This window comes from Natator depressus, chromosome 8, assembly GCF_965152275.1.
Source record: "Natator depressus isolate rNatDep1 chromosome 8, rNatDep2.hap1, whole genome shotgun sequence".
NCBI lineage: Eukaryota > Metazoa > Chordata > Testudines > Cheloniidae > Natator > Natator depressus.
This window is the reverse complement of record NC_134241.1, coordinates 44,091,369-44,233,805: the sequence shown is the minus strand read 5'-3', so window position 1 is coordinate 44,233,805 and position 142,437 is coordinate 44,091,369. Positions and strand designations below refer to the sequence as shown.

General features: G+C 49.7%; 3 protein-coding genes across 4 annotated transcripts; all 3 read left to right on the top strand.

Moving 5' to 3' along the window:
- The first annotated feature begins 57,316 nt into the window (after window positions 1-57,316).
- On the top strand, window positions 57,317-61,793 carry PLPP6 (phospholipid phosphatase 6). Its single transcript, XM_074962161.1, has 2 exons — window positions 57,317-57,626; window positions 60,875-61,793. The coding sequence occupies exons 1-2, from the start codon at window positions 57,317-57,319 to the stop codon at window positions 61,243-61,245; spliced, it is 681 nt and encodes a 226-aa protein (XP_074818262.1). The 3' UTR covers window positions 61,246-61,793.
- Window positions 61,794-79,082: 17,289 nt separating this feature from the next.
- LOC141992157 (flavin-containing monooxygenase 5-like) lies at window positions 79,083-96,914 on the top strand. Of its 2 annotated transcripts, none has more exons than XM_074960885.1 (9): window positions 79,083-79,206; window positions 82,437-82,615; window positions 84,048-84,236; window positions 84,660-84,822; window positions 89,912-90,054; window positions 91,782-91,942; window positions 92,500-92,852; window positions 93,833-93,905; window positions 94,720-96,914. In XM_074960885.1, exons 2-9 carry the CDS (start codon window positions 82,475-82,477, stop codon window positions 95,063-95,065), a joined length of 1,569 nt encoding a protein of 522 aa, XP_074816986.1. In that variant the 5' UTR covers window positions 79,083-79,206; window positions 82,437-82,474; the 3' UTR covers window positions 95,066-96,914. The 2 variants fall into 2 exon arrangements, with proteins under 2 accessions (XP_074816986.1, XP_074816985.1); XM_074960884.1 differs by having other exon boundaries at window positions 91,782-91,981; window positions 94,720-96,913.
- Window positions 96,915-111,674: 14,760 nt separating this feature from the next.
- LOC141992821 (flavin-containing monooxygenase 5-like) lies at window positions 111,675-142,026 on the top strand. Its single transcript, XM_074962160.1, has 5 exons — window positions 111,675-111,816; window positions 113,501-113,689; window positions 114,133-114,295; window positions 115,383-115,525; window positions 141,823-142,026. The coding sequence occupies exons 1-5, from the start codon at window positions 111,682-111,684 to the stop codon at window positions 142,024-142,026; spliced, it is 834 nt and encodes a 277-aa protein (XP_074818261.1). The 5' UTR covers window positions 111,675-111,681.
- The last annotated feature ends 411 nt before the right edge of the window (window positions 142,027-142,437 follow it).

Below are 142,437 nucleotides of genomic sequence, written 5' to 3'. Positions count from 1 at the left end.
AGGCCTTAGGCTTTAGGCCTTACAATATGGCTGCAGACAAAGGCCTTATCCTTATACTTCATAGTGATCTATCTGGTCAATATGTAGCCTATCCACACTTGAAATATTCTGCTGTAAATAAGTAGCTTATCTACACTTGAAATATTCTACTGTAGATATGTACACAAATACTGAATGGTACACACATGCTGAAAAGACTTAAAACGAAGAAATACTAATTAAGAACACAAAATGAAACAGTCAGACAGGTTATTATCTTTATCACTGAATCAAAACTCAAGCATGCAAGGTATAATAGAACAGGCTGAGCTGAAGACAAAGGGATGTCATAGATACAGACAGAGGGATGATGTCCAAAAATTTCAAACGTGTGTCCTCACAAAACTCACTGTAAAGATTGTCTTCACAAATTTTCACCTTGAATCTGGGCCTGTAGACTACAAAAGCCTATGATAATGGCCAAGCTACGTCTCAACCAACCAGTCACCTCTTTTATCTACCATATGAAGATAATAATGAGGAATTCTCACGCAGAAATAATTCCTTAGTCAACTAGAGGTAAAACTGTAAAGACACTAAAATGTAACAATTCTCTACCTTTCAACACGCACTTGATCAAGCATCAGCCACTAGTGGTGGTTTGTTTATATAATCAGCTGAGCTGAGAGGACACATTCATCATGGTCTAATCTTGTGCCATCAGAACCAATATATTTTTATTAATATTTATGAACATTTTAACTCTTTAATATGACCATCTAGATCAGTTAACAAAAAAATTGTCTTTTACCAAATCACATCTCTTATTTGCTTAAATTTACAGCTCTAAGCTGAGAGAGTGTCACATTTTGGTCCAATAGGGATGCGCATTAAAACAAGTTGTGAAACTTATCAAATGCCAAAAAATTAACAAGTGTCTAAATTCGAGGCCCCCTTTGAGCTTGAGGCCCTGGCCAAATGGTCATCCTACCCCCCACCCCAATTGGCCCTGACGAACACTTATTTGCTAGGAACTGGAGTGAGACTAGCATATGGCCAAAGAATCAGGTGACCACTCGAGGGGTTCAACAGCACAAAGAACATCAGGGTGTTGCCGGCACCTAGTGCCGAGAGGCAAAACAACAGCAGGGGGTTCGCTACCCGGTATGCTTCACCCAATAATCACAACGGGGTGGAGAAGCAGAAAAGTTTATTTGAAGTTTCAAAAAGGTACAGGGAGAATAGAATCTCAAATCCTGCACACAGAGCAGGAAGTTACACAGGCTTTTATACATCCTTTCTTCAGCATACTTATCCAATAGCAAGCTGCCCTAAGTATCCATATAGCCAGCCAATCCAGTTACCAGCTAGTTCCCTAGTTTTTTGTATCATTTGTTAAACTATACATAAAGCTGCTTTATTCAGCATTTTTCTTCCATATCTGCCCTGTTTGGCCTTGTTTAGTTTCAGGCAGTCTGACTCTGCAACATATTGTTGCAGATCCTCAGCATAACTGCTGTGAGTTTCTCCATGCCGGGGGGGCCAAGGACACTTGGGCCTAGTACGCAGAGCTGCTGCGAGTGCCTCCAGGCGGGAGGGGGGGCGGGCAAGGACACTTGGGCCTAGTGCGAGGGGGCTTCATCGACACTCATGGTCTTCCATCCCCTCGAGTTACCTAGTGGCCATGCCCCAGTGTCCCCAACAAGGGTGTCTGCACCACATGCAATGCAGTAGGGATTCTTGGAAACAGCGCCGGTAAAGTTGCTTCCTCCTTGGCAGTGGGATTGCTGGGAGGAAACCCAGTGTATGAAATGCCACAAGGGTAATTTAACAAACCCTATAGGTATCCTCTACTTCCACACCTAGAGCAATCAGCAGCTGCAGGGCTGCGCTACTGCATCCCCAAGGAGGGAGGCAGGGAGCAGCCCATCTGCTCTGCAAGGCACAGGAGCTTCCATTTTAATCCTGAGGCAACTGAAGCTAATCCTGGCAATTCCTCTGTCTCCCCCACATCCCACCGTGCCCCCCCTTCCCACCCCCTGGCTGGGAGCACTGCAGCACTGACTGAAACATACACACGCTCCGGAATGACTGCAATGGGACTGCACATGGCAGGGACAGGACTGAGAGCCGGCAGCTCAGAAGTAGATATTTAATGCTCCGCAGTGCGAGGATGCACAGAGAATATTCAGTGCAGTTAATGCTGGGGAGAGACCAAAGCCCCATCACGGTGTGACCATGGTAATCACAGTGCTCAGACCTACCAGCTTGTGCTTAGTTCATCCACTCTTTGGGACAGGGAGAGCGTGCGTGCGTGCGTCACAGAAAGGCCCTGACCCCAGATTGGGGCCTCCCAGTTCTATTGTCAAAAGACCTGTCCACTACTAGTAAACAGTTATTTATGTGACTAGCAGAGATGAGACACTCTAATTGTTTACCTCAATATAACTAGGTGAGGTCAGCCCCAGATGGGTGGGTGTAGGATTGATCTCCACAAGCTACATCAAGGTAAAAGCTACCTGTGCCTCATCTCATCTCCACAGTGAGAGGGCTAACCCATGTTATTGCTTGTGCTGTAAAAATGCACTTATTTAGGCAGTGAAGACATAGCCAGAGTGGAAAGAGGGAATCTGAAATCTTGCTGATAGCAACCTGACTACTGAACTTTGCACAATCTGTAAACTGGGGTGGATCTGGCACTGGTCTTGTGTGGTTGTTTCCTGACCATTAACCAGCTGGCTATTCTGAAAGGCAGGAAGAAGAGAAAAATCTCTCCCATCAGTCCCCAAGCTTCCTCTCTTCCCCTGCATGAATAGGAGGGGGAGAGCAAACACACACAAATACCAGCCTGGTGTGGCCATGCCATGGAAGAAGAGTGGAGCCGATGTGTCCTCACTCTCCCAAGCTGGAAGAAGTCCCCCTAAAGGACCAGTGCACAGCTGAGGCTGCAGGGCAGTGCATGCAACCAGAAAGGGGCAAAGCCAGGGGCCAGCAGCTCTAGACAGCAGCTTTCCCTGGAAGTTTGTATACAACAAAACCCCATGAGGAGATCTTCCAGCATTAAATCATGATCCAGAGTTTTTATTACAGTTAGAGGGAGGGGTATAGATGTGGAACAGGATGTCAGCAACAGCATAACACAGCCACCAGGGCAGGGACTGCTGAGACATCATGTGGAAGAGTTGCTTCTCCACGTGGATGAACTGGGATCTGCAGGGAGGGGCTGAGATTCCTCCTAGGATTCCAAAACCCTGAATTTTTGGGACAATAGAATCTTTGTCTCATTGGTCCATAGCACCCAGAGCCACTAATCTCTCCCCACGAGGGGAGAAAGTTTGGGGAACTCAGCATTGCAGTGATGGGGCACTCTCTCACAGTAACTGTTCCCTTAGAATGGGCTGCTTCTCAGCTGGGAGATGAAGAGGAGAAAGGGGGAACATTAGCCAACTCAACTGGGCAAGTCAGAGCAGTCAGCTGGCCTTTATTTGTGTCATGGGATCACTTGGTCCTCAGGTTCAACTCAGTTCCTATTGTCACTGATACCATTTAATGATTAAACCCTGATAATATGCACCCTTTATCAACACAAGAACCATATGGTTAGATAGAGCGCAGCTGTTTTTATTTCTTCACCTGTACTAGTCGTGGGCTTAGTGCAGAATGCCACCAGCCTCAGCAAAAGGCTGAGGTACCTTAATTGCACATTTGATATGGACAAATAAGGGTGATGTTATCTGAGAAGCGGGCCGGAGCATCATCAAAAGCCTTCTCTTTGAAATGCTGATGTTTAGATTGGCACCAAAAAAAAAAAAGTATTCATTGATTGCATAGCAAATCTGCCCTGCGGGTAGCTGGCTATTTGTGGGTACCTCTGGCTGTTTGTTCAAGAGACGCAGATCTAAAAATTCATGTGAACAAGAGAGTGGGAAGTTCAGGCAGGTGGACGGAAAAGGGTTGGCAGCAAGCACACTGCGTGAAACTTTGTTATGGGTCATGTTAAAATCTCGTTCCGACTGATGCGTGAACATACCTTTCCTTTGAGGTAGTTGTAAGAGTCAATTAAGGGGCCACACCTAAAACAAGGCCTAATAGAATCTGCCCAGAAACTAGCACCATGTGGGCGAGGAGGTTCCGCAGAGTGTTGTGACCAGGTGTGTGAGAACACATGGAAACGAAGAACTGCCAAGAACAGAGAAGCAGAGGCAAAACAGCCAGAAAGCCAAGCAGGAGCCGGGGAGCACAGCGTGACCCTGGGGAAAGCTAGGCAGTTTCTTTTGAGTCTGTTGGCTGATGAGGCTTGGGGCTGCAAGCTAAGAAACTGCTCCTTTTGTTGTTCCTCCTGTGTTCAGAGAAGCAGGACATCGTCCATTCCTGGTAGATAAAGGAGATTGCATCAAAGAAAATGCCAAACTCCATCAATTTCTACTTTTAACCAGAATATCCCCAGCACCCCAAAGCTGGACTAGCTGCTCAGGTCGAAAAGGGACAACAATACAATAAGGAGGGGTTTCTCTGAGCCATCCCTTTTCATGCTGTTGGGAGCTGCAGTGCTAAAGCCGTAGGTGGAGACATCTCCAGAAAGGGCTCATCAACATTTCAGTGACAACCAGGATTTGGAAACCAACGAAGGGAATGGGCCCTGTAACTAGTTACATGGAACATGGTTTGCTTTCATGGAACATGGACATTCCACTGCTCTCTCTTCAGCTGCTAGAGGAGACCTTGATCTGGTAGAGATTTTTCTTGGTCTGTAAATATGATTTGGTTCGGGTTCTTTTGCATCTTAGGTGAGTAACAATTTAAACATTTGCATTTGGCAGAATTGACTCAATACAGTTCTGTCATCAACTAAATTTAAACTCTGTCTGTGGGTTAGCTGTGTTCATTGGCCGAGTGAAGCAAGGCACTTCTCTCAGCTTCATGTGTCACAGACAGACAGAGAAATAACGTTGGAACATTGCATCTAATTGTGAAACTTTGGGGGTCACCCGAAGTGTCTTTTTTGCAGGTTTCCTTTGTGGACAAGTATTGACATCCAATACAGAGTGATTTTTCAATACTGAAAAAAATAACCCACTGACTGCATACCCCTTCTTGTTCCCGACCACTCCACACTGGTACCAACCCTACACTGGCAAGGCAAGGGTTAAACTGCTTTGGGCCCAAAAACTCACCCTTGTTGGGCAGCTCCCAGTGGAGGGAGCATTCAAAAGGGAGCAGCTCAGCTCAGTCGGGGCTGACGAAGGAGAACAGTCCTGTGCTGCCGGCAGGACTCCAAGCTGTCTGGGCTGAGCCTTCTAGCTGCACCATGGGAAGCCAGCTGCCAGGCACGGGAACAGAAGAGGATGACAGCGGAAGAGCGGCCGGAGATGGAGAAAGGCTAGGAAGCGACACAGGAGATGTGTTTGGGGATATGGAGACTTGAACCCTGGATGAGGGTATCTAGTTTTGAAGGGCCCTGGGTCAGAACCAAGTGGAGTAGGGTGGGCCTGGGTTTCCCTACCCTCTGTGTTCTCACTGCTGGGCAATACTGCCGCTGAGTGCAGCGGCCCCTTGGACCCTCATCACCCCCTTGACAAACCCATATGCATTATCATCAAACAGTTACAATCCATGTTCAATAGGCCCACATCCTGAAAAAAATCTTTCCCCAAACCCCTCTTCCGGCCTTTAAACAACCTCTCAACCTTGCCAAGCTGATCATCAGAAGCAAGTGTCCCACAGACCAGGACCCACCAACTCAAAGCAGCACCAGACCCTGCCAGAACAACAGATGCAAAACACTGCAGACATAGCTCCACTGCTATGATAATCAATACCTCCCACAATACACCTTTCAAGATTCATGGGTTCCACACATGCCTATCACAACATGTGGTGTAACTCATCCAGTGCACTAAATGGATGTGGGTGAAACCAGACAATCACTACGCTCTCAAAGGAACTTGCACAGAAAAATGATAAAAGACAAAAACGCCCTATCACTTGTGGGTGAGCACTTTTCACAAAGTGATCACTCCATATCAGATCTTTCAATACTTATCCTCACAGGAAACCTGCATGACACCTTCAAACGGTGAGCTTTGGAAGTGAAATTAATAACTCTCCTAGACACCAGAAACCATGGCTTAATAGGGACACTGGTTTTATGACTCATTACAACAATTTGTAACACACCACACAGCCTGTTACCCTTAATTACGCACTTCAAACTCTTTATGCATAGCAATCTAACCCCCAATTGCCCACTTCATTTCAAGCAACCTCCTCCAACATGCCTTATTGCTTCTGTTTAACAATCTGTCCCAATTTGTAGTTAGTTCAGACATTCTGCTTCCTCCCCCAGACCTGAGGAAGAGCTCTGTGTAGCTTGAAAGCTTGTTTCTCTCACCACGAGAAGTTTGTCCAATAAAAGGTACTACCTCCCCCACCTTGGGACCAACACAGCTATAATGACATTGCAAAATGCACGAGGTTAGGCAGCCCAAAAATAATTGATGTACTTTAGCCACTAGAGGTTGCTAAACACCATGGAAGTCTAACCAGCTGTAGCTGACATTTGTGTTAAAAAATCATAAGAGATCCCATTTTCCTGCCTATGCAAATCCCCCTGTGCACACATGCTTTGGGGCTGCAGAGGGAGCTAGGCACACAAAGTTTCTTGGGGAACATATGGCCACGTGCAGAGCCTATGTGTGAGTTGTGGGCCTGGCCTGAGGGGTAGGCATGCATCGCATATTTTCAGAATAGCCTGCGGGCAGGTAGGGTGACATGAGCCTGGCAGGGGCTAAGCCAAGCGAAGTAGGCCAAGAGGTCTCCATTCAGGCTTCCACTGGTTGCTGGACCATCTGCTACAGGTCACAAGAGGCAGCATTTGTGGTGTCCTCTCTCTCAACTGAATGAACTATGCAGTGATAACAGGAGTGAGGTGGAGCAGACTCTTACTTCAGTAGCTATAATTAAACAGATGAGACTTGGGATCCGAATGCTGAGAAGACTCATGAAGTATTTGTACATATCTTAGGGCTTGTCTTCCTTACCGTACTAAATCAGCACTGCTGCAATCGATGCAGTGGTGTTGATTTAACGGGTCTGGTGAATATGAACTACGTTAACTGAGCATTAACTGAAAGTATGACTGAAATGTGTTTACCAGACAAGTCTGGGGGTAAGGGCTTAGACCCGTTTCTCAAAGACAAAGGACTCGCTGACACCTCTAGCCAGGTGTCATCAAAGCTGATTGGCCATCACTGCTCACATGGCCATTCTTTGGCAATGAAGGGGGGCAGGAACGGATCAATCTGCATTTTAGCAAGCAACAACATGGAACCTCTTTCACTATGAGACCCAATGTCTCTGTCCTCACATCAGGAAGAAACTTTATCTAGTCCAGGGGTCTCCAACCTTTTTAAGCACAAGATCACTTTTATAATTTAAGTGCAACCCAGGATCTAACACCCCTTCCCTGAGGCCCTGCCCTACTCACTCCATCCCCGCTCCCTCCATCGCTTGCTCTCCACCACCCTCACTCACTTTCATTGGGCTGGGGCAGAGGGATGGAGTGCGGGTTCTGGGCTGGGGCTGTGGGGTTCAGGCTACATGAGTGGGTATGGGGAGCTGGCTTTGGGAGGGGGCTCAGGGCTGGGTCAGGGGGTTGGGGTGCAGGATGGGATGAGAGGTGCAAGTGCAGGGAGAGAGTTGGGGTGCAGGAGGAGGCTCTGAGCTGGGGTAGGAGGTTGGGGTGCAGGAGGGGATGTGGGCTCTCGGAGAGAGTTTGGGTGCAGGAGGGGGATGGGCAGGGCATTCAGGGTGCAGGAGGGGGTTTGGGGTGCTGGCTTCGGGAGCGGGCTCATGGCTGGGGGGGGCTGCGAGCTTACCTCAAGCAGCTCCTGATCATTGGTGCAGTGGGGCTAAGGCAGGCTCCCTGCCTGCCCCAGCCCCGCACCACTCCCGGAAGCGGCCAGCACATCCCTGCAGCTCTTGGAGGAGGGGCGGGGGGCACGTGGCTCCGCATGCTGCCCCTCCTTGCCAATACCACCCTGGCAGTTCCCATTGGTCACAGGTCCCCTCAACACCAGCTCCGCAGCCCCATTTAGCTGGGAACGGGGAACTGCAGCCAATGGGAGCTGCCAGGGTCACGTCTGCAAGGAGGGGCAGCACATGGAGCCATGTCCCCGCCTCCAGGGGCCACAGGGATATGCCAGCTACTTCCGGGAGTGGCGCATGGCCAGGGCAGGCAGGGAGCCTGCCTTAGCCCTGCTGCACCACCCTACTTTTAGCGGCCGGAGATCACGATCGACTGTCAGAAGCTCCCCGATCGACCAGTTGATCGCGATCTACCGGTTGGTGACCACTGGTTTAGAATAGGTAGCAGCCTTGCATGGCTATTTTATATACTACTGCTATATAACCTGCTGCCCCACTAACCAGCTCAGCTGTGAAAAAAAAAATGACTTAAGTGTTTTTAAAAATATTGTGACAAATAGATGGGGAAACTGAGGCACAGAGAAGTGAAGTGATTTGCCCACGGTCACCTAAGAATCCAGTGTCAAAGCCAGGAATAGAACCGAGGCCCGAGTCCCAGTCCAGTGCTTCCCATCATAAATCAATGAATTTAGTATTCAGAGCCATATTGCAGTTATATAGAATGAGAGGTTTTTTAAACTCAATGTTACTTTATGTTATATCTAGAAATACATTTCCATTTAAATAGAGGAAAGAAATTCCACTTTTCCAGCACAGGGATTTATGTGCATATCTTTGTTTTTCTTATTTTCCTTTGCTCCCTAACGAAAGACCTCATGGAGACTGAAGAAAGTCAGTGACGGACATTTGATTTCTCCAGCTCATCACATATTTATATAACCAAAGTGAAATCTGTCTTCTGTTAGAAGAGAGTGGAGGGTAGAGTAAGGATTTTTTGTGTATGTTGTTAGATCCAAATGTTGTGTGGAAGCTGTGTTGAAACAATAGCATAAAAAGAATGCAGCTGGAAGTCATTAAAGAAACTTACAGTGGACAATGCTTAAAGCAGGATAGAATTTCTGCTTTATTTCTTTTACAATATCTAAGTCAATCAAATGCTGCTTTTCTAAACTGGAGCTGGTCTAAACTGGAATTTCTGCTTTATTTCTTTTACAATATCTAAGTCAATCAAATGCTGCTTTTCTAAACTGGAGCTGGTCTAAACTGGAGCTGGTCTAAACTTTCTAAACTGGAAGAAAATAATTCCACCCCTTTACCTCCCAAAGGCAATTCCAACTCTCTTCTGAAATATCCCCCCACCCCACCCCCGGCATGTCAAAAGAAACCCCAGCTCTCCTGCCCCCATATCTGTGAGTTCACATTTATTTTATTTTGCTTTGTTATTTTTCCACAGTAACAGCTGGAAAATTCTAGCTTCTCTCTTACCTCAAAGAGCAACAGCTAGAACATTTGCTAGTGGTTAGATTGGTACAGTCAGATACAGTGCTATAATTTAGCATTAAAAAGAGACTAACTACAAGACTTGGGTTACAAATGAATGCTAATCTTTTGGATCCTATTCAATCTTCAAATATGTTTCCCTGTGGATACACTGCTTTCCCACTGCAGCCAACAGTAGAAGGGTAGAGTGCTGCAGTGTCCTTCCAATAGCACTTGCCAATTTATGCCTTGAATGCAGTGGTAATAGCCAGCTAAATGATACGGCAGTACCACCACCTTCTTCTGTTTTTCTGACTACCTCCAACCCTCTCCTACGTCCTCCTTCTGCATAGCATGTCTGATGATGCCGAGACCTGGAAACTTGATCCTTTATTACTCTGCTGAGGCCCAAACTGATTCAAATTCTTTTCAAAATGTCTATAAAGGAAAATCTACTCTACCACACAGTCAAAATCAGGTGTTGTCCAGAATACAATTACAAGTCTTCCAAACTGAAATTGTTAATAAATGACATATGTAGTTGTGATGAGTTGGATCACAGAAACGCCCTGGGGCTGCCAACGGACGTGCCAAGACTACTTTTGCCCCTACCTTCCCTGCCAGTTTGGTACTCCAGAACCCCGCCTGGTTGTGCCAGACACACTTGCTGGCTACAAAAACACAGACCCAGGTCTGGACCACATCCCACAAACTGCAGGCTTAACTGAAAGCAGCTTAAGAAGCGTTCTTGTCTCTAATACTCAGATACTCAACTCCCAATGGGGTCTAAACCCCAAATAAATCCGTTTTACCCCTGTATAAAGCTTATACAGGATAAACTCAAATTGTTCGCCCTCTATAACACCGATAGAGAGATATGCATAGCTGTTCCCCCCCGCCCCCTGATATTAATACATACTCTGGGTTAATTAATAAGTAAAAAGTGATTTTATTAAATACAAAAAGTAGGATTTAAGTAATTCCAAGTGATAACAGACAGAACAAAGTAAACACACAAGTCTATGCCTAATACAGTAAGAAAGTGATTAGAGATGAAACCTCACCCTCAGAGATGTTCCAGTAAGCTTCTTTTACAGACTAGCCTCCTTCTAGTCTGCGTCCAGCAATCACTCACACCCCTGTGGTTACTGTCCTTTGTTCCAGTTTCTTTCAGGTATCCTTTGGGGGTGGAGAGGCTCTCTCTTGAGCCAGCTGAAGACAAAATGGAGGGGTCTCCCAGGGGCTTAAATAGACTCTCTCTTGTGGGTGGAGACCCCTTCCTTTCTCCTATGCAAAGTCCAGCTCCAAGATAGAGTTTTGGAGTCACATGCGCAAGTCACATGTCCATACATGACTCCGTTTTTACAGGCAGCAGCCATTGCCCGCATACTATCTTGAATGTCTCTAGGAAGACTTCTTATGTGGATTGGAGTCTTCCAAGATCCATTGTTCGTTAAGTGTTTCTTGACTGGCTACTTAATTTGCACATTCCTTTCTCAAGAAGCTGACCAAATGGTTTACTAAGGCTACTTAAAATCAAGCAAGCACATAGCCAATATTCATAACTTCAAGTACAATAATGACACATGCATACAAGTAGGATGAATATATTCAGTAGATCATAACCTTTACAGAGATATGTTACATGGCATATGTAGCATAAAACATATTCCAGTTATGTCATATATACATTCATAAGAATATTTCCATAAAGCTTTATGGGGTGCATTGTCACACCCTCTTCCTGAACTTACTGCTTGGACATTGTCCATGGCAGAGGCAGTACATGTAAAATCCCTGTTTGTTTTGGTCCCACTCCCTTTTAGTACCTTTAAACCATATGATCTCATTCATAAAATATCCCCCTCCCTCTCTTTCCCCCACAGAATGTTTCAATTTTTCATCAAAAAACCAAGAACCTGATAAACATTTTGTTTAAAAACTGAAATGTCTTTTGCTGAAAAGGGAATATTTCCTAGTGTGGGGTTGTTCATTTTTCTTGCAAAATTAATTTTTTGGACGGTTTTTGTAAAAATTTTCTTTGAATAGAAATGCCAATTCTCTGCCAAGAAAATGTTTTGATAGAAGATGTTTTACTTGGGGAGTGAGGATCCTGGTGCACGGGAAGAGAAACCATTCCAGGTGTCAAAAGCAGTGAGGGGAAAGGGCACAAGAACAGGAGGAGCTACAGGAAGTGACAAAGTGCGGGGGGGAGCATGAGGTAAAGTGAGGACTAACAGGTGAGGAGTGATGAGATAGAGGCAGAAGCTAGGCTGTGCAGGCGATTAAAAATTAGGGTGAAGAACTTCAACTTTATGCAAAAAGACAGATTTAGTGAAGAAGTGTGGGTGGGGTGAATAATATGGCCACAGCAGTTGGAGAAGCTGGCTAATTTAGCTTCAGGGTATTCGATATTGGATAAATTGAAGAAGGGAGATGCAGAGATGGTTTCAAAGAACATAATCTGGAAGCTAGAGGAATTGAACAAAGAACTTCAAGAGAGTGGCCTGGAGAAAGAACCACTTAGAAGAGCCAATCTAAGCCTTACGGAGAGCTGTGAGGGCAGAAGACTGGGAGAGATCTGGAAGCAGGACGAAGCTGCTATGACTCTAGAGACAGGAGAGATTGTGGCCACAATATAGTCAAAGAACTGCAGCAGGAGGACCTAGAGGTCCCAGTGCTTTCAAAGGAAAACCACCAGCAAGTGCTGCTGTACTCTATGAACAGCCAGGGCAGACAGCCTGCATTTTGAACCCCATAGCAGGGCAAGGGAGAAGGGACGGCCTCCTCTCATAAAGGAGCAGGAACTAGACATGACCAGAAAGTCCCTGGGTTGGGTTTGGTGCAGCTAGGAAATCTCTGTGTCTGCAGGAGGGAGTGCAATGAACAAGTGAGCAACAGCCCTATGAGCTGGGCCACTAGAACAGAGGATGGGCACGATGGGCGTTGCATACTCAAATTGAAGGTTGGGAAGGGGGTCACCTGACTATTGTCCTTAGGGAAGGCCTTCCAGCCAAGGGGAAACTGATTTAGTCGAATTGCTCTCACACAGAAATTTTGTGGAAGGGTCCCAGAAAGGCTACCTGCAATGTTGCTCAGTCCAGACACCTAAGATGATGCTGAACTCTGAAATGAGCATAACCCAGTTTTCAGTAAGCAGAAAATTTCAGTAATCAGTTTGATAAAAAAATATAAATAGAAAATGTCACAAAAATTGGCAAAAAAGAAAAAAAAAATTGTTTTTCCATGAAAAGAATGATTTTCCAGAAAAGGCTATTTATTGTCAGACTGTTCATTCCAAAAATGTTGACTAGCACTCTTTAGGACAGAGTTCTTAGTTTTTAGGAAGGCAAACAATACCTCTGAGAGAAACTTGCTGGTGCCTAACTTAACATTTCTGGCCTATGTCCTAGAATAAGTGTTGGTGGCATAGCCACAGGAACACCCAGACAAAAATGGACATGTCAGATAAAAGCTCGTTGGGATTCAGGCAAGAACATAGTTCTGAGCCTTCCCTTATCATGAAATAGCTATTTAGCACAATGGATAAAGGATGGCGCAGTTACCATTCAGCTACCTGGGAGCCACCAAGCAGAATTTTGAGTGGCTCACCCAAAAGTCCTCCTTTGGACTCCAGCTGCAACACAGCCCTCTGGACCACCTTCAGAATGCCTTTGCTTGTAAAAGAAAAGCCAGATTCAAGCTTTAAATGGGGACATCAAAACCTACCCCATGATTGTTGTTGATGAGCTGCTGCAGGAGGCGGTCTTTTTCTCTTTGGTAATACGGTTTTCCCCATGGCAATGCATATTTGTTTCTAGCATTGACTCTTGAACTTTAAAAAAATCAATTATTTGTTTAGTTTTAAGCAGCCTTCCTCTTCTGCCAATAAGTGCCCTCTGCTCTTCTCGGCCAGGACCTGCTGTCACTTTCATTGATCTCTCTCTCCATGTATTTAAAAGATCCCATGGAAGTATGTCCAGTCCTGATGGCTAAAACAGAAAGGTGTCTTCCTCAGACCATTCAAAGTGTACACCACAGCCTGCTGATTTCAGCTCTTTGGGTTCCTATTCCTCCCTAATATTTGTAAATTAAACTTCCATTTTCACATTTCCAAATACTGTTCCAAGGTTTATGCGATTCCTTTAATTATGGCATGAAGTATAGCCACAGGCATGCCAAGAAACCAACAGTTACCTGGAACGTGTTATTAGGAAGAGAATTACAGAGGCCTGCTGCATCATTTGAGAAACATCATGAAAAGTAACTGAAGTAGGGAGTGCTGAAGATAGATCTGGCTAGTTTGCAGTAATTAAGTTTGAAACATTTTTGGGGGTGTCAAATTGCAATGCAACAGTGACGTGATAGACTTAAGACTGAGATGCTCATCGGGTCACCTTTGAGTTACCTGAAAGTGCATAAAAAAGCATTTTTTCCATCAGTTAAGTAAATACTGTACTTGAATAATCAGATGTGGCTTATTTTAAGATAACATAATTGGCATATATTTTGTCCTCATTATGCACTCAAGCTTTTGCCTTGTTTTCAGATATTTGGTTTAGAAACAATGCAGTTACAGCTATTTGTAAATTAAATACAGCACAGGCTCATCAGTTTGCTTTCCTTAACTTGTGTACATATTCAGGGCCCCACAATTAAATCTCTGCACATGTAGTTTTCTGACAATGGCAGGAGAGAATAGTGTGATAGAGATGGATTAAACCTAGCAATGTTTTAGAACAGAAGAACTTTCTTATTATCATAAAGAGAAAATATATATCAAAATCTCCAGTATTCAGCAACAAAATGGCAAAATGGCCCTAAATTCTGCAGCAAGGTCTATCCAGTGACAACTGAACTTAGATTCTATAATGCTCTGCTTAAATTTTAATTGGGCTTACCGACCACAGGGTATTTTTCAGAGCCCTAAGTGTATGGCTTGTGGCAAATTGCCAGTATGATTATGATAGGTCCTGCACTTCCTCTTCTTGGGGGGTTCAGGCCACAGTTTCCTGCCCCTGAACTAGGGTATCTACTGTCCCACTAGTAACCCAGAGAAGGGTAGTGGAGAGAGAAGGACCTGGGCCCACCCTCTACTCCTGGTCCCAGCCCAGGGGCCCTAGGGATAGTGGTAAACCACTTGAACAAGTGCTTCCTTCCCCTGGGTTACTTCCCTCTCCTGTTCTTCAGCTTGGGGGGCTTCCTGCCCTCTCTCTCTGCACAAGCCAGGTGTCTCTTTACCTAGGGTCTTGATCTTCTAGCCAGCCATGGCACTTCTCCAAACTCTCCTCTATTTCAACTCCTCCAAACTGCTCTTCTGCTCCAACTCCAAATCACTCTGCTCCAACTCCTTTCCCTGGCTGATTGAAGCAGGTGGTTTTTAAAAGGTGACTAGCTTCAGGTGCTTTTAATTAATCTATAGAAACCTTTCTTCCCTCTACAGGGAACAAGGCTTCTCCTCATCCTGGGACTTACATATCTCTCCTAGATCACTCTGCTGCTGCCTTCTGGCCATGCTGTATCACAGGCTATAACTCTTAGAATCAGGTTTGGAACTGTGAATTTACTTTGGACTGTGAGTTCACAAATGTGGCTACTCTTTCCAGGAACTTTCCTCAATAATTCATTGAAAACATACCCACCACCAAAGCTCGTTCACTCGACTGTTTCCTAAAAGTGAGTAGGAAAAGAGTGCAAATCCAGTTGAAGTACTTTTATGCAAAAGTGATAATATCTAAACCTTTTTGTAGTATTCTTCCATCTCTATTTTAGAAGACTCCAGTAGTACTATTACCAATGTAAGGCTAGATTCACGCTGGGTGAGATATCTTAGTGTAGATGAGAGTGAGTGTTAGTGGGGTAAATGTGGTATAATCTCACCTTGTGCCTCCCTGATCCTGAGGTTGACTGCAGGCTGGCCCAGTTTCTAGCATAGTTCAGAGCAATCTCAAGGCTTTGTTCAATTATGTCCTCCTTTGGGAGGAGTTCTTCAGTGCCCTGTGTCCCTAAGGTGTCATAAAGCAGCCACTCTTCCCGTGCACTTCCTGGGCATTGTGGCCGGTGAGTGTCCCCAAAAAGTGTTAGGAACATCAGCCCCCTCCCACCCCGACCACCAGCCACCCTTTGTGAACCTTTGGGTGGAAAAACTCTTCCGCCTACCACCTATAATTGGCTGCCCTCCCCAGTGATCAGGTTATGCTCTGATGTCTGTTTCTGTAAGGAAAGGACCTAGAGACCCTCTCTGGTAATGAAAAGCCAGGGTTCCAGTGCCATTAAGATTGCTGGAGCGGGCATCCTTCTCAATTAAAAACATCAATAACTTTAAAATTTGCACTGCAGTGAATGAAACCTCAGGGCTGAGCACTCGGTCTTCCCTAAAGGAGTCAACAAGAGGGCTCAGCAAACGTACACATACGTCCCTCCTGCTTTCTGCCGGATGGTTTTACTATGGAATGGCAAAACGCGATAGGATGTTTTGCCCTCTGGTGAATGCCTCTCTGTGACAGGGACCCCGCCCACTCCCACTGCATGTATGGAGCCCATCAAAGTGCTTCTTGGGGGAGGGTTACGTTCTCATGAGCCTTCGATCCATTGTGGGCTCAGCTTCACAGAGCTTGACGGGGTCCATCAAGAGAGTCAATGCAGGTTTCTAAAGTCGCCAGCTTATCTCCTTGCAAAAAGAGAACTCAGAGTGCAACCCCCTGTCAGCAGCCCCCGAACCAAACCACTAAGACCACTTTGGGCCCAGACCTGCGGTTTGGAGGCTGATGGGACTTTTTTTTGGTGTATTTTCGATGAGGGCCTTATAATGGAAACTCAGCTGTAACCTAAATGTGGACAGCTGCTGTTCCCCTCTCTCCGGAGTGACTCAGCTGAGAACAAAGGGAGGAAGGGCAGGAAGAGGCAATTACAGTGCCTGGAGCACTTTGGTATTGACTCATAGTGTTACTCATGCAGAGGCATCTGTGTCAGCATGAGGCCCTGCACAGAAAGGCTGGGAACCAGATGTGCACAGAGAGATGCTTGTCACTAATAGTGCTGTTTCCGTGAAGCGTTTTTATTTACAGTCAGCTCAGGGCACGAACTGTGTTAAAGTCATAGGAACAAGTGAAAGGAGAAGTCAGAGTCTCTGAGGCCCGAAGGGACCCCTATGATCACCTAGTCTGTCCTCCATAGAACTTCTCCAAAATAATTCCTGGAGCAGATCTGTTAGAAAAACATCCCATCTTGATTTAAAAATTGCCAGGGATGGAGAATCCCTCATGACCCTTGGGAAATTGTCCCAATGGTTAACTACTCTGTCAAAAATTTACCCCTTATTTCCAATCTAAAGTTGGCTAGCTTGATCATCTAGCCACTGGCCTGCATTCTACCTCTGTTAGCTGGATGCAGCTAACAGCTTCTGTGGACATAGTGCTGCCAGATCTGCCAGGGTGCAGTCGCTTTCAGAGGCAGCAATCTAGAGAGGCCCTCTGGTTCATCATCCACCTTGCCCAGGTACTGCAGCACAGATAGGACATTGCAGGTGGAGCGGGGGGCTAGACTGGTGCAAATTCTTGTCCCAGCTGAGCAGCATGACAGTGCACCTAGCCCTCAGGTTTCTTCCCATGCCAGCGCGGCTCCTGGGCTGCTTGGCCAGGACGCCTTGTGTTTGGCTGAGGAGAGGAGGCCAGTCCCCACAGAGTCAGGAGAAGAAGGCAGCAGAAGATGCTTTTGGAAACTGTGCTTTGCCCAACTCCTCTTCCCCCAATGCCAGGGTGTGAAAGGGGGTTGATTTAAGGCAGAGGTGGGCAAACTACGGCCCGTGGGCCACATCCGGCCTGCGGGACCCTCCTGCCTGGCCCCTGAGCCCCTGGCCCGGGAGGCTCGCCCCTGGCCCCTCCCCCGCTGTTCTCCCTCCCCTGCAGCCTCAGCTCACTGCGATGGCGTGGCGGCACGGTGGGGCAGCGAGCTCCTGGGGCAGCCCAGCTGCAGAACCCAGCCTGACCCGGTGCTCCAGGCAGCACAGTAAGGGGGCAGGAAGCAGGGCAGGTTAGAGGGCAGGGGAGTTCAGGGGGGTGGTCAGGGGGTTGGGAGGTGGATAGGGGTCGGGGTGGTCAGAGGGCGGGGAACAGGGGGGTTGAATGGGGGCAAAGGTCCCGGGGGGGCAGTCAGGAAGGAGAGGGAGGTTGTATGGGGCGGAGGGGGGCAGGCAGGTGGCAGGCAGGGGGCAGGGGTTCCGGGGGCAGTCAGGGGACAGGGAGAAGGGATGGTTGGATGGGGAATGGGTCCCGGGGGGGGCAGTAAGGAAGGAGTGGGGGGGTTGGATGGGGCGGTCAGGGGACAGGGAGAAGGGGTGGTTGGATGGGGCAGGGATCCCAGGGGGGCAGTCAGGAAGGAGGGGGGGTTGGATGGGGTGGTAAGGGGGGGCAGTCGGGGCAGGGGTTCCAGGGATGGTCAGGGGACAGAGAGAAGGGGTGGTTGGATGGGGCAGGTGTCCGGGGGGAGGGGCATCGGGGGCGAGAAGCAGGGGTGTGCAGATAGGGGGTAGGGGCCGGGTCACGCCCGCCTCCCCTAACCAGCCCTCCATACAATTTCCGAAACCCGATGCAGCCCTCAGACCAAAAAGTTTGCCTGCCTCTGATTTAAGGGGTAGCTCATGGATCATCACAGATTGTCCCCCATTGCGGGATTTCACCTGTGGCTGGAGCCAGGGCAGGAGCGGAGCAGGGCTAGGACCAAACGACGATCAGCAAGCCTGGTCAACATCGCTCCACTGACTTCAGCTGATCTGTGCTGATTTATAGCAGTGGAGGATCTAAGCCATCATGTCTGCCTATGTACACGGAGCCCGGTTTAAAAACAGCTGTGGTCTTTCCTGAAAGCCATAGCTCAGCTGCACTAGTTGTCTAGAGACTTTACAGGTAATATCTTCATCCCTGACTATGTCCCACCAAGCAGGGTGACTGGGCAAGCACTGTTAGTGCAAACACACGTGTCCACATGCAAAGACAGGCGTGTGTCTGCATATGAGGAATACCCATCAGCCCCCAGCACATAAGCAAAACCTGTTAGTGTGAACAGTGATGAACAAAGGGGAAGAAAATGCTTTGCACTGTATCACAAATCACTCTTTTCAACCATATTTCAAAATACATTTTTCCACCGCTCATTCCCCTCTTCCTAGGCCCTTGCAGGGTTTTCTAAAGAACTCCTAGATTTTGAGGAAAGGTGGGAGAGAAGGCAAGGGAATCATTAGAATCACTGGAGGTAACGGTGCTATTCACTGGACACCACAGCACTGTGGATTTAGGGAGAAGTAGCTGTGACAAAGACACAATACAGGGTAGGTTTTTTCTTCAAATGGGAATCGGGTGATGGTTTTTGGATGTTGAAGGGAATCACCAAAGACTGCAGTGGAGACATACCCAGTATCTCAGCTCAGTATTCTAATGGAAGGTGATTGACTGCAGCTCACCTGCACATACCTGAGTTAACTTTAATCTAGCTAGCTTGGACCCTGGAGCAGGGAAGCTGTGGCAGCGTGGGCTTGAGCATGGACTGGCCCCGTGAGTCACAACGTGAGGTTCCAGGTGGCCTTGTTTCACCCACCCTCAGTAAATGAGGTTTCATCACATTGTATCTCTATGGTGCCACAATCCTACCATTTTTCCAGGCCTCCCTAGAGTCTCCCAGGAAAAGCAGCCAGGGGGAGGAGCCAGGCCCGTGGCTGCAGCAACAATCACTGCTGCATTGCGACTTATCTAGGTCCAGGAGCGAAACTTTCTGCATCATCCATGTGAATGGGGGGGGATGATGGCAGGGAGAGCCGGGCTTGACAGGAGGCAGCGGGAGCAGGGGGGAGCCGGGCTAGGAACAGAGCAGGGGGTGGGATACCCTGGATAGCCAGGCTGGGACGGGGGGGAGGCGAGCTCAGGGGGGTACAGCTGGGCACAGGACTTCAGGAAGTGGTGGAGCAGAGGAACTGGGCTGGGGATGGCTGGGAGGAGCCAGGCTTGGAAAGAAAAAGAGCTGGGGCGGGGGGGCAGAGGTAGGCAGGGATGGCTGGGGGGAAAGAGTCAAACGTGGGAGAGGGGCAGAGCTGGGCTGAGGGGGGAGGATTGGAGCCTGGCTGTGGGGGCAGCAGAGGTGGGCAGGGATGGTGGGAAATTGGCAGAGGGATGGGGATTAGCGCCTGGAACACAATGTCACAATGAATTTGGCTCAGGGAGATTAAATGACTTGCCTAAGGAAACCCAATGAATCAGTGGCACAGACAAAGATAGAACCCAGTGAGCTGCTCTAACCTTTAGGCAACATGATATTAAGTGTTCCCTAAATTTAGGCATAAAGGGCCATATTTTTAAAGGAACCTCAGTTTGGCCTCCTTTTCAGATTGTTGCATATGCAAATGTGTGCAGAATTGTGTGCCACAAATGTAGACTGTACCGTTCTATACCTTGAGGGAGTGTCTTGGAACACCCATATTCCTCATTTTTATACAATCGTGATCTTACATGTTAAGCATGCCTTGTTCGGTAGCAGGGGAAAGATTATGATCTGCTGAAAGTCATTTCTCTATCCATATATGAGAATTGTGTTGTATAGTTGTCACTAAAACATGCTGTAAGTTGGGGAATCAGCCGGATATTAGCGCCCCAGAGGCAACAGCAAGGAAAGTAGCCAGCACCAGGGTGGGGTGTCAAACAAGTTAACAACCCATCAACAGCCACTGTCCAACAAAGGAGCTACATTCACTAGCAAGGCATTGTGAGAGACAGCCCTGGCTGGAGAGAGTCAGGGGGCACACCGGTCCCACAATCCCAGACTGCACCCCGGGGATCCCGTCACATAGAGCATTGGGGTTCTTTTAGGGATTGGCCTTGTTTTTGGCCTTGTTTTGAAATAGGATTAGCTTGGGTTTTTTTTGGCTTATAGTGAAAGCGAGTTGCTTTATTTACAGAATGGGCGGAACAGGTCGGCGCCCGGCCCCTGAAGCAGCCCGTCCCGCCACGCCGTGCCCGGCCCCAGCCCGTCCTGCGCTGCTGTGGCACTACGTTCCCTGCTGGCCGCCAACCTGTGGGTCTCCTGGCGGCTGGGCATGTGAGCTGGGAAGCGCTCAGCCTGGGGCACCGCCAGGCCCCTCCTGTGGCTCCTAGAGGTGCCCAGCCACAGCGTGCCCTGGCTAGTGGGCACCCTGTACTGGATAGGCCACAGTGAGAGCCCAGCAGGCTGCAAGGTGCTGCTCAACCTGCTCTTCAGTGAGGGACCGGGGGGGGCCTCTCCCCTCTCATAGCAGCTGGCTCGGGGCCCAGGCTCGGCAGAGCAGCAGGCAGGGGAGAGGCTGAGTCACACCCCCATGCCACCCTCCCTGCAGCTGAAATGAACTGCCATGCTTGCTCATTTGAAAACACTGAAGGGTCATTGGGATAGTCTGAAACTCATCAGTGCTTGTTGGAATTGGCTGCAAGCTCTTGCATTACCATATCCTCTGTAGCTCTTATTCAGAGTTCCAGAAGACAGGTCCCAAGGTCATTCTCTTGCTTTCAGGCTAGCAGGGACACGGAGGCTGAGGAACCACCCCTCCCTCTCCAGAGGGGCTCATGCTGGCTGAAGAAGCCAGCTGGTCAGGCTCTTAATAGAATAGCCCAGGTTCTCCCTCATGAAGGAATGGTATCTGTTGTGGGACTTCTGAAGGAAGGAAGGAAAAGGATCTTAGGGTGGGAGAAGAGGCATTCTCTATGTATAAACTATCATATCCTGGCAACTCCTGGCCTGCCAAAGAACATGGGGTGTCTAGGACACATTGATAATGAGCTGTTTCCTGTTGGTCTTAAATGTGCATTGTGATGTGTAAGTGTGAATCTAGAACTAGGATAGTTCTTCGAGGAAAGGAGGTGTAATAAATGAAGGGGTGTGGGGTAGCTCCCTTTTATGGACACCTAGGTATGAAAAATCATCAGTATCATACCTAGAAACTACTCATCTAAAACCCCAGATATGTAAGTAGATCAGGAAATGTCTAGGAAGACGTGATTAGGTTTATCTCTTTTTATTTCTTTATGGCTTGTGGAATCCTCTGTGCTAACCCAGGTGCTTTTTGTTTTGCTTGTAGCCTTTAAGCTGGACCTCAAGAAAGCTATTCTTGACGCTTAACCCTTGTAGTTTTTGGTTTTTTTTTAAATCAAGCAAATGCCTAAGTTCCCAGATGTATTTTCTTTCTTTTTTTTAATTAATAAAATTTACCTTTTTTAAGAACAGAATTGGATTTTTGTGTCTTAAGAGGTTTGTGCACGTGTTGTTTAATTAGCTGGTGGCAACAGCTGATTTCTTTTTTTCTTCTTCAGCTCTTCCCCAGAGAGGGGGTAAAAGCGCTTGAGGGTTCCCCACAGGAAGGAATTCCCAAATGCACCTTCCTGGGCTCTCAAAGGGGCTCTGCACTTGAGTGGTGGCAGCATTTACCAATCCAAGATCAGAGAAAAGCTGTAACCTTGGGAGTTTAATACCAGCCTGGAGTGGCCAGTATTAATTTTTAGAATCCTTGCGGGCCTCCACCTTCTGCACAAGAAGTGCCAGAGTGGGGAATCAGCCTTGACATGGTGGCAGAGCGGTGGGATCATTTTGAACCAGAGGCACAGACCTTAGGATTTTAAAAGGACACATTTTTCCTTTTGGCAGCCTGCAAAGCCAGGGAGTTTGTTTGTTTGTTCTTTTCTTTTCTTTTCTTTTCTTTTCTTTTCTTTTCTTTGCTGCCTGAGGGGGAACAGGCACGCAAAGGGTTCAGCCTTCCAAGCCAGGGAGTCCAACAAGCAGGGTTTTTTTTCTAGCTTTGTGGCAACAAAATAGCTAGGCTAGAGTAGGGCAGCCTGTGCATGAGGTTGCGGTCAGGCAATGGAACCCTAGGGCAACCAGTCTTCCCAAAGTGGCATGCCACGGAGAAGACAGACCCAGATCAAGCCCAGACATCCAGCTCCATGACAGAAATGCAAGGAGGGGTTGGGGGACCAGAGGTTTCCCTGGAGGGAAGGGTCAGCCCTCCCCAACCCAAAATCCAGGTGCCAGGATGGAGGGATGCCCTTAACCCAGGCTGAGTTCTAACTGCAGAAGACAGGAATTTCTTCCTAGAGGTGAAGTGCTTGGAGGCAGAGGAGAGGAGAGAGATGAAGCGCTTGGAGGCAGAAGCAGAGGAGAAGCGCTTGGAGGCAGAGGAGAAGAGAGAGATGAAGCGCTTGGAGGCGGAAGCAGAGGAGAGAGATGAAGCGCTTGGAGGCGGAAGCAGAGGAGAAGCGCTTGGAGGCAGAGGAGAAGAGAGAGATGAAGAGCTTGGAGGCGGAAGCAGAGGCAAAGTGCTTGGAGGTGGAAGTGGAGGCGAAGCGCTTGGAGACAGAGGAGAGGAGAGGGGCAAATCACTTGGCGGTGGAAATGGAGCTGAAGTGCTTAGAGCTGGAAAGGGCTAAGCTGGGTCAACCAGGTAGCCCTAGCAGTCCTCCTCCAGTTACCACTCCCCATTCCAAGAAATTCACCACATACAAAGTAAGTGATGATACAGAGGCCTTCTTAGAAAATTTTGAAAGGGCCTGCCTTGGGTGCAACATCCCTGCAGACCAGTATATGGTGAAGCTGAGGCCACAACTCAGTGGACCCTTAGCAGAGGTGGCAGCTGAAATGCCTAAAGAACACATGAACGAGTACAAACTTTTTAAACAAAAGGCCAGAATTAGGATGGGGCTAACACCCGAGCATGCCCGTCGGCGGTTCAGAGCCCTAAGGTGGAAACCAGACATGGCATTTTCCCGACACGCCTACCACATTGTAAAAAATTGGGGTGCCTGGATATCAGGAGCAAATGTTACATCTCTGGAAGATCTGTCTCTCCTAATGCAAATGGAGCAGTTCTTAGAGAGTGTTCCTGAGGAAATAGAAAGATACATCCTAGATGGGAAGTCCAAAACTGTAATCGAAGCAGGGGAGATCGGAGCCAAATGGGCGGAGGTGGCAGAGAAGAAGAAAGCTAGTAGTTGGTGGGGATACCAGAAGGGGCAACCCAAGATGACACCCCACCATCGGAGTCAGCCCAAGGCCCCACCTCGCAAGGAGGAGCCCTCTACACAGCCTGGGAGACCCCAGACGCCCACTCATCCCAGCACCCTTGTAACGATGCTGCCTGTGGTGGGACACTTCTGAGAGTATCAATTCAGGACAAATTGCTTAGAGCAGGGCAGTTACAGCCCAAGGCTGGGGTTTCTTCACTTCTAAGGCATACCAAACCAGCCAGACAGAGAAGACTTTGGTTTTACCCCACTGGCTAACCATAAGTCATACAAACAATTCCCTTAGACACTCCAGTTTCCCAGTATCACCACCAATGCCACTCGTTATGGGGACGAATGGTTATGAAAACCAGTACCCCAGTAAAAAAAAAAAAAAGGTTCTCCCGATCCCAAAGGACCAAGCCCCAGACCCAGGTTAATATATATGTCAGATCTTACCTACAAATCATGCTGTTGCCAATCCTTTAGAATCTAAAATCTAAAGGTTTATTCATAAAAAGAAAGAAATATAGATGAGAGTTAAAATGGGTTAAATGCAATAAATTACATACAGTAATGGCAAAGTTCTCGGATCAGGCTTGTAGCAGTGATGGAATAAACTGCAGGTTCAAATCAAGTCTCTGGAGTACATCCACAGCTGGGATGGGTCATTCAGTCCTTTGTTCAAAGCTTCAGTTTGTAGCAAAGTTCCTCCAGTGGCAAGAAGCAGGATTGAAAACAAAATGGAGGGGTTTCCAGGGTCTTTTATATTCTCTCTCTTGTGGGCCAAAACCCCTTGGTTCTCCTATGCAAAATTACAGCTTCAAGATGGAGTTAGGAGTCACATGGGCAAGTCACATGTCCATGCATGACTCAGTTCTTTACAGGCCGACGCCATTGTTTACATGTTAGTTTGAACATTCCCAGGAAAGCTCAGATGTGGATTGGAGTCTCCCAAGGTCCATTGTCAGTTAAGTGTTTCTTGACTGGGCACTTAATTTGCAAATTCCTTTCTCAAAAAGCTGACCGAATGCTTCACTGAGGGCATGGCTACACTAGAAACTTCAAAGTGCTGTCGCGGGAGTGCTCCCGCAGCAGCACGTTGAAGTGCGAGTGTGGTCGCGCACGAGCTCTGGGAGAGAGCTCTCCCAGCGCTCCTGGTAATCCACCTCCACGAGGGGATTAGCTCTGAGCGCTGGGAGTGCGGCTCCGAGCACTCAGAGCCTGTTTACACTAGTGCTTTAAAGTGCTCTGACTTACTGCGCTCAAGGGGGTGATGGTCACCCGCAGCCAAGCTAAACAGGCCTCCACACCTAACTCCATTCCTGAGCCTCCTACAAGGACCCAGTCTGTGTCCTCTGATACCACAGGCCCAGGGACCCAGCCAGAGGTAGTGGAACCAGACCCCAGAGTGTATGGCAGCAGTAGTAGATCCAGTTCCTGGAATCCATCCAGAACCAGCCCAAGGAGTGGAACTGGTGGAGCAGTCAGCACCAGAGCCTGTGCTTGCAACCCCACCAAAGTCAGGGGAGCCAGCACCAAAGGGCGCCACAGAGCCTGCACCTGCTTCAGCAGCTAAACTGGCACAAGAAGCTCAACCGGAGCCTGAAATACAACGTAATGCACCAGCAGAAGGCGGTTCACAATCGATGGAGACACCCTCATCACCTGCATCGCTTCCAGTGGGACCAAGCCCAAGTCCACAACCCAGCAAGGAACTAATGTCTCCAGCATCAAGGGAGCAGTTCCAGGCAGAGCAAAAAGCAGATGAAAGCCTCAAGGGAGCTTGGAGGGCAGCATGGAACGACCCACTGCCTCTCAGCTCTTCTAATAGGTCCAGGTTTGTTGTAGAAGGAGGACTCTTATACAAGGAAACCCTTTCTGGTGTGCACAAGGAGGACTGGCATCCTCAGAGACAGTATAGGGAACTAAGTATAGGGAAAAGCTCTTAAGCTTAGCCCACAATCACCCTAGTGGCCATGCTGGAGTGAATAGGACCAAAGACCATTTTAGAAAGTCATTCCACTGGGAGGGAATGGGCAAGGACATTTCTACCCATGTCCGGTCTTGTGAGGTGTACCAGAGGGTGGGAAAGCCCCAAGACCAGGTCAAGGCCCCTCTCCAACCACTCCCCATAATTGAGGTTTCATTTCAGCATGTAGCTGTGGATATTGTGGGTCCTTTCCCTAAGAAGACACCCAGAGGGAAGCTGTACATACTGACTGTGACGTTGCACTCCATATGTTTTATGAAAACATGCTTATGAGTGTGACTATGATGTAACTGGAATATGCTTTATGCAAAAGGTCTCTTGTAAGGTATCATTACAAAGCTTATGATCTACTGAGTGTGTTCATCCTGTTTGCTTGCATGTATTACTTCTTTGTCTGGAGTTAGGAGAATAAGATATACACTTGTATTATTGATGTAAACATATTAAATGGAAGCCATTAAGGGTGCTTCAGAATCAATGACCTGTAAATGGCTCTGTTTACTTGCAAACCTTCCTGGGTACATGTGGGCCAGCCCAGGAAGAATGGAGGCTGAGGCCTCACAGGACATGTGAACAAGTCACCTGATATTGAAATCCATCTTAAACCTGGTGCTTTTCCATTTAGAAGGAGGGGTGGGGACCCAGAGAAACAAAGGATTCCTGCCTTGTGCCAAAGCTATAAAAGGGGGTGGAGCAGGACAAGTGGGGTCCTAGTCATGAGAAAGCCCCTGCTTGTCATCTAAGATGTCTGCTAGAACTAACAAGGACTGTACCATGGGAAAGGATTGGGCCCAGACTAGAAAGGAGTCTAGTCTGTGAAAGAAGCTTATTGGAACATCTCTGGGGGTGAGATTTCATCTGTAATCAGTTTCTTAATGTATTAGGCTTAGACTTGCATGTTTTGTTTTATTTTGCTTGGTGACTTACTTGGTTCTGTCTGTTATTACTTGAAACCACTTAATCCTACTTTTTATACTTAATACAATCACTTTTGTTTATTAGTAAACCCAGAGTAAGTGATTAATACCTGGGGGAGCAAACAGCTGTGCATATCTCCCTATCAGTGTTATAGAGGGCAGACAATTTATAAGTTTACCCTGTATAAGCTTTATACAGAGTAAAACGGATTTATTTGGGGTTTGGATCCCATTGGGAACTGAGTGTCTGGGTGCTGGAGATAGGTACCTGCTGAGCTCTTTTTCAGTTAAGTCTGCAGCTTTGGGGGCATGGACCAGATCCTAGGTCTGGGTTGCAGCAGGCTAGCGTGTCTGGCTCAACAAGACAGGGTTCTGGAGTCTCAAGCTGGCAGGAAAAACAGGCTCAGAGGTAATTTCAGCACATCAGGGGACAGTCCCAAGGGGATTTCTGTGACCCAACCCATCACACTGACCTTCATGGATTTTGCCACCTAATTGCCAGAAGCAGTAGCTCTAAGCCAGGTGTTCTCAAAGCCGGTCCACCACTTGTTCAGGAAAAGCCCCTGGCGCGCCAGACTGGTTTGTTTACCTGCCGTGTCCGCAGGTTCGGCCGATCGCGGCTCCCACTGGCCGCGGTTTGCTGCTCCAGGCCAATGGGGGCTGCGGGAAGGGCGGCCAGCACGTCCCTACCCTTCTGGCTCTGTCAATCTGTTTCTTCACTTCACCAGGTGGGTATTGCAGTTTTAAAAACGCTAGATAGAGATTCTGTAGGTGTTTGTCTCTGTCTGAGGGATCGGAGCAAATGCGGTTGTATCTTAGAGCTTGGATGTAGACAATAGATCGTGTGATGTGGTCTGGATGAAAGCTGAAGCCATGTAGGTAAGTATAGTGGTCAGTAGGTTTCCGGTATAGGCTGGTGTTTATGTGACCATCGCTTATTAGCACTGTAGTGTCTAGGAAGTGGACCTCTTGTGTGGACTGGTCCAGGCTAAGGTTGATGGTTGGAAATTGTTGAAATCTTGGTGGAATTCCTCAAGAGCCTCCTTCCAATGGGTCCAGATGATGAAGTTGTCATCAATGTAGCGCAAGTAGAGTAGGGGTGTAAGGGGACGAGAGCTGAGGAAGTGTTGTTCTAATTCAGCCATAAAAATGTTGGCATACTGAGGGGCCATGAGGGGCCGTAGCAGTTCCATTGACTTGAAGGTATAAATTGTCCCCAAATCTGAAATAGTTGTGGGTGAAGACAAAGTCACAAAGTTCAGCCACCAGGTTTGCCGTGATGGTATCAGGGATGCTATTCCTGATGGCTTGTAGTCCATCTTTGTGTGGAATGTTGGTGTATAGGGCTTCTACATCCATAGTGGCCAGGATGGTGTTTTCTGGAAGATCACCAAAGGATTGTAGTTTCCTCAGGAAGTCAGTGGTGTCTCGAAGATAGCTTGGAGTGCTGGTAGTGTAGGGCCTGAGGAGAGAGTCTATATAGCCAGATAATCCTACTGTCAGGGTGCCAATGCCTGAGATGATGGGGCGTCCAGGATTCCCAGATTTATGGATTTTGGGTAGCAGGTAGAATACCCCTGGTTGGGACTCTAGGGGTGTGTCAGTGTAGATTTGTTCCTGTGCTTCTTTAGGGAGTTTCTTGAGCAGATGGCGTAGTTTCTTTTGGTAACCCTCAGTGGGGTCAGAAGGTAATGGCCTGTAGAATGTGGTGTCAGAGAGTTGTCTAACAGCCTCTTGTTCATATTCCAACCTATTCATGATGACTACAACACCTCCTTTGTCAGCCTTTTTTATTATGATGTCAGAGTTGTTTCTGAGACTGATGGTACTGTGTTCTGCACGGCTGAGGTTATGGGGCAACTGATGCTGCTTTTATTAAAGACTGTATCCTAATACAAACACATTAGGGGGCTGACTTAAGGTTGAAGGGGCAACCTGAATTCTGGCTTTTCCTAATTTCTGAGTGCTTGACTTTGCAACCTTAATGTTCTTTTAGCATAATTTGTTGAATATAATATTGTCATAAATATACACAGGGCAGCTGTACTGAATTGCCTTACCTGTAAGGTTAATCAGTTCAATTAACCTAGTTGGCACCTGACCAGAAGGACCAATGGTGACTGGTGCATGGGAAGTTTGTTCCCGCACAGTGGCGCGCAGGGCACTCTGCTGACAACCCGACTCCTGGCAGCCCCAACTCATGCGCTGTGTGGGTGAGAGAAAGGTGAGACTCTCTGGCCAGGGGAAAGCCGGGTTTCCTGCAGGAAATGGGACAAGCAAGGACTGTAACGTGGTCCCTGCTGGAGGGGGGAGAACTGGAATTTCACACACACACAAGTAATATGTGCACTGGCGCCCCTGGCAGTGAGCACCACTAGCAGATTCACAAATAATTTAAAGGGAAACTTTACACACCACAACCCATCACTGCCATACTGCCCATGGTGAACCTCATTGGTTTATATATAAGTTGCCCGCTGTTGTTCTCCTTTTCCTGACCTCTGCCTTTAGATCATGAGCTCCTCAGAGCAGGAGCTGTCCGTAAGTTCATGGAAAGCATTTAGCCCATACTAGGCACAGTATCGTTCAGTGCCTTCTATGAAGACAGAGGAAGAGGGTGCTTCCCCCTTCTCAAATAACGAGTGCTAATACTGATGTCCAGTTCCTAGGGGTGCACACTGGAGGCAATGGGTCAAAAGCAGGACTGTCTTTTTGCTCTGTGTATGTGCAGTGCCTCACGCCATGGGGTCCTGATCTGTGCCCTAGGGTCCTTCTTTAGGCTTTCCAATAATACACATCATAAGCCCCTCTGGCTTAATAAAAATCTGGTTCACCTCCCACTCCACACCCAGCCCCATCTACAGCCGAGTGCCCATCTGAGACAGTTATAAGCAAACAGGCCATAATCTGGAGGGTTTCTGTGTTTTCCATAAAACACGGTATCTCTGTTTCCTGCTCCTTCAGCTGCCTCTCCCAGCAACTGGTCAAACATGAACCTTAAAAGTGCCACTTTCTTTCAGGACATTCAAAAGAATTACTCAGGATTCACATTCCTGGCTCTAGAATTGATGGGTTGGTGGGAACCTTGATTCACAAATCATCTCAGCTGAGTGGAGAAACTCTACTTTCTGCACTCTGAATGCCTGTACTACCTACTGGGCTACATGCAAAGTGTCCATGTGCATGGCAGGTGTGAAACGGCTGTATGCCACAGACGGGTGCTTAGTGCACTCCCTGCACACACCACCACAACTGGTTTTGTGTTGGTCACCCTGTACCCATCCCCAGCGAGGTGCTTCCATTGACAGATGGACAAACAACCAGCTGGGCGCTTTTGCTTGGGCATAAAATAATGATTTTGATTTACGTAAAAAAATGAAAGGTTAATTTGAAGGGGGAAAATTGTTTTTTAAGTCACCTATGTTGGGCTAGATCCCCATCTGGTGTAAATGGGCATAGCTCCAGTGAAGTCAGTGGGGCTACACTGATTTACATCAGCTGAGAATCAGTTCCACTCTTTTCAAAAGCAATCAAGTTTTGTTTTCACATGGTAATTAATGTTTGAATGCTTTAAATACCAGCATTAGCTGGTCCTTCTAGCTCCCCAAGCCACAAGTGCTGCTGATGCCACTCCATGGCTGCTGGTGGAGGGATGTGTCTTCTAATTCAGCCCATATCCACCGTCCTTTCACTTCCTCTGCTCCTCCCTGGCCAGCTGCATCCATTGTCAAGATCCCGCACATGTAGATTTTCAGCAAGCAGCTCTATTCTCAAAGCCCTGGCTATGCCCACGGAAAGGTGACCCTCTATTCACCAGGTACAGCTAGAAACTGTACCATGCGCAAGGCTATTCAACACCAAACTATGTTTAAAATCACTGAAACATTCAACAAACTTGCAAATGCAATGATAACGACTAAATGCCCAGGCAATGGCTCAATGGCGCATGCTCTTTTAAACCCTCTGGAAGGGCTGCATCTGTCTCTTTGCCTCTTGCACACTGAATCTGCTCACTGCGGCTTTGCATATTTTGTTAATCTAAGGTTACACCACCCTGTGGTTCACTCCTCTCTCATTGGCTAAGACACACTAGGAACAGGATGGCGAAAAGGGTTTACTGCACGCAGAATAATAAATAATAATAATAATAAAAACCTTGGGAGAAAGGTCAATCAATAACTCACTTCTGATTCCACATATTCACTTGGTTGGGAGTCTGCACAGTGGTAGTATTAAGACACGGCGTGGCAGGGACCGTAGATGAAATCATTCTCATTGATTATGTTGTTATTTTTATGAAGGGCAGCTGTGTAATGCACAGAGATATAGGTCTTGGCCCAGAGAATGTGCAGTCTATGAAATGGACATGACAAAACAAGATACCTGGAGAAACCCACAGGAGCATTCGTGTTTTAGAGTGGTAGCCGTGTTAGTCTGTATCAGCAAAAACAATGAGGAGTCCTTGTGGCACTTTAGAGACTAACAAATTTATTTGGGCGTTAAGCTTTCGTGGGCTAGAACCCACTTCATCAGATGCATGGAGTGGAAAATACAGTACCAGGTATATATACATAGTACATGAAAAGATTGGAGTTGCCTTACCAAGTGGGGGGTCAGTCTAACGAGACAATTCAATTAACAGTAGAATATCAAGGGAGGAAAAGGTTTCAGAGTAACAGCCGTGTTAGTCTGTATTCACAAAAAGAAAAGGAGTACTTGTGGCACCTTAGAGACTAACCAATTTATTTGAGCATGAGCTTTCGTGAGCTACAGCATCCGATGAAGTGAGCTGTAGCTCACGAAAGCTCATGCTCAAATAAATTGGTTAGTCTCTACGGTGCCACAAGTACTCCTTTTCTTTAAGGGAGGAAAAATCACTTTTGTAGTGGTAATGAGGGTGGCCCATTTCAAACAGTTGACAAGAAGGTGTGAGTAACAGTAGGGGGAAATTAGTATGGGGAAATTAGGTTTTGTAATGACCCATCCACTCCCAGTCTTTATTCAGGCCTAATTTGATGGTGTCAAACTGTCAGAACTGGAATTAATTTGCAAACTGGACACCATCGAATTAGGCCTGAACAAACACCATTTGCCCTTCCCCCTCGGTGTGTTTGTGTGTGTAGTGGACCCTCGCTCACCCCAGGGGAGGGAGGCCACTCTGCCCGGTCCTGTTTGGCCAGAACCAGAGTCCGCAGAACAGTCTAGAGCCCGCAATAGGGCTGGGCGACACACAGTCTCTGTCAGGCATTAGCCCGATCTGGGTGACTCGAGCTGCTGGCACTTAAACCGAGTCTGTAAGTGGGCTGGGGCCTAGGCTTGAGGAGGCTCAGGCAGTCCGTAACAAAACACAGTCTCGGGGCTGGCTTTAGCCTGAGCAGGGCTCAGGCAGCCACCCAGCAAGCAGTCTATATGCAGGCTGGGGCCTGGGTTTCTGAAGGCTCAGGTGGCCAGCAACAGAGTCTTAGGGGATGGCTTCAGCCTGGGCGGGGCTCAGGCAGCCCGCAAACAACCCCATCTTAAGGGCTGGCTTCCACCCAGTCGGGGTTCAGGCAGCCGGTAACCAACAGTTTATCAAGAGGCTGGGGCCTGGGCTGCTGGAGGCTCAGGCAACCCACATCAAAGAGTCTCAAAGCAGCTGGCTTTAGCCTGGGCGGGCCTCAGGCAGCCAGCAAACAATACGGTCTCAGGTGGGTGCCTGGGGCGGGAGGCGCCTTCTCCACAGCAGGAGCTTCCCAGTACCAGGCAGGGGTGTTCCCCCTGGCATGGGGGCAGGGGGATGCGGGTCCACCCTACTCCACTGTGTCCCAGCCCAGGGTCCTAGCAGGGGCAGGATCGGCTGCCCCTGCATCAGTGGGGATCCAGCCGCAACACGCTGCCACCCCGGCTCTGCAGCCGGCTGCTCCGTGGCTGCCCCTGGGCTACTTCCTGCCTCCCCAGGGATTGGTACCCCTGGCTTCCAGGCCTCGTCTGTCTCCTCGGGGTACACAGCGGCAGGCACTCCAGGCCAGTCCTTGTCAGGATCTGGGGTGCTGCAGAACCACCAGAGCATCCTTCTCTACCACAGGTTCTGCCCTGACTAGGCTGCAGGGCCTGCCTTTTATACTTCCGTCCACACCCCGGTACTTCCAGCGAGGGGGGTGGGGCAACCTAGGCTCTGCCCTCCAAGAGGAGTGTAGTGGACCCTCACTCCCCTCCCCCACCTCGAGGAGGGAGCCAGGGGTGAAAGTAAGTCGAGTGACTTACCCGTACGCTGGGGCCAGCTCTGGCCCCCGGAAGGGGTGGGACCTGGGGCTGAGGGGGTCAGAGCCAGCCCCAGCCCACCCTGAAAGGTAAGTGGTCCCCCTCCTCCTCCTGGTAGCAGCAGCAGCCGCCTGGGGCTCCCCTGCTTCTACTGCCCTGCTCCTTTAATTAGCTGCCGGAGCCCTGGGGAAGTGGCGGGGCTCCAGCGGGTATTTAAAGGACCAGGGCGGCAGAAGCAGTTGGAGCCCTGGCCCTTTAAATAGCCCCTGGAGCCCCCACTACCCCAGGGCTCCGGGGGCTATTTAAAGGGCCTGTGGTCCCCCGCTCCTACCGCCCCGGTCCTTTAAATAGCCCTCGGAGCCCTGGAGCAGCGGCGGTGGGGCTCCAGTGGCTATTTAAAGGGCCTGGGTGGTAGAAGCAGGGGAGCTCCGGGCCCTTTAAATAGCTGCTGGAGCCCCACAGCCACTACCCCGGGCTCCAGCAGCGGGGCTCTGGAGTCAATTTAAAGGGCCTGGGGCTCCAGCCACTGCTGGGAGCCCCAGGCCCTTTAAATTGCTCCCTGGGGAAGCTGGGCTGCCCCAGTACGATGCACTGGCTCTTGCCCGTACGCTGTACCGGGGCATACCAGCTTACTTTCACCTCTGGAGGGCGCCCACTTGGCCTCACTACAGGGATTGGTCAGTCTGCTCTGGCTGGCGCTCTCCCCACCCTGGGCTGCTGCTGGTTGGAGTTCCCTCCCTGGGCTGCTGCTACTGCTGAGTGTTGGGGGGGTATTGCCGGCCTGCCCCCCCACTGCCTTCAGAGGGAGAAGCAGGGACCCCACCGCCACTTATGGGTCCCTCCTGCTTGGCTAGCTGACTGCTGCTTCTGTGTCGGAGTCACTGCTGCCGTCAGGGAGGAGAAAGAGAAGGACTCGGGCTGAGGGACATTGTGGAGGGGGTTTGCTCACAAACTGAGTGACTTTTAACATCTTTGCTCCTGGCATGGTGGCAACTTCCGTTGCTGTTGTGGGGAGCAAGGAGGAGAGGCGTGGAGCCCTATCCCTGGCCTATCTGCTCCCCCCCTGCCATCACCACACCACTTACCAACTGGACCCGCTCTTCGCCCGTCAACATGGCTGTTTGTTTCTCCTCTTTCACTACCTGGGACTGTTTGCAGCAGTGAGCAACAAGGACTGAGCTACACAGGTGCACGAGCCTCACCACCTTGGACTTACCCCCTTGAGCTGCATTTGGCTAGTGGGGACCCCCTCCCTGCTGTGCCCCCCAGCCTCCCTGCATTAGTTAGCCCCTTCTGTCCCTGCAGCCTGCCCCGCCCGCCCCTTGCTACTGCTTTGTTTCCCCCCTCCCCCCATTTTCACTTTGACCCTCTGGGAGTTTTCCTTTCTGTTCGTTTGCCTGCCCTGACTCAGCATTTGTTAATTTGCCTGCCCCGCCGCAGCCCTTTGGTGTTTACTACCTGCCCTGCCCCAAATTTTGGGTTTTGGTTTGGTTGCCTACCCAGCCCTTACACTTGCAGGTCCCTCCTGTGATTTGCCTGCCACCCCCCTTTTCCCCTACCTTCCCTTGCTCCCCCCAGTTCAGCCCCTCTTACCCGTGTGCCCATGCCCTCTCCCTAAGCACTTGTGCCCCCTTTCAGTTATCCCCCACACTGTTCACAGCCCTCCTGATGCTGTTGTAGTTCCTCCCCTTCCCAGTACAGCTGGAGAAGCCGGTATCCCTATCCCGTAACTGTGCCCCCCTTTTCGCCCCTGCGTCCCCCCACCGCTGGTGCCCTCCTCCCCTGCCTGCAGCCTAGCGGGGAGGAGTGGTTGCTTTTTCCCTTGCCCCCCCCCGTGGCCCCTGTATTCTCCCCACCCCACCCCACACACACTGGTACCCTCCTTCCCTGAATACAGCCTAGCAGGGAGGAGGGGTTAGCCCTGTTCCCTCTCCCTCATCCCCCTGCCCCTCCCGCTGGACTCTCATCCTCTGGTCCTCTGCCTGCTACCTAGCAGGAAGCAGCAGCTCCCCTCGCCCCACCCCCATATTAGTACCGCTTCCTGCTCCTTGCTATAATGGAGGAGGACCCGGCCCCTATCCCTGCCTCTGTCCCTATTCCTGCCCCTGTTGATCCGGTGGTCCCCACTTTGCCACCACCCCTGCCCACCCTTGCGGCTGACCTCTCGACTGTCACTGGTCCAGACTCCGCTGCTGCCATGGCTGCTGCCTCTTCTGCTTAGGGGGAGCCCCCCCCCCCTTCCACCGGGAAAAAGGGCCAGGGGAACAAGAAGGGCAAAGGCCCTGCCCGGAAAGCAAAACCTCCTGTGGGCGGGGCCACCCTCCCCGCCACGGCCCTGCCACCTGCCACAGCCCCTCCTTCCTCTGCCATTCCTTCCACTAGCTCTGGGCGTGCTCCATCCCAGGCCCCCAGAGCGCACGCCCAGGTGGCCACCGCCCCTCCATGCGCCACCACACCATCCGCTCCAACAGCTGCCTCCAGTACCATCTCTGGCAGCCGGGGTCCCTTCCCCTCGCTGACCAGGAGGCATGGCGTCCGCTGCCTCATGGTGCCCACCTCGCCCCACGTCAAAACTTACGTGCAGGCGTTGGCACCGGTGGTGGGGCCCATGGCCGTCGTGGCGGCCTCCAAAATGTATGGGAAGGTCATGTTCTTCCTGGCATCAGAGGCCACTGCTCAGGAGGCGGTGGAGAAGGGCCTGGCGGTGGGGGGTGTGTCGTCCCCCTAGACCCCCTGGAGGACCTGGGCGTATGGGTGGTGCTGACCTCCGTCCCACCCTTCGTCCCCAACGCTGCTCTGTTGCCTGCCCTCTCCACCCTGGGGAAGCCCATCTCGGTCATCAGCCCTCTCCCACTGTGCTGTAAGGACCCAGCCCTCAGTCACGTTCTATCCTTCCGCCGGCTGGTGCAAATCCAACTGCCGCTGGCGGCACGTGATGGGGTGGGGCTTGAGCCCTACCAGGGGGCCCACTACCGGATCCACTACACGACAGGGGAGGCCCGGTGTTTCCTCTGCTGGGCGATGGGGCACGTCCAGAGGGACTGCCCCCTGGCCCGGCATGGAGGGGTGCCCGAGACCCCCAGGAGGGGGCCGGCCCTGTCATCGCCGGCGACCTTAGTGGCCCGGCTACCAATGCTGCCCCTCCATCTGCTGCCGTTGCCCCCTCTTGGGCCGCGGGGACAGCCCCCTCACCGCACCCAGAGGAGCGGGCGGGTCTCGCTTCAGTCAGCTACAGTTCGGTGGGGCCCATGGAGGAGAGGATGGTGAGATTATTGCCGGCCAAGGGAGAGGGCCCGCCCCAGGGGGAGGTTTCCCTCCCCCCACACTGTCCCGCCCTTGCTGCCCCGAGCTCCAGAACCATCACTCTTGCCCCCTGGCCCTGCCCCTGCTGACTGGCCCTCCACCTCCACCTTGAAGGGCTCAGTGCCTGTCCAGGGGAAGTGCAGTCCTCGCAAATCACGGGCTCCATCCCTCCCCTCTGAAGAGGAGGGAGAGGAGGCCCCCCCCGAAAGATGCTGTGGGGGGCTGATGTTGCTGCACTGTCCACCGTGCCCCCGGAAGGAGCCCAGCAGGAGGCGCTGGCCATGGAAGCCAGGGCAGCAGATGGGGGTGGTAGCGCCCCCCTTGCGGAACTCCCCCCCCCCAAAGAGGCCTCTGCAGGAGTTCCCCCGGCCCCTTTGCCACCTGTGCCCCCTGCCGCTGCTGATGCTGGGGCAATTGTTTCCCAGCTTACTGGCGGGGAGGACTCTGGGGCCGCGGGCACTGATTTTACCTTTATATTTGAGGAGATTGAGGCCCTGGGTCTGACCCTGGTCACCCAGGGGGAGGACGACCCCTTACCAGCGGGCTTTGATCTGGGCGGCAGCTTAGTCCCACTGCCCCCTTCTCCTCCCTCCCCCCTACCCTAGGCTGCCACCCCTGCTCTGGTCCTCGGGGCATCCCTGGCCCTACCCGTCTACCTGGCCGCAGATGGCATCTCAACTGAGGCCGCAGAACGCCTCGGGGCGAAAGCCGATGCTGAGCGACTGGGCCCCGAGCCTGCAGGCACACCCTCCACCTCCCAGACGGAGCAGCTAGCCTCCCCTCCGGAGGGGGGGCCCATTGAAGACTCCATCATGCCTGATGCCGTGGTTGCGGGCGACGCGCTTGTCGCAACTCCCATTCCCAGCGTTGGTAAAGGCCCCCCTCCCGCCCCTGTCCCCTCGGCCCCAAACCCCGATCGAGAGGAGCTGCACCGCGGCACCTCAGCTGCTGGGAACTGAAAACCCACCTTTGTTCCCGCTCCCGCCCCATCCCAGCCTCTGATCCTGCTCCCACCCCTTCGCCTGCCCTAGTCCCTGATCCTGCTCCGGCCCCAATCCCTGCCCCGATCCCGCTCCTGGCCCCACTCCTGGCCCCAATGCATGGACCGCCCCTCTCCCCTCCACTTCCCATGCTGTTGCCCCTCCCAAGGTTGTCTCGTTTCCGCTGCCCATGGGCATCCCGCAGGGGGCAGTTTTCGTGTATCCCTTTCCTGACATTGTAGGGGCTGCACTACTCCCTACGCCACCACCTCCCATGCCAGGGATGGGGATGGGTTACGCAGTGCAGCCGCGCCAGGGCTTGGCCCCTTGTTTGCCCATCTCCACAGGCCATGAGGACCTCTCAGGGTCCCCACTGGAGGACGGTGGCGGGTTTGCTACCGCATCCCCCTCTGCTCTGAGGGATGAGCTGCACCACTTCCTAGTGGACACCCGTGGCTTATAGGGCAAAGTGCAGCTTGCTCTCCAGCACTGGAGGGACTTCCATCCTTTCCTCCGGGCCATGAAGGCCCTTTTAGGGGAAGGGAAGGGAGAGGGACCCAGAGGCAGGACATCGCGGCCTACAAGCGACCCGCACTTTTCGTGACTCCCTGCTGAGCTACGGGGTCAAAACCGGCTTGTTGCGGGGCCCACAGAGGGACGTTGACTGCCCTGCCCATGAGGATCCACCCCAGCCCTCTGTATGAAAGTAACCACCTTTGCCACCTTAAACACCCAGGGCTGTAGAGTGGGTCTCCAAAGGAGCCTGGTGCTCTCCTTCCTTCGGGAAGGTGGGTACTCTGTGATCTTCCTGCAGGAGACACACACGGCTTCAGCCGTCGAGGCTAGCTGGCGGCTGGAATGGGGGGATGGGGTTTATTTCAGCCACCTCAATGCCCATTTGGCTGGGGTGACCACCCTGTTCTCCTCCAAGCTACGGCCCAAGGTGCTGGGGGTCGCCAAGGTAGTGCCAGGCTGCCTGCTGCACGTCCAGGCCTGTGTGGAGAGGCTGGCGTAGAACTTGGTCAATGTCTAAGCCCCGAACGCGGGCCCGGAATGGGTGTGTTTCTTTCAGTAGGCGTCGGCCTTCCTTGGCACCCTGGATCCCCACAAGTGCCTGGTCCTGGGCGGGGACTTCAAGACCACCCTCGAGGACTGGGACCGCTCAGGATTCGAGAGTTCCCCGGCTGCCGCGGGTGTCCTCAGGGAGATTGTGGACCATCACTCTCTGATGGAAGTCTGGTGTGACCACCACCCAGATGACGATAGCACCTTTACCTATGTCCGGGTGGAGGACGATCGGTCGCGCCACTGCCGGTTGGACCATATTTATTTGTCACGTTTCCATCTGGCACGGGCCCATGCCTCTGGCATCCGGCCGGCCCCGTTCTTGGATCACCACTTGGTGACCGTGATGGCCTCTCTCAGCTCAGAGAGGCTGGGGCCGGCCTATTGGCATTTTAATAACAGCTTGCTGGAGGATGTGGGCTTCGTGGCGTCCTTCCGGGAGTTCTGGCTGGCCTGGTGGAGGCAGCGGCATGCCTTTCCCTCAGCAAGGCGGTGGTGGGATGTGGAGAAGGTGTGTGCACGGCTCTTCTGCCGAGACTAGTCCCAGGGCGCCAGCCAGCGGAGGGATGCATTGATAGGGCTGTTGGAGCGGGAGGTCTTAGAGCTAGAGAGGCATCTGGCCTCTGGCACCGAGGATCCACCCATCTGCGCAGCATAGTGGGAGGAGCTCCAGGCCCTGGAGGACCATCGGGCCCGGGGTGCCTTCGTTCAATCCCGCATTCACCTCCTTCAGGACAGGAGATGGATCATGGCTCCCGCTTCTTCTATGCCCTGGAGAAAAAGAGGAAAAGTGTGGAAGGGCCAGGGCCTTCTACGCCAGCCTCTTCTCCCCCGATCCGACCGACGCTGAAGCCTGCAAGGTGCTCTGGATCGAACTCCCGACGGTCAGTGCGGGCGACTGAGACAGGCTGGAGCTGCCTCTCTCTCTGGCCGAGCTCTCGGAAGCCCTCCGTCTCATGCCCACCAACAAATCCCTGGGCATGGACGGGCTGACCATGGAGTTCTACCGCGTGGTCTGGGATGTCCTTGGTGCAGACCTCATCATCATTTGGCTGAGTCCTTGAAAAGCGGGGTCCTCCCTCTATGCCGAAGAAGGGGGACTGTAGTGGGGTGGTCACCCCGCTCTAGCCCTGAAGGGGTTAAAGCAGCCCTGGAAAGGGCTGTGGCTGGGAACAGCTAGGCTGATTGGGGGAAGCAGCCACAGCTGGGGCCATGCCCCAATCAGGCCACAGCTGGCCCTTATAAGAGGGCTGAGGGCCAGCAGCTGAAGGAGTCTCACTCTAGCTTGGGAGTGGGAAGGGCTAGCTGCCTGAGAGTGAGGTACCTGAAGTGGAGCAGTGCTGGGCAAGGGCAGAGGGAGCTGGGGAGCTCCAGCCTGGTAAAACCCCAGGCTGCAGGCCTTGCTAAAGGCCTACAAAGGTACTGGGGCTGCAGAGGGGCAGCCCAGATACAGGCAAAGGCAGCAGGTCCTACCCCCTTGCCAATGATGAGTGGCTATTACACTACAGTCTGCCCCAGTGAAGGGGGCTAGCTGATGACTGGCAGTAGCCACTGAAGCAAGGTGGGTCTAGAGGGTTGGGTTCCCTGGGAGGGGAGACCCAGAGTTGGGGTCCTGCTGGGGCAGAACCCCAGGGAAAAAGGCACTGGGGTCCAGGAGGGATACGGGGCCAGTGGCAGGTGAGACACCTGCGTGCAGAGGGTGCTCCAGTGCTGGTGAAGAGCTTATTCCCTGGATGACCAGCAGGAAGTGCCGCACCAGTGAGTCTCGCCTCACTACAGGGACCTCTGCGACCTACAGAACTGGCATCCTATCTCACTCCTCAGCACGGACTACAAGGTTGTAGCGAAGGCCATATTGCTGCTGCCTGGGTCTGTGCTGGCGGACGTGGTCCGTCCCGACCAGATCTACACCATCTCGGACTTGACCATCTTTCACAATCTATACTTGGTCCAGGACCTCTTGGAGCTGGGGATGGTCTGTCGTTCACCCTCCTGTCCCTGGACCAGGAGAAGGCGTTCGACAGGATGGACCATGGGTATCTCCTGGGCACTCTAAAGGCGTTTGGCTTTGGGCCCCAGTTCGTGGGCTTTCTCCAGGTGCTGTACGCTGACGTGGAGTGTCTGGTCAGGCTCAACTGGACCCTGACCGAACCGGTCAGCTTCGGGCAGGGAGTACGGCAGGGGTGCCCCCTCTTGGGCCAGCTGTACACTCTGGCGATTGAGCCCTTCCTCTGCCAGAGGATGTTGGGGTTGCTGCTTTGGGAGTTGCAGCTGCGGCTGGTCCTGTCGGCATTGCTCCTTGTGGTCCAGGACCTGGGCGACCTGGTGCTGGTGGAGGTTTGTCAGGCCGTTTACTCGGCGGCCTCCTCCGCCCAGGTCAACTCGGTCAAGAGCTCTGGCCTGGAACAGATGGCAGGCGAGCTCCCTCCCACCCGTGCTTCAAGCCATCCAGTGGAGCAGGGGTCCACTGTTCTATCTTGGCATTTACCTTTCCGCCACACATCCTTCTCCGCCAGAGAACTGGCAGGTTTTGGAGGCCAGGATGGGTTAGCGGCTGCAGAGATGGATAGGACTGCTCCAGTGTCTCTCCCCGCAAGGGAGAGCACTGGTGCTGAACCAGCTAGTCCTGTCCATGCTCTGGCACCGGCTCAACACCCTGAGCCCGGCCCCGAGGATCCTGGCCAGGCTCCAGAGGACAGCCCTGGAGTTTTTTCTGGCCAGGACTGCACTGGGTCTCTGCAAGGGTCCTGAGTCTTCCCCTGAAGGAGGAAGGACAGGACCTGGTCTGCCTTTGAAGCCAGGTCCATGTCTTCTGCCTCCAGGCCCTGCAGAGACTCCTTTATGGCGCAGATAGTCCAGCGTGGAGCACGCTGGTGCACACCTTCCTTCGCCGCCTCCAAAGGCTCTGATATGACCAGCAGCTTTTCTTTTTTCCTCCACCTGAGGGGTCTTCTGCGAGACCTCTCAGAGCTGACAGTCTTCTACCAGGACCTCCTCCAGACCTGGAAGCTCTCTTCAACGACCAGGTCCATTGTGGCCACCGAGGGGGTGGACCTCCTCGAGGAGCCCCTGCTACACAACCCCAATCTACGTGTGCAGGTAGCAGAGTCTCCCTCGGTGCACCGGAGGTTGGCCCTGGCAGAAACCACCAGGGTTGGAGACCTCCTGGACTATGACGGGGGGGATCTGGGTGGATCCCCATGCACTCGGTTGGCGCATGGGGCTCTCCACGCTTCCGACCCCCCTGCGCATACTCCTTGTCCCCCACTTCTCTCATCTTCTTGCGGCGGGCCCTGCAAGAGGGTGATCCCTGCCCAGCCCTCAACCCAGGCCCTCCGGACCTTTTTATTGGGCCCCTGTTCTATGAGCCCCTTCCCCCCCCCCCCCCCAGGCTTTCCCGCTCCCATATTTTGAGCCGTCTGTGTGCACCCTGCAGCCGGTTCGCCTCTGAACCGCGCCCAGGGACAAACTGTACACATTTGTGCTCCACACGTTGCATTTCCTAACCCTCATGTCCCGCCCCAACACCAAATGGCGGCACTACTTACCACCTGTGGAGGGTGAGGAGCCCCTGTGGGCCAGTATCTATTCCACCCTGGTCCCATGACCCACTGGGGATATTGGTTGGTGGCTCCTTCAGTGGGGAGATTCCTGAAGGGGAGTTACATGATCACACAGATGGGCAGGGCCAATGCACTTTGCAGCAGTGGCTTGTGCAGGTGACAGGCCATGACCTTCCACAGCATGTGAAGGCTTGGTCCCATGAGCAGGTGTGGGGAGCTGCTGGAGTGGAAGTGGGGAGCAGGTCTGCAGGGGGCCCAGCATTCTGCATCGCTATGTGGGCATGGTGCATGCCACTGGCGAGGGCAGAGGTATTTTAATGTGTATCTCTTGGAGGGGCTCAGCAGCCGAGTCACCACAAAGGCACAGAAAGCATGGTGCCTCCCTCTGTGGGCTGGCATAGTCCATAAAGACTGTTCCTCAATCAATGACAGGGTTAGCATGTTGAAGGATGTGCTGGAGCACAGGGAAAATGGGCCAACTGCAATGAAACAATTGTCTGCAACAAATGATTGGAGCAGCTCTAATAGCAGCTGTGCTGACATGGGCTGCAGCCAGGGGAATGGAATGCATCATGTTTGTATCGTGAAATGTCTTGTGTGTTTTGGAAGAGCTGGGCCAAATGTGGGCCAATGTGTGTGGCCCTAGGGTAAGTAGGTAGAAGTCACCCAGTGTCCCTGTGCCCTGTTTCTGGAGTTCTTCCTTCAGTTGTGGTTCATCTGTGACCTAACCCTGCCCTGGGGGAATCACTGGGCTGTTGGCTGCCTGTAAGTGTTGCTAGGGCCCTTGTGCTGAGTGGCTCTACTGGTGTTGGATCAGGAATCGTTTTGGTCCCTGCGATGTGCACGCCCCGGTAATGCTGGCTGTACCCCCTGGGAGCAGGTGATGGGAAAGCCACATCCAAGGCAGAGGCACAGGCTACTAGATCATATTTATGCACGGCCAGGCAAGCCATTGCCCCACTATGCCCACAACCCTGTCTGCTCTTCCCCCTGGGCACGCTTACAGATGGGACCAACAGAGCCACTCTCTTGGTTAGCACACAGTGGGATGCTCCCTAGGCTGTAGAAGTGATGCACGGGGCACCCACCACACTCTTCTGGCATGTAACTACTGTGGGAAAGCTAGGTCGAAGCAGAGTGCCTTCCAGATGTTCTGGGGAAGACAGGCTTCTGGCCAGTTTGGTCCCTGTTCCAGATTCATGGACCAACTGCCATGAGAGCGCCATCTCCAACACTTTCTGGACTCACCCATGTGGGTGGCAATGGGCAGTGAAATGTAGCAGTCATGGAGACTGAGCTTGTAAGTGTAAGCAGAGTCAGGATGAGCTCTACTCTGACATCTGGTGGTGAGTCATGGTGGGTTGTGGAAAAGAACTTCAGGGGCTGATCTCATTTGCATAGGCACACCCACCCTGCCTAGATGGTCACTTTGGCTGCTGTAGGAGCCCCAGTTTCTCTGTTATTGGGGCAGGAATAAACAGTTATTATCCTGATTATGTGAATCAAGGACACAGGAACTGTACTTGGCCTTTTGTTATGATGAAGGGACTCACCATCAACTAAGCAGCACTCGCTAGGCAAGGGTCATGGGTTCCAAAAGCCAGTGAAGGGGGAGAGTTTGGGGACAGGTATTAATACCTGGTGGTATGGGCCCCCTGTTGAGGGCCTTACATGCTAATTGTACTTCCTCCTCTCTCCACTGTGGAATAGCAGAGCTAATTTTGATTCCATTAGAAGTATAGTTACAGGCTGTTGAGCTGAATTCACTTTGGGCTAAGGGTGCACCAGCACTGAGGCTCCCCTACTACAAGCTGAAATCACAAAAGAGCTAAACTTACTGAGAGCTGAAATCACTGAGTGTTGTGTAAAGTAGTGGGGGAGCCTGAAGATATATGGCGGAGCAGTTTGTGGGACGGCGAGCAGAGCAGCTGGTGGAGCGGAGCCCTATGGAGAGGTGGGGCCATCAGCTTTGGACCATGTAAGGTGCCCCCCCCCCATCTCCACCCAGGTTGGGAGGTAAAACTCTGCAGATAAACTTTTGAACTCTGGGGCTGCCCTGACCAGGGACAGAGACTTTTGGGTCGTTGGACTTCTGGAACTTTGGGTGATTTTTGGGTTGCTGGACTCAAGAACCAAAGGGAAAGGACAGGCCCCAATTTGCTTGGGGGTGGGTTTTTTGCTCATGGGTTGTGTTATGAATCCTGGTGATGGTGTTTCCCCAACATAATGCCACATTGTTTCTCTCTGTTATTAAAAGGCTTTTTGTTTCGCAAGCACATAGTCTGAGTGTGAGGGGAAGTATTGCCTCTTGGAGGCGCCCAGTGGGGGTGATATATATTTGTCCCAGGTCACTGGTGGGAGCTTGAGCCGGTTTTGCATTGTCTTATTGGAATGGAACCCCTAGATACTGAACCCGGCCCTTGTTGCTGCCAACTCTGACAGGCAGAAGGGTTACATAAGGATAAAGCTTTTTCCTGTAGCCATATTGTAAGGTGTAAGGCCTTTGTCTGCCGCCATATTAGAAAAGCGGCAGCCATTAGCCACGAAGCAGAAAGTTACATCCTGATAAGAAGGCGGTTCTGTCCTAATAGCACCCACCATGACCAGATAACAAAACAGATCTTTAGATAGTTCAATAAAACTTAGTTTGATAGCATCCTGTCTGGCAAGAAATCCCATATCAATAGTTGTGGTTGTGAAATCCTCATTTCTTTATTGTTCTGTCTTTATGGTCTCCACTTCTCTATTGTTTGTCTGTATGATCTCTGTCTGGTTCTTTAAATGTTTCTGTCAGACTGTTACATAATTAATTTTGCTTGGTGTAAATCAATTAAGGGGTATGATTGGTTAAAGAATTGTTTTACAATATGTTAGGATTGTTTAGCAATATTTTAGTAAATAATTGGTTAAGGTAAAGGACTCAAGTTTCACTATATACTGGGGTCCAAGAAGGAGACCAAAAGAAGAAGAACTCCCCTCTAAAACACAGATTAAAGCTGCTAAGAATCCTCTGCACAACTGTGACATGCAGCAACCAGAATCTAGACGAGACTGACCTTGCCTGGCCAACAGGGAAAGTCCACCTGCCTGATCAGGATTGGTGAGCATAGCATTGTATGCTTAGCATGTGTATTCTGCTTGGTAATTGTTAATAAATAGAGGATAAGGCTATTACTGTGTAAGGCTCTTTCACTGGTAAAAGGTCCTGTAAACCCACAAAGAGTACACCCTGAGCCCTAGGAATTGGGTAAGGTTGAGTGTCTAAATTAAGAGGATTACGCCTTGAGCCTTTGAAACTGGGTAAAGGTGGGTGCCCCTAGAGTGTGCAAGTAACAGAGAATTTTGTGCAGGTAACAAGCTGGGCCCTTACGCAGCTGGGGCCACTTCTATGGAGGGCGTTGAAGATCAGGGCAGCAGCCTCAAACTGGACTCAGTATTCAACCAGGACCCTGCACAGGGAATGAAGCACTGGGGTCATGCAATCTCAGCAGCCTGGGCTACTAACTCAGTGGACTGCTGCATTTGGAGCAATTTCATCCCTTGGGATGCTGCATTGCGCTAATTAAACCAGGAGCTCAAAACTCTGTAAATCCCCAGGGCCAAGTCCCAGAGGAAGAGATGATATCGCCAGGCCAGCCTTTCCCATGCTGTATTTGTCTGTGTGTCTGGCGGCAGAGTCCAGGGGGACGCAAACGTTGCAGACCAATTTGATAATCTGAAGGCAGACACCCTTCACGCAGGACATTGTCCTGGGGCCTGGAAGGTCCAGAAGATGTTCATTGTCCCCACCAACTTCACCTCCATCTTCACTGGGATTAGCTTCAACCAGCTGCTGTTCATACAGTGCTGATGCCTCCTATGCATTTGGTTGCCTGGGAGCAAGTGCCAGAGAGGTGTATACAGGAGGCACCATTTTCCAAAGTACCTAAGTGCCTTAGGAACCTACGTCTTAGTCTCAAGTGACGAGGCACATGGGACGTGCAGTGAGATTGACTTGCAGTGAGATTTGGGCCCCTAGATGACTTTTGAAAATGGGACTTGGGTGCTTGTGAAAATATTATGGAGGGGAGGCAAATCTTTAGAGGAACTTGTTATCTGAGGCAATGCAGTTGAATGGGAGAGAAATGAACCTCTATGATGAACCAAGGACTCCGTTCTGTTCACTATATGTTCCTATACCACCCTTGCCACCGTAGTGTCTGAGCACTCTCCTGGCGTGCTTTAAATGATGTGACTAACGTGGGTTTGTTCTCTCTCCCGCTGGGGGTAACTGTGCATGCAGTGGAATATTTCGGTTTGACAGGAATTTTTTCACTGTTTCCCTACTCAGGGGAGAAGGGAGGTGTTTCTTTCCAGGCCATGCCACAGGCACGAGAAGGGCAGAAATTTCCTTCATTCCGCCAGAGGAAGTGGTGATCTTGACAGCATCACTGGAGCTGGGTGGAAGCTTTATCCAAAGACCCAAAACACTTGCACACTGTGCCAGAGTAAATGATGGCCAAGAATCTCACCAGGTGGAAGCCCCTACAGCCTCCCTCTGTAATGGAAGAGGGGTACAAGAGGTTTGGGCTTTGGAACTGAGTGAACAAGGGAAGTTATCTGCAAACACCGTGGGGAATTCTGGCTCATGGTTTGATCCAAGTTTGTTGTTAATTTTTCCATGAATATTTGTGCAGCCAGGTTTGATTTTGCAGAAATGCTTGGAGAAACTTTGACTCACGTGCCAGTGCATATTGGTGCACAAGGAAACCTGTTCCTGTGAGTCAGGACAGGATCTGTTTCCCCATACAGTATATTCAGATACAAAAACTCTGCTTAGTGGATCAGTGAAGGTTAACTCACACAAAGTAATTGTGCCTCCTTAGCTCAAGTGGTTAACTACTATTCAGGCCTTTCTTTGGTCAGGGCCGGTTCTCCCCTTTTTGCCACCCCAAGCAAGTGCCAAATTGCCACCACCACAAGTGGCTCAAGATAGAAGTTGCCGCTGATTTGCCGCCACTGGCAGCCGAAGAGAGAGGCTGCCGCAGAATTGCTGCCGCAGCGGAAACACCCAAACGGCACACGGACTGCCACCCCTTGCAAATTGCCACCCCACGCACCTGCTTGGAATGCTGGTGCCTGGAGCAAGCCCTGTCTTTGGTTCAATTGTGTGTATTTACAAATAATGTCAGCAAAATCCTGTTTCCCTGGACCCAGTAGGAACAAAGAGCAGGAGGCAGTTTCCTTGCTCAGTTTCCAGGCCTGCCTATCCTGTGCCCCAAAGATCTCCCACAAAGAGCTGCATAGACAGATACTTGATTTTCTGTTACATGGCTCTGTTAACTTTCATGTGTTGCCATCTTGCACTGAAAACCATGATAACCAAACTGTGACATATTTTGCCAAGGGTAGTTCTAATAAACTGAGTGTCCGTGGGGACAGGGGGATGAAGTTTAAGTTACTTTGTTCTTAGACCTCTGTAATAGCACCTAAGGACCCCAGACACGATCAGGACACCCCCCCTGCACCCCACTGTGCTAGGTGCTGTACAAACATAAAAGAAGAGACAGTCCCTGCCAGGAACAGTTTACAACCTACCATGATCATTCCAGATCAAAGAGCCTTAGGATTGTCTGCACAGGAAAACTGACCAGAATAGCTGTCCCGGAATAACTATCCCATTATAGCTCTTCCAGGAAAACACTCTTATTCCGAGATACAATTATCCACAGAGTTACTGCAGAATAGCTATAGCCCTTTATATTCACCCCAACCTTATTCCAGAATAACTTCCCCATGGAGACAAGCGCTTACTGTGGTTTAGTATCTTTGGCTGATCCAGAGCCAAGGGGTCTGTGAGAATACAAAGAACAAAGCCATTTCTGGGAGGGATGCCTTTGCTGGACTGCTTGGCTTATGCAGAAGGTGTAGGGATTCTTCCTGAGGTAAAGCTGTAAATCATGTGAAAATAAGAGGTATGTTTTCCCTTCTCAGGATCCCTCCACAACGCTTGGTGCTACCTCCTGAGACAGATGGCCATGGCCAAGAAGAGGATTGCAGTTATCGGTGGTGGATCCAGTGGACTGTGCACCATTAAATGCTGTTTGGATGATGGGCTGGAGCCCACCTGCTTTGAGAGAAGTGAAGATATGGGGGGACTCTGGAGGTTCAAGGTAGGTTTGAGTTCATCATGAGTTTGGGTGCTTTTCTTAATTATGGCTATTTATTATTTGTATTGCACCTCTTGTGCCACGTGGTGTACAAACCCAGAACAAAAAGACAGTCCCTGCTCCAAAGAGACTGAAATTTATGTATCAAATATTATTTCGACCAGACGAAAGCCCATGCTGTCACACAGATGTGATTTGTAAAGTCCCCCTGTGTGTAAAAAAGCCAAAACTGGCTGAGAAATTTAAAAGCAGGATGGTAACAGACTGTCAGTCGCAGCGATGTCTGAACCTGATGATAGGGTGAGCAAGAAGAACTCTCAGCCATGCGTGTAGCTGTTTCCATCACTTCACACTGACACAGCAGACATTTTAGGGTTCATAGTGACTATCCTGGAATCTTATTATATAGCAGCCGTGTTAGTCTGTATTCGCAAAAAGAAAAGGAGTACTTGTGGCACCTTAGACTTATGCTCAAATAAATTGGTTAGTTTTCGTGAGCTACAGCTCACTTCATCGGATGCATTCGATGTATTTTCCATTGAATGCATCTGATGAAGTGAGCTGTAGCTCACAAAAGCTTATGCTCAAATTGGTTAGTCTCTAAGGTGCCACAAGTACTCCTTTTCTTTTTATTATATACAGAGCATCATAGGTGTGTTCAGGTATTAAAAAGGTCTCTGCCCAGAGGAGGCTGCAGGGTAACATAGTTGCTGGCGAGAGTCTTCTCCACCTATCTGGAGGATGCAGTCACCTCACCCAGAGTGCAATTGTGGCTCGGGTTTAGGGCCTGATCCAAGGCACATTGAAGTCAGCGGAAAGACTCCCATTGATTTCAGTGGGCTTTGGATCAGGCCTTTGCTTCTGACGATCGGGTTGTTAGGAGGCTGAAAAGGAAGGGTCAGCACAGAGGGGGCTTCAGCTCATAATGAATCCTTTAGATGGGAGAACAACAAACCTGACTTATCCGACAGTGGGACAATGTTCCTTTCACAGGCTTCTCCCACAGCACTAGTGCCAGAATCCACAGGCTTCCTTCAGACAGATGGCCCCATCCTGCTTCCACTGAATTCAGTGGCAAAACATTGACTACTGTCCAATGGCAAAGTGCACTTCCCCCAGCAGCAGATGGTCCTCTCCTTTTCCTTCTCAGGGTTCTAGCAGCAACCACAGCAGCAGCTACAGCAAGCAGTCTGGTGGTCCAGTCGGGCAGAAAGGACCCCTCTCAGGTGGTGGTGGTGGTGTCCACAGCAGCAACTGCTGGGGCTGTGGTCCCTCCCTTGGCCCCTCTAGGGAGTGGGCTCACAGGCCCCCCCCCCCCAAGGGGCTGTAGTTGGAGCAGTAGCAGCACCTGAGGGTGGGGGGGTCCAGCAGCTGGCCAGCAACCGGGTAACAGAGAAGGGGGGGGCAGTGTCTGGCCCAGCCAGGGGAGCAGCTGGAGCAGCAACAGCAGTAGCAGCAGCAGGGAGAGCTGGGGCCTAACAGCAGCAGTACCAACAGCAGGAGCAGCAGCCCTCTTCCTCCTACTCCCTCCAGGCCAGAGGGCTACAGGAGTGTGATCCTTTTGGGATCCGGGAAGTGAGCAGGCAAAGCCCGTCCACTGCTAAAGGATCCCCCCCCTAGCCTAAGAGGGGGATCCACAGGACCTGGACACCAAATCAATCTGGGGGACAACTAATGAAATAACAGGAACAGGAGTGTGGTCAAAGGGTCAAACAAAGGGAACCAGACGGGGACACCAAGCAGAGAACCCCGGACAGTGCCCACTCCTCAAAGGTCAAGGGAGTCGGTGGACGCCGCCCAGAGGAACTCTGCCCGGATACATGAACAGACCGAGGATCAGAAATAGGCCCCACAGCTACAGGAGTGCGATAGAAGGGAGAGATATTGGTCCCAGGTTAAGCAGGTCCCTTTTCCCTGGGTAAGATAAACAGGGTAGGTTTTTTTTTTTTTTTTTTTTTTTTTTTTTTTTGAAACAGAAAAGAAATTTATTTGTAACAGTTACAGAAATTACAAAAAGATAAAGAAAAACTTAGCAACAAAACAACGCAATCAGAAGGTATAACACAACAGCTTTCAGGAGGGAGAGGTGTTCAGGCTAGCCCAGGCCCAGAGCGGGGGGGCTTCCTCGACACTCATGGTCTTCCACCCTCCTGAGTTACCTGGTGGCCTAGAGCGGGGGGGCTTCCTCGACACTCGTGGTCTTCCACTCCCTCGAGTTACCTAGTGCCGCGCCCAGGGTCACCGACCCTCCCTCTCCTGAGAGTGCCCGACAAGATGGGCACGGCTGCGGGGTGGGTGGCTGGGAGGGAGGGGGGCACATCCATGTATTATAAGACCCCTCCTAAATAACAATAATGATGGTATTCACAGCAGCTAACGGCTGTGGCTGGCGTCTCTCGCTCTGTCCCTCAATCAGAGGGTCAGACGGAGGGAACCGGACGGGGTCACCGAGCAGAGAACCCCGGACAGCGCCCACTCCTCAAAGGTCAAGGGAGTCGGTGGACGCCGCCCAGAGGAACTCTGCCCGGATACATGAACAGACCGAGGATCAGAAATAGGCCCCACAGCTACAGGAGTGCGATAGAAGGGAGAGATATTGGTCCCAGGTTAAGCAGGTCCCTTTTCCCTGGGTAAGATAAACAGGGTAGGTTCCAGAACAATCAGGAACTTTCTGGAAACAATTAAGGCAGACAGGCTGATTAGAACACCTGCAGCCAATCAAGAAGCTGCTAGAATCAATTAAGGCAGGCTAATCAGGGCACCTGCATTTAAAAAGGAGCTCACTTCAGTTTGTGGTGCGCATGTGAGGAGCTGGGAGCAAGAGGCACTAGGAGCTGAGAGTGAGAAAGCGTACTGCTGGAGGACTGAGGAGCACAAGCATTATCAGACATCAGGAGGAAGGTCCTATGGTGAGGATAAAGAAGGTGGTGGGAGGAGGCCATGGGGAAGTAGCCCAGGGAGTTGTAGCTGTCGCACAGCTGTTCCAGGAGGCACTCTAGGCAGCTGCATTCCACAGGGCCCTGGGCTGGAACCCGGAGTAGTTCTGGGTTCCAGGCGGGTCCGGGTTCCCCCCAAACCTCCCAACGCCTGATCAGACACAGGAGGAGTTGACCTGGACTATGGGTTCATGAAAACGGCCAAACTAAGGGCTGCCATGAATCTCTGAGGTGAGCAAATCCGCCAATAAGCGCAAGACCCACCAAGGTAGAGGAGGAACTTTGTTACAATAGTCAATATTCATAACTTCAGATACAAAAATGATACTTGCATACAAATAGGATAATCACATTCAGCAAATCATAACTTTTCCAATGACACCTCACATGACTTATTTTGTATGAAATGCATAAATATGCCATTATCATATAGTAATATCACTATGAAGAATATGGGGTGCAGTGTCACAGATGTCTTACTAGATACTCTCATGAAGGTGGAACACACAGCAAGCAGTTATCATAAGAGTCAGATATTTCTCATCAGCTTTCAGCCAAGACGGAAGACATCTCCATCTACCTTTCAGTCTCCCAAGTATACATTCCACTGTCATTCTGCAACTACCAAGATGACAATCTAACAGCTCCTTTCTGTTATCCAAGTGTCCTGTAAAAGGATTCGTCAACCAGGGAAGCAGCTGGGTCTCTAAGAATGACTAGAGGAATAGCAACGCCAGCAATGTTCATAGAGATCATAGAGTTCATAATGTGTGTTCAAAGGCTAGATGATTCACAGTGAAACATTTTGATTGTGGACAGCAGATACTTTAACACAAAGCAACTCAGGTTACCAGCAAAAAAGCTGAAGTGTAGACAAGCCCTTGGTCTCTTCAGCCCAAATCCTAAAAGGAGTTTAGGTTTCTAACTTCCATTTATTTCAATGGCCATTAGGTTTCTAAATACCTTTGAGGGTCTGGGCCTTTGTACTTCAATTCTCCAACTGTATGACGGGGATAGCAGCACTGCCCTATCTCACAGATGGGCTGTAAGGATAATGATGGTGAGGTGCTCGGATAAATCCCAGAGACAGATACAGGGGCAGCTGCCATTTTGTGAGGCAGAGTGCACAGAGCCAATGCCAGGCAAGACATACTCTCTGCTCCCTCACAAGATGTTACTGTCTTGGTTTGCTGCTTTTCCTTTATTCTGACTCTGTTTAGGCATCTCCTTTTTAGGCATTCTACTGCCTTCCTGTTTGAAATGATCAGCACAGCTCCAATTTCAAATACACTGCCTCCGGTCCAAACGTTATTTCATGCAGGTCAAGGAGGATACAGTCAGTGCTTTAGGGCAGATCCTCTGCCCTGTTCTGCTCACTTTGCACTGCACCAGTGGCACAAAGGGAGCAAAAACCCACCCACAAGTCCCGTGTAGAAGCAGTGTAGCTCCCACACCTCCTTTTCTCATAATCTCTGACACAGAGGTGGTGTTGGAGGTGAAGGGGAGAGTGGCTGGGGTAGGATGTTCTACCATCCCAGCTAATAATGAGTCCTTAGGGGCACACTGCCAGATGGTTCAGTTAGCGTTGCCCTCAGACTGCTCTAATCTGAGCTGGGATCAGGGAGCCATGACTGGCTGTTGCTTCTCAGCTTCTTCTCCTTTCTCCCCCTTTCCTGAGCTGCTCTGGATAGCAGTGTACATAGGAGCTCCTCTAGAGTCAGATAGAGCCAGCCAAGCTCCCATCCTACTCTCCTTGCAGGTCCTACACCCAAGCAGGGAATGCAATGGAGAAGCCGGAGCTGCTCTCCTCTCTCCTGTGACACTGCTGGCAGACAGCAGGGGAGTTGCTTTGCAGCTGTACCAGGTAAGGCCCAGCGAACTCTCAGGGGGCTCCCATCAGAACTGCTGTACGGGAAGCCATGGGGAGGGAGACAGGGAGGCCAGGCACAGCACCAGACCTGATTCAGACACTTCACTTCCAGCATAAAGGGGCTGGCCCAGAGAGCACACTACCAATTTGTTACCAAACCTCCACTATCTTCCGAACGCTGTTGCCTTTGAAGCCCTCAGTTCAGAGACTTGAGGGTAACCAGTAGCCCCTGGGCTATGGTTGAACAACACTGCTCTGCAAAATGGTTTAAAAACATTAGACATTAGACATGTCAACATTAAAGACATTAACATCAGCTTCTTCAGCTCAAAATAAGCAAACAAGGGAAACAGATAATCCTTACTACTGTTAAGGAAAAGTTAGCATATGTAACTCCATTTTGGTTTGGAGCCCACCATTGTCTAAAAGCAAGCACATCATGCACCAGGAGGAGTGTTCCTTAGATACTGCATTCCTGTGAAAACACGCTCCCCCTTGTTTCCAGCCTGTCTCGACTCCCAGTTTCTGTTCTTTGTCTGTTCCTAACTCCCTGCCTCCTGGCCTTGACGTGAGCCTCCCATCCTGATAAGAGAGGCTACTGGTGCATTGCTTTAGGACCATGTTGTGTAGTTGAAGTAATGGTCTAGCACGGGGAATGTACCTAGCAGGGATAGGTGGTAGATAGGGGAAGGGTTTGTCTATTGGCTAATGTTTCCGATGCACGAGGGCAACATGCTTTGCTAAAAGATATATAATCTCTGTATAACTTGCATTCGGGGTCCCCTCCTGATTAGCAGGGGGGCACAACGCTCGAGCGTAATAAACTTAGTATCTTTGGGAACTCTGCAGTTGTGGACTTTGTTCGTGTGCCTCAGCCTAGACTTGAACTGTGCGTGACCTATGGGGTATAGTTCGCAGCAGTTCCTGTGCATGACCTGTCGGGTATAATTTGCAGCAGTTTTGGCGACCACGAAGGGACTCTAGGCTCGCTCCAACAAGCGAGACTACACTCCTCCTCTCGGACAGCTCCAGCTGGCACAGGGGGAGTTCACCTTTGAGAACTCTGAGGAGCGGGGGCACATTTGGTGTCCTTTTTGGTAGCCCATTATGGGTTCTGGGTAGAGTGTAAGTAAGGGGACCCCTTTGGCTGAAATTCTCGAGAACTGGGGGAATATTTCTGGTACCCATGGGTTAGGTAAAAAATAAAAAAAAAGCTGTAATCTTGCGCAAGGTTGAGTGGCCAGCACTAACAACTCAAACACCTTTCGAATGGCCACCGGATGGTTCCTTTGCTGGGGAAAAATTAACAGCGCTTAGGAAAAGGTTGGAAGACAAAGCTCCAGCCCAGATGGATTATTGGTGTAACCCTTCTGCCTGTCAGAGTTGACAGCAACAAGGGCCGGGTTCAGTATCTAGGGGTTCCATTCCAATAACACAGTGCAAAACCGGCTCGAGCCCCCACCAGTGACCTGGGACAAATATATATCACCCCCACTGGGCGCCTCCAAGAGGCAATACTTCCCCTCTCGCAAGCACATAGTCTGAGTGTAACAAAAAGCCTTTTAATAACAGAGAGAAACAATGTGGCATTATGTTGGGGAAACACCACCACCAGGATTCATAACACAACCCATGAGCAAAAAACCCACCCCAAGCAAATTGGGGCATGTCCTTTCCCTTTAGTTCTTGAGTCCAGCAACCCAAAATCACCCAAAGTCCCAAAAGTCCAATGACCCAAAAGTCTCTGTCCCTGGTCAGGGCAGCCCCAGAATCCAAAAGTTTATCTGCAGAGTTTTACTCCCCAGTCTGGGTTAAAATGTGCCTGTGGGGGAAGGGAAGAGGTAAGGGGCACCTTACGTGACCTGAAGCTGACTACCCCACAGCTCCATAGGGCTCCGCTCCGCTAGCCATCTCAGCTCCCTATGGCCCCATTCTAGGTGGGGTGGGTGTGCCTATGCAAATGAGATCAGCCCCTGAAGTTCTTTTCCACAACTTGCCACACCTCACCACCAGATGTCAGGGTGGAGCTCATCCTGACTCTGCTTACATTGGTATGTGTGGGATAACTGGGCTTATGCTTGTGCGAAAGGACGTCCTCTTTCCTCCTCCTTTTCTTATTCATCTCAGGGATCTCCAGCCCTGCTCTGTGCTATGCCTGCTTCTGCCCCTCCTCCAACTTACCCTCGGCTTTCTGACTTATGCCCGTCACCTCCTTGCTTGCCAGTTGGCCGTGCGTTCTGTCCAGGTGACAAGCCTCACGGGGGAGGACTCGGGTAGCCCTTGTGAGTAAGAATATTTAAGAGAAGAGACCTGGGGGGCTAGTTAAGAAGCCCACCCTCCTTGTTAAATTGATAGTGGGATAAAGCTGGTGCTCATGGAAGGACAGTTCAGAGAGAAAAACAGGATCAGGCCCAAGTGGGCAGGCAACAGATAGAGAGATTGGAAAACAGGAAACTTGGAGGGCATAGTGGAAAAAGAGGAGTAAATAATTACAGGAATGGGAAACGTAAATCCCGGAATAATACTTGGAATGGTAAAATCTGAGTTGATTGGGTGTCGTTTTGGGAGATAAGCAAGTGATTTAAGAAAGGAAAGTAAGAAGTTAACTCTGTAGTTGCTGGAAAGAATTAAGCAGTTAAACTTTGTGAAATTCTAGGAAAAAAAGAATTCTTGGCTTCTTTGCAGCCATTTTTGAGAAAAATGGGCCCCTTTCTAAAGGAATGCAATTACACAGTGCTACTTAATTAATATCTTATCAGGCTCCAAGGGGCTACAATAGGTGGTGTCTTCCTTTTCAGGTCGCTGTGTGTTTGACAGCAGGAGTTAAAAGTAAAAGGCAATCAAAAGTCTGGTAAAGTTTATTGTGCCCTTTTTAAAGTAAGAATCTTTAAGCTGTGGCTCTAAAAGCAAGCCGAAAAGCATTTGTTTTAATGTAAATTACCTAACTGATAAGGTAGAAGCCACTGAAACCTGGGCTGTCTATGAAACAAATACAAGAAAATATGGGTAATACCTCTGTTTTGCCTGCAATTAACAAGAGTATTTGTATAAAAAGGAGATATTTTAAGCAATAACTGACTGCCCAGAAGGGGTAGATCTATGTTCTTTTTGTCTTTGAGAAAACTGATGCCAGCTGAAAAGCAATTCAACATATCATGAATTTACTGGCACAATAGGAATTATGTTCTGTGTTTTGTGTTTGTCTTGTGGCCAGAATTGCTGTGTTTAATTTTTCATAGGACAGTTTAGTTTAAAACTAAATAGAAGGGTTAAATCAAAATGCAGTATCTAAGGAACACTCCTCCTGGTGCATGATGTGCTTGCTTTTAGACAATGGTGGGCCCAAACCAAAATGGAGTCACATATGCTAACTTTTCCTTAATACTAGGGACAATGAAATATGGGTGGGCAGTTTGCACAGTATGCAGGAGGAAGAGTAGGATGCAACACAGTCAGCCACCATCCCAACACAAATGCATGCATACATCATCAGTAAGGCTATGTTTTAGTCATGGGTATTTTTAGTAAAAGTCATGGACAGGTCATGGGCAGTAAACAAAAATTCACGACCCGTGACCTGTCCATGACTTGTATTATATACCCCTAACTAAAACTTAGTCTGGGTGCCGCGGGTGCTAGGGGAAACGGCCCAGGGGGCACTGCAAGTGCTGGGTGGGGTTGTTTCCCAGGACCCCCACTGGTGCTGGGGGGGGGGGGCAGGTGGCGCATGGCCTGGGACTCCCACTGGTGCTGGGAAGGAGGGTTGCCAGGGCAAGCATGCTTCTCCCCTGGCTCCGCACAGTTCCCCAGAAGCAGCTGGTGCATCCCTGCAGCTCCTAGGGGGAGGGAAGGCAAGGGGAGCGCCATGCGCTGCCCCCGCCATGAGTGCGGGCTCCACAGCTCTCATTGGCTGAGAACCGCAGCCTGTGGGAGCTGCAGGGGCACTGAAAGCAGGGGCAGCATGCAGAGCTCCCTGACCCCTTTGCCTAGGAACTGCAGGGACATGCTGGCAGCGTCCACGGAGCCCCCCACACCCCTTGAAGTCAGCGCCACTCCTCACCCCAACCCTGTGCCCCAGCCCTGAGTCCCCTCCCACTACTGCTGCTGCTAGGGGGAGGGGTGTGCGGTGGCCTGAGATTGCCCCAGCAGCAGCGAGTGCGGCCGGTCCAGGAGCTGCCCGAGCTGCTTGGGCAGCCCTGGAGCCAGCTGCACCAGCCGCTGCAGAAGTCATGGAAAATCACGGAATCCGTGACTTCTGTGACCTCCCTGACAAACACGCAGCCTTAATCATCAGCCACGTCTCAAAAGACACAATGTGCCACAGTCAGGCCACCACCAATGGGAGTTCAGGATGCAGAAGTGTGTTTGGAGCACTGGGCATGTGTATTACGAGGCGCGTACATTATGTTTGCTGTTGTCCTGATTTCCAGTATTGCCAACCCCAAACAGTCAAAGGTAGCAAGTCGGGCCCCACAAAATCATGAGATTGGCTTAAAATCACGAGATTACAAAATAAATTTGAGGTTCTCTTTGTTTGTCTCCTAGTTTCTGATTCTTTAGCGGGCTTGACCGTTTCAAACTTTCCTCTACAACACCCTGCCCCACCCCATGGGGTAGGACCCCCACCCACCCTGCAGCATACGAGCCCCCAGCCCCTTCCACTCCTCACCCCACCCTGCTCTGCCTCAAGTGGAAGGACGGAGCCGTCCTCCGAACCCACCCCCCGGGGAAGGACTGGACGGAGCCCACGCGGCCGGCAGGTCCGGCCCCTCCTGGTTTCCATGGTGACCGGAGCGAGGGCGCGCGGAGTCACGTGAGGCAGGCGGAAGCGGAAGCGGAAGCAGGCGGCCGGCTGGGGCCGCCGGGCGGGCGCTGAGGAGAACCGGACGGGTCCGTGCCTGGCCGCCATGCCCAGCCCCCGGAGCAGCCCGTCCCGCCGCGCCGCGCCGGTCCCCAGCCCGTCCCGCCGCGCCGCGCCGGTCCCCAGCCCGTCCTGCGCGGCCGTGGCGCTGCGCTCCCTGCTGGCCGCCGACCTGCGGGTCTCCCGGCGGCTGGGCGTGTGCGCCGGGGAGCGCTCGGCCTGGGGCAGCGCCAGGCCCCTCCTGCGGCTCCTCGAGGTGTCCGGCCACGGCGTGCCCTGGCTGGCGGGCACCCTGTATGGGCTGGGCCGCAGCGAGAGCCCGGCGGGCCGCGAGGTGCTGCTCAACCTGCTCTTCGGTGAGGGGCCGGGGGAAGGGGCGCCTCTCCCCTCTCATCCCCTGGGCTCGGGGCCCAGGCTCATCGGAGCAGCGGGCAGGGAAGAGGCTGAGTCGTCCCCCGTCTCCCGTCCCCCCCGTCACCTACCTGAGAGCTGCTTCCCGAGAGCCCAGGCTGGGGCAAGTCACCCAGCAGGGCGTATCCCAGCCAGCCCTGATCTGTGCTGGTATCCCAGCCGTGCCACTCTTCTGCCAGCTTCTCAGGGCCCTGCCTCCCTGTGCCCCAGTGCAGGGGCTGCACTCAGCAGGGCTGGGAAACCAGTGTGCCATGCAACCCCTGCCCCATGGGGATCTGCCACAGAGACCGCTTCAGCAAGCTGGCTGCCAGCTCTTCCTGCATCTACACGGTTCCCTCGTCATGGCAGTCTAGGGATTCTGACTCGTGGTCAATTCAGGCAAATGTGCCTTCAGTCATCCTAGGGACACAGCACTTTTGGGGCCATCCTGAACATGCTTGGGATGAGATGTCAGTGTTCTGAAAAGGTGGCACATGCTTTCTTCTGTTTCTATGAAACAGCTGTTCTGCCATATCTGGGCAAATTCTGATAACCTAGATTTATATGGCCATAGTGCTGTGAGCTAGGGTATACCCGAATCCTTCAGCTGGAAATCCTAACCTTCAATGCGGAGTCCAGCATGCAGGGTTTCTGGAAGTGGCTTAAGTGGATGAATTTAGTATTTATTAAAGTAATTGAGGCAGTAATAGTGCAGCTGCCTCCAGCTCAGCATGTAATCATAGTCTTGGTTGAGTCACTCAGTTGTGCCAGTGAACCTGAATCCCAGCCTTCAGCACGCCCTGGTATTACAGCTTCCAGACCCTCCCAGTTGGAGACTGCCTTTCATCCCAAACTATGTGGTGGTTTTGCAATGCATGCAAACCACTTTCATCATCACTTTATTGTCCATTTCGTTTTCAGTAGCAGCAGCACAGGAGCTGATGCCAGCTCCCTATAGCTCAGCATGTAATCACAGTTCAGGGAAGGCTACGTTTTAGTCATGGATATTTTTAGTAAAAGTAAACAAAAAAATTCACGCCCCATGACCTGTCCATGACTTGTACTGTATATCCCTAACTAAAACTTGGGCCAGGGGAGTTCTGGGAGGGCAGGCCGGGGGTGCTGCGGGTGCTGGGGCAGTAGTCTGGGACCCCCACTATTGCTGGGAGGTAGGCGGAGGCACGTGGCCTGGGACCCCCGCTGGTGGTGGAGGGTTGGCGGGGCTGTCAGGCTCCCTACCCATTCCGTGCAGCTCCCCAGAAGTGGCAGGCATGTCCCTGCAGCTCCTAGAGGGGGGCTCAGCATGCTGCTCCTGCCACCAGCACCGGCTCCGCCACTCCCATTGGCCAGGAACCTCCACCAATGGGAGCTTCAGGGACGGTGTCTGCAGGCAGGGGCAGTGCACAGAACTCCCTGGCCCCTCTGCATAGGAGCTGCAGGGAAATGCCAACTGCTTCCAGGGAGCCCTCTGAGGTAAGCGCTGCCCTGCATCCCAATCCCCGGAGCCTCTTCCCACACCCAAACTGCTGCTGCTGGCCCCAGGGCTGCCTGGGAGCTCGGGCAGCCCCAGAGCCAGCCACACTGACCGCTGCAGAAGTCATTGAGGTCATGGAAAGTCACGGAGTCCATGACTTCCATGATCTCTGTGACAGACATGCAGACTTAATCATAGTCTTGGTTGAGTCACTCAGTTGTGCCAGTGAATCTGAATCCCAGCCTTCAGCATGCCCTGGTATTACAGCTTCCAGACCCTCCCAGTTGGAGACTGCCTTTTATCCCAAACTATGTGGTGTTTTTGCAATGCATGCAAACCACTTTCATCACCAATTTCATTTTCAGTAGCAACATCCCAGGAGCTGATGCCAGCTGTGCCGTTGCCCATGGTATAAACACAATGGACTGCTATGCCTGCTCACTTGAAAAAGATTGAAGGGTCATTGGGGTAGTAGAAACTCATCAGTGCTTGTCTGAATCGGCCGCAAGCTCTTGCAGTACCATATCCTCTGTAGCTCTGATTCAGAGTTCCAGAATACAAGTCACAAGGTCATTCTCTTGCTTTCAAGCTAGCAGGGACATGGAGGCTCATGCTGGCTGAAGAAGCCAGAAGGTCAAGCTCTCCATGGAATAGCCTCCGTGTCCCTGCTAGCTTGAAAGCAAGAGAATGACCTTGTGACTTGTATTCTGGAACTCTGAATCAGAGCTACAGAGGATATGGTACTGCAAGAGCTTGCGGCCGATTCAGACAAGCACTGATGAGTTACTACTACCCCAATGACCCTTCAATCTTTTCAACTGAGCCAGACCTAGCAGTCCATTGTGTTTATAGAATGGTATCTGTTGTGGGACTTCAGAAGGAGGGAAGGAAGAGCGGGAATGAAGAGGATCTCAGGGTGGAAGAAGAGGCGTTCTCTACGTATAAACCATCCTATCCTGGCAATTCCTGGCCTGCCAAAGAATTATACTGAAAATTAGCTGTTTTCTGTTGGTCTTAAATGTGCATTCATAGAATCATAGAATATCAGGGTTGGAAGGGACCTTAGGAGGTCATCTAGTCCAACCCCCTGCTCAAAGCAGGACCAAATCCCCAACTAAATCATCCCAGCCAGGGGTTTGTCAAGCCTGACCTTAAAAACCTCTAACGAAGGTGGTTCCACCACCTCCGTAGGTAACCCATTATGATGTGTAAGTAAGAATCTAGAGCTAGGAAAAGAGGTAACAGTTTAGAACAGGAATCCTTTCATCCCTTTTGAAAAAGGGATTTGTGGGAGCCCTGAGCTGAATGGTGAGTGGAAATGTTCCACAGAGGAGAAAAGCACTGCGGCACAATGAGCCAGATCTTCAGCTGGTGTAAATTGATGACGCTCCCTTGACTTTGAAGGAGCTAGGCTGACTTACACCTGCTGACAATCTTGCCCAGTGAGTTTGGAGGCTACTTGTGGAACAGCGAAGGGCATGGTACTGCACCAAGCCCCAGGTGGCACTAGGATGGCTGTAGGTACACACGGATACACACATAGCCAGGAAACCTATGCTATATTCTGCCCACATATGTGTTTTCATCATGCAGGTGGAGTTGGTGCTCATCCTAAATATTTTGTTTGCTTATTACTTTGACTCTGGATTTCAATAGCAGCATTATTTATTCCTGAGTTATTTTTGGTTAATTTCTATGACACACAACATGGAAAATGACCCCTTTGTATTTATCTCCTAGCTTTGGTGCTGGATTTAGTCCTGGTGGCAGTGGTGAAAGGGCTCGTGAGGAGAAGACGTCCCACTCACAACAAGATGGACATGTTTGTCACTATCTCTGTGGACAAATATTCCTTCCCATCAGGCCATGCTACCAGAGCTGCCATGGTGTGCAGATTTGTCCTGCACCACCTGGTGCTTGCCATTCCTCTGCGGGTCCTGGTGGTTCTATGGGCCATCATTGTGGGCATCTCCAGAGTCATGCTGGGCAGACACAACGTGACAGACGTGGCCTTTGGCTTCATCATGGGCTACATGCAGTACAATGTGGTGAAATACTTCTGGCTGTCGCCCCTGAGTGCACCTGCTCTCTTTGCAGCGTGGAATCAGTGATGGCCATAATGAAAAGGAAGAGGCACACATTGCAGTGTCTTATGCTGCTCAGAGAGTGTGAACCGGGACTGGATGAAAGAATCATCATAAGCCTCATCTGACAAGCAAGATTGACAATATCAACAGCATCATGCTTCATTCTGCGGGATATGTGGACTCAGGTTGGGACAAAATGAGATCTGTTGGAAAGCTATTCTTGGTGCCATCTTGCTGTCAATGTGCTGCTGAGCCAAAGCATGTATCAGCCCATACGGTTGCACTGGCCATCCCAGGATACGATCGTTCCACATCTCCAGGTGCTGTAGAAGTCGGACAGAGATCTGCATACTCGCCAAGCAGCTAATTCTTATTTTCTTGGTATTTAAGAACATGCATCAGTAAGATTTGTGGTCAGTAGAAATACCGTAAATCAGCACACAGCAGAGGATGCCTGTAGTATAGCTGACTTACTATCTCATATAGCAGAGGTGGGCAAACTACGGCCCGCGGGACCGTCTTGCCCGGCCCTTGAGCTCCCGGCTGGGGAGGCTAGCTCCCGGCCCCTCCCCCGCTGTCCCCCCTACCCCCACAGCCTTGCTGCGCCACGCCGCCAGCGCTCTGAGCGGCGGGACTGGCTCTGGCCAGAAGCTCCTGCCGCTCTGAATGGCATGGTAAGGGGGCGGGGAGCAGGCGGGTTGGATAGGGACCAGGGGGCGGTTGGATGGGTCGGGAGTTCTGAGGGGGGCAGTCAGAGGGTGGGAAGTGGGAGGGGGCGGATAGGGGGCAGGGGCCAAGCTGTTTGGGGATGCACAGCCTTCCCTACCCGGCCCTCCATACAGTTTCGCAACCCCAGTGTGGCCCTTGGGCCAAAAGGTTTGCCCACCCCTGTCATATAGCATAAATAGTAGATGTGACTTCTTATAAATATTGTTAGATAGTTACTTCCTGAAAACGGTCCCTCTGTGCTGTAAATGTACTAATTGGTGCTGTTGTGGCTAATTAATAGTGGGTGTGCCCCCTAGTGGCTTTAGTACGTTATTCTGACTCGACCCATTTGTGGGGTGGGTGCACTTCCTCTGCTGCCTCTTCTATAATGTTGAGATTACCAAGGTTTTGTAAATCGATTCTTTCTCCTTCTGAAGCAGCCTGCCCCTCGCTTGCCAGCTACATTCCAGTTACAGAGCCTCACTTTGTCAAGTGGGTGGCTGGTTGGAAAGGTGAAGGCATCTGCTTTTGCATATCTTGGGAATTGGCAATTTTGGGAGTGGAAATGCACAAATAGGGTTTTAATAAAGTGTGGAATGAGTACTCTGGGGTGTCTGTACCAGCTCTCCTTTAGGCAGGGTGCAGTTTGTCACTGCAAACAGGAAAAGGCTGTCCTAGCAGTTGGGTAAGCAGAGCTCCCTTTCATGTATTCTTCTGTCATCAGAGCAGGGCATTCGAGCACAGTTACTCCCTCTTACACCTCAGTTGAAAGGCAGACAACATGCAAACAGTTAATGCCACATGAGGATATGTGGTGTAGACTGCTTAGGTCTTTAAAAATAAATAAGCTCCATTGAGATCCTGATTTCAGGTATGTAGGCCCCAATTCAGCAAGAGGCTTCAACATGTTAACCGGTGACTATTCCCATTGATTTCCATGGGATTATCCATGTTCTAAAATTTCGGTATATTGGTTATAGCACTGCTGTCCACTACAGAAAAAAAACAATCAAAATAACAGTGGAAGTGATGTGTGCCAAACTATATATTGTTATTTTTCTCTATTCTATGAAGCTGATTGTATCTAAGCAAAATCAGTTCTACAATAAATGGAGCTCTACACTTGCTGATACAAATAGGAAAGAATATAAATGTTGTCGTGTAGAGTGGTGATGAAAAGGAAATTAACAAAGTAGCCACAGAGGCAGAAAATAAATTCTTTAGCTAGAGCACTGGTGGGAAGTTCTTCTGGGTCTGTTAGGCCTCCAACAAGGAAGAGCTATGCAAATAGTTTCTTTGCATAGCCAGTGAGGAGGAAATACCCACTAGATAGTTATTCTTTTGGGGTTGTGGAGGGAAGGCACAGTGTCTGAATTGAAAAAAGAGATTGCAGAACTACTTGAGAAATTAAATTCCCAGGGGCATATTGTATTCATGCAAGAGGTTTGGTGGAAAGAAAAAACTAAGGTCACTTAAAAAACAAAAAAGTGCCATGCAGTGTAATGTATCCTTAAAACCAATTACTATACCAGGAGTACTAATGATCTATTCCAGTATGGCAATTCCTGTTTTCCTAAGCAGCTGAGAGATGTACAGATAAAGGGGTGGGGGGAATATTAAAGTAAAAATAACAAATCTGTGATCTAGCTCTGCATTCCTCCAGTACATCAGTCATGTGGCCTTGAAGATGAACATGTGTAGGAATGTGTGGAGAACTCTCTTGTCCTTATAAATCTAATATAAAGGATGTGACACCACAAAGGTGTATTATGCTATAGAGTTACCTCCAGAGATTAGCCTGTAAAGCTTTCTAATATCCCCGAATGCACCATATGGTAAACATACTTTGGAATAGAAACAAGACTTCTGAGCTTTGTGAGTTAGTATCTAGCTTGGTGCCTTTGTGGTGCCAGGTTGTGTAAAAAGTCTGCAGGTGAGCAACAGTGCTCTTGCCTAAAAGGTAAAGATTGTGACAGGGGAGAGGATGTGGGTGCCATTGCCTTGTTCAAGAAGGATGAATTCAGACTGGAGCAGGTGCATAGAAGGGTTACTAGGATAATCGGGGAATGGAGAGCCTGTCTTACACGAGTTTCAGAGTAGTAGCCATGTTAGTCTGTATTTGCAAAAAGAAAAGGAGTACTGGTGGCACCTTAGAGACTAACCAATTTATTTGAGCATAAGCTTTCGTGAGCTACAGCTCACTTCATCGGATGTAGCTCACAAAAGCTTATGCTCAAATAAATTTGTTATTCTCTAAGGTGCCACAAGTACTCCTTTTCTTTTTGTCTTACACGAGGAGACTAAGGGCACATCTTCACTACAGAGCTAAATCAGCACTGCTGCAATCGATGCAGCGGCATCGATTTAGCAGGTCTGGTGAAGACATGCTAAATTGATGGGAGAGTGCTCTTCCGTTGACTTCGGTATTTCACCTCCCTGAGAAGTATAGGGTAAGGTGGTGGGAGAGCATCTACCATTGACACAGCACAGTGTAAACACCGCGGATCTAGGTACATTGACTTCAGTTACATTAGTCACATAACTGAAGTAGCATAGCTTAGATTGATTTGCCACAGTAGTGCAGACCAGGCTTAAAAGAGCCTGACTTGTTTAGCCTAGCAAAAGTCATGCTGAGAGGGGATCTGATTGCTCTCTATAAACACTTAAGGGGTAAACACCAGGGAGAGAGAAAAGCTATTTAAGCTAAAGGACAGTGTTGACTCAAGAAAAAATGGGGATGAACTGGCCAAGAATCAGTTTAGGTTGGAAATTAGAAGAAAGTTTCCTACCATTAGAGGAGGGAGGTTCCAGAGCAGCCTCCCAATAGGAGCAGTGGGGCAAACAACCTAACTAGTTTTAAGATGAAGCTTGATAAGGTTATACACAAGATGATCTCATGGGGTTGCCTGCAATAGCAGGGGACTGGACTCAGTGACCCAGGAGATCCCTTCCAGTCCCCGTTGCTATGTTTACAGATGTAATTAGCTCTCCAGTTTTAAGGCAATTGGGCAATAACTGACCTCGCTGAGAAGATACAGAGATATTAGAGCAGCTGGTTTCTTGCCAATGGTCACATCCCAACCTCCATACAAAGAGGGTGAAAGCATTTCATTCCGAACTCTGGTTTTGATGCTCTCATAACTTAGGCTTTAAATTGCTGTTTTTCTACTAAGCTAAAGTGAATTCACTTGGAAAGCTTCAACAAGAGGATTTTAAGTGAGCCTTGGAGTGTGCACTTGTCCCTTTTAGTCAAATACTAGATGCTGTTTTCATTCTTATGGCTGTGCAGGCCCATTTTTCCTAAAATGTTTTTTGCTCCACCTGTTGTCATCTGAAAAGATTCTGCAGCGGTCCAGAACAAGTCCACAGAACCTTGTGGTCCAGGTTACACAATGCTACTTATGATGTAAAAATCAGTGTGGACACCTTACCCTTGTCCATCACTAGTGCGAACACAGATATGAACACAGCCTCCATCCCCTGTCCAGATTGGAAAGCAGAGGAGTGGGGTCAAAAAATCCATAGAATTGAGATCTAGTTGGACTTGTCCTCATTTCTGTCTTCTAAAAAGAAAGGAAGTTCTAGCAGTGACAGTAATTGCCATATTTTAGAGTAGCAGCTGTGTTAGTCTGTATCCGCAAAAAGAAAAGGAGTACTTGTGGCACCTTAGAGACGAACAAATTTAAATTTGTTGGTCTCTGAGGTGCCACAAGTACTCCTTTTCTTTTTGCGAGTAATTGCCATAGTTGGTAGCTAATAGCTAGAGATGGTTTACTAAGCAAGTTTATACTCTCAGCTTGTTCTGACAGCTGTAAGGAGACTGTCAGAGTGTAATCTATGAATTAAAGATAGTTTTGGGTGCCATGCCTGCCAATCTTTATGGCTTTCAGTTCAGTTTTCTATATCTTAAAATGCTGTGCTTTGCTTCCTCCCCCCGTTATGTGAAAGAGCCACACAAACTGTAGGGAAATGGACTCTAACGAAAGTGCTGGCATGTGCACAGAATGCAGGTAGAGTACACAAACAGAAATGTTTGTCTCTGATGCTTCAGTGGCTGTAATCTTAGATATTACTGGCCGTTTCCAGAGAAGGGTGAATTTTTGTTTTAAATTGAAAGTGTCCCTTTAGCAATCCCCGTCAATAGTTTGTCTGATGTTCACTGCAGGGTATCATTTGTCCTTCTGTAAAAAGTTTGGTATGAACATTACAAGTTCTCTGTGCCTTCACTGTCTGGGTGACTCTTAGGTGTGCGCCAGCATCACTAGCAAGAGAGTGACTATATCTTGCCAAAAGATACAGGACAGAATAGGAACTAATTCTCCATCCTCCGAAGGCCCCTTTACAACACTCTGGTGGCATAAAAGGGGCAGAATCAGGCACTGGGAAGTAATCCCTCCATAAGGGGGTTTCCCCACTATTGCAGCCCTACACCTCTCCACTCCAACAGGTTATAGACATATGGGACTGTGTCAACTCCAGAATATGGGGAGTCCAAAGTTGGCTAAAGCTACTTTCTCCCCCTGCCTCCCTTCCTGTTCCTGCGCTCAGCTCTGGGGAATGAGGGACTTAGTGCATTCGATTTCTAGATATAGTGGAGTAAAATGTGGCCTAAATAGTTGAAGAATTCTAAGATGTTTACATTAAATTCCTTTGAGTGTTTTTTTTTAAGTATGTATTAACTCTAGAAGCCTAAAGGCCAATATCACATACTATCCTACATTTTTATACTTATCATCATTTGTAATATTGTCAGAGCTTAAAAATAAAATGTCACAGCCAAGGCTAACACTGCTAGCTTAGCAAATTAAGCACTTGTCTTTTATTGGAGCTTGAAATGCACCTAATGTTCTTATTTACTTTGTGGACTGTGTGTTGTACAATGTGTGATGGCTACAGCTCTGGGAGTGGGGTTTGTAAACCTCAAGCCCCTTCTGCTAGGTACAGTTCTGTGTACTTCCTATATAAGCAATGCCTATTTCCCCAGCTGTATGTTAATGTTTTTAGTGTGTTGTATGTTAACACGGTCCACCTTGTGGCCACCAGTTTTCAATATGGTCAGACTTCAGGGCTGATTAGGCCGAGAGTGGTCAAAACCACTTTAACCCCACATTGAAATCTTTGAGAAATGTAACTTTTCACAAAGGCCTTGGCCCGGAAACGGCATGTTCTTAGTACTGGATTGAAGGTACAAACATCTGATCTACTGCTCCCAAACCAAGAAGACTATGAAAAGCACAAAGCTGCCAGCCAGGACCTTTGCTGCATAATGATGCATGCAGCCCATTTACCAGCTAATGTCCCAAACCACATAACTCAGCAAAACTGTCTTAATCCAAAATGCCACTAGATTTCCTTGCTAGAACAGAATTTGCAGTGTTCTCATTTGAAATGCGTTGTCGCAGCTCACTTAACTACAAGAGTTATTGTCTGTCAGACCCATCCATGCAAGGAACTAGTTATCCAAGTGTTTAAATAAAGTGGATTATTTACTGTGGTGTAAAGCTCTTGTGTATATTACTGTGCACTTATTTTGAGCGTGGAGAGCTCTCATCCCCTCTCCAGGCCTGCAGAGAAATGTAGGCAGCACTTAGCCATCAGCATAGTGATTTATAGCAATGTAGTCAAGCTGAATGTAGTGACCTCAGGTTGTATTTTTCAGCTCTTCTCTGGTTTTAAGTCTTCCAGTGAGTTTTAATAAGGTGGGAATGTGTATTCATGCATATCTGTGACGTATGTTTTTCTGTGTATTGTGATTACTACTGTGGAATCAAAGATGCCTTGTTTAGATTAAAGGATCAATCATTCCAACTCACCATGGCTCATGTGAGCTGATGTTTCACGCTCCTCTTTCCTGGTTTGCACAGCTGCCACTTATAACACAAGGTAAATGGTCTGTCAGTCCCTTCATGCACACCCTGCTTTAAAGCAGACACTCCCCATGCTTCTGCTTCCCAGTGATTCCTGTCCCCATGCACCTCCCCTGCCTCCTCACACTCCCCTCTCTCCTTCCCTGTCTCATGCAGGAGGGGAGAGTTGGCACAAGACCTGGAGCCTGTTGTCAAGGTGGCCATCTCCTCTGTATTCCTGGGGTCCTCTCACCCAGGCCAGAGAGGGGACTGCCAGAGTGGGTGGCTCAGGCTGCCTGGATCCAGCTCCTCTATGGGTGGCCAGAGGGGAGAAGGAGCAGAAGAGTTTTTGCGCTGCTGTGGAGGAGCCATGTAGACATGGAGCAACCAAGTGGTAGCAGGCACCCTTGTGTGGCACTCCCTGCTGGGGCTGCCGCCAGCATTTATTACACATCTGCTCTTGTCCCCAGATGCCCCTGCAAGAGGGGCCCTGCTCTACCCTGTGCTGATGTACAGAAAATGTCTCCCGCCCAGAGCGTTAAACATCCCCAAACCTAACCCACTCCTGAGATTCAAAATATTCCCAGGGGGAGCTGGGAAAGCCCAGCTGTTCTTTCACCCACCTGCCTTGCTTTCAACCCCATGTCCTTGTCCACCGTGAGCTTCTCTCCCCTCCCCTCTTCTGAGGGCAGTGCAGCTGGGCCAGCCCTCTGTTCATACCTCGCTGTGGGCTGTGTTCCCTCAGGAACTGGATCCAGAAGCTGCTTGGCTGTGTCCAGCTGTGTGGCCTTTTAAAGGATGTGGGGGAACTATGTGGCTATCGCACTGGGAATCTGGGGGAATGGGACCAGCAGGCTATGCCCTGGAGATGTTGGGGTGGATTAGCAAGCTGCTGCTTATCCCAAGGGACGTTACCACAGTACAGTAGGTAAAGGGTATGAGGGAGTAGGGTCCATAGGGATGGCTAGATGGTTGTGGGGACGAATAAGGATCAAGAGTGCGAGAGTCATAGGTTTGGCTAATTCAGCAAAGCTTTCTAACCGCCCCTGCCCCTTTGGATGCGTAGATGGATGCTGAGCCTGTTCAGGATGGCTAGCTGTGCTCATCAGCTGCCCTTTTTCCTCAGGAGAGCCGGCTGAGTCATCCATAAGCAACAGAGTGGATGAGTTTGGCCTCTGTTTGCATATTGCCTTCAAACTTGCCAGCAATTCTCAGATCCATTGCTTCAAAATTATTTGCTGAATAACATCTGCAAATAATTCTTTGCCTGCCTTTAATGAGTGAGACATTAACTGCTTGCAGCCCTGGCTGGATTCATCAGGAGAGCTGGGTTCTGTTCCCAGCTGTGCCCCTACCTGCTGGGTGACTGGCGCAAGGTCACATCCCCTCTGTGTGCCTCAGTTTCCTCTCACACTCTTTGTCTGTTTCGAGTGCAGACTTTCTCCTTTGTGACTGTGCAGCACCCAGTGCAATGGAGCCTTGAAATGCACTCTGCTAATACAGGTAATACTAACAGTCAGCCACCATCTGACAGAGGAGAAATGGAGGAGCCAGAGAGGCACTTTCTACCCCAGCGAGAGAGACTTCCTCAAACAATCAGGAATCAGAAAAGGCATCTGATCAAAAAGGACAAGGAAAACCTGTGCCCGGGAGAAAGGAAAGAGAGGTCGTCCTGCTACGTAGCAACCTCCCACTTGGTCAGAAATGGACACCCCCTCAAAGAGCAGGCTCGGTGAGTTGCTAATGGTAAGCAGATCTTACCTGGGTCGGTCTCTTTCTTACATGGCCACAGGTGCAGCAGGTCCCATAGCTCCCCGGCTTCAGCCCAGCTTCCCCCAAGGCTCCACACACACCATTCCAGAGGCTAGTCCTTTTCCATTGCCAGCAGATTGGATTTCAGGCCAAATACACACATGGCATATTCTCTTTCAAAATCACATGAGCCCCACTGGGCACAAAAGACAGACTCAGCCGTTCGATGCTTTGGTGTCAAATCATCTGTAGGATTGATGGGGAGGCTCAGACACTTCCAAAGGGTGGTTACTTTTAGAGTTAAACAGTCTCCTGCAGAGCATGCAGCTCTCCAGGTCCCATCCAGCCACATCCACAGGCAGCTGGGGAGAGAGGTAGTGGTAAGGTTGATCCCTGCCTGTTGGCAGCTCCTGAGTCTGGCCCTTTAAGGCATATGCTCAGGCAGTCCGATTTTGTCAGAAGAAATCGATTTGTACCATGTCCCCTTTGCCAAGTGGCCACAATTTGGGGGCTTGGTGGGTCAGCTTCCTGTTTGAAGCAGGGATCAGTGAAACAGGCTAGTGTTTTCTTAGAGTGATTTGTGTATTTACAGAGCATGTGTCAGGGTTGCAAGGCTGCCTGCAGCTGCACCTCTGTCCCTCCCTGGTCTCTCTGCGTGTACCCCTTAGGTACCAGGCCTTGTGCCTTTACCTCTCCTGGGGTGGAATTTTGCAGTTCTCCCATGCTTAGACCGGGACCTGGGCTACAGCCCCCTGTGTACCAACTGTGTTCACCCCATAGGTCCAAGTGGGTGTGGTACCCACAGTTCTTCCCATAGGGAGTCTGTGCCCAAAGGGGAACAGAGCGACCAAACAACCTGCCTGAAACCAAAAGTCATGGTCATGTAACAGTAAAGCAAAGCATTCAGAGAGAGGAATTTAAACCAAGTCTGCCCACATCTCTCTCTCCTCACAGCTTGCCGTCCCATGAGGGCAGTCTAGGCTGGCCTCTCTTCTTCAGCACTCCAGCGGATGTCTGGATTCCCCCAAACAACAATACCTGAACAGCCCCCACTCTGGAAAGAGAGTCCCTTTGTAAACAGCTGGAGTCCTTCTGGCTCCAAGACCTATTCCTGGCCTGCCATTGTCTCTGAACAGCCCACGAGTGTTTGCGCCAATGTGGATTATCGTGAGCCATTCTGAGTCCTTCCTGCGTGTTTTCCTTACGGCCCCCCTGTTAAACTAAACTAATATAGCCATGCACTAAACATCAGCTAGACCACATCAGGGGACAGCCCCAGCTCACACGGGGGTCTCCACCCTCACTGCTACACCACTCCCTTTGTAGGAGGCACAACCCGCTCTGGCCCACAGCTAGTGCCCTGAGAGATGGGACTGTGAATGGAAGGCTCCTCTGCCTACTGCCCAGCTCATCCCAGTCAGGACAAGAGAGCAGAGGAGTGGGTCGGCGCTTGAACCAGGAGGGGAAAATGTGGAGCTGACAGGGTAGTTTGCTCTCGTGGTCAAAGCTGAGGAGGAGGCAGAAAGGAAAATAATAATCATCCCTAGCCCTTATATAGCACTTTCCATCAGCAGAGCTCAATGGAGTCAATGTCATTATCCCCATTTAACAGTGCAGGAAACTGAGGCACAGAGCAATGAAGTGACTTGCCCAAGGTCACCCAGCAGGCCAGTGGCAGATCCAGGAACAAAACCAGCATTGATTGTAACGGGTACCTCAGTGACCATGGGACCAGCCCAGAATCCCCTCCTCTGGGGACTCTGTTACCAGACAGGACATGATCAGTCTGCAGGTTCTTGAGAAGTCCCCTGGAAATGGAGATTTGAGGGATGAAAAGCTGGCTCCAGTGATGTCAATGGCAAAACTCCCACTGACTTCGGTGGAGCTAGGATGTTACCTGCGGCCCCAATCCCACCCTGAGAACTGGGCAGCAGAGCCCTCTGTATCCTATCCTTACCCTCCAGCATATCTACCTCTCCTCCCAGTTTAGTGTCATCTGCAAACTTGCTGAGGGTGCAGTCCACACCATCCTCCAGATCATTTATGAAGATATTGAACAAAACCGGCCCGAGGACCGACCCTTGGGGCACTCCACTTGATACCAGCTGCCAACTAGACATGGAGCCATTGATCACTACCCGTTGAGCCCGACAATCTAGCCAACTTTCTATCCACCTTATAATCCATTCATCCAGCCCATACTTCTTTATCTTGCTGGCAAGAATACTGTGGGAGACCGTGTCAAAAGCTTTGCTAAAGTCAAGGAACAACAGGTCCACTGCTTTCCCCTCACCCATGGAGCCAGTTATCTCGTCATAGAAGGCAATTAGATTAGTCAGGCATGACTTGCCCTTGGTGAATCCATGCTGACTGTTCCTGATCACTTTCCTCTCCTCTAAGTGCTTCAGAATTGATTCCTTGAGGACCTGCTCCATGATTTTTCCAGGGACTGAGGTGAGGCTGACTGGCCTGTAGTTCCCCGGATCCTCCTTCTTCCCTTTTTTAAAGATGGGCACTACATTAGCCTTTTTCCAGTCGTCTGGGACTTCCCCTGATCGCCATGAGTTTTCAAAGATAATGGCCAACGGCTCTGCAATCACATCCGCCAACTCCTTTAGCACTCTCGGATGCATCGCATCCGGCCCCATGGACTTGTACTCGTCCAGCTTTTCTAAATAGTCCCGAACCACTTCTTTCTCCACAGAGGGCTGGTCTCCTCCTCCCCATGCTGTGCTGCCCAGTGCAGTAGTCTGGGAGCTCACCTTGTTCATGAAGACAGAGGCAAAAAAAGCATTGAGTACATTAGCTTTTTCCACATCCTCTGTCACTAAGTTGCCTCCCTCATTCAGTAAGGGGCCCACACTTTCCTTGACTTTCTTCTTGTTGCCAACATACCTGAAGAAACCCTTCTTGTTACTCTTAACATCTCTTGCTAGCTGCAACTCCAAGTGTGATTTGGCCTTCCTGATTTCACTCCTGCATGCCCGAGCAATATTTTTATACTCTTCCCTGGTCATTTGTCCAATCTTCCACTTCTTGTAAGCTTCTTTTTTGTGTTTAAGATCAGCAAGGATTTCACTGTTAAGCCAAGCTGGTCGCCTGCCATATTTACTATTCTTTCTACACATCGGGATGGTTTGTCCCTGTAACCTCAATAAGGATTCTTTAAAATACAGCCAGCTCTCCTGGATTCCTTTCCCCCTCATGTTATTCTCCCAGGGGATCCTGCCCATCAGTTCCCTGAGGGAGTCAAAGTCTGCTTTTCTGAAGTCCAGGGTCCATATTCTGCTGCTGTCCTTTCTTCCCTGTGTCAGGATCCTGAACTCGACCATCTCATGGTCACTGCCTCCCAGGTTCCCATCCACTTTAGCTTCCCCTACTAATTCTTCCTGGTTTGTGAGTAGCAGGTCAAGAAGAGCTCTGCCCCTAGTTGGTTCCTCCAGCACTTGCACCAGGAAATTGTCCCCTACACTTTCCAAAAACTTCCTGGATTGTCTGTGCACCGCTGTATTGCTCTCCCAGCAGATATCAGGGTGATTGAAGTCTCCCATGAGAACCAGGGCCTGCGATCTAGTAACTTCCGTGAGTTGCCGGAAGAAAGCCTCGTCCACCTCATCCCCCTGGTCCGGTGGTCTATAGCAGACTTCCACCACGACATCACCCTTGTTGCTCACACTTCTAAACTTAATCCAGAGACTCTCAGGTTTTTCTGCAGTTTCATACTTGAGCTCTGAGCAGAATCATCCAACAACTGGTTGATGCAGAGAAAAAATGATACAATTCTTGGACAAATCCAAAAAAATAAACTGCTTCAACACAACAATCCATGGCAGACTGGCCAACAAGGTTGAGTGAGTATACAGCACATGGTATGTAATCAATCAAAGCATTGCGCTCTTTTATCTTTGCCTGCATCCCTGAATATTTGCCACTCATATTACTTGCATTGTCATGGCTTTGGCCATGACAAAGGCTGATGTCAATCCGATTTTTGGTGAGGAAACCGAGTAGGTATGAGGCAAGTTTCTCCCCTGTGTGGCTGGTGATGTTTATGAAGGTCTTGAAACGTTCAGCTGGTCCAATGGGTAGCTTATAATGCAAGATGACAGTCAGCTGATCTACATGTGACACACCCAGTGTCGAGTCGACAGACACTGAAAGATATCCTACATCTTTGATCTCATCTACAATGACTGATAGCATCATCTTTGCCAGCAGTGCAATGAATTCATCACAAATAATCTTTGATAAATATGATGTATGGCCTTTTCCATGATTTGCGTGTTCATTGATGTGCTGAGCTAAGAAAGGGTCAAACTCAGCGATTAGCTCTAAAACACCAAGGTAATTGCTATTGTGTTTTGATCCAACAGTCTCATCTGCGCCACAGAATGGCAGATCATGCTCAGCAAGAAAAGCTATGGTTTCAACAACGCGTCTGAGAACATTCTTCCAATAAGCACAAGCTTCCAGAAACTGGTTTTCCATTTGGGTATCAATTCTGCCACTTTCTTTCAGGCATGGTAGCTGCTAACTGACCATGTATGCTGCTTACTCCTTGCATGATTGGTAATGTATGCAGTATTCTTCCAACGACTGAAGCCTTCGCAGACCATTCCCCACTTTTTATTGCTGCCTGTTTTCTGATACCAAAAACAGTACACCGTCTTCTTAGAAGGCGAATAGATGAGCCATTCTCTCTTGTCAATCTGTTTGTTAGGCTTCAGATATTCAAATACTGATTTGGTCAGATAAGGATTCTGGTTGGTTTACTCTCACTTTGTCAATGAAAAGTAAGCATCTAGATTCTGGCATTTCTGTGGACCCTTCTCAGTCCAATATGCAATGAGATCTTGAGAAGTCATGTCCCACTCGCCTGGATCGTTGGAGAAGTCTTCGGAGGAGTGGGGTGAGACTGCAGCTACAGGCTGCTCCTTTTCAACAGGCGCAGGTGCGGCGGGTTCACTTGGTATTCACCTGGACTTCCTCATCACCAGACTTAGTAGGAGGAAAAATCGTTAGGCAAGGAGGAGTACCTTTCAGCACTACATCTTGTCTTTGCCATCTTTCTTTGGCCTCCTTCAGTTTCTGCCATCCTCCTTTCTTCAACATTGTTTCTAATGTCCACTGTAGGCCTACTGTGTACAAAGTTCAATATTGCTTGGGCCCACAAACAGTTACTTGGCCCACAAAGACAAAATCACAACCACCAGAAATTGAATTCATAATCTTGATGGATTAATTTTGTACAAAGCAATATCTAAGGAGACAAAAAATTTCCGATGACCATGCTACTGTCGCTCAGGTGTTACTTCAATGTGTAATGGAGGGCCTACAGTAGGGCCTAAAAATAGGAGGGCATAAGGCTATAGCCTTTTTAGCCTATGGGTTAATCCGGCCATGCTAAGGACCCTGGCCATGGAACAGGACCCCCTGGAGTGAGGCACGGCACATACACAGAGCAAAAAGAAAGTCCTGCTTTTGGCCCACTGCCGCCAGTGTGCACCCCTAGGAACTGGACATCAGTATGAGCACTCGTTATTTGAGAAGAGGGAAGCACCCTCTTCCTCTGTCTTCATACAAGGCACTGAACGATACTGTGCCTAGTATGGGCTAGATGCTTTCCATGCACTTACAGACAGCCCCTGCTCTGAGGATCTCACAATCTAAAGGCACAGGTCAGGGAAGGGGGAACAACAGCGGGCAACTTATATATAAACCAATGAGATTCACCATGGGCAGCATGGCAGTGGTGCATTGTGGTGTGTAGGAATAGGGTAGTTTCCCTTTAAATCATCTGTGAATCTGCTAGTGGTGCTCACTGCTAGGGGCACCAGTGCAGATATTTCTTGTGTGTATGAAATTCCAGTTCTCCTCTCTCCGGGAGGACCCTGTTCCAGTCCTTGCTCATCCTGCCCCCTGCAGGAACCTCAGCTTTCCCCCAGCAAGGGAGTCTCCCTGCTCTCTCACCCACTCAGCGCATGAACCAGGGCCGCCAGGAGTTGGGTTGTCGGCAGACTGCCCTGCATGCCACTGTACGGGAACAGACTTCCCATGCACCAGTCACAACCACCATTTGCCCTTCCCCCTTGGTGTGTTTGTGTGGATTTAGTAAGCCTGGTTCTCTGGGACCCAGCTGTGCCTGGGCAGGGGGTGTTGTCTTTTCCTGTTGCTTCTGTTGTGCAAGGAGCACAAGATGCAATGTGGCTCAGTAAGAGGGACTGAACTGTGGACATGGGAAGGGCCTATGGATGAGCTCAGGGAGATCAGACTGCATCTGAGGGTTGCAGGGGAGAAGGGGATTGTGAAGGATCCACAGATGGGTGGACAAGGGCATTGGTAGGGACAAGGCAATGCAAAGCTTGATAAGGGAGGGTAAGTTGGGAGCAGCAGAGTTTTACTGAGTCTTGGAGGTGGTGACAGGAAGCGTAAATGTGATACGATACTGGATGGGAAACCAGTGGGGAGATTCCCGAAGGGGAGTTACGTGATCACACAGATGGGCAGGGCCAATGCACTTGGCAGCAGTGGCTTGTGTGGATGACCGGCCGTGACCTTCCACAGCATGTCAGAGCTTGGTCCCATGAGCAGGCGCAGGGAACTGCAGGACTGGAAGTTGGGAGCAGGTCTGCAGGGGGCCCAGCATTCTGCATCACTGGCGAGGGCAGAGGTATTTTAATGTGTATCTCTTGGAGGGGCTCAGCAGCCGAGTCACCACAAAGGCACGAAGCTCCCCCTGTGGGCTGGCATAGTCCATAAAGACTGTTCCTCAATCAGTGGCAGCATTAGCATGTTGCAGGATGTGCTGGAGCACAGGGAAAATGGGCCAACTGCAATGAAACAATTGTCTGCAACAAATGATTGGAGCAGCTCTAATCGCAGCTGTGCTGACATGGGCTGCAGCCAGGGGAATGGAATGTGGCATGTTTGTATCGTGAAATGTCTAGTGTGTTTTGGAAGAGCTGGGCCAAAAGTGGGCCAATGTGTGTGGCCCTAGGGTAAGTAGGCAGAAGTCACCCAGTGTCCCTGTGCCCTGTTTCTGGAGTTCTTCCTTCAGTTGTGGTTCATCTGTGACCTAACCCTGCCCTGGGGGAATCACTGGGCTGTTGGCTGCCTGTAAGTGTTGCTAGGGCCCTTGTGCTGAGTGGCTCTACTGGTGATGGATGATGCGCACGCCCTGGGAATGCTGGATGCACCCCTTAGGCACAAGGGGATGGGAAATCCACATCCAAGGCAGAGGCACGGGCTGCTAGATCATATGAATGCACAGCCAGGCAAGCCATTGCCCCACTATGCCCACAACCCTGTCTGCTCTTCCCCCTGGGCATGCTTGCAGATGGGACCAACAGAGCCACTCTCTTGGTTAGCACACAGTGGGATGCTCCCCAGGCTGTGGAAGTGCTGCACGGGGCACCCACCACACTCTTCTGGCATATAGGTACCGTGGAAACGCTAGGTCGAAGCAGAGTGCCTTCCAGATGTTCTAGGGAAGACAGGCTTCTGGCAAGTTCAGTCCCTGTTCCAGATTCATGGACCAGCTGCCATGAGAGCGCCATCTCCAACACTCCCTGGACAGTCATGGAGACTGTCCCATGTGGGTGGCAATGGGCAGTGAAATGTAGCAGTCATGGAGACTGACCTAGGCCCTTACATAGCTTGGGCCATTTTCATGAAGGGCGTTGAACATCAGGGCAGCAGCCTCAAACTGGACTCAATATTCAACCGGGACCCTGCACAGGGAATGCAGCATTGGGGTCATGTAATTTCAGCAGCCCTGGGTGCTAACTAAGTGGGCTGCTGCATTTGGAGCAGTTTCATCCCTTGGGATGCTGCACTGCGATCATTAAACCAGGAGCTCAAAACTCTGTAAATCTCCAGGGCCAAGTCCCAGAAGAAGAGATGATATCACCTGGCCAGGCCAGCCTTTCCCATGCTGTACTTGTCTGTGTGTCTGGCGGCAGAGTCCAGGGGGACCCAAACGTTGCAGACCAATTTGATAATCTGAAGGCAGACACCCTTCACACAGGACATTGTCCTGGGGCCTGGAAGGTCCAGAAGATGTTCATTGTCCCCACCAACTTCACCTCCATCTTCACTGGGATTAGCTTCAGCCAGCTGCTGTTCATACAGTGCTAATGCCTCCCATGCATTTGGTTGTCCGGGAGCGAGTGGTAGAGCAGTGTATATAGGAGGCACCATTTTCCAAAGCACTTAAGTGCCTTAGGAGCCTAAGTCTTATTCTCAAGTGATGTAGGCACATGGGAGGTGCAGCGAGATTGACTTGCAGTGAGATTTGGGCCCCTAGATGGCTAGATAACTCTTGGTAAAAGGGACTTGGGCTCCTAAAGTCACTTAGGCACTCTTGAAAATGTTATTGAGGGGAGGTAAGTCTTTAGAGGAACTCGTTATCCAAGGTGATACATTTGAATGAAAGAGAAATAAACCTTTATGATGAACCAAAAGCGTAGAGGCTCTGGCAACCCAACAGGAAGTGTCCTGCTCCTGAAAACTCCATTCTGTTCGCTATAGGTTCCTATACCACCCTCACCACCATCGTATCTGAGCACTGTCCCAGCGTGCATTAAGTGACATGACTAACATGTGGGTTCGTTCTCTCTCCCACCGGGGGTAACTGTGCGGGCAGCAGAGTATTTGGGTTTGATAGGGATTTTTTCACTGTTGTGTGGAGCCAGCAGGTCTCTGCAGCAGCTGTTGTATCCCTATTTGGGGGAGAAGGGGGGTGTTTCCTTCTAGGCCATACCACGTGCATGAGAAGGGCAGAGATTTCCTTCATTTCCTCCTGCCAGAGGAACTGGTGATCTCGACATCACCATTTCCGACCTCATCACTAGAGCTGGGTGGAAGCTTTATCTGAAGACCCAAATCACTTGCACACTCAGATGGACAAGGATCTCACCAGGTGGAAGCCCCTGCAGCCTCTGTCTGTAACGGAAGAGGGGTACAAGAGGGTTGGGCACTGGAGCTGGATGAACAGGGGAAGTTCTCTAGAAACACCATGGGGAGCTCTGACTCCTGGTTTGATCCCTGTTTGTATGGTTTGTTGTTCATTTTTCCATGAATATTTGTGAAACCAGGTTTGATTAGCACAAACGCTTGGAGAGAAACTTTGACTCATATGCCAGTGCATATTGGTACACACGGACATCTGTTTGTTAACCAGGTCTGTGACTGATGGTAGCCATTGCACCTTCCAGCATAACAGTACATGCATGGAAATGAAAAGTTAATCCATCCGTCACTACACACCTTCTTCTCCTCCATGCAGAGGCACACGCTTGCCACTACCACACTGTCCATACACCACAAGCAGCACCCCACAGCTGACTCACTAAATGTCTAGCACGTCCTTCCTTAAATACCCCCATAGTTTGCTCTGAGTAAAATCCTATGTTCATTTACCATGAGTTAGTGAAACACTCGATTTAGTCTGACAAGTGTCTGGTGTTTGCAAGTAAGGAAATTATTTTTTAACTCATGGAGGTAAATCTTGGGTTAGCAATTAACAGATGCCAAGTTAATGTGTTACTTATACAGGACCAAGAGTACAGCTCCCTCCTATAACAGGGGGAACAAAGGATATGATTCTATGGTAGAAGGCAGAAATTGACTGCGTGGACTCTGGCAGCACTGCTGAGCCAGCAGCTACTCGGGAGAGCAGGTACGTGGTAGTGTCTGTGCTGGAGTGACTTACCTAGGTGCTGTTTCTGTAGCAGGTGCAGTGTAGTGTGGAATAGCACAGGAGTGTTGAATTATGGGTTTGGCCGGGGAGTTTTAAGGAACAGCGCCAAGGGATTGTAGAATCCTAGCATCTGTGGGTCTTCAATGTCTGTTGGGATAGTAGGTGCTTTACAGCATGGCCAAGAGTTTTAGAAGTGACTATTCATTTTGGCAGCCTGACTAGAGACACCTTAAAGGGGCTGGATTTCAGAGGGTGGGTGCCCAGCACTCTCTCAACATCATATCCTGTTCAGGTGACTCTAGCTGGTCCTCCCAAATCACTAGTCTCTTCTGAAAATCTTGGCCCATGCTTCTTGCCTGTCAGTGGTGACATTAGCCCTTGTTTGCACACCAGCAGACAGCTTTGGGACCGGACCCTGCCGTCCATCTTACTCAGGAAAAATGAGCTTTCTAAACAAATCCTGCCTTGGACAGGAGGAGAGAGGCACTCCCTGAGCCATTGATAAGGTGCCAATTAAACAAGGTGTCGTGATCATTGCATCCTACACAGTTATGGACTCCACTGCCTGTCCCCAGCCCACATGCAACATTGCCTGTGGAATCCTGCCCTTAGGCACGGAGAAGATGCACCTGCCAGGGTTTCTGCAGTCCTTCTTGGTGCTAGGTTGAAGCCAGTGGAAGATTTATGGCAAGGTATATCCAGGGGTGAAAGTAAGTCGAGTGACTTACTGGTACGCTGGGGCCAGCTCTGGCCCCTGGAAGGGGCGGGGCCGAGGGCGGAAGGGGCAGGGCTGAGGGGGTCAGAGCCAGCCCCAGTCCACCCAGTATGGTAAGTGCCCCCCCCTTCTTTTCCTCCTCCTCACCCCCTCCCCCACTGGTATAGCAGCAGCAGCCTGGGGCTCCGGCAGCTATTTAAAGGGCCCGGGGCTCCCCTGCTTCTACTGCCCCGCTACTTTAATTAGCTGCCGGAGCCCTGGGGAAGTGGCGGGGCTCCAGCAGGTATTTAAAGGACCAGGGCAGCAGAGGCAGCTGGATCCCCTCCCCTTTAAATAGCCCCTGGAGCCCCCGCTACACCAGGACTCTGGGGGCTAGTTAAAGGGCCTGCGGCTCCCCTGCTTCTACCGCCCCGGTCCTTTAAATAGCCCACAGAGCCCTGTAGCAGCGGCGGCGGGGCTCCGGCGACTATTTAAAGGGCCGGGGCAGTAGAAGCAAGGGAGCCTCGGGCCCTTTAAATAGCCGCTGGAACCCTGCAGCCGCTACCCCAGGGCTCCAGCAGCGGGGCTCTGGAGGCAATTTAAAGGGCCTGGGGCTCCAGCCACTGCTGGGAGCCCCAGGCCCTTTAAATTGCCCCCTGGGGAAGCCGGGCTGCCCCAGTACGGTGCACTGGCTCTTGCCCGTACGCTGTACCGGGGCGTACCAGCTTACTTTCACCCCTGGGTATAGCCTGCCAAATGTGTCTATGTTGTCTCTGGCACTGGCACTCGTTCTGTTCAGAGTGAGCACTGATCAGCAGCCTTTTCCTGCACAATAATCTTCCTTAAGAATGACAGAAATAAGACCCAGGAAGTCAGCTTACCCAGACTCCCATGCTCTCCTCTCAGCAGGGCCGGCTCTAGGATTTTTGCCTCCCCAAGCAAAAAAAAATTTGACGGCCGCCGCTTTTTTTCCGTGCCCTCCCCCACCCCCGTCTCCGCCCCAACTCCGCCCCTTCCCCAAATCCCCGGCCCCACCTCCTCCCCCGGGTGTGTCTCATTTCCCCCCTCCCATTGCTTCCTGCGGCTCCCCCCAGCAACCCCTAGCTCACCTCCGCTCCGCCTGCTCCCCTGAACACGCCGCCGCTCCACTTCTCCCCCCTCCCTCTCAAGCAGTGGTGGAGCGGCGGTGGTGGAGCGGAGGCTAGCTGGGGCGGCGGGGGCACATATCTAGGGGCGGCAGGGCCGGCACCAGAATGACACCCCTAGAAATGTGCCGCCCCAAGCACCTGCTTGTTTTGCTGGTGCCCAGAGCTGGCCCTGCTTCTCAGTCCAGACCAGAGTCAGATTTTTTTCCTATGGTACTTTTTTTTTATTGCATTCTCCAGTCCAGTTTTAAATGGGACTTCTATCGTTTCCCCTGCTCTGTGGTTTTGTAGTTCTCACTGCCAGAAATATGTTCTTATATTTAACCTCATTTGTCTTTTCCTCAGGTTATGCCCATTTTACCCACTTGGATTCCACTAAATAAATCTTCTCCATCACAGCGTATGTCTCTACTGCAAACACGGGGTGTGACTGCAGCATGTGCAGACATATTCGAGCTAGCTTTAATCTAGCTAGCTCAGGCACTGGAGCAGTGAAACTGGGGCAAAGCCTGCCTGGAAGCCTGGGTAAAACCCTATCTGCAATCACACCCCGTGACCGCAATATAGATGTCCCCTTTGTGCTTAATCTTGTATTATCATATTCCTCACACCAGCCTTACTTAACCCACATTTACCTGTTTTAATCTTTCTTTAGCAAGATTCCAAAGAGGACTGGACATGTTGTATGCAGACCTGCATTATTTAGGATTTAAAAGAGTTGCATAGAGAGAGACTCTATTCTCTGTTACACGGCTCTGTGTTAGCTTTCATTTGTTGCCATCTTGCATTGAAAACCATGGTCACCAACCTGTTGACATATTTTGCCAAGCGCAGTTCTAATAAACTGAGTGTCCATGTCCACAAGCGGATGAAGTTTAGGTTACTTTGTTCTTAGACCTGTGCAATAGCACCTAAGGACCCCAGACGTGATCAGGACATAAAAGAAGAGACAGTCCCTGCTAGGAACAGTTTATAACCTACCATGATCATTCCAGATCAAAGAGCCTTAGGATTGCTTGCACAGGAAAACTGACCAGAATAGCTGTCCAGGAATAACTATCCCACTATTAGCTCTTCCAGAATGGCTCTCCATGGGGACACACTTATTCCGAGATACAACTGTCCACACAGAGAGTTACTACAGAATAGCTATAGCCCTTTATATTCACTTCAGCCTTCTTCCAGAATAGCTTCCCCATGGAGACAAGTGCTTACTGTGGTTTAGCATCTTTGGCTGATCCAAAGAACAAAGCCATTTCTGGGTGGGATGCCTTTGCTGGACTGCTTGGCTCATGCAGAAGTTGTAGGGATTCTTCCTGAGGTAAAGCTGTAAATCACGTGAAAAGAAGAGGTATGTTTTCACTTCCCAGGATCCCTCCACAACTGTCAGCACCTCCTCCTGAGACAGATGGCCATGGCCAAAAAGAGGATTGCAGTCATCGGCAGTGGATCTAGTGGACTGTGCACCATTAAATGCTGTTTGGATGATGGGCTGGAGCCCATTTGCTTTGAGAGAAGTGAAGATATCGGGGGGCTCTGGAGGTTCAAGGTAGGTTTGAGTTCATCATGAGTTTGGGTGCTTTTCTTAATTATGGCTATTATTTATTATTTGTATTGCAACAGCACCAAGCAGCCACTGTCAAGCATCAAGACCCTCTTGTGCCAGGTGCCGTACAAACCCAGAACAAAGAGACTGAAATCTACATATCAAATCGTATTATTATTTCAACTAGATGAAAGCCCATGCTGTCACACAGATGTAGTTTGTAACGTCCCTCTGTGTAAAAAAGCCAAAAATGGCTGAGAAATTTAAAAGCAAGATGGTAACAGACTGTCAGTTGCAGTGATGTCTGAACCTGGTGATAGTGTGAGCAAGAAGAACTCTCCGCCATGCTTGTAGCTGTTTCCATCACTTCACACTGACACAGCAGACATTCTAGGATTCAGAGTGACAATCCTGGAATCTTATCATATACAGAGTACCATGGGTGTGTGCAGGTATTAACAAGGTCTCTGCCCAGAGGAAGATGGCAAGGGTCTTTTCCACCTATCTGGAGGATGCAGTCACCTCACTCAGAGTGCAATTGTGGCTCTGGTTTAGGGCCTGATCCAAGGCACATTGAAGTCAGTGGAAAGACTCCCATTGATTTCAGTGGGCTTTCGATCAGGCCCTTGCTTCTGACAATCGGGTTGTTAGGAGGCTGGAGGGGAAAGGTCAGTGCAGAACGGCTTCAGCTCATAGCGAATCCTTTAGGTTGGAGAAGAACAAACCAGACTTATCCAGAAATGGAACAATGTTCCTTCCACAGGTGAGTGAAGGCTTCTCCCACAGCGCTGGTGCCGGAATCCGCAGGCTCCCTTCAGACAGATGGCCCCATCCTGCTTCCACTGAATTCAGTGGCAAAACATTGACTGATGTCCAAGGGGCACAAACAGGCAGGAGTCCACAGCAATGACAGGCTTCCTCTCCAGCTTCCTTTGCCCCAGTGAACTTCTGCTGCGTGGCTTACCCTCACCAGGCTGTGGTAGGGCTTCCCGTCTGTGCACGTCGATTGCAAATCTCTCTCCCTGCCACACCCTCGGTGTGGATCATTCACACCATCACGCGGAGACAGGGACATGCTGGCAAATGCCACCAGAAGAAGCAGTCCAGAGGGTGTGGTGTCAAGACAGGGCATGGAGGGTGTTTGTGTGTGTCCAATAGGTGAGAAGGGGCTCGTGGGGGCTGAGGCTGTGCATGTGATGGGGGTGGGGTAGAGGGAAAGACGTGTCATGTGTGTCAGCAGGTGCTTTAAATCAAAGATGAAGAGAAATGTATAGGATGCTCAAGGTGTAGTTCTGCGGAGCAGGGAGGCTGCCACGGCAACAACTGTATTAGGGGAGATCACACCACCTATGTTTTCATGCTGCCTTCATTGCTACAGCTGTACTTTCCAGAGTCAATATTCAAAAGCAATGTCCACGTTCTCCCGCTCCTGCAGGAGAATCCCGAAGAGGGCAGGGCCAGCATCTACAAATCTGTCATCATCAACACCTCCAAGGAGATGATGTGCTTCAGTGACTTCCCCATCCCGGCCGATTTCCCCAACTACATGCACAACTCCAAAATCATGAAGTATTTCCGCATGTACGCCGAGCACTTCGATCTTCTGAAATATATCCGCTTCAAGGTGAGGAGAGCTGGCCCAGAGAGCAGGAGTAGGAGTCTGTGTGTGTGTGTGTGTGTGCGCGCGCGTGCAAGCACATGCATGCACAGGTGGTGAAAGACCTGGGTGAAAGACCCCTCCCCCCCCCCGATGAGGAAACATCTCACACTCATGGAACAGGGAGATCCTTTTGTCTGGGGGCTGCCTGGCAGAAGTTACAGCCCAGGTCCCAGGAGCTGCCATAGCCCTACTCCCTAAGGAGCCCGTGAATCTGCAGACGCTGTGAGGCAAAACCCAGCAGAGCCCAACTGGCCTCCTGCTGCTGGTCCCAGCTGTGCGCTGGCCTCGTGCTGCCTGGCTGGGTTGCTGACTCAAGCACGGGGAGGAGGTTAGTGTCAAGGATGAAATTTCCTGGTGCCAGCTAAGTGAGTGCCCTTTTCCTACCAGACCACTGTGGTCAGTGTGACAAAGCGCCCGGATTTCTCCTCCACGGGCCAGTGGGACGTTGTCACGGAGTCTGAGGGGAAGCAGGAGTCGGCTGTCTTCGATGGGGTCATGGTTTGCACCGGCCATCACACCAACGCCCATCTGCCACTGGACTCCTTCCCAGGTACGTCGCAGAGCGGGAAGGGAAAGGGCCTTAGCTGAGCAGTGACTTTCCAAAGGGATAAGTAGAGGGAAAGCAATGAGCACGTGCTCCCGGGCTGGTGCTGGGACACCCTGAAAGGTGCAATTCGGAGGACACAAAGCCCAAATCGTTGCGTAGCTTCCAACGCCACAGGCAGCACAGCAGACACAGCGAGCCACCCAGGAACCTGCCAGTGAGGGGAGAAGAGCAGATGCAGCAGTCATGTAGCTCTATGGCAGTGGTTCTCAAACTTTTGTATTGGTGACCTCTCTGAGTGCGACCCCCCTTATGAATTAAAAACACATTTTTTAAATATTTAACACTATTGTAAATGCTGGAGGTGAAGGGGGGTTTGGGGTGGAGGCTGACAGCTCGCAACCCCCCACGTAATAACCTCACGACCCCAGTTTGAGAAGCCCTGCTCTATGGCTGTCTGGCTTCTCTTGATGGAAGAAAGCACTTTCTTCGCTGTTTCAGCTAGCACTGCAGTATCAGACTCTTCCCTTCCTGTTAGGGGTGCTGAGCCCCGGGAGTTTTATGAACCTCTCAAACTGCTTTTTGGGGTTGGCAAAACTGTTTCCTGATCACAAACTCATTTGAGCCTGTGCCCCTTCCCATCTGCCACTCCAGCTACGCAGAACCTCCGGTGTTCCAGCCACAAGCCAATCTGTGCCATGTGAAATTTAATACTGCAAGGTCAAGGTCATGCACTTGGGGACTAACAACAAGAATTTTTGCTATCAGTTGGAAGAAACAGGAGGAGAAGAAAGATCTAGTATTGATTGATCGTGGGATGACTGAGCTACCAATGTGATGTGGTTGTGAAAAAGGCTAATGCAGTCCTAGAATGTATGCAAGGCATTTCCACTAGAGACAGGGGAGAGTTAGTACCATTCCATTATACAAGGCACTGGTGAGACCTCATCTGGAATACTGTGTGCAGTTCTGGTCTCCAATCTTTAAGGAAGATGTATTCAAACTGGCACAGGTGCAGAGAAGGGCTACTAGGATGATCAGGGGAATCTTATGAGAGAAGACTCAAAGAGGTTGGCTTTTTTAGCTTAACCAAAAGAAGGCTGAGGGAACATATAATTGCTTTCTATAAATACATCAGAGGGATAAATACTAGGGCGGGAGGAGAGGAGTTATTTAAGTTAAGTGCCACAAGAACAAATGCATGTAAACTGGCCATCAGCAAGTTTAGGCTTGAAATTAGACAAAGGTTTGTAACCCTCAGAGGAGTGAATTTCTGGAAGAGCCTACCAAGGGGAGCAGTGGGGGCAAAAAACCTAACTGACTTCAGGACGGAGCTTGATAAGTTTATGGAGGAGATGATATGATGAGACTGCCTACAATGGCATCTAGTTGATACACGACTGCTAGCAGCAAACATCTCCAGTGGCTGGTGTTGGGACACTGGATGGGAGGAGTTACTGATAGAGAATTCTTTACCAGTAGTCTAGCTGGTAGGTCTTGCCCGCATGCTCAGGGTTTAACTGATCACCATAGAGCTTTAAACTAGGAATCTGGGGGAGATGGTTGGAAGATGTCCAGGTAATCTCCACGCCAGATTTTAACATTGAGAGGGAAGAAAACGAAGTAAGAAAGGATACAGCCGTGGGTAGGAGAATGGACACAAGGAGGAAGGATAGTGTATATACCAGTCTAATAGGTGATACTGGCGGTAGAATGTCTGTGCCTAATTGGGTAAAGAATGTGAACGAGGCCAAACAGCAAAATTAAGATGTTTGTACACCAGTGCGAGGAGCCTAGGTAACAAAATGGAGGAACTAGAGCTACTGATGCAGGAAGTGAAACCAGATATTATAGGGATAACAGACACATGGTGGAATAGTAGTCATGACTGGACTACAGGTATTGAAGGGTATGTGTTGTGTAGGAAAGACCAAAATAAAGGCAAAGGTGGTGGAGTAGCATTGTATATCAGTGATGAGGTAGATTGTAAAGAAATAAGAAGTGATGGAATGGATAAGACAGAGTCTGTCTGGGCAAAAATCACATTGGGGAAGAAAGCTACTATAGCCTCCCCTGGGATAGTGCTTGGGGTGTGCTATAGACCGCCGGGATCTGATTTGGATATGGATAGAGACCTCTTTAATGTTTTTAATAAAGTAAATACTAATGGGAATTGTGTGATCATGGGAGACTTTAGCTTCCCAGATATAGACTGGAGGACAAGTGCTAGTAATAATAACAGGGCTCAGATTTTCCTGGATTCGATAGCTGATGGATTCCTTCACCAAGTAGTTGCTGAACCAGCAACTGTAAACTCAGGGGTTGTACCGTATGACTGGAGAATTGCTAACATAGTTCCTATTTTTAAGAAAGGGAAAAAAAGTGATCCTGGTAGCCTGTTAGTTTGACATCTGTAGTATGCAAGGTCTTGGAAAAAAATTTGAAGGAGAAAGTAGTTAAGGACATTGAGGTCAATGGTAACTGGGACAAAATACAACATGGTTTTACAAAAGGTAGATCGTGCCAAACCAACCTGATCTCCTTCTTTGAGAAGGTAACAGATTTTTTTAGACAAAGGAAATGCAGTGGATCTAATTTACCTCTATTTCAGTAAGGCATTTGATACAGTTCCACATGGGGAATTATTAGCTAAACTGGAAAAGATGGGGATCAATATGAAAATTAAAAGGTGGATAAGGAATTGGTTAAAGGGGAGACTACAGCAGGTCCTACTGAAAGGTGAACTGTCAGGCTGAAAGGAGGTTACTAGTGGAGCTCCTCAGGGATCGGTTTGAGGACCAATCTTATTTAATCTTTTTATTACTGACCTTGCCACAAAAAGTGGGAATGTGCTAATAAAGTTTGCGGATGACACAAAGCTGGGAGGTATTGCCAATACAGAGAAGGACCGGGATATCATATAGGAAGATCTGGATGACCTTGTAAGACTGGAGTACTAGTAATAGGATGAAATTTAATAGTGAGAAGTGTAAGGTTATGCATTTAGGGATTAATAACAAGAATTTTTGTTATTAACTGGGGACGCATCACTTGGAAGTAACAGAGGAGGAGAAGGACTTCGGAGAATTGGTTGATCACAGGATGACTATGAGCCGCCAATGTGATATGGCCATGAAAAAAGCTAATGCGGTCTTGGGATGCATCAGGTGAGGTATTTCCAGTAGAGATAAGGAGGTGTTAGTACCATTATACAAGGCACTGGTGAGACCTCATCTGGAATATTGTGTGCAGTTCTGGTCTCCCATGTTTAAGAAAGATTAATTCAAACTGGAACAGGTACACAGAAGAGCTACTAGGATGATCCGAGGAATGGAAAACCTGTGTTATGAAAGGAGACTCAAAGAGCTTGGCTTGTTTAACCTAACTAAAAGAAGGTTGAGGGGAGATATGATTGCTCTCTATAAATATATCAGAGGGATAAATACCATGGAGGGAGAAGAATTGTTTAAGCTTAGTACCAACATGGACACAAGAACAAATGGATATAAACTGGCCAGCAGGAAGTTTAGACATGAAATTAGACCAAAGTTTCCAACCATCAGAGGAGTGAAGTTCTGGAACAGCCTTCCAAGGGAAGCAGTGGGAGCAAAAGACATATCTGGCTTCAAGACTAAGCTTGATAAGTTTATGGAAGGGATGATATGATGGTATAGCCTAATTTTGGCAAATAATTGATCTTCAATTATTAGCAGTAGATATGCCCAATGGCCTGTGATGGGATGTTAGATGAGGTAGGATCTGAGTTACTACAGAGAATTCTTTCCTGGGTGTCTGGCTGGTGAGTCTTGCCCACATGCTGGGGGTTTAGTTGATCACCATATTTGAGGTCAGGAAGGAATTTTCCTCCAGGGCAGATTGGCAGAGGCCCTGGGGGTTTTTTGCCTTCCTCTGCAGCGTGGGGCACGGGTTACTTGTTGGAGGATTCTCTGCACCTCGAAGTCTTTCAACCACGATTTGAGGACTTCAATAGCTCAGACATAGGTTAGGGGTTTGTTACAGGAGTGGGTGGGTGGGTGAGATTCTGTGGCCTGCGTTGGGCAAGAGGTCAGACTAGACGATCATAATGGTCCCTTCTGACCTTAAAGTCTATGATTCTGTGATTTGGAGTTGGAAAGGAATTTCCCCGCAGATCAGATTGGCAGAGACCCTGGCAGTTTTTCACCTTCCTGTGCAGCCCGGGCCATGTGTCACTTGCAGGTTTAAACTAGTGTAAATGGTGGATTCTCTGTAACTTAAGCCTTTAAATCACGATTTGAGAACTTCAGTAACTCAGCCAGAGGTTATGGGTCTATTACAGGAGCAGTTGGGTGAGGTTCTGTGGCTTTTAGTGTGCAGGAAGTCAGCTTATATGATCATCATGGTCCCTTCTGGCCTTAAAGTCTATGAATCTATGCTGGGGCAGGAGGGAAGACTCCCCTGAAAGCTTAGCTGCTACAGCAGAGTCTCTTGTATTCATTTTATCCCTTCCCTTCTTTGCTCCTTATCCCCACACCTCTCACTCCATTATTACTCTGCGGCAAGGCTCCAACCCACACACCAGCTCCTATACACTGGGTACCTGGCCAGAGCAGTGTAGAGAGCTCCGAAAGCCTCGGTTCCAGCTGGGGGACAGTTCCTCTGGTACAGACGCTGCAGAAGATGGCTATATGGCTGCCTGTACAATCCCCAGCTTGGGGGGCATGCCAGGGGACAGGCTGACAGTGGCGTTAGCCTCAGGGTGGAAAGCTAGCATGCAGCACTGTGGTTGATAGGGGAACGTGGGGAACTGCCATAACTTAGATAGACCAGGGGCACCTCCAGCCCCCCAGAGCAGCTCAGGGTCAGAAAGGTGCAAGAGTGATTTCAGCCCATCTTCGCTCAACCTTTCCCCTGGGGTGATGGGTCTGTGGTGCACCTCTTAGAAGTGCAGCCCAGAATGTCACTCTGGTCCCCACCCACACAGTCCCCCTTAAACAGAGGATATCCCCCTCACTGTTTGTGTTGAGCTCCAGAACCACAACGTTCAAGTGGGCAAAGACACAGGCCAAACACCTGTACTGCCCAGAGCCTAAGCAGCTCCGCTCTCTCCTCGCAGGGATTGAAAAGTTCAAAGGCCGCTACTCTCACAGCAGGGATTACAAGAACCCTCAAGCATTCTCGGGGAAGAGAGTCATAGTGATCGGCATTGGCAATTCAGGAGGGGACCTGGCCGTGGAGCTCAGCCATGAAGCTGATCAGGTTTGGTTCAAGAGGACGGCTCTCTCGTTCATGGCACAGTGCAGCACCCCCCACCTCACTGGGCTAAAGGCAGCAGCACTGACCAATACACCGCACCACCACACAAACCCCAGAAACACCTAAACTAAGGTCCTGACCCAACCTCTGCTGAAGTCAATGGAAAGACTCCCATTTGAAGCAGCCCCTAAGTACAGAGAGGAGATATGAAAGTTTATTCAGTTCATCAGAGTTAGTATCCAAGCGTCATCATGGGCAATCTTCACTTACCGAGTGGATGAAATGGACATAGGGAATTGCCTACAGCTGTTAGTTGTTTGGCAGCTGCCATCTTGGCCTACAGCAAGGATGGACCTAGGCCCTTCCAGAGCTACACTCCACCAGGAGCTAGAGAGACCAGTGCTACAGCTAGGGACTGTAGCAGAGTCCTAGCCGCTGTAGATTGGGTACAGGGTGGGACACAACGCACACCGACCAGCAGGTTATCCACAATGCTGTGCCCTCAAAGTAGCATGTCCCACTTCCTCATTAGCCCATCTGTCCCTGCCTACCTGAACCTTGCATAGAGTTATGGGGAGGTGCCTGCAGTGACATCCCTACCAGCCGTGCAGGAGACCAGAGATGGCAGGAAATCAGACGTGGCCAGGGAAGAGCTGGGTGTTGTGTTGAAAGATGTCAAGAGCCTCCTTGGTTTGAAGACTAGAGCAGTCACTTCAATACAAGAGGGTTTGGGCACAAGCTGCAGGGGAAATAAATGCAGAGGAAGGAAACAGAACTATGGGCAGATGAAAGAAAAGGTGGCAAGGTTTAACAAGGAGAACAGGGTCACCAGTGCCCAGAGCCCTTTCATAGCAGGTCCATCCACCTGCCCACTAGCAGCCCAGCGTTCCCCAGGGCATCCCAGAGCATCAGTGTGTCTAGCAGTGACAGGATGCACAGCAGAAGTGGAGGGTCAGGGAAGGTCCCTGTAATGAGACATGTCGCCCCCTATAGGAACGTTCAGTGATGTCTGGGTTAAGGATACTGATCTGGGAGCATGGGCCAGTCATTTCCAAAACTGTCCTAGGCCGAGGCCTGTCCTTTGTGTGATCCCACAGTGCCATTCGCTGGGGTTGCACACAGCCATAGGCTAAGGATGACAACTCCCTTCTCTGGGTGCGTGGCAGATGTCCAGCCAGAGCCTGACAGCAGGGCTCTCAGCAATGGGGCAGCACAGACAGTGACACCACAGAGCCCACAGATAGCAGTGCGGTGTCGGCCCTAAGCACTGGCTGCACCCTGCCGGGCATAGAGCAGACAACTGCTATGTGCAGCCTGCTCTGTTACACAGCCAGGGACCGAGGTCACAGCTCAGTGAGGTTCCTAAGAGTCCCAGCCAGGCTTCTCTCTGAGATCCCCAAAACCTCCAGTGAGACTACAGCTGGGAGTCAGAGGCAGGGGATGTCAGTGGAGATCATGCGTGGGGGGATGCCAGTGGGAACCAGGGCCGAGTGGGCAGGGATGAAGATTAAGACTGTCAGCTCTTTGGGGCAGGAACGTCCCTCACAATGTGGCTGTACAAGTGTCCAGCACACTGGAGTTGATCTCAACTGGGGCCTGTATTACTCACCCTATTGCAGATAATAACTCATAACCATAACAATCCCTGACAATGCCATGAAGTGCCAAGTAGTGTGACCCAGTACAGTATGTGTCAATGTCCAAGAGAGCTCTCTTTCTCCACTGTCTAGGTCTTCCTCAGCACCAGGCGTGGGGCATGGGTGCTGAATCGTGTTGCGGAGCAAGGGTACCCTGTGGACATAGTGCTCTCCACCAGGTTTAAAGCCTTTTTCAAGCAGATGTTGCCTACATCCATGGTTAACCAATGGGCGGAGAACATCGTAAATGCAAGGTTCAACCACGCACACTATGGTCTAAGGCCTCAGCACAGGTGCTTTCAAACACCTCAGCCTGCCTGAGGCAGGATGACAAATCATTGGAGTTAGATATAAAAGACTGAGGTCCTGACTTTTCCCTTCCACCACCACTGCACTTGGGGTAGGGGTGGGAGGGTAATTTTGTGTTTCCTGTGTTCTGGCACCAAGAAGGGCCCCACCCAGCTGTCAGGGTATGTTAGAGCATCCTCAGAGCTTACGCCCTCCTTCCTGTGACCATTGGGAAGAATGGCCGTAGGGCGGTGCCTCCTGCCTGGGGGTAATCTCAGGAGGCTGTTTCTGCCCCCTTTAAGCGTCCATTATGCTACTGGAGCCATAATGGACACCAAGCATCTTCAAATAGCCTTTTGCACTCATGCTGCTAGTAATACGGCTGTGCTGCCTGAGCCAAATTCTAACACTGAGACTAGTAACAAAGGAGAGGAGACCTGACCATCGCACTGATCCTCCCCCACTTTCAGAGGTACGCCATTTGCCCAGACAGATCTTGACACACCTTCTCTTTGCCATGCAGGATTATGAGCCAACACCCAACTGTCAACGATGACCTGCCGAACCGCATCATCTCTGGCAAAGTGCTGGTGAAACCGAACATCACGGAGTTCACTGAAACTGGCGTCATCTTCGAAGACGGCACCAGAGAGGAGGACATTGATGCAGTTTTCTTCGCTACGGGATACAGCTTCTCTTTCCCCTTTCTCCAGGACTGTGTCAAAGTGGTCAAAAACCAGGTCTCCCTGTATAAATTCATCTTCCCTCCTCACCTGGAGAAGCCAACTCTGGCTTTCATTGGTCTCATCCAGCCACTGGGGGCCATCATGCCCCTTGCAGAACTCCAGAGTCGCTTGGCCACACAAGTGTTCAAGGGTACGTGAACCAAAATGCAGGAAATAGCCCGGGGTCTCTGGACTATAGAGCTCTCCGAAACCCTAAGCCTGTGTTAGTAAAGAGTCTTGCTGGATTGGTGTGGTACTAGTTGAATTCAGCAGAGCTGTGCAGTCCCTGGGCTGGCGGGTGGCAGCAGTACCCGTATGAGTGCCATGATGATGAGCCAGCCCATGTCCCTCTCCACGATAGTGCTGTTTCAATCCCAAGTATTTGAGGTGGTTGGGCCTTCACTCCTCCCATTTTGGAAGCATGGAAGTGTTGTGATCCCAGGAAATGGGGGAGAGGAGTCACAGGAAGTACTGAAGCTGTGGGGAAGGAATCTCAACTCTAGATCCAGGCAGGTCCCTGACGAAGACAGACAGGCCCGTCGATAACAATTCCAGGCCCCAGAACAGAACAGTCAATGGACCCCCAGGCCCGGTGTGGTGTCGCCACATGGGTGCGGAGCTGGATCACGTGCGGCAGCTGGTGCACGCACGCACAAGCCGCGCCCGTGCGGACGTGGTCCGCCTGATATTTGGACTGTGCTGCGCCTCTGCTGGCTGGTGCCCAGAGAGCTGCTGCCGGTTGTGCTGCTGATGCCCAGTGAGCTTCTGCCGGCTGCGCTGCTGGGCGTGCTACCACGGCAGCGGCCAGGGGCCCCAGGCCCTTCTAAATCACCTGAGCCCCTAGGCAGTTGCCCCCTTTGTCCCCTCCCCTGTCAGCAGGCCTGAAGATAGACTGTCTTACCATCACGTCTCTCACAGAATCTGGCTGCCCACTGTGCTCCAGGAGCTCCAAGCTCTGGACTTTGGGGACACAAAGTCATCATGGCCTTCCCAGCCCAGGGTGCAGTGCTTCCTGTAGGAAACAACGACTTCCCCCATCCCTCACACACAGAGCTCTCTCTGGAAATGGCTGATCCCCCTCCTGAAGGTGCCAGACACATCTCTGCTCATACTCTGGCTTTTCCGTTCTAGGGCAGATCAGGTTGCCCACAGCAAGCGACATGATGGCTGATATTACGCAGAAGAAAGACGAAATGGAAAAACGGTAGGAACCTTTATGTGAAGTAATAATTACTGGGCATGCTTGGAAGGAGTCTTTCCCTGAGAATGTCTTAAGTTTCTATCATTCTCTAACTTACCTCCAATGTGTCATCAATTTGTTGTAAAGAGTAAGGTATTTCCAGCTTTAGCTCTCTTCCTTAAAATGTATCTGTAAACAATTATTTGATCTGGAATTCTTCTCCCGTCTCTATCTTCCTTCCACACATAAATGTGACATAAAAGAACAAGATTAAATATTATAATTATAGCTGTAGAAAACTAAGCAGTATGATCCTCATCCCTATCCCCCAGATCGTGGCTGAATCCAGCAGCGAATAGGGGAGAAAATCTCATTTCAGCCAATAGAAGGAGACAAGGACTCACCCTCTCTGCAGACATCCCCCACCTGGAGAAGTTCTTCCTAAGACTGTCAGATCTTCTGGCATTCGAGCCCCACGTTAGGCACCACTTTTAAAATCAACCTATATAAAACTGACGGTGGAGTTGGAAGACGGGGCTTTCAGTGCTAAAAGCACATATCTTACCAATTGAGCAAACTCCATTAAGCAGCCACATAAATCTCTTCTGGAGACCTGCCATTAGAAGGGGGCAAAGACACTTATACCCACCTGGCATGGGTTATGACTTCACATGGAATCGTGACCCAGCTTTTCCTTTAATTCCAGTTATAGTGGGAATTAATTCCAGAAGCAGAAATTCTCCAAATTTGGTGCCCCTCAGGAATGTCATTTCCTGGTCAGTGCAGTCTCCATTTGATCACACTACAAGGGCACCCACATGTCTCTCTCTTATTTCAGGTATGTAAAAAGCCCGCGCCACACTATCCAAGTGGATTATGTCGAATACATGGATGAACTTGCCTGCCTGGCAGGAGTCAAGCCCAACCTGCTGTCTCTCTTCCTCACGGATCCAAAGCTTGCCATGGAGGTTTTCTTTGGCCCCTGCACGCCATACCAGTACCGCCTGAGAGGGCCAGGGAAATGGGATGGAGCCAGGAAAGCCATCCTGACCCAGAGAGAACGGATCATTAAACCTCTGAAAACCAGGGCAGTAGGAGATTATACCCACCACACCTCAATGCCCTATTTGTTTAAGATAGTTGGTGCCATTGCTCTCTTTGCTATAATTATTGCTTATTTTTAAATTCTTATTCTCTACATGGTTACACAGGAAAAGGGGATTATGTAAAATGTGATTATCTGGTTTCTGTTGGTTTCTAATTTTCTCCCTGCAACTTTATCACACATCCAGTGTAACCGTCCACTTCCACTCATGTGTTGAGAATTTCCTCCCTCTCAACTATTGTTGCTGATTATTTTGTCTGCTGTCACTGTCTGCTGTTGTGTTAGAGATCTTTGGTTCCATTAAATATTCCTTAGGCTGCTAGCTGGTATGATTATAAAGACCACAGACAGGCACAGATGTCAATAGCTCAGGAAGTTTAAGTGGGGCCATTGTGACATGAGACATAATCAGTCACCACCCTTCCTCTATAGGTAATCTGTATGCAGCAATTCCATTGTATTGTAATGTCTCAGCGGCAGGAAGGAGACTGCACAAATATGTCAAGAGTTCTCCATGGTAGGCTACTGGGCCCGACTCTCACTGCTCTTTTACTGATTGTTTGGCCTCTTGCTAGTTTGGGCACCAGTGCCTGAAATGGCACTTCTGCCTTGGATCTACTGCACATTGAGGTGGTGCTGCTGGGGTACCTGAGGCAGGAGCACAGGGGAAGCCCTTAAACTGCAGAGACATTGGGATTGAGGGACTTAATGAGTGGGTGAAAATGTAATGGAGTGTGGGGTTGAATCCAGAACAGTGAGGGGTTGTGCCACCACTTGCCCTGTAACCCTGGGTCACAATGCTTTGTTGTTGTAGCTCACAGCCTGGGATGCTCACAGCCACCCGACAAGCATGCAGGTCTCACTCACCCTGTCTGTCTTGTGCTAGACAGCCCTAGTTCAGCAGCTCTGACCCCAGAAGCCTGTCTACAGTTCCTCTCCAGCTTCCACCAGCCTTTGTTACAACCAGCAAGGTGGCCCCAACACACTCCCAGTCCTGAATTTCCCTAGCCCAGGTCCTCTGTAATCTCCAGCCTTCTCCTGGACAGTTCAGAGAAATTAGAAGGGCCATTTCTTCCTCCAGAGAAACAATTAACAGCCTCATTAACTGGAGCTGACAATCACTTTAATTCAAATGCAGCACTGTAGGTTTCAATTAATACTAAGACCAGTTCATTAACAAAGGAAGATAGGAATTGAACTGAGTTCAAGTATGAGATAAAGTTAGAAATGATTACAAGCAAATAAAAGTGAAAACATCTCTAAAACTTAATCTAGCAAGGTACAATCTTTGCCTAAGCAGGTTTCTCACCTATATTCAATTTCTGAGACTGCAGTCCCCCATTGGATGAAGGCCCCATCTTTCTCAGCTTGTAAGAGCTCTGTTCTGTTGTGTCTGTCAAATGATGGCTGCCAAACATGGCTTCTGTCTTTGCTTGAATCTTCCCAAATTCAATGACTTTGTTTCAAGAAGCATGATGACCTCATGCTATTCTTCCCTTTTCTGTGGGCTTCTGTCATAAATATAAAGGGAAGGGTAAACACCTTTAAATCCCTCCTGGCCAGAGGAAAAACCCTTTCACCTGTAAAGGGTTAAGAAGCTAAAATAACCTCGCTTGCACCTGACCAAAATGACCAATGAGGTGACGAGATACTTTCAAAGCTGAAGGGGGGCAGAAAACAAAGGTTCTCTCTGTCTGGGTGATGCTTTTGCCGGGGACAGAACAGGAATGGAGTCTTAGAACTTAGTAAGTAATCTAGCTAGATATGTGTTAGATTCTGTTTTGTTTAAATGGCTGATAAAATAAGCTGTGCTGAATGGAATGTATATTCCTGTTTTTGTGTCTTTTTGTAACTTAAGGTTTTGCCTAGAGGGATTCTCTATGTTTTGAATCTGATTACCCTGTAAGGTATTTACCATCCTGATTTTACAGAGGTGATTCTTTTACTTTTTCTTCAATTAAAATTCTTCTTTTAAAAACCTAATTGCTTTTTCATTGTTCTTAAGATCTAAGGGTTTGGGTCTGTGTTCACCTATGCAAATTGGTGAGGATTTTTATCAAGCCTTCCCCAGGAAAGGGGGTGTAGGGTTTGGGGAGGATTTTCGGGGGAAAGACGTTTCCAAGCGGGCTCTTTCCCTGTTATATATTTGTTAGATGCTTGGTGGTGGCAGCAATAAAGTCCAAGGGCAAAAGGTAAAATAGTTTGTACCTTGGGGAAGTTTTAACCTAAGCTGGTAAAAATAAGTTTAGGGGGTTTTCATGCAGGTCTCCACATCTGTACCCTAGAGTTCAGAGTGGGGAAGGAACCTTGACAGCTTCCCATTCCCTGTATGGAAATGGGGCTTCCATTGTTTTGCTTCTACCATATTTAATTGACAGATGAGACAGGTAGATAGCTGCCTTCTATCCTGTCTGGCAGCGAACCTGTTTCTCCCTGGTTGGCCACAGACTTTAAAGCACAATATCATTAAGTATCCATATTACCTCCTACAGTGTTAATATAGACATATCACATTGCTATTAATCATGAATGTGTCATTAGCTTTCAAAAAAAACCTCACTCTATGCATTTTTATCATACAGTAGAATTGTATACAGCCAGTTGATTCACCTGCTTATCACTGGAGGTACAGCCCCCTTCTTTACAGACCAGTAACCCTTTGCAATGTCTTCCTTGAAAAGTAAAACTCGGACCAAGCTTCTCTCTCCTGCGGGGTGTAGACTCCATGCTGTCCTCTTCCCAACTTGTTAGCATGAGGTTTGCTTTCAACCCTTGTTAGCTTGATGAGTCTGTTCACGTGATATGTAAGCAAATTCTCATTGTCTTTCAAATTCCTTTGGAAGTAACTCCCAGATGGGGAAAGCACATTCCTATGTCTCGTGTAGATCCATTTCCCAACTCCACACAGTTGAGTCATAATTCCAGTGTATATTACTGGAGCTATTAATATCCACTGGGTACATACATCAAGCAAGAACATTGTAATGCTGACAGGCCAGCTGAATAGGAATGATGTTGTCTTCACTTATCTGTAACCTGTTGAACGCTATTGCATTACAATACGTATATCCCTGCACTTAATTAACCCTAGATCAAAGGTCCAGTCCTTTATCGGTGTGGCCAACTATTTCCATAGGTTTGTAAAGGGGTTTAGTGGACATTGTGGCCCCCATAACAGACTTTATGAAAAAGGGAAAACAAGACTGGATGGTATGGACAGAGGCTTGTGAGAAAAGCTTCCATAATATAAAAGAGGCTTTGTCTAAAAAGCCTGTTTTGATCATCCCTGATTTCAACAAACCATTTGTGCTGTGTACTCATGCTTCTAATATTGGATTGGCTGCAGTGCTGAGGCAAGACTGAGCATAGGTGCAAAAGACATCCCACTGCCTTCTTAAGGAAAAACTGGAACCTCACTGAACAAAATTATGCTGTCATCAAGAGAGAGTGCTATGCCATTGTCTGGGCTGTTAAGCAACTCAAACCTTATCTGTACAATAAAATGTTTTAAGTGACCATACCCCTTTAAGTTGGCTGCACTGAGCTAAAGGAACCAATTCTAGATTACTTCATTGGAGTTTGGTTTTACAAGAATTTGACATGGACAAAATCCATACCAAGGGGAAGGAAAGTGTAGTTGTGGATGCCTTATCAAGAATGGGGGAACCCTGCAATGTATTCAGAAGCATCAGTGACACCTGTTCCTACATCAATTTTGCATTGGGGGTGTGACGCTGGCTGGCCAGCTCAGGTCAGAGCAATAGGATAGTTCACTTTGGTGGGAATATCAAAGAAAGATTAAGTGTACTAATTCACTCAGGTGTGTATTTAGTTCAAAGGAAATGGGAATGATGATGTCTTTACTTATCTGTAACCTGTTGAATGCTATCGCATTACATTATGTATATCCCTGTGCTTAATTAACCCTAGATCAAACGTGTATGTTAGTATTAGGACGACTAGACATTTGATATGTAAACTGCATAATAACTAATGAAATGTTACTTGCATTGTATTCACTTATCTATCCCTATTATGATGTAGTGGCAGACAATTGCATTACTACTCCTGGGGGAATTCTATGCCAAAAAATTAAAAATTCTGCAAGATTCTGCATATTGTCAAAATAATGCAATATAATCACACCAGTTTCACTTCTTTTGGTAATTTTTTTAAACTAAAACCCTACAGAAAAAAAATCACAATAATTGTTCAGCGTTTGAAAGTTAAGTTACAAAAACTTGGTAACCAATACTCCGCATTCCAGTTATCATCCTGGATTTTCATTTCAATTATGTTACAGAACACCAAACACCAAAATAAAAGTAAAGTAGAATGTCATTTTAAATTGCGCAGACTTTCACACATGAAAATCATACTGTTTTCCTAATCGTTGTCCTGCATTTTTTTAAATGGGTAATTAAAATAGATCCTGAGCTCTTATCTAACCCCCCTGTGCCACTCTGGCACAGGGAAAAAGTGAGAAAACACATCGATTTTAAAGAAGCCTTATTGAGGGCACAGGAACAAACCACGGCGATGTGCAGAAAGAATAGCAAATATGGCAGGAAACCAGCTTGGCTTAACAGTGAAATCTTCGGTGAGCTTAAACTCAAAAAGGAAGCTTACAAGAAGTGGAAATTTGGACAGATGACTAGGCAGGAGTATAAAAATATTGCTAGAGCATGCAGGGGTGTAATCAGGAAGGCCAAGGCACAACTGGAGTTGCAGCTAGCAAGGGATGTGAAGGGTAACAAGAAGGGTTTCTACAGGTATGTAAGCAACAAGAAGAAGGTCAGGGAAAGGGTGGAACCCTTAATGAATGGCAGAGGCAACCTAGTGACAGAGGATGTGGAAAAGGCTGAAGTACTCAATGCTTTTTTTGCCTCAGTCTTCACAGACAAGGTCAGCTCCCAGGCTGCTGCACCGGGCAACGCAGTATGGGGAGGAGGTGAGCAGCCCTCAGTGGTGAAAAAACAGGTTAAGGACTATTTGGAAAAGCTGGACGTGCACAAGTCCATGGGTCCAGATCTAATGCATCCAAGGGTGCTGAGGGAGTTGGCTGATGTGATTGCAGAGCCATTGGCTATTATCTTTGAAAATTCGTGGTGATTGGGGGAGGTCCCGGATGATTGAAAAAGGGCAAATATAGTGCCCATATTTAAAAAAGGGAAGAAAGAGAACCTGGGGAACTACAGATCGGTCTGCCTCACTTCAGTCCCCAGCAAAATCATGGAGCAGATCCTCAAGGAATCCATTTTGAAGCACTTGGAGGAGAGGAAAGTGATCAGGAACAGTCAACATGAATTCACCAAGGGCAAGTCATGCCTGACTAATCTAATTGCCTTCTATGATGAGATAACTGGCTCTGTTGTTATGGGGAAAGTGGTGGATGTGATATATCTTGACTTCAGCAAAGCTTTTGATAGGGTCTCCCACAGTATTCTTGCCAGCAAGTTAAAAAAAATATGGATTGGATGAATGGACTGTAAGGTGGATAGAAAGCTGGCTAGATTGTTGGGCTCAGCCGGTAGTGATCAATGGCTGGATGTCTAGTTGATGGCCGGTATCAAGCGGAGTGCCCCAGGGGTCAGTCCCTGGGGCCTGTTTTGTTCAACATCTTTATTAATGATCTGGATGTTGAGATTAATTGCACCCTCAGCAAGTTCTCAGATGACACTAAACTGGGGGGAGAGGTAGATATGCTGGAGGGTAGGGATAGGGTCCAGAGTAACCTAGACAAATTGGAGGATTAGGCCAAAAGAAGTCTGATGAGGTTCAACAAGGACAAGTGCAGAGTTCTACACTTAGGAAGGAAGAATCCCATGCACTGCTGCAGGCTGGGGACCGACTGGCTAAGCAGCAGTTCTGCAGAAAAGGACCTGGAGATTACAGTGGACGAGAAGCTTGATATGAGTCAGCAGTGTGCCGTTGTTGCCAAGGCCAATGGCATATTGGGCTGTATTAGTAGGAGCATTGCCAGCAGATTGTGGAAAGTGATTATTCCTCTCTATTCGGCACTGGTGAGGTCACACCTGGAGTACTGTGTCCAGTTTTGGTCCCCCCACTGCAGAAGGGATGTGGACAAATTGGAGATAGTCCAGCAGAGGTCAACAAAAATGATTAGGGGGCTGGGGCACATGACTTATAAGGAGAGGCTGAGGGAGCTGGGGTTATTTAGTATGCAGAAGAGAAGAGTGAGGAGGGATTTAGTAGCAGCCTTCAACTACCTGAAGGGGGTTCCAAAGAGGATGGAGCTAGACTGTTCTCAGTGGTGGCAGATGACAGAACAAGAATCAATGGTCTCAAGTTGCAGTGGGGGAGGTCTAGGTTGGATATTGGGAAACACTATTTCACTAGGAGGGTGGTGAAGCACTGGAATGGGTTATCTAGGGAGGTGGTGGAATCTCCATCCTTAGAGGTTTTTAAGATCAGGCTTGACAAAGCCCTGGCTGGGATGATTTGATTGGGGATTGGTCCTGCTTTGAGCAGGGGGGTGGACTAGATGACCTCCTGAGGTCCCTTCCAACCCTGATATTCTATGGTTCTATGATCAGGGGAATGGAGAGCCTGTATTACATGGGGAGACTAAAAAAGCCTGGCTTGGTTAGCCTAGCAAAAGTCATGCTGATAGGGGGTCCGATTGTTCTCTGTAAACACCTTAGGGGTAAACACCAGGGAGAGAGAGAGAGAAGCTATTTAAGCTAAAGGACAGTGTTGACACAAGAAGAAATGGGGAAGAACTGGCCATGAATCAGTTTTAGAAGAAGAAAGTTTCCTACCATTAAAGGGGGGAGGTTCTGGGGCAGCCTCCCAATAGGAGCAGTGGGGCAAACAACCTAACTAGTTTTAAGATGAAGCTTGATAAGGTTATACACAAGATGATCTCATGGGGTTGCCTGCAATAGCAGGGGACTGGACTCAGTGACCCAGGAGGTCCCTTCCAGTCCTACGTTGTTATGTTTACAGATGTAATTAGCTCTCCAATTTTAAGGCAATTGGGCAATAACTGACCTCGCTGAGAAGATACAGAGATATTAGAGCAGCTGGTTTCTTGTCAATGGTCACATCTCAAACCTCCATACAAGGAGGGTGAAAGCATTTCATTCCGAACTCTGGTTTTGATGCTCTCATAACTGAGGCTTTAAAATGGTGTTTTTCTGCTCAGCTAAAGTGAATTCACTCGGAAAGCTTCAACAAGAGGATTTTAAGTGAGCCTTGGAGTGTGCACGTGTCCCTTTTAGACAAATACTAGATGCTGTTTTCATTCTTATGGCTGTGCAGGCCCATTTTTCCTAAAATGTTTTTTGCTCCACCTGTTGTCATCTGAAAAGATCCTGAACAAGTCCACAGCGGTCCAGAACAAGTCCACAGAACCTTGTGGTCCAGGTTACACAGTGCTACTTATGATGTAAAAATCAGTGTGGACACCTTACCCTTGTCCATCACTAGTGCGAACACAGATATGAACACAGCCTCCATCCCCTGTCCAGATTGGAAAGCAGAGGAGTGGGGTCAAAAAATCCATAGAATTGAGATCTAGTTGGACTTGTCCTCATTTCTGTCTTCTAAAAAGAAAGGAAGTTCTAGCTGTGACAGTAATTGCCATAGTTAGTAGCTAATATCTAGAGATCATTTACTAAGCAAGTTTATACTCTCAGCTTGTTCAAGCTGCCCATCAACCCCTCTTAAAGGAAGACAGCTGTAAGGAGATTGTCACAGTGTAATCTATGAATTAAAGGTAGTATTGGGTGCCATGCCTGCCAATCTTTATGGCTTTCAAATCAGTTTTCTATATCTTAAAATGCTGTGCTTTGCTCCCCCACCCCCTTTGTGTGAAAGAGCCACACAAACTGTGCGGAAACGGCCCAAAGTGCTGGTATGTGCACAGAATGCAGGTAGAGTACACAAAGAGAGAAATGTTTGTTTCTGATGCTTCAGTGGCAGTAACCTTAGATATTACTGGCTGTTTCCAGAGAGGGGTGAATTTTTGTTTTAAATTGAAGGTGTCCCTTTAGCAATCCCCGTCAATAACTTGTCTGATGTTCACTGCAGGGTATCATTTGTCCTTCTGTCATTCTGTAAAAAGTATGGTTTGAACTTTACAATTTCTCCCCTGTGCCTTCACCAGCTGGGTGACTCTTAGTGGTGCAGTGTCAGTAGCGAGAGACTAACTACCTTGAAGATACAGGACAGAATACGAACTGATTCTCCATCTTGCTTAGGCCCCTTTACAACACTCTGGTGGCATAAAAGGGGTAGAATCAGGCACTGGGAAGTAATTCCTCCATAAGGGGGTTTCCCCACTATTACAGCCCTACACCTCTCCACTCCAACAGGTTATAGACATATGGGACTGTGTCAACTCCAGAATTTGGGGACTGCAAAGTTGGCTAAAGCTACTTTCTCCCTCTGCCTCCCTCCCTGTTCCTGCGCTCAGCTCTGGGGAATGAGGGACTTAGTGCATTCGATTTCTAGATATGGTGGAGTAAAATGTGGTCTAAATAGTTGAAGAATTCTAAGATGTTTACATTAAATTCCTTTGAGTTTTTTTTTAAGTATGTATTAACTCTAGAAGCCTAAAGGCCAATATCACATACTATCCTACATTTTTATACTTATCATCATTTGTAATATTGTCAGAGCTTAAAAATAAAATGTCACAGCCAAGGCTAACACTGCTAGCTTAGCAAATTAAGCGCTTGTCTTTTATTGGAGCTTGAAATGCACCTAATGTTCTTATTTACTTTGTGGACTGTGTGTTGTACAATGTGTGATGGCTACAGCTCTGGGAGTGGGGTTTGTAAACCTCAAGCCCCCTCTGCTAGGTGCAGTTCTGTGTACTTCCTATATAAGCAATGCCTATTTCCCCAGCTGTATGTTAATGTTTTTAGTGTGTTGTATGTTAACACGCTCCACCTTGTGGCCACCAGTTTTCAATATGGTCAGACTTGAGGGCTGATTAGGCTGAGAGTGGTCGAGACTGCTGAATTGGAATTCATTTGCAAATTGGATACAATTAACTTAGGTTTGAATAGAGACTGGGAGTGGCTAAGTCATTATGCAAGGTAACCTATTTCCCCTTGTTTTTTCCTAACCTCCCCCCCCCCGCCCCTGTTCCTCAGACGTTCTTGTTAAACCCTGGATTTGTGCTGGAAATGGCCCACCTTGATTATCACACACATTGTAAGGAGAGTGATCACTCTAGATAAGCTATTACCAACAGGAGAGTGGGTTTGTTGGGGAGGGTGGGGAGAAAACCTGGATTTGTGCTGGAAATGGCCCACCTTGATTATCATACACACTGTAAGGAGAGTGATCACTTTAGATAAGCTATTACCAGCAGGAGAGTGGGCTGGGGGGAGAGAAAACCTTTTGTAGTGATAAACACCCATTTTTTCATGGTTTGTGTGTATAAAAACATCTTCTGTATTTTCCACAGTATGCATCCGATGAAGTGAGCTGTAGCTCACGAAAGCTTATGCTCAAATAAATTGGTTAGTCTCTAAGGTGCCACAAGTACTCCTTTTCTCCTTACTCTCACAGAGATTGTGGAGCACACAGCAAGCAGTAATAACAATGGGAATATTGGCTGAGGTCTAACCAAGTCAGTAAACTGTGCCAGCGCGCTTTTAAACGTCCAAATGCACATTCTACCACCATTCTGCACTTGCTCAGCCTATAGTCAAACAGCTCCTGACTACTGTCCAAGATGCCTGTGTACAGCTTCATGAGCCAGGGCATTAAGGGGTAGCCTGGGTCCCCAAGGATAACTATAGGCATTTCAACATCGGCAACGGTTATTTTCTGGTCTGGGAAGTAAGTCCCTTGCTGCAGCCGTTCCCACAGACCAGAGTTCCTAAAGATTCGAGCGTCATGTACCTTTCTCGGCCATCCCACGCTGATGTTGGTGAAACGTCCCTTGTGATCCCCCAGTGCTTGCAGCACTACTGAAAAGTACCCCTTGTGGTTTATGTACTGGCTGCCCTGGTGGTCCGGTCCCAAGATAGGGATATGCGTTCCGTCTATAGCCCCACCACATTTAGGGAATCCCATTGCAGCAAAGCCATCTACTATGACCTGCACATTTCCCAGAGTCACTAACCTTGATAGCAGTAGCTCAGTGATCGCGTTGGCTACTTGGATCACAGCAGCCCCCACAGTAGATTTGCCCACTCCAAATTGATTCCCGACTGACCCATAGCTGTCTGGCATTGCAAGCTTCTAGAGGGCTATCACCACTCTTTTGTGAACTGTGATTGCTGCTCTCATCTTGATATTCTGGCGCTTCAGGGCAGGGGAAAGCAAGTCACAAAGTTCCCAAAGTGCTCTTACGCATGCAAAAGTTTCGCAGCCATTGGGAATCATCCCAGACCTGCAACATTATGCGGTCCCACCAGTCTGTGCTTGTTTCCCGGGCCCAGAATCAGCATTCCACGGCATGAGCCTCCCCCTTTGCCATCAGAATGGCCAAATTGCTGGGGCCCATACTTTGAGAGAAGTCTGTGTCCATGTCCTCATCACTCTCATCACTGCGCTGCTGTCGCCTACTTGCCTGCTTTTGCAGGTTCTGGTTCTGGTTCTGCATATACTGCTGGATAATGCACATGGTGTTTAGAGCGGTCACAACTGCCGCAGTGATCTGAGCGGGCTCCAAGCTTGCCGTGGTATGGTGTGAGCAGGAGAGCAGAGTGGCAGCGGAAGCGGCAGGTGGATGATGATGCTGACAGCAATAGGGCGCCCGCACGGAAAAAGACACGAAACGATTGTCAGCTGTTGCTTTCACAGAGGGAGAGGGGAAGCAAGGGGTAGGATGGCAGCAGACGGTGCAGTGTGACTGCTAGCTCCTGGGTGCTCGCTGTGCTGTTGGCTGGGAGAGCAGCCTGAGGCAGAATGGCCCCCTCAAAGATTGAACTCACAACCCTGCGTTTAGCAGGCCAATGCTCAAATCACTGAGTTATCCCTCTGCCAATATTCCAGGCAGGACTGAATCTCCATTCGACAAAACTTAAAGAAGAGAATGACCTGAGTCACTCCCATTTATGTCCAGGCGCCCCTGACAGACCTCACCGAGATCTGCCAGGAGCACCCATGTCTGCCCAGGCTCCCCGACCCACCAACCTCACTGAGGCCGGCCAAGAGCACCCAGGAGACGACGAGGATGGCTACCAGTCGTACTGCACTGTCTGCTGCCACAAGGCAACGAGCTGCTGCTGTGTAGCAATGCAATCCCACGTCTGCCAGCACACAGGAGACATACGGTGATGGTGAGCTGAACGGGCTCCATGCTTGCCGTGGTATGGTGTCTGCACGGGTAACCCAGGAAAAAAGGCGCGAAACGATTGTCTGCCTTTGCTTTCATGGTGGGGAGGGGGGGCTGACGACATGTACCCAGAACCACCCGCGACAATGTTTTTTGCCCCATCAGGCATTGGGATCTCAAGCCAGAATTCCAATGGGTGGTGGAGACTGCGGGAACTGTGGGATAGCTACCCACAGTGCAGTGCTCCAGAAGTCGACGCTCACCTCGGTACTGTGGACACACTCCGCCGACTTAATGGTCTTAATGGTCTTAAGTGGAGACACACACAATCGACTGTATAAAATCACTTTCTAAAAAATCAACTTCTATAAATTCGACCTAGTTTTGTAGTGTAGACATGCCCTCAGAGTTGGTTCTGGACAGCTAAAGCCCAGGAAGGGAATGGTCCTAAGTTTGTGTCTGCTAGGGAGAATGGCACTGAAACTAGGTTGCATCCAGTTAGTGTCTTAGCAAAATCCCAGAGACCAGACAATTCTGGTGCTTGTATTTTGCCTGTTGCCAGTGTGTTGTTGGGAAAGGGTGTAGCAACTCTGTTGAATCAGGGTGATACCCTAGTCAGGGCACAAGGAGAGAAGAAAGGTGATTTAATTGTGTTATGTACTGACAGTTTGACAACTTCTAGCAAGAAGGAAAAGATTCCTGAACTTGTGTGTGGCAAAGGGAAGGAGAATGCTTCTAACCTTTTATCTAGTGAGCAGCAGACATGAGGCTTGGGAGCAGAATTGAGTGGGACAGACTTGCTTGAAGGCTGGGGGCACAACTGATGATGGGCCTGGGGGACAGTACAGATGTGGGGGCAGAATTGATGGGGGACTTTGAGGAGAGAGGATTTCTTGGGGGATGGGTGAAGAATTAATTGAAGGGCGGGGGTGCGGGGGAATGGTCAGATGTAGGGATGAGGAAAGAGCCCCCATTTCCTGGGGAGGGCGCAAAGGGGCTGAAGTGTGGCAGGCCGGCTGCAGGAACCCTGTAAATCCTGTCTGTTAGTGTAGCAATTACTTCATTATGCAGCTGAGCATTTTCAGCAGGAGAGAAGCCCAGGAGTGGCCTCCCTGCTCAGGAACTCAGTGCCTCAGACAGCCCAATCAGAGAGTGGTCTTGACTCAGGTTGTTCCTTCATTCGGAGCTGGCAAGCAATTGCAACTCCTCTCCAGCTCTGAACTGCGCCAACAGGGAGGCGGCCCAAGGATCCCCCTCTCCCAGGTGGCTGGCAAAGCACTCTGAGGCCAGACGGCATGGCACAGAAGAGGGTTGCAGTTATTGGAGCTGACCTTTGTGGACTGAGCTCCATTAAATGCTGCTTGGACGAAGGGCTGGAGCCCACCTGCTTCGAGAGAAGCAGTGACATTGGAGGGCTCTGGAGATTTGAGGTGGGTCTGAGTTTCTCTCAGTCCTGACTTACTTGGTGGGGTAGAAATGAAAGCGTTTCCAGTCTTTCCCAGGGGAAACATTCTCTACAAGCATTTCTCTGCATGCTCCAACCTCTGCTTAGCAGCAAAACAATGCAGGGCCAGTGGCCATGTGTCAGACTCCACCACAGCCTTACTGCGCTAGGGAGCTGTACAGTGCTGCTAACAGAAATTCATCTCCGCTGCACTTAGCCCACCACCGCCCCCATGGGAGCCCCAGCACAGCCAATGTAATCAGTGTGGCACTGAAAAAGGCTGTTGCAGCCAGCGCTCTACCTGCACCAGGTGCTGCTGAGCCAGTTCTAGCCATGGGGGAAGAGTTTGCATAAACACTCTCATATGGACCAGGCTTCAGGCTCCCTTAGGCCTCCATGCACCTGCTACAGGTCTGACCCAAAGGCAATTGGAGCTTTCCATTGACCCTGGGGGCTTTGGATCAGGCCCTTACCAATGTGTGAGGGAGCCTGCGGAGGTGTAACCAATGTGCCCAAGGCGCGAGTTAAAGAAGGCCCCCTCTGCCCTTCACATCCACGTTACATTGTGTTTCTGCTGCCCCCCTTCCCGCTCAGTGCCGGCTGAGGCTGCCTAGTTTTTCCAATGACCGGACTCCTCTCAGTTTTGGCTACCATAATGTTTATGCTGATACGTACATGCCAGGAAGTAGATTGGAGTATAAGTTACCGAAGGGAGTCTCAGTTGGGGCAGAATACCTACCGCACCTCTTAGAGGTGCAGCCCAGAATGTCACCCTGGTCCCCCTGCACACTGTTTGTGTTGAGCTCCAGAACCACAATGTTCAAGTGGGCAAAGACACAGGCCAAACACGCTAGCTCAACCCTAGCACCCACAGCCTGAGCTGCTCCACTCTCTCCTGGCAGGGACTGAAAAATTCAAAGGCCGCTATTTCCACAGCCAGGATTACAAGAAAGTCATTGGGATCAGCATTGGCAATTCAGGAGGGGACCCATCCTCCCACCTCTCTAAGTCCAGCCCCTATCCCCACGTCTGCTCCTTCAGGGGCTCCTCACCCCAATCTGTCCATGCCCAGGCCTGGTGCACAGGGGAGGGGTTGAGGCACTGTCCTGTCTCTGTTGCTCACAGTAGTGGAGTGGGAGGACAGGTGAGGTGGCCAGGGGCTGTGGGGTTCTTTCCTCTCCTCCAGTGAGAACATCTTTATGTTACTGATGAGAGGGGACTGGGCCAAAAGCTCTGCTTGCAGCAGCGTTGGTTGGTCATTCTGCCTCAGGATGCAGGCAAGGGGGTCAGGCAGCCAATCAGAGGGTGATTCCCCTGCGTCATGGCCAGACGGCACCAGCTCCAGCCAATCCTAGCAGAGTGTGGGGGTCCAGAGAGAGCCCGGCTGAGCCCAGTCACTGTAGGAGGCCAGTGGCAGGGCACCAGCTGCTGCCAATGATGCTGGGGCAATTCTCCACATCTGACCCTGCCAGGACAGCATCTGTGCTGCTCCCTGCCTGTCTCACACGAGGGGAGGCTCCCAACAAGTGCACTCCCAGGGGTGACATCTCTACATAAGAACATAAAAACGGCCATACTGGGTCAGACCAACCTTCCATCTAGCCCAATATCCTGTCTTCCGACAGTGGCCCATGCCAGGTGCCCCAGAGGAAATGAATAGAACAAGTAATCATCAAGTAATCCATCCCTTGTCACCCATTCCCAGCTTCTGGCAAACAGAGGCTAGGGACACCATCCCTGCCCATCCTGGCTAGTAGCCATTGATGGACCTATCTTCCATCCTCTACAGAGCAGTCCACGGGCTGAGCTGCACATCTTGTAGTACTTCCCAGTGGGAGACTCCCTCTGATTGACTGCTTTGCCCACTGCCCCACCTCCTGGTGAACAGCGGCCAATCAGAGCTGCTGCAGGAGGCAGGCAGAGCTCTCATGCCTCCCCTAAGGAGCCCACTGTGACATTATTGACATGAACTGTGACCATATAGATCATTGTTGCAACCAGGGTCCTATGGTTGCACCAGGTCTTGTACAGAAGAGGTCAAGTGGGGTGTCTATGGAAAGGTTGTAGTTTGCTGGTTATGATTATGCTGTCTGTATGTGTGTATCATTTTTGTATTTGAAGTTATGAATATTAGCTATGTACTTGTATCTCAATGTGTTTGATTCTAAGTAGCCTTAGTGAAGCATTTGGTCAGCTTCTTGAGAAAGGACTATTCTCAGTAAGTGCCCAGTCAAGAAACACTTAACTGACAATGGACTTTGGAAGATGCCAATCCACATCTGAGCTGTCCTGGGAACGTTCAAACTAACATGTAAACAATGGGGTGTCAGCCTGCAAAAAGCTGAATCATTCATGGAGATGTGACTTGCACAGGTGGCTACAAACTCCATCTTGTTGCTGTGACTTTGCACACAAGAACAAAGGGGTTTCCATCCACAAGAGAGAGAATATAAAAGGCTCTGGAAGCCTCTCCATTTTGTCTTCAGCTGGCTCAAGAGATGGCCTCTCCACTCCAAAGAGATGCCTGAAAGAAACTGGAATAAAGAACAATGACTATGGAGGTGTGAGTGATTGCTGGACCCAGGCCATAAACTACAACATTGGTCTGAAAAGGATTGGACCCAGACTAGGAAGGAGTCCAGTCTGTGAAAGAAGCTTATTGGAACAGCTCAGAGAGTGAGACTTACCTGTATTCAGTTTCCTACTGTATTAGGTTTAGATTTGCGTGTTTTGTTTTATTTTGCTTGGTAACTTACTTTGTTCTGTCTGTTATTACTTGGAACCACTTAAATCCTACTTTTTATACTTAATAAAATCACTTTTGCTTATTAATTAACCCAGAGTAAGTAATTAATACCTGGGGGAGCAAACAGCTGTGCATATGTCTCTATCAGTGTTACAGAGGGCGGACAATTTATGAGTTTACCCTGTATAATCTTTATACAGACTAAAATGGATTTATTTGGGGTTTGGATCCCATTGGGAGCTGGGTGCCTGGGTGCTAGAGACAGGAGCATTTGCTGAGCCGTTTTCAGTTAAGTCTGCAGCTTTGGGGGTGTGGGTCAGACCCTGAGTCTGTGTTGCAGCAGATTAGCATATCTGGGTCAACAAGACAGGGTTCTGGAGGCCCAAACTGGCAGAGAAAATGAGCTCAGAGGTAGTCTCAGCACATCAGGTGACAGTCCCAAGGGGGTCTCTGTGACCCAAAATGTCATACCCACACTACACTCACAGGTGGGGAGGAGGAGCAGAGAGACCCAGCAGCTCTGCCCCCTGCTCCCCGTCCTGTGAGCAATAGAGATAGGACAGTGCCTCTGTCCCCACTCCTTCCCCCTTCAGCATCTGGCCAGGGCAGGCAGGGTAAAGAGCCCCCGGAGCAGCATGCAGAGCAGAGGTGAGGCTGGGGAGCAGAACTGAGTGGGACAGACTTGCTTGCAGGCTGGGGGCACAATTGATGGGAGGTCAGGGAGGTGGAACAGATCTGAGGCAGAATTGATGGGGGACTTGGAGGAGACAGGATTTCTTTGGGGGATGGGTGAAGAATTAATTGCAAGGCAGGGGGATTGGCAAATGTGAGGGGTGGTGACAGAGACCCATTTTTTTTCAGAATACTTTAAGCATGGTTAGATCGGCGAATGAGCCCTTCATGGGAAGGGTGCGCAGGGGCTGAAGTGTGGCAGGGCAGCTGCAGGAACCCTGTAAATCCTGTCTGGTAGTGTAGCAATTACTTTATTATGCAACTGAGCCAAGCTGCATTTACAGCAAGAGAGAAGCCCAGGAGTGGTCCCACCCCTGCTCTGATCCTCCCTGCCCTGGAACTCAGTGCCTCAGACAGCCCGATCAGAGAATGGCCCTGATGCAAGCTGCTTCTTCGTTCAGAGCCAGCAAGTGATTGCCACTTCTTCAGCTCTGAACTGCACCAACAGGGATACGGCTTGAGGATCCCCTTCTCCCAGGTGGCTGGCAAAGCACTCTGAGGCCAGACGGCATGGCACAGAAGAGGATTGCAGTTATTGGAGCTGGCGTTTGTGGACTGAGCTCCATTAAATGCTGCTTGGACGAGGGGCTGGAGCCCATCTGCTTCGAGAGAAGCAGCGACATTGGAGGGCTCTGGAGATTTGAGGTGGGTCTGAGTTTCTCTCAGTGCTGACTCGCTTGATGGGGTGGAAATGAAAGTGTTTCCAGTCTTTCCCCCAGGGGAACATTCTTTACGAGCATTTCTCTGCATGCTCCAACCTCTGCTTAGCATCAAAACAATGCAGGGCCAGTAGCCATGTGTCAGACTCCACCACAGCCTTACTGCGCTAGGGAGCTGTACAAACATCTCCAGTGCTGTTAACACCAGTGCAGCTAAGCTGCACTTAACACCCCCCTCCCCCCCCCGGGAGCCCCAGCACAGCCGGTAAAATTGGTGTGGTACTGAAAAGGGCTGTTGCAGCCAAAGCTCCACCTGCACCAGGTGCTGCTGAGCTGGTTCTAGCCATAGGGGAAGAGTTTGTAAAAATACTCTTGTGTAGACAATGCTCCATGCACCTGCTACGGGCCGGACCCAAAGGCCAGTGAAGTCAACGAGAATTTTTCCACTGACCCTGGAGGCTTTGGATCAGGCCCTTACCAATGTGTGAGGGAGTCTGCAGAGGTGTAACTAATGTGCGCCAGGCCTGAAAGAAGGTGCGAGTTGAAGGAGATCCCCTCTGGCTTTAACATACACGGTTTAACGTGCTTCTGCTGCCCCTCTCCCTGCTCAGAGCAGTTTACTTCAGCTTAGATTCTCTGATGCCCTGTTTCCTCTGAGCTTTGCCCACAGTGATGTTATGGTGAGATTTCCCTACTAGCAAATAACCTGAGGGAGTCTTAGCTGGGGCCGTGTCCCCAGGGTTCTACCCCCCTCCCCGATTGTCCTGGAGTCTCCAGGAATTAAAGATTAATTTTTAATTTAAGGTTATGTCTTGTGATGAAACCTGCAGGAATACCAAAATTGGCAACCCTACAAGTTCCTGTTGGGGCAGCGTCCCTGTTAATCTGGCTGGGGAGAGGTATACACTTCACCAAGTTAGGTCTTGGCTTCACTGCTGGAAAAAGTGTGCTGTTTACCTCAGCGTAACTAACTTGAGGTAATAAGACAGTGAAGACCAGGAACTTTAGTTTTCCTGGGAGGTAAACAGCCCTCTGCCCCCTCCAGGGATTGAGTTAAACTCATGGTCAAAATAACATGCCTGGTTTTCACTGAGGGTTTACCTAGAGAAAAACTCAGGTACATTAGTCTCCATGAGGTAAAAAATTCACCTTTTTTAGTAATGAAAACAAGGCCTTTGATTCTTTCTACAGTCACTTGGTCTTGCATGTGATTTAGGCAACTGGCATAAAAGTCAAATAGTTAAGAAAATATGTCACCTTGAGGAAGACGTGGTTTATCTCAGGAAGGACTATAAACCAGTGCCAGTAATTCTATACGCTAGAAATGACTCCAGCCAGTAATCTATTTTTTATTATCCCTTCCTAAATTCACTGTGCTTTAGGTTTTCCTATGATTCTTGCAAGTTCAAGGCAATCATATGATCTCCTTATTCCTGCTGGTTTTATTTGTCATCCCCACAGGGGATTTAAAGAACATTTAAAGAAATGTCATTGTGTTCCCACTGCACCCCAGGCTAATGTCACGTGACAAAGACACTCAAAAGATGACTGTCACCTCAGCTTTTGCAGACGGAGTCAGTAATTCTGGCTATTTAACTTGTAGAGCTTTAGTTCTTTGGGAATTCACATGGTTAATGTTACACTCCATAATGTTCTCCTGCTCCCTACAGGAGAATCCTGAAGAGGGCAGAGCCAGCATCTACAAATCTGTCATCATCAACACCTCCAAGGAGATGATGTGCTTCAGTGACTTCCCCATCCCAGCCGATTTCCCCAACTACATGCACCACTCCAAAGTCATGGAATATTTCCGCATGTACGCCGAGCACTTCAACCTTCTGAAATACATCCGCTTCAAGGTGAGGAGACCTGGCCCAGCGACCAGGGGTAGGAGAGAGAGAGTGAGAAAGAGTGTGCGCATGCACAGTGTGCAAGATCTAGGTGAAAGAATTCCGCCCCCCATAAGGAAACATCTCACACTCATGGAACAGGGAGAACCAGAGGGGCTGTTCTGGGACCTCCTTTCGTCTGGGGGCTGCCTGGCGGAAGTTACAGCACAGCTCCCAGGAGCCGCTGCAGCCCCATTCTCTGTGGGAGCCAGTGAGCCCGCAGAGGCTGTGAGGCAAAACCTAGCAGAGCCCAGCTGGCCTCTTGCTGCTGCTCCCAACTGTGTGCTGGCCTCGTGCTGCCTGGCTGGGTTGCTGAATCAGGCATAGGGAGGAGGTTAGTGTCAGGGACTCCATTCCGAGGGAATGGATGAAATTCGCTGGTACCAGCTCTGTGAGTGCCCTTTTCCTTCCAGACCACAGTGGTCAGTGTGACAAAAAGCGCGGATTTCTCCACCACGGGCCAATGGGACGTTGTCACGGAAACTGAGGGGAAGCAGGAGTCAGCCATCTTCGATGGGGTCATGGTTTGCACCGGCCATCACACCAATGCCCATCTGCCACTGGACTCCTTCCCAGGTAGGACGCAGAGTGCAAAGCTAATACTAAACCCTTTGTGTCTCTCTGCATCTCCATATATTATGTTCTAGTTCCAGCCTCTCCATCCCCTCACGTGGCCTGGGACCAGAGGGCTTTCCTGATGGAGATGGTAGCAGATCTGCAGAGGCTCCTAGTGGATACCCTGTTCTGTGCTGGAGGCCTGGACTCTGGAGGCAGCATTTACAAGAGCACTCAGCATTAGAGCTGGTCAAAACTCAGAATTTCCATTTCACAAGAGATTTTGAAAATTAATAGTTTCACTTTTCAATTATGACACAAACTGAAGGCTTTGTGATCAAAGAAATAAGGTATTTCAATCATTACTAAATAGTACCTGCCCTTACCAATTTTAAAACTAACAGATTAAATGAAAATCAAGTATTTCAACTGTGATGTCCTATTATGCAATATTACTATTGAGAATTTATGAAGTAAAGTAAAAATAATAAAATGAAAAAATGAAAAATAATAAGTTAAAAATTTGAAATGAAATTTCCAAGTTCTGAAACAAAAGTTCCTTGGTACACATGGTCACAAGGGTTAAAATGAAGATGGGGCTTGCAGAGGTTATGAGCAAGGAAAAGCACATCCAGAGCCAAATCCAGCTGCATATTAGACCCCCAGAGGAGTGTCATCAACAGCTCAGTTTCCTTGTGCAGTCCAGCTTTAAAGGTAACCTACAAAAGGGGAGGGGAAAACTTGACTTCTGCCCTAGTTTGCTTCATTTAATTTAAAGTCCTGAAACGCTTTTTAAAGATTTTTTTTTTCTGCTTGTCACTTGCATTGGAAATCGAGGGGTCCCTGTCTACTCCTGGAGGCTGGAGAACAAGCAGGATGATGACATCACATGTACCAAGGATGTGGACCTTGAGTCCACTGAGAGGAAAGGGATTTGTACTCAGTTTTACACAATCATGGATTGTCTAACTGCTGTGTGTAACTCCTGCCCAAGGCGCAAGGAATGCTGCAGACCCTTGCAGTCCTGCTATTCTCTTGAATCTCGGACCCCCAGGACAATGCAGGAGGCATGGGGCACACCCACAGCTGCTCCGCTCCTTCTTTGCAGGGATCGAAAAGTTCAGAGGCCGCTACTTCCACAGCCGCGATTACAAGAAGCCCCAGGAGTTCTCGGGGAAGAGAGTCATTGTGATCGGCATTGGCAATTCGGGAACGGACCTGGCAGTGGAGCTCAGCCACTCCGCAGCTCAGGTTTGGTTTAGGGAATTATTTTACACCATGGAACAGTCAGAATGTTGTAGCTTATCACTGTGTGATTTCTGCTGACTCATCAGCCGAGTGCTTTTTTTTTTCCCCCTCATGGCTACACTTCCCCTCCAGAGTGCAGCCATACTCGGGGCCCCATTCCCCTCTCCAATCCACACTGGGGGAATCTTCCACTTCCTGTGTTTGACCCCCATGTAGAATTCCCATGGATTTCAATGGTGTACCGGCAGACTGAGCAATAGAAGGGGGCAGTGAAGAATGGGGAGCAGATCTGGAAGGCCCACCTATTGCCGGCACCCAGTGCCGAGAGGCAAAACAACAGCAGGGGTTGGTTTGCTACCCGGTGTGCTTCACCCAATAATCACAACGGGGTGGAGAAGCAGAAAAGTTTATTTGAAGCTTCAAAAAGGTACAGGGAGAATAGAATCTCAAATCCTGCACACAGAGCAGGAAGTTACACAGGCTTTTATACATCCTTTCTTCAGCATACTTATCCAATAGCAAGCTGCCCTAAGTATCCATATAGCCAGCCAGTCCAGTTACCAGCTAGTTCCCTTGTTTTTTGTATCATTTGTTAAACTATACATAAAGCTGCTTTATTCAGCATTTTTCTTCCATATCTGCCCTGTTTGGCCTTGTTTAGTTTCAGGCAGTCTGACTCTGCAACATATTTTTGCAGATCCTCAGCATAACTGCTGTGAGTGCCTCCAGGCCGGGGAGCCAAGGACACGTGGGCCTAGTACGCAGAGCTGCTGCGAGTGCCTCCAGGCTGGGAGGGGGGGTGGGCCAAGGACACTTGGGCCTAGTGTGAGGGGGCTTCATCGACACTCGTGGTCTTCCATCCCCTCGAGTTACCTAGCGGCCATGCCCCAGTGTCCCCAACAGCTCCCTCCTTTGAGAACACTCAACAGCCTTGGCTCTGAGTTTTCTCACTTGGGCTACTTATTTCTTTACAATAGGACTTTGCATAAGCACTTTGTGATAGCCCTGAAGAGAATGACTTATTAACTTTTGCAAAAGGGCCCTGACACATGATACTGCACAGCATAATACCATTAATACAAGCAATACAGGAAAGAGAAATTTCAATAACAGGCTAAATAAACCACCAAGCCAAGACGACAAACCCCAGCCTGAAAACAAGGTTTGCAACCAATCGCTCTCTGGGGCAGTATAGGCAACCTGTGCTCCGGCTCGGGCATGGGCCTCAGGCTGTACCACCTTTTCATAGATTTCATAACCGCTATCATTTACATATACACAACATCGGGGACCAACGAGGGCACAAACCCCCCCTTGGGATGCCAAGAGATAGTCCAAAGCCAGCCTGTTTTGGAGGGAAAACGTCCTGAGCTGCTGTACCTCTTTATTTAATGTTTTTACTGCTGACCCTAAATCACTAACCGAGTCCTCTAACCCTAGGGCCACTTTCTCAAGTACCATTTGCAGCCTTACAGTATAGCGGCCTATGCATGCCATGACTGGCCCGGTAAACAGTGGCGCTATTCCCAGTACAGAGCACCCTATAAGCTTCTCGGTTGTGAGGGAATTCTTCATATTGCCCTCCAATGCCGTAGTCAGTCGCCGCAGGGTCTTTTCTCGTGACTCAACAGAGGTATCTCAGGCATTTCTAGTCTTTCCTTTGGGCAGTGTGGCAGTTATGGAAAGATGAGGAACTCCATGAGCTATATAACAACTACCTGTCCAGTTGGCTGGCAGCACCTTTTAAGCCTTTCGGCCCACATACAAAATAGTGACCCTGTAGGGCCCAGTAAGGACTGTTTCTTAAGGGGATTCCTGGGATATTTAAGGCTACTTTGGCTGCTTTTCCAAACAGTTCATATGCCCCTGAGGGGGCATCCCATCCTCCTGATTGGGTACAAGTGGGGGCATTTCTAATTGTGCCGTTCAAATTACACTCGCCATAGGGACCACTACAAACCCACCATTGGCTTGCTACATTGGAGATATTAACTGGACGGCAAGTTATATTTCCAAACCCTTTTTTTGTGGTAAGATTATTTGTAAGAGTTTCCCTAAAAGGGGAGGAACCGTTACACCCACACTGCTGTCCTCCCCTTTTGGTCTTTATCCAATACCCATCAGCCCACTGTGTAATAACACAGGAGCTTTTTCCCACAGGGCGCCCATAGTAATCAGATTGGTTTTGGGTAAAACATAATACTCCCTCAGTGAGTACTGCAACTGAATACTCCTGGTCCTGATAGGTGGCTTGCTGTAAAGAGGTCTTATTCCAGAACGGTGAGTCCGTTCTTTCCTGCTCTTTGGTGGCGGCTAATTCTGCTAGGGTCAGGGGCAGCATGACAAGGGGCATTCCCGTTTTGGGGGACAGTGGGGTTGGAGCACATACCCAGCAATCAGTCTGGTTTGTTAAAGTAGCAACATGGTGCGCAAGCGAAACAAAGGAGTTATGCTCCCGATATGCACAGTTTGGAAATACCAATACAGAGAATAACAGTGTTACCCAATTAATTATCACCAGAGTCTTCCCAACCCAGGGTCTCCAGTACCTGGGTGGGCCCATTTTAGCGTTAAGGTGCCCGCTATTTGTGTCTTTTAAACAGTAGCTTTAGCCCGAGATCGTCACTAGATGAGGAGTCAGCAGGTTGGACGGTCCACTGTTCTGCTGACGAGAGGGCGGGTACTGCCTTCAGTCGAGAGTGATAGATCCAGTTCTTGTGTCCCTCAATCTTTGCTGCTGTATGGGAGATCAGCAGGACGGTATAGGGTCCTTTCCACTTTTCCTGGAGAGCTCGTCTTTCCAGGTACAAACAAGCACAGAGTCACCGGGCTGTAAGGAGTGGACGGGAGAGTCCAGGGGGAGAGGCTGGGAATCCTTGGTATACCTGTGGAGAGACAAGAGAAGAGCAGACAGGGAACACATATACTGTGACAAAAAACCATTACCCAACTCCCATTCCCCTGACAGAACCGGGGTGCCATTCATAGGCCATGCCCTTCCAAACATAATTTCAAAGGGACTAAGCCCTAATCTACCCTTTGGGAGAACGCGGATATGGAGTAGGACGAGGGGCAAAGCATCAGGCCATCGCAGTGAGGCTTCTTGGCACACTTTTGAGAGATGCCGTTTAAGGGTCTGATTGGTACGCTCCACTATACCACTGGCTTGCGGTCTCCAGGGCGTATGGAGTTTCCAGGGGATCTGTAAGGCATGTGAGATGCTTTGAACGATTTTTGAAGTGAAATGTGTCCCGTTGTCAGATTCCATCCACGGGGGAGTCCAAAGCGAGGAATGATCTCCTTAACAAACTTGAGGGCCACTGTTCTGGCAGTGCAATTACGGCATGGGAAGGCTTCTGGCCATCCGCTGAACTGATCCACTATGACAAGGAGATATTTGAACCCTTGGGTCCGGGGAAACTCTGTAAAGTCTATTTGACACACTTGTCCGGGGCCCGGAGTGGGTTCTAGGGCAGCTGGTGGCACAGGATGTCCTGGTTGGGGGTTATTCTTTTGGCAGACTAAGCAGTCCGCTTGTACCTTGGCAGCCAGGGGTCGGAGTGCGGAAGTGATAAAGTATTTTCCCATTAGCTGGATAAGTGCTTCCCTGCCAGCATGAGTGGTTTGATGTAGTTTCTGCAGCACTGACCAGATCAGGCCCTTTGGTAGGAGGACCTTCCCTTCCGGGGAATGGAGCCATCCCTCCTTTTCCCGGAGACCAAGTTTGTCAGTTAGCTGTCTCTCCTCCCCAGAGTACTGAGGGGTTGGAAGCTCCCCTACTGATGGGATAAGGGCATGCATATGGGCGTTCTCAGTCTGAGGGGATGGCAGGGTAGCAGCATGCTTAGCCTCTCTATCTGCCCGGGCGTTACCTCTGGCCACATCTTGATCTTCCCTTTGATGGGCTTTACAGTGTACCACCGCCACTTCCAAGGGAAGTTGTACGGCTTCTAGGAGCCGGAGGATTTGGGGCCCGTACTTGACTGGGGAGCCTTGGGCTGTCAGCATTCCCCTTTGCTTCCATAGGCCAGCATGAGCATGCAGCACACCAAAAGCATACTTTGAATCGGTAAAAATGTTGACCCGCTTTCCTTTTGACAGTTCAAGTGCACGGGTCAGGGCTATTAGTTCGGCAAGCTGGGCAGAGGTCCCAGCAGGCAAACCTTCAGCTTCCACAGTGTCATGGAGGGTCACAACAGCATAACCCGCCCTCCTTTGCCCATCTATTACAGTACTGCTACCATCAGTGTACCACTCATAATCTGCATTTGGGAGGGGTACATCCTTTAAATCCGGACAGCTGGAGTACTGGGCATCTATGATCTCTAAACAGTCATGTTTCTGTTCCTCTGTTTCTGGCAAGAGGGAGGCTGGGTTAAGGGAGGGGCAAGGCCGTAAGGTGACTTCAGAGTTCTCTAACAGCTTAGCCTGCTACCGAGCAATCCGAGCATGGGTGAGCCAAAGCCCTCCCTTTGCATCCAATAAGGCTCGGACCATATGGGGAGTATAGATTTGCATAACCCCTCCCAATGTTAGCTTCTCGGCTTCCTCAAGCACTAGGGCAGTAGCTGCGACCGCCCGTAAACACGCCAGCCAACCCTTTGCAACCTGATCCAGTTGCTTAGAAAAATAAGCCACAGGATGTCTCCATGCTCCTAACAGCTGTGTGAGCACTCCTAGGGCCACCCCCTTTCATTCATGTACATACAACTGAAACGGCTTAGAGAGATCCAGCAGGCCCAGTGCCGGGGCTTCCATCAATTTTCTTTTCAGGATTTTAAATGCCCTGTCAGCCTCTGGGGTCCAACAGAAGGGGTCGTGATCTGCTCCTTTTACACAGTCATACAGGGGTTTAGCCCACAGTCCAAACTCTGAGATCCATATCCTGCAAAAGCCTGCCATACCCAGAAATGCCCTGAGCCGCTTACGATTACTTGGGGTAGGAACTTGACAGATAGCTTCCTTTCTTTTCTTTTTTTTCGCTTGAAAGCTGACGCTCCCCTTGCCTTAGCTGTAACCTGATCCCTCTACCGCAGACAACAGAGTTCTCAGGAGGATATTACAGTTGTCCCAATCCGGCTTGTGACTACTGAGGCACCCCTCAAAGACTGAAATAAACCGGCTTGGGTTCATGGAGAATTCCCCAGCCTGTGTTTTAAAAGCTGCTAAGTCTATTGGATTGAATGGCACATGGGTGTAAACTTGCATAGTAGTAGCCTGACGTCCGTCTGCCCCTGGGCAAGCCACAACAGTCTCGGTAAGCAAAGGATAGAGTCCCACCGAGGGGGCAATCTCTGTAACCCAAGGCATCCTACCCTATAAGGTGGGGGTGTGGGGGCTGAAGGGGACACCGGCTCTGCCATTACAGTGGGGGTGGGGGTCTGGGGACTAACATTAGCTACTACCGAACCAGTCGGAGTCAAGTTACAGCTCTGCAGAATTACAACTCTGTTCTATCTCTTAAAGCCATAAACGCTTGTGCATACAAATGTTTATTGCATTTACCCATTCACTGACAAAACAAAATTAATTGGAGGATCGTGTTGTAATTAATTGACCCTCCTGGTGGCCATCACTCCTGGTCCTCTAGTTGATATTGAGGCCAGTCAACTGTACAGAATAGTTTTAATTGGCTCTTAGTCATCGGATCCGCACCAAATACCTTCCAGTTTGCTAGAATGCACTCTAGGGGCGTACACCGTGCCCTAACACCCGAGCTCTGTCCCTGTCCCATACCTACAGGGTAACTCTGGGCGTCCCCAGGTTCCAACAGAGCATACAATCCGGATTTCAAAAGGTTCCTACCTTATCCAAGGGACCGGTTCCTCACCGTCGCCTGCAGCTGCTTCTCCCCTATGTCCAAGGGACTGGTTCCTCACCGTCATCCAGAGCTGCTTCTCCACTATATGAGTGCGTTGCACCATTGTGCCCTCCGGGGTCGATCAAATCGCGTCTCCTCCGAGGCCCCCGATGAACTCACCGGTGCGCACTGGGCGTTGGTTCTCGCCGCAATCCTCGATCTCCAGGAGGGGTCCGGGCAAGGCTAAATAGCAGCCTCGTCGCCCACCCAGGGACGCTAAAAGCTGTTGCTGGCACCCAGTGCTGAGAGGCAAAACAACAGCAGGGGTTGGTTTGCTACCCGGTGTGCTTCACCCAATAATCACAACGGGGTGGAGAAGCAGAAAAGTTTATTTGAAGCTTCAAAAAGGTGCAGGGAGAATAGAATCTCAAATCCTGCACACAGAGCAGGAAGTTACAAAGGCTTTTATACATCCTTTCTTCAGCATACTTATCCAATAACAAGCTAAGTATCCGTATAGCCAGCCAATCCAGTTACCAGCTAGTTCCCTTGTTTTTTGTATCATTTGTTAAACTATACATAAAGCTGCTTTATTCAGCATTTTTCTTCCATATCTGCCCTGTTTGGCCTTGTTTAGTTTCAGGCAGTCTGACTCTGCAACATATTGTTGCAGATCCTCAGCATAACTGCTGTGAGTGCCTCCAGGCAGGGCGGCCAAGGACACTTGGGCCTAGTACGCAGAGCTGCTGCGAGTGCCTCCAGGCGGGGGGGCCAAGGACACTTGGGCCTAGTGTGAGGGGGCTTCATCAATACTTGTGGTCTTCCATCCCCTCGAGTTACCTAGTGGCCATGCCCCAATGTCTCCAACACACCCATGCAGACTTGCTCAATCTGCTATGCATCAAAGTTCGTACCCGCTCTGCTTTGCCTAGGGAGCCTGTCAGAGACATCAGGCCTACAGCACACGCTGGGGGAATGCTGAATTGAGAACCCACACTGGCTGTGTTACCATCTGTTAAAACACCCCGCAACCTAAGTGAGCAAGGCCAGCAAGCCTCTGAGTCAATGTTGCTCCCAACAAACAGCCATTGAATTCCAGTACTACTGGGGATGGAGCGTGTGCCCCGGACACAGTTCATACCACTCACCCTCTTTTTGATCTGCAGGCACTTTATGGCAACTAGGGAGAAGACACAGGCATTTCCCTACAGATATAGGCATTTGCTCACAAGTACATGCTTATGCTTATGACACGGTTTGTCTGGGCAAATGCCTGCCTCTAAGGGCATGGCTACACTTGCAGCTGTAGAGCGCTCTGAGTTAAACCAGCCCTCGGACAGCGCAGCAGGGAAAGCGCTGCAGTGTGTTCACACTGACAGCTGCAAGCACACTGGCGTGGCCACATTTGCGGCACTTGCAGCAGCATTGGGAGTGGTGCATTATGGGCAGCTATCCTACGGAGCACTTCTTCCCAGTCTGGCGCTGTGGCTTGTGGGAAGGAGGTGGGTGGGTGCAGGGCATTCTGGGTCCTTTCCCAATGCCCCGTGATGCATCGCTTCGCATCCCAACAATCCCTGTACTTCCATCCACATTTGGCGCCATCTTTCAACGTGTTTTGTACTGTGCACTCTGTCTTCCCTTTCAGTCTGCGGGAATGGATCCTGAACTGCTGAGGAATATGCTGATGAGTCTCGCCAGCACGTCACAAATTGCAGTCAAGTTATTCCTTAAGCTACAAACTGACAGTGAGGAGTCCAACGATGATGTCAACTCACATGACAAGAGATTGCTTGTGGCATTCATAGACATGCTCGCCACCCTGGAACGCCACTTTTGGGCTCAGGAAACGAGCACTGAGCGGTGGGATCACATCGTCACACAAGTCTGGGGTGATGAGCAGTGGCTGCAGAACTTTTGGATGAGGAAAGCCACTTTCACGGGACTGTGTGCTGAGCTCGCCCCCACCATGTGGCGCAAGGACACAAGATTGAGAGCTGCCCTGCCGGTGGAGAAGCAGGTGGCTATTGCAATCTGGAAGCTGGCAACTCCAGACAGCTACCGATCGGTCGCTAACCAGTTTGGAGTGGCAAAGTCGACAGTTGGAGTCGTGTTGATGCAAGTTTGCAGGGCCATTAATCGCATCCTGCTCAGAAGAACCATGACTCTGGGTAACGTGGGTGACATTGTGGCTGGCTTTGCACAAATGGGTTTCCCTAACTGTGGAGGGGTGATAGATGGGACGCATATTCCAATTCTGGCACCAGCCCACCTAGCCTCCGAGTACATAAATCGGAAAGGGTGTTTCTTTATGGTTCTCCAGGCGCTTATGGATCACCGTGGGCATTTCACTGACATTAAAGCAGGCTCATCTGGAAAGGTGCATGATGCACGCATCTTTCGGAACAATGGCCTGTTAAGGAAGCTACAAGTCGGGACTTTCTTCCCAGTCCAGAAGATCACAGTAGGGAAAGTCGAAATGCCCACTGTGATCCTTGGAGACCCCGCTTACCCTTTAATGCCGTGGCTCATGAAACCCTCCCTACACAGGGAGCCTTGACAGCAGCAAGGAGCGGTTCAACAACAGGCTGAGCAAACGCAGAATGACTGTGGAGTGTGCTTTTGGCCATTTAAAGGACTACTAGCACCGTCTGTATGGGAAGCTGGACCTGCCCCATGACAACATCCCCACGGTTATATCCGCATGCTGTACCCTCTATAACATTTGTGAAGGGAAGGGTGAATGATTCACTCAGGCATGGACCTCGGAGGTTCGACAGCTGGAAGTTGAATTTGAACAGCCAGGGAGGAGGGCTATTAGAGGGGCCCACTGCGGGGCTGCAAGGATTAGGGGTGCCTTGAGGGAGCAATTTGATGCTGAAAGCCACTAATAACATTTGGTGCCCTGCACGGGACTGAAGTGTAATGGTTCCAATGTTAGTAGGAATATGTGTTTGCTACATATGATGCACGCCTGTTGCTTTCCTGGGCTACGGTCTCTTTTACTTAATGCAATAATAAAGAATGTTTTCAAAGCCAAAAAAATTCATTTATTGAAAAGAAACAACTGCTTGGGAAACAAAGGACATGCCACATCTGTGCTGTGTGGGACGAGGGAAGGGGGTGGGGTGGGGAACAGGACAATCAGAGATTTGCGTATGTCCTGTTATCATACTCAGCCTTCCTGTCTGGAGTGCCATGCAATGAGTGCTGCCCTTCAGGCTGGCTAAAATGCATGGTGATGGGGGTTGAGTGCAGAGGGTAAGGGTTGTAGTTTGTAGTTTGCAGGGCATTCTGCTGGCGGGCCCTTCTTTCACTCTGCGGCCACTCCTGCACTTTTTGGTATTCATTAAGCAACTGCTGCATTACTTCATGCAGCATGTCCTCTTTGCGGAGGCTTCCTGATTCTTTGGAGTCTTTTGGCCAGTGATAACAAGGACAGCTGAGATCTCAAGGTTGCATCTGTAAAGCCAAAATGCAACACTTAACAGAGGCAGCATTGTTCACACCAGACATAGCAATGATTCAGTCGTACTTAAAGACAAGTAGAGTGTACACAATATCAGAAATTGCCCATCCCAAAGCGAGCACACATAACCCACAGGAGCCCCAAAATGGTGAATAAGCACAAGGGCAAGGGGGACTGATTGTTTCATGGCCGTACTGTCCTCTGGGGTTCTGTGCCTTGGGGAGAGCCAACAGCTGCAGGGGGCCCCTATACTGAACACTGTCCCCACATTTTCCACAGGATGAGTTCATCCTGGAAGATATCTCGCTGCTGAGGGTGACTTGGGAAGCAAGGGAGGGTCTTCTACTACAATGCAGCTTCTACCCTGGCCCATATGCAGCTTACCTATGTGCAGCAATGGTCCCCCTGCCCGTCACAGCACAGTGGCGCGGACATGTTAGCCTGACTGGGACAAAGAGCACAGTAGCTCTGCCAAGGAACATGCGTATGTAAGCATATTGCCCAGCTTCTGCATGAGACCTTTGAAGAAATCACAGAAGCTGATTACCATGATGTGAGAGAGCACATAGACACCCTATTCCACATCTAGGCATGCATGTAGCTGTAAGCCTCTTCGCCCCAAAAGCCCGCACCAAACAACTTCCTTCCCAAAATAAAAGCCACTTACTGGGCACCTCCTCTGCTGTTTGTTCTTCCCCAAGCACCATCCGCTATGATTGGCTACCTTCCTCCCAGCTTGAAAACAGCTCCTGGCTGCATGCATCTAGGGATGCTAGAGTGTGCCCCTCCTCCTCAGCACCCTCGCTCCCACTTTCCTCCTCCTCCTGCCTTGTTGAACTGGGCTCTGAAGTGTCCATGGTGGTCCTCGGAGTGGAGGTGGGGTCGCCCCCAAGTATTGAATCCAGCTCTTTGTAAAAACGGCAGGTCACAGGAGCAGCACCAGAGCAGCTGTTTGCCTCGTGGGCTTTGTGGTAGGCATTCTGCAGCTCCTTCACTTTAACCCTGCACTGCAGTGCATCCCAGTCATGGCCCCTTTCCATCATGTCCCTTGATATCTGCCCGAAGGTATTGTAATTCCTGTGGCTGGAGTGCAGCTGGGACTGGACAGCTTCCTCCCCCAAACACTGATGAGGTCCAGCACCTCACCATTGCTCCATACTGGGGATCACCTGGAGGCATGGTCACCTGGAAAGATGCACTGAGAGCACTCCACTCCTGGCTGAGCAAACAGGAAGGGGCATTTCAAAATTCCCAGAGAATTTAAAGGGCGGGTCTGACGGTTGGTCACCTGAGGCCAGGGCAGTAGAGTTCAAAGTGATGACCAGAGTGGCTAGAACAGGCATTGTGAGACACTCCTGGAGGCCGATCAGAGCGCATTAATAGACCAGGGTGTCCACACGGGCACTGCGGTGCTCCAGCCAGGGGGCACCAAGCATTATGCTTCTCGTGGAGGTGGATTACCAGGAGCGCTCCAGCCATGGAGTCCAGGCGCTCTATGTGCCTTGCCAGTGTGGACACCTCAGGAGTTAGGGCATCCGGGGCTGCTTTAATGCGCTCTAACTCGCAAGTGTAGCCAAGCCCTAAGGTTACACCTGCCCTGCAATCAGAGGTGTGACTGCAGCACAGTAGACATACCTGAGCTACCTTCAATCTAACTAGAACTGTAGCCGTGGAGCCGCAGCAGCACAGGTGTCTTGTGGTGGTTCAATGACAAGACAGAACACAGCTTTTAGCAAGCAAGCAAGCAGGCTGGTCTCTGCTAACAGGCTTCTGCCTGTCAGCTTTCCACCTTCCCCTTTATTCTCTCTCTCCTCCCGCGCATTACATTCTCCAACAGATAAAAGGAATACACTGGCTTTGTTTAACATTCTTATTTACCAATTTCTATCTACCGCATTCCTTGCTCTCGGGCCTTGAGCCCAGTCCTGAAAGGCTTCTGACGGTTCATGTCATCTTGGCGAGATTCCAAGGTTGATGCCCTTGGATGGAGCAGTGTGTGCACTGCTCCTACACAACACTCCAGGTGTGCCCTGAATGTTGCCAAACCTTTATGAATCCTACATCCCCTCCTTTTTTGTTTATTTGTGCTCGGCCATCTCATGGTAGCCATCAATTTGCATTTGCAAGCCAATTAACTCCCGGACAGACAAGGTCATAACTCGTGGAGCCTGCCAGGGCAGGTCTCGCCAAAGCCTTAACAAAAAGGAAATACATTGTACACAGCAGCAGCAAAAAATAAGCTTAAGAAGGTAAAGTGTGATTGGCCGGGCCCCAATTAGCCATGCTAGAGTACTGGGAAGAGAGGTTCGAGTAAGCGGCGAGCATCATCTCATTCCCAATTTCCTCAGGGTGATGACATACTGAAATAAGGCATGTACCTTACAATTCTTCAGCTGCTACAAAATCAAATAAACAAAAGTGGGTAACATTTGCTATTGAAGCCAATCTTTCCCATAGGTTATATGTCATTCGGGCCCATAACGGAGGAGGCGCTCCCGAGTCAACCCCTCCAGGAAATAGCAGGCACAAAAGGCATACAATCAATACAGAATTAGCAGTAATTTGGGCAAGAATTGCCACAAACAAAATCTCAAGAGTCTCTGGCTGTTGGTTTGCTGCCAGTCTTCGTTGAGCCGCGGCGATCAATGCTTTTACTGCTCCCCATGTCACGGGCTGGCTTGGGATGCTACGTCTCCTCCGTCTCCGTCCCGCCGTTGTCGACCTGGGAGGCACCGCGTTCTCCTCCAAGGTCAGCTGAAATTCCGGTATGGGGTTCGACAGCCCCTGGTGCCACGCCATGCTGTTTCAGTGCCGGTCGCACACACCGGGCTGGAACCCACAACGGTCCTGCAGGGAGAAACACAGCAGCATATCCCCGACCCCAAGTGATTAAAGGCACTGGGCCCAACCATTGCGGATCGGGCAGCTGATGGTAATAGACACGCGGTCTTTCCAGTACCTCGGACTTGTGAAAATGCCGATCCGCGGGCGTCTGCTGATCTGCGTTCAGCATTAAATTATTTAAAGTAAACAAAAGGATATGCAGTTGTTGCTGAATGTCTCCTAAAAGATTCGGAGACGCAGCTCCCCTTGTTGTAATTGTTTGTCAAGCAAGGTTTTTAGCGTGCAATTTGCACGTTCAACAATAGCTTGGCCTGTGGAATTATAAGGGATCCCGTGTTTAAGACGGACGTCCCATTGGGCACAAAAGGCGGAGAAGGCTGTGGAGCAATAGGCTGGGGCATTATCCATTTTTATCTGGCTCGGGTGACCCATAACAGCAAAACAGGTTAGCAAATGGTGAATAACTTTGGGAGTGGCTTCCGCACGCTGTGGGGTCGCCCAAAGGAATCCCGAATAGGTATCAATGGAAACATGTAAAAACAAATAGGGGCAGAATTGTGGCACGTGAGTGACATCCATTTGCCACAGCTGATTCGCTGCGGTACCTCTAGGGTTAACAGCATAAGAAAAGGTAGGGGCAGCAGCGGCACAGTGGGGGCAGGAATGAACAATAGAACGTGCAAGATCAGCAGGAATATGAAACTGTCGGGCCAAAACAGAGGCAGACTGATGAAAAAAGGAATGGCTTTCAATGGGGTCAGAAAAGAGGGAATTTACCTGACCACGTAACGCGCGATCAGCGCGCACATTGCCTTCAATGAGTAGCCCAGGCAGAGGGGTATGACTGCGAATATGAGCAACAAAATAAGGGAAATTACGAGTGGTGAGGAGATACTGTAAAGACAAAAACAGGCGAAGGAGGTCCGCATCGACCTGAGGGGTAATGAGGGCAAGGGGTAAATAATCAATTACCTGATAAACATAATGCGTGTCCACAATCAAATTAAAGGGACAATCAGCAAAAAATTGAAAGGCCAAAATAACAGCAGCTAGTTCCAAGGACTAATAAAGCTCTCCAAGCGCTGTGCATGCAAATATTATTGTACAAGTGAATGAAGCGCTTTCAGCTTTTCTAGAGGGAGGGGCCACTGGTCAATCCATAAGGGCTCTAAGGATTGCCATACCAATGGTAATGTGGATGGCAAGGTGGGTGAGGGAGGATTCTGGGCCATTATATATTAATATCGAGGGTGGTGTCCAGCTTTGTAAGGAAATCACGGCCCCAAATATTGAGGTGGACAGGGAGTACAAAAGGGCGGATTGTAGCAAGGACACGGCCTCCCAGTTTAGAGACTGTGACCCAAGACAAACTTTGGCGCCCGGGTTTGCTACCCCCGATCCCCCACAACTCTTTAGAAGGAACTGTTGGCCAACCGACTGGCCACTCCGGAGCATGAATCACCGTAATGTCAGCTCCAGTGTCCACCAGCCCTGTAAAAGGAACATTATTTAAGAGAAGTGTTAACTGAGGTTTCGAGGGGCGGACCGACATTGTCAGAGCAACAAGTGGAGAGGACGTGTTGTGAGATGGCGACTGAGCCAGCGTCGATCCAAAGCCGTTCCCACCCCGGGCTCGATCCTCTGCGGCTGGCACCTGATAGGGGACGAAAATCAATTGTGCAATTGACCGTCCACACGGGAGCGACTGCGGAAGATGGGTCCACACCTGAACCTTAATAATGCCGGTGTAATCGGCGTCAATGACTCCTGGGATGACAAAAAAACCCTGTTTCCCAGCGTGTGAGCGAGGGAGAACCAGGCCCACAAATCCGGCAGGGAGAGGTCCCGTCACCTGTGTAGGTATGGCGCAAACCTCCCCCCCGCAACTGAAAATCAGCATCCTCCCGCATAATCAAATCAAGCCCTGCACTTCCGGCAGTCGCCGCCCTCATGGAGTCTATGGATTGTAAGGCAGAGGAACAGTTGTCTGAGTGGGAAACACCCCCGTTTGGCCCTGGGTTCGGGGGGGACCCGTCTTGCGGTTTCCCGACCCGCTACGACACTGATTAGCCCAGTGATAGCCCTTCCAACACTTGGGGCACTTCTTTGAGGGGCGGGTGGGCGCAGTCGATGAGCGGCACTCCCACTGAAAGTGACCCTCCTTACCACAGCGGTAACAACGCTTCCCCTCCTTCCCGCTTTTCTGCAGGGCGGCGGCCAGAACTCCAGCTTTATGTGCTTGGGTTCCAATGTTTTTGGCACGCCCGCAGCATGTCCGACAGCTCTAGAATTCCAGAGGCTTGTGCCGCCTGGAGAGCACGGCGGCAATCCTCGTTCGCATTTTCAACCGCCATTTTTAACAGGATCTCCTGAGCTGCTGCAGGGCTATCCACCTGTCGGAGGATAGCCTCCTGCAATCTGTTGGTAAAATCCATAAAGGACTCTGATGCACCCTGACGGATACTGGCAAAGCTTTTAGTAGGCCTGCCCGAATCCGGGACCTTCCGGAAAGCATGCTGGGCGCAGGTGGAAATAATGGGGAAGACGGCCTGAGGGAGTTGAGACTGCAGCTGAACGGTAGCAAGCTGTCCCTCCCCTGCCAATTGCTCATAAATGATACCTTGCTCTCTATATACCTGGGCTTGGCGTTCCGCCATCTGCCGATACTCACTAAGCCAAATAACATACTGACTGGGAGTCAGCATCATGCGCAACAGCGCCTTCCAATCTTCAGGGACCAGGGAGTACCCAGTACCTAGCCCTTCAATGAGACCACGTACATATGTGCTAGTGAGGCCGAACTCGCGAATCGCTTTCTTTACCTCTCTGATCACCGAGTAAGGCAAACTGACCCAGTTTGCAACCTGGTTGCCCTGGCCATCATCCTGCCAGGTCACCGGACAAACTGAGACCAGATCAGCCAGCTCCTCTGCTGTAATATCTGAGTGAGTCCTTGCTGCGTGAACCATTTGTTGCACCAGCGAAAGCCCTTGAGGAAACGCGGAGGACCCCCGGGGGGGCCCCGGAGCATGGGGCCCCACATCACACACCAGCTCCGGTGGGGAAGGCCAGGGAGGCGGTGGTAATAGAGGCACTGGGGGCCAAGCAGGGGGAGGGATGGTTGCAGGAGCGGACGGGGGTGGCGGGATCGGCAGCCCCTCTGTTGGCGCAGGAGAGGGTCCTTCCGAGGCGACACACCGTGTTGCATCGGTAGGAGGGGGGGTGGCTGCAGGAGCGGACGGGCGTGGCAAGATCACCAGCCTCGCGAGGGAGGGCCTGTCCGAGGCGACACGTTGTATCGCGTCGCAGCAGAGGTGCCAGGCATGTAAAGCCTGCACAGGCGCCCGAGGCTCTTTGTGCAATGTCTGGCCCAACCGCTCCCAGTCCGCTAGCTTAAGGGTTCCGGCTTCAGGGTACCACAGGCATTGGGCACTCACCTCCTGTAGCAGGAGAGTGAGTTCTCAAGTGGGGCAGTCATGCTGAGCCTTACGCAGCAAATATTGTAGCTCATTGCGGTGTTGCACTTGCAAAGCAGAGAGGGAGCTTCCCATACTTACCACAACGAAAAATACTCACCGGGATCCACGAAGCGGATGAGTGACGCGTCTGAAACCCTTGCCGGGCGAGGTGAGTGCTGAGGGCCCCACGTTTGGGCGCCAGTTGTGGCGGTTCAATGACAAGACAGAACACAGCTTTTAGCAAGCAAGCAAGCAGGCTGGTCTCTGCTAACAGGCTTCTGCCTGTCAGCTTTCCACCTTCCCCTTTATTCTCTCTCTCTCTCCCCCCACGCATTACATTCTCCAACAGATAACAGGAATACACTGGCTTTGTTTAACATTCTTATTTACCAATTTCTATCTACCGCATTCCTTGCTCTCGGGCCTTGAGCCCAGTCCTGAGAGGCTTCCCACGGTTCATGTCATCTTGGCGAGATTCCAAGGTTGATGCCCTTGGATGGAGCAGTGTGTGCACTGCTCCTACACAACACTCCGGGTGTGCCCTGAATGTTGCCAAGCGCATAAACCTTTATGAATCCTACAGTGTCTCGCTACTGGAGTGCACACCTGGGGTCCTAGATGGACTTGTACAGCCTGTGCTGCGGTGGCTTCCCGCTCCTGTGATTTCAGCTAGCTAGATCAAAGCTAGCTCAGGTATCGCCATGTGTTGCAGTCACCGTCATGTGATTGCTGTGCAGACATTCCCCTTGAAGAAGAGCTTGCTTGACCTCCTGCTCAGAACGTTGGTGTCTGCAGATGGGTCTCTGGCTTAGCTAGCTGAGTGGGTTGTGGCAAAATGATTCTACAGTCTCCTGAATCCCTTAACTGCATGTGTCTGGGCTCAGGCCCAGGGATGTTATGAACCCTGCATTTATTTCTTGGGCTAATTAGTCACTCCTGGCAATGGACAACACTCAGCTGTCAGTCCTGATATTTCTAGATCTGCCAGCTGTCTGATGCGATTGGGGAGGAGTTGACTTGTCTGCAGACTTTGGGATAGGTGCAGAGGCTGCCTCTTCAGTGACTGAGTTGTTTCCTCCCTGCCCTGGGATCTCTAATGGGCCCACCCTTGATCAAGCAGAACTAATTGCACTGCATATGGTAGTTCTGCTGGCCAGATACAAGCCAGTTGTGGGATGACACAACTGACAAATGCCATGATTCTTGTAGATTTATCGTCTCTCATATGCCATCTAAATGTCAACCCTGTGTTGCCCCTCATTCCTGGGAGACGTTCTCCATAGTCATCTGCAAAGCCACCTCATTGTCCTCCTTAAAATTTGCCTTTGTTGTTAACTTTACAAACAACTTGACAGTGCTTACAGAGGAAATCCTGCAGGAAGCGTACAGATGCCACACCTCCTGTACCCTCTTTGTGCATCTTTGGTTTCTTGTGACACTCTTCCTGCTGGAAGCAGGAACAAAGGATCCCAGGACAGGACAGTCAGAGACTACAGTCAGACTATAGCAGGGAGTTTTGTTTCCTCATTTCAATACATAGTTTTCATTCTTAATAAAGTGTTTATTCTGAAGATGGTCTGCCCATCAGTAAGGTACTACATGGGATCAGGACTGGATCGCATAGGGTGCTGGGGTTGGTGCCAGTGCAGAGTTTGTGCACTGCTACAGAGCTTGTGCAACTGCAATGAACTTCCCCACCAGCCTTGACAATCAGGAAAAATGCTGAATGTGCCTGGAAAAGGTTCAAAGAGCAGGTTGAGCTGTCTAGGAAAACCACAGGAGCAAATAAACTGGACGATGAGCAAAAGATTCCTCTGCCCTTAACAGTGGCAGGCACAGAAGCCCTAAATGTCTATGATGCATTCCATACAGATGGTGGCTGGGAAAGAGAGGAAAGCTTTACAGAAATAATGAAAATGTTTGAGGATCATTGTGTCCCTAGGAAAAAAATGTTACTTACAGAAGATCTATGTTCAGGATGAGGACAATGAATGAAGGGGAAACAGAGGAGTTTGTTACAGACTTGAAACTTAAGAAGTTAGTGCTGCAAATATGGAATATTAAAAGACTCTCTCTAAAGACCAGATTGTCCTGGGGTGTAACAATAAAAAAGTCTGTGAAGAGTTACTAAGGTAGATGGATCTGAGTCTGACACTAGAAAGGGCAACAGGAGTTCCTCATAAATATTGTGACAAGATGGCCAATGTTAGTATGGTGGGTCCTGAGCTTTTCTTGGTGGTGGGATAAGACGCCACCCCTTGCCCCTGCTCTTGGGGCACCAAGGGCCCTGCTAGTAGCCCAGGAAGGTGGTAGAAGAGGAAAGCGGGGGAGGGGTCTGGGTTTGCTCCTCACTGAGCCCCAGCCCCTCTCAATCCCTGAGGGTTCTTACCCTCTTCCCCCTTGGGTGGGGTACCTTCAGTCTTGTTGGGGCAGGGTCCTCCTTACTTCGGTTCTCTGGTCTTTCAAATCTCACAATACACCTCCAAGCTCCAGTCCTCTCTCCTTCCTCCTCCTCCCTGACTGCCTGAAGCAGGGGGTTTTATTAGGTTCCTGGCAGGGCCTTAATTGACTGCAGGTGCTCCAATTAACCTGTAGCAACCCTCCCTAGTCTACAGGGAACCATGCCTTAATTAGCCTAGGACTTATATATTTCCTCTCTACCACTCTCCCGCTGCTCCGTGGCCCTCCTGTATCATAATACACACATCATTTACCTGTGAGTACCCTAGCTAAACCAGCAATGGAAAAATTCATGGAAATTAAGTCAGCCAAGGACAGAAACATGGAAAGCAAGAAACAATGCCAGCAATGTGGCAGCCAGCATGGGTATAGCAAATGAACAGCATTCGGGCAGATATGCAAAAACTGCAATGAACCTAACCATTATGCTAAAATGTGCAGAGAAAGCAGGAAAATACAGAAAAGGATTCCTCAAGTAGATTCACTGATGCTAAGGCCAGAAGGGACCATTGTAATCATTAAGTCTTGTGACAGATTTCTGTTACCAGTCTGCCTGAGGTGTCACGTGATCAGGCTGAGGTTGCAAGATCATTTGGGGAGGAGATGACAGAACACACCAAGTGTCTAAGTTATAAAGCTTTACTTAATAAAATAATAAAACAGCAGAGAGTGATGGGTGCTCCCCACATCATTCAGAGGAAGGAAGAAAGCGTTAGTGCCCCTAGCCCTAACCCACTTTCATACTCACACACGCCTTACCCGAGGCTGGCCAGGCCTGCGTGTAATGTCAGAAGAAGAGGGAGAAGGGTGGATGGGAGTTCTGTCCTGTGCACACAGGTCTTCCGGGGTCCACTGTTGATCTCTGATTGGCCTCAGCTCCTGGGAGGGTTTTTAAGTCCCTGGGGTCTTTTGGAGGCATCTCCTTTTGGGACCTTTGTTCTTTAAGCTCTGTGTACCAGTCCAAACCAGCCTTTCATGGCTTCTTCAGATTTCCCAAAACACTCCGGCTTTAGGGACACTACATTGGTTGTTTACCCCCGCGTTGACCTTCACTGTCTCACTGGGTTTTGAAGCCCCTGCAGGTTTGTGCAGCTGAATCTCTCTTTCTCACGGCTGGTTGGGGATGAAATCCAGGCCCCCACCTTTCTTGGCGGTGGCCCAGCATCAATCGTGTGCTGTGGCCTTGGGAGCCCGTGTCTTATCTTCAGACCTGTAGCGTCGAGTTAACCCATTCCTTTCTCCCTGCTTCCCCCGTAGGCCTGCAACCTGCTAAAGAATCTTTCACTCCACACTCACCCCTTTAACCCTTCCCTGAAATGCTTGGTAACGGCTGCAACAGTGTTAGCAACATACAGTGCTGATTAGCCTCTCCCAGGGGACCCCCCGAGGGAGGGGGCCATTGGGGTGTGACAGTCTGACCTCCTTTACAACACAGGCCAGAGAATTTCCCCAACTGCTTAGAACACATCTTTCAGAGAAACATCCACTCTTGATTTAAAAGTTGTCAGGGATGGAGAATCCACCACAACCAGAGGTGAAAGTAAGCCGGTACGCCCCGGTACGGCATACTGGCAAGAGCCAGTGCACCGTACTGGGGCAGCCTGGCTTCCCCAGGGGGCAATTTAAAGGGCCTGGGGCTTCCAGCAGTGGCTGGAGCCCCAGGCCCTTTAAATTGCCTCCAGAGCCCCGCTGCTGGAGCCCTGGGATAGTGGTGGTGGGGCTCCAGAGGTTATTTAAAGGGCCCGGGGCTCCCCTGCTTCTACCGCCCCGGCCCTTTAAATAGCCACCGGAGCCCCACCACTGCTACCCCAGGGCTCCGGGGGTTATTTAAAGAGCCAGCGCAGTAGAAGCAGGGGAGCCGCAGGCCCTTTAAATAGCCCCCAGAGCCCTGGGGTAGTGGGTGCTCCAGGGGCTATTTAAAGGGCCGGGGCTCCAGCTGCCTCTGCTGCCCCAGTCCTTTAAATAGCTGCTGGAGCCCTGCTGCTTTCCCAGGGCACCAGCAGCTATTTAAAGGACCAGGGCAGTAGAAGCAGGGGAGCCCCAGGCCCTTTAAATAGCCCCCAGAACCCCGGGCTGCTGCTGCTGCTACCCTTTACCTTACAGGGTGGGCTGGGGCTGGCTCTGACCCTCTCAGCCCTGCCCCTTCCACTGTAGGCCCCACCCCTTCTGGGGTCCAGAGCTGGCCCCAGCGTACCAGAAAGTCACTTGACTTACTTTCACCCCTGACCACAACCCTTGGTACGTTCCAGTGGTTAATTACTCTCACCATTAAAAAATTTTCATCTTATTTCCAGTCTGAATTTGTCTAGCTTCAACTTCCAGTCATTGGATTGTATTATATCTTTCTCTGCTAGATCAAAGAACCCATTAATAAATATTTTTTCTCCATGTAGATATTTATAGACTGTAATCAAGTCACCCCTTAATCTTCTCTTTGATAAATTAAATCGATTGCGCTTTTTGAGTCTATCACTATAAGGCAAGTTTTCTAACCCTTTAATCATTCTCATGGCTCTTAGAATATTAGGGTTGGAAGAGACCTCAGGAGGTCATCTAGTCCAATCCCCTGCTCAAAGCAGGACCAACACCAACTAAATCATCCCAGCCAAGGCTTTGTCAAACCGGACCTTAAAAACCTCCAAGGATGGAGATTCCACCACCTCCCTATGTAACCCATTCCAGTGCTTCACCACCCTCTTATGAAACAGTGTTTCCTAATATCCAACCTAGACCTCCCCCACTGCAACTTGAGACCATTGCTCCTTGTTCTTCTCTGAACCCTCTCCAATTTATCAACCTCCTTCCTGAATTGTGGGCACCAGAACTACATGTAGGATTCTGGGAAGGGTTCGATCAGTGCCAAATATAAAGATAAAATAACCTTTCTACTCCTACTCAAGATTCCCATTTATGCATCCCAGAACCTCATTAGCTCTTTTGGCCACAGCGTCGCATGGGAGTTCATGTTCAGCTGTTTAACCACCACAACGCCCAAATCTTTTTCAGAGTCACTGTTTCCCTGGATAGAGTCCCCCACCCTATAAGTATGGCCTACATTCCTTGTTCCTATATTTATACATTTACATTCAGCTGTATTAAACTCATATTGTTTGCTTGCATCCAATTTACCAAGTGATCCAGATCGCTTTGTATCAGTGACCTGTCCTCTTCATTATTTGCCACTTCCCCAATTTTTGTGTCATCTTCAAACTTTATCAGTGATGATTTTAGGTTTCCTTCCACGTCATTAATAAAAATGTTAAATAGCATAAGGCCAAGAACTGATCTCTGTGGGACCCTACTGGAAACACACCCACTCAATGATGATTTACCATTTACAGTTACAGTTACTATCAGATAGCCAGTTTTTAATCCCTTTAATGTGTGCCATGTTAATTTTATATCCTATTTTTTTAATCAAAATGCCATGCAGTGCCAAGTCAAACACCTCATAGAAGTCTAAGTATATTATGTCAACCCTATTACCTTTATCAAGCAAACTTGTAATCCCATCAAAATAAGATATCAAGTTAGTTTGACAGGATCTGTTTTCCATACACCCATGTTGATTTGCATTAATTACATTACCCTCCTTCAATTCTTTAATAATGGAGTCCCATGTCAGCCTATAATTATCCAGGTCATCCCGTTTACCCTTTCTAAAAATTGGCATAAAATTAGCTTTCTTCCAGTCTTTGGGAACTTGCCCAGTTCTGAAAGACTTATTTAAAATCAACATTACTGGACCAGTGAGCTCCTCAGCCAGCTCTTTTAAAACTCTTAGATGCAAGTTATCTGGACCTGCTGATTTAAAAATGTCTAACTCTCATGGCTTTTGTTTAACATCTTCCACATATACTAGTTGAATGGAAAGAATGTTAAATCACCATATAATGAGACTATATCATCTAAAGAAGAAGAAGAAGAAGAGCTATTCTTAAGTACTGTAATGGAAGAGGCTGAAAACTCAAAAGATTGGCTAATTTAAATGTGCACAAATGGCACTTATACGTAAGACTGAGTTTATCACTGAGGTCACGGATTCCGTGACTTTCTGGGACCTCCATGACTTCTGCAGTGGCTGGCCCAGGGGCCTCCTGAGCAGCTCAGGCAACCTCTGGGCCAGCCACACTGGCCGCTATTGGGGAAGTTTTGGGCCACCACACCTCTCTCCCCCAGCAGCAACAGGAGTTTGGGTGTAGGAGGGGGCTCAGGGCTGGGGGTTGGGGCAAGGGCTTTGGATGGCACTTACCTTGGGGCGGGGGGCCTCCCCAGAAGCAGCAACATCCCACTCCCTCAGGTCCTAGGCGGAGGCATGGCCAGGCAGCTCTGCACACTGCCTCCGCCTGTAAGCACTGCCTCTGCAGTTCCCATTGGCCACGATTCCTGATCCCAACCCCAAGCCCCACTGCATGGGGACCCCTACCCTGCTGCATCTGTCATCTGTTTGCATAAATCCAAAGTAAAAAGCAGCTATTCTTCAAGGACTGTATTTAGTGAGTACTTTGCAGGCGAAGTGTACTAATGTAACAAATCAGTGCAAAAACCATAATGGGTTTCATGTTTATAATGGGTACCTAGCTACCAGTTCTCTAAGTTTGTTAAAAGTCTGCTTTTCTGAAGTCCATTGTTCTTATTCCGCTGCTCTGACTCCTTCCTTTCCTTAGAACCATGAAATATATCACTTCATGATCACTTTCACCCAAATTGCCTTTCACCTTCAGATTCTCAACCAATTCCCCCCTGCTGGTCAGAATCAAGTCTAAAATGGCTGCCCCCCCCATTACTTCCTCCACTTTCTGAAACAAAAAGATGTCCCCAACAATGTTCCCTCTAATTTTTTTCATCCATGTGTGGAATGAATTTTGTTATGTGCACCAATATCGAGACGATGTGCACCACCCATAGAAACAAAAAACCTAGATATAATATATATTTTTAAAAAGTTACCATAGGGATTATTACTGCAGCCAGGACAGGTTTGGCATTTTAGAACTCAATACTAAAAGAACTGAATTTAAACATGAGAGAAAAATAAAATTCTGAAATTCACAGACCAGTCAAAAACTAAAATAACAACACTTTGAAAGAATAAAATTATAGAGAATATATGTGCATTGCAGGAAGTACCCAGAAGTAACAATAACAACACAAGTATGCGTTGGGAGGTGAGTGTGAAAGAGACAGTGTGTGTGTGACAGAGGCTGTGTGTGTGTGTGAGAGAGAGAGAGAGAGAGAAACACAGAGACAGTGCATGTGTATGCGTGAGACACAGTGTGTGTGTGTGTGTGTGTGTCTGTGAGACACAGTGTGTTTGTGTGCTGGCTGCTGGCAAAGTATATGAGTGACAGTTCACTGTCTCTTTAGGGACACAGGCACTCACCAGCAGGCTTGTTCAGACCGCAGCAGCTGCCAGCAGCTCCCTCCCACTCCTGAGCCCTGTCCCCCTCCCCTGCTCTTCAGAGATGGGGTACTTGGGGGGGAGGGGGACACCCTGACATCAGTGCCCCCCCTCCTCCACTCTGCACAGCAAGCAGGAGGGTCCCGGAAGCAGCTGGCCAGGGGCTCCAAGGCAGAGGGCAGGAGCAAGGCAGCTGCAGAGCAGCAGTGGGAGGGGCACCTGAACACACATCGCTGGACGTGCGGGTCTCTGCTAATAACGTGCACAGCACTTGATTGACTCTTGGGCAGCCACATAGCTTAGAGAGAACATAGGTCCCCAGTACGTTATTGGACACTTTGTGTTTTGCTGTATTACTTTTCCAACAGACATCTGGGAAGTTAAAGTCCCCCATTACTACCAGGTCTTGCGTTTTGGATATTTCTGCTATTTGTTCTAGAAATGCCTCAATCACCTCCCCTTCCTAATTTGGTGGTCTAGAGTAGACCCCTACCATGATGTCACCCCTATTTTTCCCCCTTTTATCTTTGCCCAGCGTGTTTCAAATGATCTGCTTCCCACCTCCTTCTGGATCTCAAACAAACTTCCTCCATTTTTCCCCCTACCTATCCTTCCTGAACAACTGTCCCCCTCTATACCAACATTCCAGTCATGAGATTTATCCCACCAAGTCTCTGTGAATCCAATTGTCATAACTTAGCTTATGTGCTCATACTTCCAGTTCCTCCTGTTTATTCCCCATACCCCTTGCATATAGACATCTAAGATGTTGAGTAGATTCACCCACCAGTTTTCCTCTTGTTGTTTGGATGAGCCTATGGCAGGGGTGGGAAAACTACGGTCCACGGGCCGGATCTGGCCCCTCAGGGCTTTGGATCCGGCCCACGGGACTGCCCCCCGTGGTGCCGCAGGCCCTGTGCCACTCTCAGAAGCGGCTGGCACCACGTCCCTGGGGTGGGTGGGGGCAGAGGGCTCTGTGTGTTGCCCTTGCCTCCAGGCACTGCCCCCTGCAGCTCCCATTATCCGGGAACGGGGAACCGCGGCCAATGGGAGCTTCGGACGAGGTACCTGGAGGTGTGGCAAGGGCAGTGCGTGGAGCCCTGTCCCCCGCCCCCCCACCAGGGGCCGTGCAGGGTTGTGGTGCCAGCCACTTCCCGGAGCGGTGCAGCATGGGGCCAGGGCAGGCAGGCAGGGAGCCTGCCCTGGCCCCAGTGCACGCTGCTGCCACACCGGAGCCGTTTTAGGTAAGCAGCGCCAGGCTGGAGCCCAAACCTGTCCTGCACCCCAACTCCCTGCCCTAAGCCCCCTGCCTGCACCTCGCACCCCTCCTGCACCCCAACCCCCTGCCCTGAGCCCCCTGCCGCACCCCGCACCTCTCCTGCACCCCAACCCCGTCCTGAGCTCCCTCCCACAGTCCACACCCCTCTTCTGAGCCCCCTCCTGCACTCCACACCCCAACCCCCTTCCCTGAGCCCCTTCATACATCCCACATTCCTCCTCTGCCCCAATCCCTTGCCCTGAGCCCGTTCTTGCACACCATACCCCCTCCCATATCCTGCACTCCCTCCTGCACCCCAACCCCTTGCCCCGGCCCTGCATACAATTTCCCCACCCAGATGTGGCCGTTGGCCCAAAAAGTTTGCCCACCCCTGCCCTATGGTAACTTTCCATGTCTCTCCCCCAACATCTAGGTCTCTGTTAAGGTGGCACTCTTCTATGTTTACCTGTGCTTTTGTCACCTGGCCTCTCTGAACCTACTTTAAAGCCCTCCTCATTAGGTTGTGTGAGTTGGCATGTGAAGATGCTCTTCCCCTTCTTGGTCAGGTGGACCCCATCTCTTCCCAGCAGACCTTCTTCCCAGAGCAGCCTTCCGAGGCTGAGGAGGCCAAAGCCCTCCCAACTACACCATCTGGGCAGCCAAGCATTCATCTCCAATGATCAATGGCTGTGCTCGTCAGTAAGAGAGTTCACATGGTTAGGCAGCCAGTGTGGTGAGACCACCTCCCAACATGCTGACTAGCATTGTCTCATCATTTCCTTCTCCTCCCCTGTCTGTCAGCCTGTCTCCACCTGTTGTTCCTTTACGGTAGGGAACATCTTTTTAAAAAAATAATTAATACATGTAAATGCCTCATTTCTAATAATAGTACGTTACTACTGAAGCTTGTGACATGGTATAGAAACCTTGCACTAGCATGGAAGGGGTTAAGGAGCTGCTTTGGGCTAGGGTAGCCCTGCCCCATCACACCTGCAAATCGGGCCAGGAAGAGGAGTTTAAAGGAAGGAACTGCACTCAGATGGGGGCAACCCTGGGAAGGGAATAGGCTGAGCTTCTCTGGCCCTGGAGAGAGGGCTGACAGCCTGCAGAGCTGCTGCCCTTGCAGAAGGAGGGTGCAGATCCCCTGAGCTAAAAGGGGAGGAAAGACTGAGACTTGCACTGGAACCCAGTAACCTCTGACATGGACAGTGACACTTCAGGGGCTTCTGAAGTCAGAGGCCCATACCCTGGAGGGAGCTGCTTAGAGACTTTCCTTTCCCTTTCCCTTTCTTGTGTTGAACCTAGTTTGCTGACTGCTGACTGATTTGTTGCTTCACCTGGAAGGCTGAGAGGGGAAGAAATAGTCAAGAGACTTCAACCAGAGGGTTAAGCACTGGCCTGCTAGAAAAACATAGTAGGAATATTGGATTTGCATGTGTGCACTCCCCACATAGCCCTGAAAGGGGGTGCTGCACTATGGACAGGGGAATCATAAAGAAACACAGCTAGATGTGAACGATTCGCTCCCATGAGAATGGTTCTCAGCCAAAGAGGCTCTTGGCAAGTAACTCAAAGGCCTGTGGCTTCCAACAGCTTGTTTCTCCCTCTTTCAGGTTTTCCTTAGCACCAAGCGGGGTGCATGGATACTTGGTCGGATTGGAGAAGAAGGGTACCCCCTGGACACAATTTATCTCACTCGCTATATGGAATTCCTCATGCGCATTGTGCCTCTATCCCTGCTTAACTACTTTGCAGAAAAGAAACTGAATGCAAAATTCAACCATGCAATCTATGGTTTGCAGCCTGCACACAGGTGAGCTGGGGAGATCAGGAGACTTTCTCCGGGCTGTGGAGCCAGGAGGGGAAGGGTCATGTTCATTGCGCCCACACGGACTCCACAGGAGAGTGGAGAGCTGGGGCCTGTCAAGCACTGGAGAGGGGGCAGAGCTCCTCTTAGGCAAACCTGCAGCTAGAGTCTCTAGGGCCTGGGTTCAATCCCTTGCTGTGCCAGATTCCCCCAGACAATCTCTGTCCATCACCTGGGGCCCAGCTCTCATTGCTGCTGCTGCTATACCAAATCTGTCAGCATTTGCCTCACCTGGGGCCTAGCTCTTATTCCCACTGCTACCATCCAGAACATCCCTATCCCTCTGGTTACAAATATCCTTGTGGGATGTAAATGCCAAGGAAGGGGAAGAGTTATTTTGCGTGATATGTGGGAGTAAACA

Excerpts from the sequence above, each read along its gene's own strand:
- PLPP6 (XM_074962161.1), top strand. The coding sequence starts at position 57,317 with ATGCCCAGCCCCCGGAGCAGCCCGTCCCGCCGCGCCGCGCCGGTCCCC. Across the intron at positions 57,627-60,874 it reads GCTGCTCAACCTGCTCTTCG|CTTTGGTGCTGGATTTAGTC; the intron begins GTGAGGGGCCGG and ends TTTATCTCCTAG.
- LOC141992157 (XM_074960884.1), top strand. The coding sequence starts at position 82,475 with ATGGCCATGGCCAAAAAGAGGATTGCAGTCATCGGCAGTGGATCTAGT. Across the intron at positions 90,055-91,781 it reads TCAGCCATGAAGCTGATCAG|GTCTTCCTCAGCACCAGGCG; the intron begins GTTTGGTTCAAG and ends TCCACTGTCTAG. Across the intron at positions 93,906-94,719 it reads AAAGACGAAATGGAAAAACG|GTATGTAAAAAGCCCGCGCC; the intron begins GTAGGAACCTTT and ends CTCTTATTTCAG.
- LOC141992821 (XM_074962160.1), top strand. The coding sequence starts at position 111,682 with ATGGCACAGAAGAGGATTGCAGTTATTGGAGCTGGCGTTTGTGGACTG. Across the intron at positions 111,817-113,500 it reads GAGGGCTCTGGAGATTTGAG|GAGAATCCTGAAGAGGGCAG; the intron begins GTGGGTCTGAGT and ends TGCTCCCTACAG. Across the intron at positions 113,690-114,132 it reads TGAAATACATCCGCTTCAAG|ACCACAGTGGTCAGTGTGAC; the intron begins GTGAGGAGACCT and ends TTTTCCTTCCAG.